The sequence below is a fragment of the Eumetopias jubatus genome, unplaced genomic scaffold (assembly GCF_037043125.1).
Source record: "Eumetopias jubatus isolate StellerSeaLion01/CBP00866 unplaced genomic scaffold, mEumJub1_p1.0 scaffold_6, whole genome shotgun sequence".
Taxonomy (NCBI): domain Eukaryota; kingdom Metazoa; phylum Chordata; class Mammalia; order Carnivora; family Otariidae; genus Eumetopias; species Eumetopias jubatus.
In genome coordinates this window covers 43841669-43985847 of record NW_028274812.1, presented here as the reverse complement: position 1 = coordinate 43985847, position 144179 = coordinate 43841669, and the positions used below count along the sequence as shown (strand labels likewise).

Below are 144179 nucleotides of genomic sequence, written 5' to 3'. Positions count from 1 at the left end.
TAGCTTTCAGATCAAGGGCAATGTAGGCAGAGGCTGATTATCTCCAAGTGTGTGAACAGTATGACACTGGGTTTCAGAAAAGCAGGGCAGTTAATTGCTGGTTAGGCTTAGAACTCATAAAAGCCACATGCTTGCTGGCATTGTCCTATGTCACTGAATGTATGGAGAAGAAATGGATTTCTGTGGTACATTAGGAGAAAAGTTTTATTAGAAGCTCCAGTATAAATGGAGTTGCTAATTGTGAGAGAGCATACGTTTGCAAGAGGAGAAAAATCCAGATGTTCAAGGCCCTGGATCAGGGTGTGAGAAGGTGTCACATTAACATGTTCGCTATTAAAAGTAAGTCTCAACGGCAGATTATTCAAGGAAAAGTGACAGCCAAGAACTTCCTAAAACTATCAAGAATTTTCTCTCTTTAGTAAGTGCACACCTATAAATTCCCTTTGTTCATTTTCAGCGCACATTATTCTTTTTATTCAAACTGATAATAATGATATATTCTGAAATAATGTTGTTTAAGTTAAAGTTAGAGCTTCAAAACAAGCAGGCTGCTCTCCAGTCTCATAAAGCCCCGAGGTTTCTAACCATGTTTCCAGATTTACTGCCAAGAAAAGAGATTGCTTCTAAAACCACATGGAGGTGATGGCTGCTCAGAACTCCCTAACCTCACAGCATTTTCAGCTCCAAAGGCATCAGTTCTACTTCATTCCATTTCAGCCCTTCCTTGGGATGGCCACACCTGTCCTGAATACTCACGTCTTTGCGCCGACCTCCGCTCTCTGCCCTGTATGTTCTCCTAGTCAGTCATTGCCATATCTGCACTATCCCCCCTCATTAGGAAGTCCATTCATCCAACAAGGTATTAACAGCCTCCTCTGTGCTAGGCATTGTTCTTCCAAGACATCAATACAAGGCAGACAAGAATCCCTGGGGGGTATTGTAGCCCAAGGTAGATAATAAACAATAGACATAATAATAAGTAACATGTTACATGAGAAGGTGATACGTGCTCTGGAAAAAATAGGGCACACTAAGAAGGAGACAGGAGAGTCTGTCTCCTTGGTGGGGGGGAGAGGGGGTTGCAGTCAGTGGTGTGCTGCAATCATCTTGCCCCAGCTCCTGAGAGCTGATGTGGCTTCTCCTCCCCACTGCCACGCTCAGCAACATCAGTTCAGTGACATCACGGTGGTAACTCGAAATTGCTGAACATTTGCACCATGAAAACTTGCAAATAACACGAAGTGCAGCTTCTCTTTTCCCAGAAAAGCACCTGATAAACATTTACCAGCATTTCATTGGTGTGATTTTAAATCAAACGTTGACATTTGAACAACGACATGAATGAGTTGAGGGAATCAGCCTTGTGGGATCTAGAAGAACATTCGAGGCCATTGAACAACTATAGCAAAGGCCTGAAATAAGGAGCAAGACAAGTGTGGTAGGAATAACAAGAAGTGCAGTGAAGCTGAGAGCAAAGGGAGGGGTAAGATGAGCTCAGTGGAATTACTTGAGAGCAGATTGTGAAGGGTGTTGTAGGTCACTGGAGGGACTTTAACTTTTACTCCGAGTACTGGAAAGCTATTGGAGGTTTTAAAACAGAGGAATGTCAGGATCTAATATACTTTCAACAGGACCACTTTGACTGCTATGTTGAGAATAGACTGAGGTGGGGGGAGATGATGGGAAGTAAAAGGTATAAGCGAGACAAGGTATTCTCTTCTATTGTGTAAGAGAAATATGATGGCTCAGAGTACCAGTAATGGATGTAGTGTGAAATGGTTGGCTTCTAGATATATATTGAAAGCACCTACAGGATGCTTGGATGTACAGTATCAGAGAAAGGAGTGAAGGTTGACACCAAGACTTTTGGTTTGAACAGATGGAAGGATGGAGTTGACATCAACTGAGAAGTGGAAGACTGTAAGTGGAACAGACGTAAGGGTAGGGAAGGGAGGGATACTCAGAAGGTCTGTTCTGGACAAAATTAGCTTGAGATATCTATTATGTTGAGTAAAAGGTGGATGTATGAGTCTGAATTTCAAGAAAGAGTTCTGGCCAGGAGATAGGTATTTGAAAGGCATAGATGGTGGTTAAAGTCTTGAGACAGGATGGCAATGCCAAGGAGTGAATATAGGTAGTGAAAAGAGAAAGAAGAAGGATCCAACTCCAGTATATACTCCAAGCTTAACAGGTCGGGGAGAAGGGGAGGGCCCGCAAAGGAGAGGGAGGGGGGAGCAGCCAGAGAGGTAGGAGAAAAACAAAGGAGAGAACAGGAGAAGGGAAATTTAAGACAGTAAGTATAGGAGACCCTTTCAAGGGCATCTGCTGCTAAGTAGAGCAGAGAAACGGGACAGTAGCTGGCAGTGGAATTGAGGTCAAGAGAAGGGTTTGTATTGTCTTCTTTAAAGATGAGGGAAATAACAGCAAGTTTGTATGGTGGTGGGAAAGGGCCAGGAGAGACAGAAACTTCAGTAGAGGGGAATTTTAGTCCCTCAGCCTCTAAGGCTGGTTTCATTTCCCTTTTTAGGGAAAATATTTCTATTATGTCTTTACTAACGCCCTAGAATGCCTCCCTTTTGTTAGTCCTTCCTTCCCAAGCCCACCATTTTCTTTCTTCTCTAGAACTCTTGGGTTGCCAGTTGGCTTTACTACAATAGATTTATGCTACTAACCTCAGTTGAAACCAAAGAGCTGTCCAAGTGTTCTTTTATTCTTATATTCTTTCATGGCTTATTTCCTAGCAAGTGACTAAGTGTTTATTCCAGTTTTTTTTAAAAAAATTCTCTTAATCAGCATTTTCATTCAACACACAGTTATTGAGCAACAACTGCATTGCAGACACTGGGGGCCTGACACTCCACCACCCACTGCTCCTCACATTCTCAGCAGCTGACCTTTACTCCACTTTACTGAAATGACTGATGTGAATTTTTTGAATCTTCTCCCTTACATACTCAATTTTTAAAGACATCCTTCCCATGATTATTTATAAAAGATAAAATTTCCTTGCTGGTCTCAAAGATTAACTCTTTTACTTGGGCTTTGATTCTATTGCCTCTTATATTTAATAATTTTAATTGAATAATATTTAATATATTTAATGTCCTACCAATCAATCTCTCTATGTCTTTAATATTGTCCCTCTCCAATTTCAGTCCCCTTTCTTCCTCCCAGAGGTGACAGCTATATTGACTTTCGAAGTAATCACTCTTTTGCTTTTCCTTGATTTTTTTCATATATATATAAAATAAATATACACATATGTAAGTATAGTTAAATACATGCACACACACATACACATGTACATATAAGGTAAGTATATATATGCATGTAACAATTTTGCTCCTACTAGAAGATCAGCTAAAGAGATTCTCTGGGTTATAGTCTGGCTTCAGCTTCTCATTTGGGTCCGTCAGGACAGGCGATGAGTGAGTCCTGGAAGTATAGAGTTGGGGCATCTAGCAGGAAAATGATGAGGGGTGGGGTGCTTTGCATTTTCTCTGCCAAGCTCTCCATGGCTTGTCTTCACTTTAGCCTGCCTAAAGCTCTGATCACTTTACTCTCTTTCTGCCCCATCTTTAATTTCTTCCATGATGTCCAGAATAAATTCCAAACTATGTAGACAGCATTGCAGGGTCTCACTACCTTTAAGGCAGTATTTTCCACTGTTCCTCTTTTTGTTCCTTATGTCAAACTAAACTACTGACGCCATTACACTGAATGAGCAGGATTCATTGAACACAGTCGGAAGAAAACCTGGTTCTTTCCCCTCACAGCCCCCTCCACCTGCTCTGGAGCACTCATCATTGTCCTCAGTGAAGTTTCAGGCAGCTCACTCATGGATAATGAAAAGTCCTGTGGTCAATAGGAGTCCTCATAAGCCTCATTCTAGTAAATTGTTGAGTCACATAGAAAAGTCAGAACTCCAAATCTCACTCAAAACCTCTCTTCCTCATTGGAGGTTGCCCTACGCTGACATTGTGGGAAAAGAGAGCATGACTGGCTTCTTCATTTTTTACTGTATCTGAGCTTCTGACCCTGCCTCTCTGTCCTCTGCTCACAGGGCTAACCCTGGATCCTCACTGAAGAGGACAAAGGGAGAGGCAAGTAGGAGGAGAGTTTCTGCCTTGACTGGCAGCAGGAGACCTGGCACTACCTCCAAGTAGCAGAGGCTTAAACCTGATATTTCTGTTGGAGTGTATTTGTGGATCTATGGAGGCTTCACCTGGAATATATCCCTGCATTTCTCCTGAGGTATGCCTTTTCCTCCATCCAGTATCCTCCAGTATCTTCCCTCAGCCCCTGGGGCCGAGGAATCTACTCCTTCTGTTAAGGTCACAGCCTGCTCTAAGCAAGGCTCTTAGGCAGGCTACTCTCTCCATTATGGCCATCTCTGGCCCATGGAAAAAGCACTCAAGTACCCTTTGTCCCAACAGTCTCCATTCCCTATGCAATTAGCCAGTCACAGACTCTTGACTTTAGGATTTTCCAGTCATGGGTCCAGTAGCAGCCTCTTGTCCTTACAGAATCCAATGGACATAGGTCCACATCTCTGAGTGGTGCCCTTAAAATTCCCTTTCGATTGGCTCAAGAGGAAAGGAAATATTTCCAAAGGGGAGGGAGGCTGCCATAGTACTCCCACAACTGTCTCCAAAGAAATTATCCGTCTGATTCCTAATCTCTTGTCAACAATAATCTCTTGTATGTGAATTCTAATCTTTTGTATATCTTCCAATTCTGTAAGGTGCCAAGAGTTACAAAACTGGTTTTTGTCCAATGAAGGTGGTCTAGAAATTTAACTCCTTTTAAAGTCCTAGGAAGATGGTCTGGAAATTTAACTTTGAACCAACAAGTATGTGTCATCAATTCCTTTGATTCTGATTTGGGGGGGGGCTGCAGCTAAACCGAGACAGAACTTGTTATGGGATATTTATTTTCTTCTAAAAGGCCCTGGGTTTTTCTCTGGGCCCCACTCATGTCACTTCTTCCACCCAGAATGTCCATCTCTCCCATGGCATCTATAAGGCTCAGCTCAAAGGCCACCCCCTGCACAGAGTTGTCCCAGATCCCCACAGCTACAAGTGACCTCTCCTTCTTCACACTGTTTTTATCCCTCTCAAATAGAGGTTACCCATACCTGCCCTCGTATTGTAATTAGTGTAGAGCACGCCCTTTTCCTTACTGAGTATAAAAGCCTTTACCATAGAGAACCTGCCCGTATGAGTTTGCCAGGGTTGCTATGGCAAGTACCACAGACAGAGAGACTTAAATAACAGGAATCTGTTTCTCCCCAGCTCTGGAGGCTTGAAGTCTAAGATCAAGGTGGCAGCAGGGTTGGTTTCTTCTGAGGGCCTCTCTCCTTGTCTCAGAGATGGTCTTCTTCTCTCTGTGTCTTCACCTAGTCTTTCCTCTGTGCTGTGTCTGTGTCTGGATCGCTTCTTATAAGAACATTGGTCAGACTGGCTTAAGGCCTACCCCAGTGATCTCATTTAACTTCAGCACCTCTTTAAAGATCCTGTCTCCAAATACAGGCACATTCTGATGTCCTGGGGGTTAGAACTTCAGCATATGAACACTGAGGAGACATTATTCAGTTCTTGACAATGCCTTATTCTCCTTGTACCCCAACCTGTTCTCCACATGGTGCTTGTTAAACACGTGATTGTTGTCCTGTACTGAAGACCTTGAAGACTTGATGCCAAAAACCCTGAGAAGACAGGATGAGTTAGAATGCTAGTGCTAAGAGAGTCCTGGAAGATTCTGACTCCCCTTAGGGTTGGAATGAACTGGGGATAATTCATTCTCTTTTAATAACTGAGGTTTGGAGGGTAAAGGAACTAGTAACTGAAGGAAAAGAGGAAATGGTGCTGGCAAATACGCCTGTGAATGTAGCAACGTTAAGTATCCCTGGAACGTAAAAATGAACACACCTCGGCCAGATACCTTCTTCCTCCAATGTGACATATTTCTTGGCAGGGACACCGAGGGACACACAGGAGGACCTGGCTGCTCCTAACACCCACAACCTCAAAGCAAAAACTGCCTCCCAGCAATGCCACTGCCTCGATTGGAATCTGTCACCACTGAATTTATTTTTTTGCTCCAACATATAGGGCTTGTTTCTGTGACAGGAAAAATAATACACACAGAGAGTAAGAAAATACATATATAAAAGAAGAATTACATAAGCCAGGAGAGTGAAAGTCTTTTCTTCAGAAAATATATAGCCTCAAGTACCTAAATTAGAAGAAAACACAGAAAATTAACGTGTTAAGCTTCACAGTAGAGAAGTTTGAGGAAGAACAACAAAATAAACACTAAGAAAACAGGAGGAAAGAACAAACACAGATATGGGCAGAAACTAACAAAACAGGAAACTAAGATACAACAAAGATAATCAATAAAACCAAAGCTGTTTCTTTGACAAGACTAATAACATAGATCTCTGGCAATATTGATCAAGGAAAAAGAAAAAATGTAAATAGTGTTTGTAATGGAAAGAGAGCATAAGTACATATGTAGCAGATGAAAAACTGAAAATACAATAAAAACGTCATGCTAAGCATTCAAACTTGGAGTGAACAAATTCTTAGAAAAATATAATTTAACAAATAATACACTCTCCATATGTATCATCTAATATGTATCATCTATATGGTAGTCTATATGACTATCTACATATCATCTATATGTAGTCTACATAATATACAAAAACATTTTATATATACATATATGAGAATGTGTTTGTGTGTGTATGCATATATATAGTTTATTTTTTTAAAGATTTTATTTATTTATTTGAGAGACAGAGCAGAAGCAGTGAGGAAGAGCAGAGGGAGAGGAAGAAGCATATATATGGTCTATAACATATACCACAAAAAGGAACACCTGGCCCAAGTACTTTTTTTTTTAAGATTTTATTTATTTATTCATGAGAGACAGACAGAGAGAGAGAGAGAGAGAGAGGGAAAAAGAGAGGGAGGCAGAGGGAGAAACAGGTTCCCCAAGGAGCAGGGAGTCCTATGAGGGACTCAATCCCAGGACCCTGGGATCATGACCTGAGCAGAAGGCCGATGCTTAACAATCTGAGCCACTCAGTTGCCCCTGGCCCAAATACTTTTAAAGATAAGTTCTAGCCAGATGTTCAAGGAGAAAATCTCAATATTAAACAAGCAAATGGCCCTATGGAGGAGGACGGATAAAATGATTCCTGACACAGATAAAAATAAATTCCCAGTGGACTAAAAACTCAATATAACAAAAATACTCAAAATCCTAGGTTTAAAAAAAATTATCATTTCATACCCGTCAATTTGGGAAAAACAATAAAAAGGCTGATAATATCAAGTGTTGGCTGATAAGGGGTTAATATCAAAAATATATAAACACAACTCACACAACTCAATTTATCACACAACTCAATAGCAAAAGCAGAAATAATCTGATTAAAATAATGGGCTGCAGACCGGAATAAACACTATTTTTTTAAAAAAGACATACAAATGGCCAACAGGTACATGAAAAGGTGCTCAACATCAGTCATCATCAGGGAAATACAAATCAAAACCACAACGAGATAGCCCCTCACACTGGTTAGAATGGCTATTATAATAAAAGCCAAGAAATCACAAGTGTTGGTGAGGATGTGGTGAAAAGAGAACCCTTGTGCACTGTTGGTGGGAATGCAAACTGGTGCAGCCACTGTGGAAAACAGTATGGAGGGTCCTCAACTACAAATAGAGCTCCCACATGATCCAGCAATCTCACTTCCGGAAAGGAAATGAAATCAAAACCTTGAAGACATGATCTCTGCTCCCATGTTCATTGCAGCATTATTCACAATAGCCAAGATATGAAAACAACTTTAGTTGCTCATCAGTGGATGAATGGATAAAGATGTGCTATATTCCTACAATGGAATATTATTTATCCATGGGAAAGAAGGAAATCTTGCCATTTGTGACAACATGAATGAAGCTGGAGGGCATTATGCTAAGTGAAATGAGCCAGACAGAGTAAGACAGATACTACACGGTGTCATTTATTTGTAGATTAAAAAACAAAACAAAACAAAACACCAAAACTCCTAGAAACAGAGAGTAGAAAGTGGCTGCCAGGGCTGGGAGGTGAAGGAAACAGGGAGAGGTTGGTAAAAAGGTAGACTAAGTGTCTGCCTTCGGCTCAGGTCATGATCCCAGGGTCCTGGGATCGAGCCCCGCATCGGGCTCCCTGCTCGGCGGGGATCCTGCATCTCCCTCTCCCACTTCCCTGCTTGTGTTCCCTCTCTCATTGTGTCTCTCTCTGTCGAATAAATGAAATCTTTTTTTTTTTTAAAAGGTAGACTTTCAGCTGTAAGATGAAAAGGTCTGAAAATGTAACGTAAATGTAATATAAAACATGGTGACTAGAGTTGATAACACTGTTTTATGTCATTGAAGTTTGCTAAGAGAGTAGAACTTAAATGTTCTCATTAAAAAAGAGATAAATATGTGAGGTAATTCTACTGCATCTATACTGTAAACTCTGAAGTTGCCCATGAGTACTAATTATTATAGATAATAACAAGAATATTCTAAGACTTCTCTGAAAGCACAAATGCTATAGCATTTCATTACTTTATAAGATGCATTAAGTCCTCCTTGGCTTACTCCAAAGTTTACAGTAATTAAGTTGCAAAATTCGAGGCCCATAATTAGTGAGAAATAACAGAATAATTTTAATGTATTAGACACTCCCAAGGTAATTTCTGTTAGTATCAAAATAATTCAGTAAGTCCTAAGTTTCTTTGCAGTGTTGGTCACAATCCTTTGCAAAGTGCACCAATCTACACAACTCTGGATTCAATGTGTATATAAGTGTCATTCCTGCCATTTTTCTTATTCTCATAATCCTTTGTTTTTCTAAGACAAGTTATAAAATTGTAATATCTTCATCCCTATCTCAGGAAGACCCTACATTTCAAAATCACAAACCTTTCCCATGTTCCGACATTAAGGCAAATAAGGAGCTACAAGGGTTATTGAAAAAAAGGAGATGAGAGAAAGCAGTGTTTGTCCCAGGCAAACAAGACAGTCTTCGTTCTACATCAAAGGCCAGATAAATTTCAGCTATAATTAATATTTCACCCTTTCTGGAAGATTTTTCCCAGCGTCTTAAAAGCAATATTTCTTGCATTGACTTCAAAGTGAAATTTTGCAAAACCTTTTTAGACCTCTGTGCTAAAAGAATTACATAGAAAAGAGTTGCTTCCGTAGGGGGACGGAGAAATACCAAAGTCCTATGTTAAGCAAACAAGAAGGGGCCAGGGAATTTTGGATAAATGAAGACCAATCTGTGAATGCCCCAACTGTGAGTTCGAGAAGTAGAAGATGGAAGAGATAAAGTGCTCATACCAACCTCATGGACAGGGATTACTGGGTAGGTGACCTTGACCAGCCCCAGAGGTCCCAGAAACTGAGCGGCTCTGCTCTGCCTTCTCAGGGTGAGTGATGCAAGTGTCCAGCAATTCCCTGGCCGTGAGAATCCCTTAAGAGAAGTGCCAATTCCAATATAGGGAGAGCACTCTGAGTTAAAAGGACCATAAACCTCCAGAACATGAACCAGAAAAACCCCATCCATCCCCTGAATCAAGATGTTGGAAACCAAGAGCAGTACCATATTTCAGTCCAACGGTGGTACCCCTGCTGCAAGCTTCTGCCGTGGGGGCTGTGAGAGAGTGGGCACATGGAAGACCCACAAGCATGGTCTGGGAGGCCGATCAAGCCAGAAAATTGGCATGTAGGCGCCAAACAGGGCTGGAGATAAGGTTGCAGAAGCACCAGAACATAGTGAATAAGGAAGGCAGGAACTTAGGGAGAGGGGAGCTACAGAGACAAGCAGAAGATGAAGTTAGGATAGAGATAATCGAAACAAGGAAGGTCAAAGATCACAGGGTAGGATGAGGCAATAGTGAATATAATGTACAGAAATGACAGAAAAAGGCAAGTTCTGGTGGGCAGGATTAGGCATGAGAACTGCCCCTTCGTGTCTTGCTCAGCAGAGCTTCCATTACCCTAAGAACCATAGTGGTGGCTCCAGAGGCTAGGCCTCCAGCTGCGAAGCCCGTCTGGCTCTATAGCTGGGCTCCCGGCCCCTCGGCTGCTGTCTCTATAGCTCCGCTCTGCCCCGTCCCCACCCCCGCTGTGCATGGCTGCTGGCACCAGGCTCTCTCTCTCTTCCAGTTACTTCACTTTGGGCACTGCCTCCTCCCGTGGCGTATGGTCTCCAATGAGTCTGAGCAACCTGTTATTCCCAGCCTTCTACTCGTCGTTCCCACCTTGCCTATTCTAGCAATCTGACTTCCCTCTGAATTTGACCACTGACCTTGGGCCTTCTCTCCAAAGGCCAACCTTTGGAACCTCTTCCCATTTGGGAAACGGCTTGCTGGCAGACGCTCTAGGGTTCCACCGCATTGTAGGCTAGAGCAGTGAGCAGCACAGATAGAGCAGAAATGTCAAAGAGAAAGACGAAGATGGAGGCAGCTTCATGGGTGACGTCTGAGTAAGCAGTTTCAGGAACATGAGCTCCAGAGTCTAAAATAAAGGGGGGGCAGGAAACAATGAATGTAAACTGGAAACAAAAGAATCTCTACAGGGAGCAGGTAGGCTGAGGCAGTCTTCGGACTTACTTCTGGCTGTCTTCATTTCCCTCTTGGCTAAGAAGGACCCGCTTTCTGAATGAGACCAGAGGGGAGGCAATTGGAAACAGCGGGCTTGGGTGAATATGGGATGAGGAGGGAGCATTTCCTTACAGCAGCTTCTGATAAGGACATACTTTCAGCTGTTGTCTGCTTACCGCTCCTTCAAAGGAGAGCTCTAGTCGCCCTGCTAGTTCTAAGTTTTCAGTGACCTGTCTGTCTTTTCTTGCCCTTGGACATAGAAAGAAAGAAAGAGAAGCTGAGCTTCTGGCTCCACAGGTCCCTGTTCTAGAACTATCTTTTCCAACCTATTTTGGGTAGCCATCTTGCTTTCCGAACAGCCTCTTCCTGGCCTTCACACCTCAGTCTGAAACAAAAGCTACTGTACGGTGTGTTTGAAAGTTGCTAAGAGAGTAAATCTTAAAAGTTCTCATCACAAGAAAAAGAAGTTCATAACTATGTGTGGTGATGGATGTTAATTAGACTTTGTGTGGTGATCATTTTGCTATATATACATATATTGAATCATTGTGTTATACACCAGAAACTAGTATAATGCTATGTCAATTACAACTCAATAAAAAAATTAAAGAAAAATATATATATTTTAAAACAGATAAATAAACATTGACTGTTCACATTTACCAGAGTAGTTGCTCATTTTAAATGCTACCACCCTAGGGCATCTTTAAAGTTGACTGCACACAGGTTTTATATAGTTATTAGTTGACCAGCTCCCTGACAATGAGTATGTTCATTTTCTGATGGTTATAACCATTCTTTTCTCTCAACAGTCACACGGATAAAATTAACATTCTAGGATAAAAATTAAATTTATATATGTTTACAGAAATTTTTTCTCCATCCAAATTTGACATCACACTTTGGTTTGGAGAGAAGCTTTTTGAGTCATAACTTTAAGTTTCCAAGAACTTCACAAAGGGTAAGGAAAACTTCTGTCCTAAATTATAGAGTTTAGATCATTGGAGTTGCTTTTCCCTGAGAGAAAAATCAAACGTTTAAGGGTAAGAGCACTTGAGCGTTCCAGAAAACACTGGTACATTTATTATCACGTGCTCTCCGTTCTTTCATCTGGACCTCCAACATTTGTTGGTTGGCGGTTCCTATCGGAGCCAGCGAGCATGGAAGCAAACCCTACAATTTGTGTTATTTTCATCCCCTTCTGTAACTGAACTTTGATTATCGAATTCCTATCAAGTGCCACTCGAGACTGCCGGCAAGACTGAGAATGTGTGCAAAGATCTCTCAGACCCTGAAGCCCTCCCAGAAGCAACAGCTTGGTGGGAATCATAAGCCGCCATCCCACTACTCTTGCTCTGTAGAGAATGGGAGCAGCTCAGACACGTGTGTTTAAGGGAAAGAACAAGGCCTTGAGGGTCCAACGAGCCAAGCCCGATTCTCCGCTCAATCCCATAATCGCTGCAATCTTGGGCCAATGGATGAAGTACTCTAAACTCCAGTTTTCTCATCTTTTGAAACAAGTAAAAATGTATGCACTATAGAGATTTTGCATAAATTAAATCAGTATTCAGCAAGTCCCTGGGAGTCAGACTACTTAGGGTTCAAATTCTGGCTAGCCCACTTACTTGCTGTGTGATTCTGGGCAAGTTGCTTCAAGTCATTCAGCCTCAGTTTCCTCAATATATGCAATATTGATAGAGATGATTCCTACCTTATCCGGTAGTGGTGCCGAGCAAATGAGATTATCCATAGGAAGAATGTAGGCAGTGGTGGGCAGGACGTAAGCATTCAAATGAAGGTTAGCTGTTCTTCCAGAAAGCACCACGCACAACTATTTTGGGTTCTCTTAACTAGGTTGCAGATTAATAGAAGGCAGTGGTGCTAGAAATGCCAGCAGGCAGACTCTTCTTTACAAAGCATTTCTTTCTCTTTTTTTCTTTTTTCTCCTTTCAAGAATGTTCTGGTACACATTAGCAAAACGCCAAGGGGGAAGGGAGCCTAGAAAGGCTTTAAGTATCTGTATTTCCTTCACAATGAAATCCATGTGCTTTCCAAAGAAACAGTGTCCTGGAAAGGGGCCAGTTAGGGTAGGTGCCCATGATTGTAAATAAAGCATAAAGGAAGAGTCTATACAAGTCCAGATTAAAGATGGATCATTATTATCATTAATTTCTTCGTTAACATTTTTATATGCTTTTTTAAACGTGTGAACTGTGGTTGGTTTAGAGACTGAATTTTATTCAAGAGGTAATTGTGTAGGTGTTTCCAACTGTAGAACAATGTTCCTTTGGGCGGTAATTAAAAGTGTAGTTTGGGGGAAAGGTTGAGACTGAAGTTTTTGGATGAGACTGAGGCCTTGCCCCTGCTGCTGACCCCAGGCTGGCCCACGCCTACCAGTCTCCCCTGGGCTCCTCTGGGTTCTATGACGTCCTTACTTGGTGGGAGCTTCCTCCGCGTTCAGCAGACACATCTTGGATCGAGTGTCACCTTTACTTTATGTATGCTAGGACATTTTCTGTTCTAGCCGATTCTTATTTTTTGTTTTTAAAGATTTCACTCATTTATTTTACAGAGAGAGAGAGAGAGAGAGAGAGAGAGAGACAGTGAGAGAGGGAACACAAGCAGGGAGAATGGGAATGGAAGAAGCAGGCTTCCCGCGGAGCAGGGAGCCCGATGCAGAGCTCGATGCAGAGCTCGATGTGGAGCTCGTGGAAGTGCTGAATCACTATATTGTGCACCTAAAATTAGTATTACACTGCATGTTAACTAACTGGAACTTAAATAAAAACTTAAAGAAAGTGATATTTCATTGTTACCAGGGGCTAGGTGGAGTGGGGAGTTATTGTTTAATGTTTAATTCTGTTTGGGATGATAAAAAAATGTTCTGGAAATGGATGGTGATAATGTTTACATATCCTTGTAAGTGTACTTAATAGCCAAGGAATTGTACACTTAAAAATGGCTAAATTGGTAAATTTTATGTACATTTTACCACAATTTTAAAAAGTGCTATTTCGACATTATGGCTCAATCACTTTTTGTAGACAAAATACTTTCTAGTCAGAAAGCATTAAGTGGCGCCAGTTCGAATGGCCTGCCACTTGGGCTGGAAACCTGCAGCTAACATGGTAGCAGGGACCCGATGGAGGTGATCAGAATGCTGTGTTTCCTAATTAGCTTATTAATTAATTGTATATAATTAGACGCTTTGAAATTTGCAGGTTTGCTATTTTTAAAAATTCTAAGCACCCTCCTTTCAATCACTTAAAGGCAGGGTTTTCACAGACGGCTTTGTTGTCAAGTGAAGGATAGGTGTAAGAGGCACACCTGCCCGCTTCCGGTGAGTCAGTTCTGACCTCCCGTTGCCGTTAATGTGAGATTTTAACTGGAACCATCCAATCCTGATATTTGGTTGGGGCATTAATATTATAAAAGCAAATTAATCCTCCTGGAAAAACATAAAAATGTTTTTGAAGTTCTGATGCTTGAATAATACTAGTAAAAATCATCTCATGAACCTGGAATGAGTAATTTTCTACCTTTCAGAGAAGGGTGGCTTAGAATAAAGACAGGGCAGGGTGTCTTTCGATCCCATAGTGTGCTTGCAAGAAGGATGATGACTGCAGAGCTGAGATGTTTCTCTCTCCCTCACCCTGTCCCTCCCTGAATTTCTCCTCTCTGTTTATCTGTTTCTGAGTCTTCGCCCCGGCTTCTTTTCTCTCTCTCACACACAGGCCCTGTGAGGTAGAAGGTGGGCAAGGCAAATATTATTACTGCCATTTTACAGATTTTACAAGTGACATACAGAGAGGATAAGTGACATGGAGCTCGGTATGGGAAGAGCTAGTCCTAACCCCATGTCTTTTGACTCTGGCCTAATGCTGGTTCCATAGCTGCAGCCAGGATTCTGGCGATCCTGCAGTCCAGGAAGGGAACAGGGACACAGCACCACCAGACATATGGTTCCAGTGACTTGGACAACCGGCAGGGGTGGTGCTGAGCGCAATTCATCATTAAGTTTCCCTAAAGATGCTCCCAGGTGCTCCCATTCTGGCTGTTGAGCAGCCCTCATCCATCCATCCATCCATTCATCCAGACTGGAAGAGGGTGTAGGAGGTATTCAGCTGGGGGAGGCCAACAGGCACATATGCCCGCTGGATTCTGGTGACTGTGATGTTGAGTTCCTTTTAAAGTCAAAATTGTCGACCAAATTCAGCCATTTTTAGCCCACATAGCTGGGGAAATATCACAATAAAATTATTTCTCAAAAGATAAATTCAGTTGTCATATTCAATTATTATCTGGTTAATTCTAGCTACACAGATACTGGATTTAGGAAACAACTTTATAAAACATCTCTTCTAGGGGCACCTGGGTCACTCCATTGGTTAAGTGTCTGCCTTCAGCTCAGGTCATGATCTCAGGGTCCTGGGATCGAGCCCCACATCCGGCTCCCTCCCTGTTCAGCGAGGAGTCTGCTTCTCCATCTTGCGCCTGCACCTGGATGTGCTCTCTCTCAAAGAAATAAACTCTTTGAAAAAACTTTCCATTTTCCTTCCCCCAAAGTATCACTTTAGTTGTGTAAAAATGCGAAAGATTAGCAATATCCTGGTAATATTATGATTAATCAATAACTGTTATGCAAGATCATCATAAGTTAAGAACTCCTCATCAAGCTTCCTGAATCAAGTCTGTATTTTCCCCTTTTATTATATTAAAAAAAAAAAAAATCCTGGTCTGAGAAGCCTGAAAAGAAACTTTCAATGTGCGCCAAAAGCATTCTAGTTTTTATTCTTCATGGCTATTTGCAATTACCCAGAAAGGAAACGTGTTGGAAGAAAAATCCCACCCACCCCCTCAGGTCACAATTGACATTCTCTTTCTTAAGATGCCCAGCTGCCACAAGCAAAAGCCAGTTCAAAGATAGGTCTTTGGGGCGCCCCCTGGTGGCTGAGAAGGGTCACGAACTCCGTGTCCTGACCCAGAAGGCCAGTGATCTTTGAGGCTTTATAAATGGCCATTGCCAAATTTTCCATTCAGCGTTGAAAATGCATTCAGATCAGGAAAACAGGAGGGAGTGGAAAGAATTTGGAATCACAAGACTTGGATTTGAGTCAGAGCTCTGTCATTTACTAGCTATGCAAACCTGGGTCTGACTGGTCAGTTTCCGCAGCACTGAGGTTGAATCTGGAGTTTCTCATTGGAGATAAGAGGCAATGTCAAAACTGGAGGGGTATACGATTCCATTTATCTGATATGTCCAGAAAAGGCAACTTTATGGAGATAGAAAGTAGATTAGTGGTTGCCTGGGGCTGGGGAGGGGAATGGGGATTAACTATAAATGGGCATGAAGGATCTTCCTGGGGTGACCGATGAATATTGTCTAAACTTGATTGTGCACAACTCGGTAAATTTACTAATGATCATTGCAATGTGCATTTAACGTGGGTGAATTTTGTGGTATCTGAGTTATACGTCCCTAAAGCTGTTTTTCAAAAACGAACTGGAAGGAAAAGCAGGATGGATAACCTGTGTAAATCCAGGCACAGGGCTGGGAAGCCTGTGCCCTGTAATTAAATAAGAGGGAAAGGGAATGTGGGGTAAGGGAGGGATGGGCAGGAAAAGTGCCCGGGACGGGTGCCGCTGTTTGGAACTTTATTTTGCCCACTTTACATTGTCTGTAGCTTGTGTCCAGGAAGGTCACCGGAGGTTAGCACGCAAGGGGCCGAAAGTGCGCAGCTCCTATTGTAAGCAAGCAGCGAGGCTTCCGTGCACTGGGACAGAAGTTCTGACTGTCAAGGGCACTTCTGATGGAGGGAAAACTATTAAAGCAGCCAGCTTGATGCAGCTGCATCAAAATCACCATTTTTTTGAAATGTAAAAACCGTGTTTTCTTCATAATATTTCTCAGTACGAGGTAATTCAATGTGGTTGGGGAATTAGATGACACTAAGGAGTGGGTTGGGGAGAGCATGGCTTTTTTTTTTTTTGCATTACTTACTAACAGAAAACTTGAAAGTATGAGAATTTATAAAAAAGCAATAAGAAAATTCAGAAGAATATCTCTGTTGAGTTGGGTAGAGAGAAACTTGGGAGGAATAACACCCAAACAAAGCTGGAAGAAAGAAAGGGGGAAGGGAGAGGAAGAAAAGAAGACACAGATGATATAGTAGGAAATAACACTGTATCATACGTACCAAATGGGTTTATATATATATGTATCTTTAATGTAACAGACACAAACCAGAGGAAAGTGGGGAAAGGATGGATATAGATAATTCACAAAAGGAAAAATAAATGAAGAAATATGATCTGTCAGCATTTCAAAGGACCTTTAGCCTGGCTACTAATTAATAAGTATTATTAACAAAACAATGAGCAGGGGCGCCCGAGTGGCTCAGTTGGTTAAGAGTCCAATTCTTGATCTCAGCTCAGGTCATGGGTTCAAGCCCAGTGTTGGGCTCCACACTCCACAACGGGCGTTGGGCTCCACACTGGGGGCGGAGCCCACTTAAAAAAAAAAAGAATTTTGAGTTATTTGTAAAGACAAAAAACAAAAAATAGAAAGGTTCTCAAATGCCCATCAATAGGGATTTGGTAATTATAGATGTATTCAATAAACTATCCACAGTAATTAAAAATGAATGTGGTCTATATTTTGGGTCATGGGGAAAATATTGACATTATGTTACTAAGTAAAAAATACCAGTGTCATAAGAGCATAGATGACATGATCACATTTTTATTTAAAATTAGACTGTGTGTGTGTGTGTGCGCGCGCGTGTGTGTGTGCGTGTGTGTAATGGACATGAAGAGGCACTGCCCAGATACCCTTCAAGAAAGGACTTATCGCCCCGCTGCCTGCCCCTTCAAGAACTGCTTTATGGCAGAGCCACCTCTCCAATGTCCCGCCCTCCTGAGCAGGGCTGGTGGTCACATCCTGACAGAGGCGGGGACACAGGGCAGTTGTTTTAGCTCAACAGAGAACCACTCTGATGGGCTATTTTCCCTCCAGTGCTCGCTGTGGGGTCAGCTGAGACTGTCATCAGGCCTGAAACACAGCTGTTTCCCTCACTACCCAATGCTGCTCTCATCCCCGTCTTTCCACAGGTGTTGTTGACCCTCAAGGACAGTCCTTAAGAACTATCTCTCACAGCAAACTCCATCTCAGGATCTGCTTCCCAGAAAACATAACCAGTGGTTTTTATACATATCCAGCAAATTCTGGCAAAAAACAAAAAAAAAACAAAAAAACCCACAAAACATCCAGCGAGTATTTTATGTTGGATGGGTTTTATGTTATAATTTTTGGCATTGTCTGATCATTTTTAAATGGGTATTTATTAGTTTTGTCATCAGATGAAAATAATAAAGTGGTTTATCATTTTGGAAAATAAAAAGAAAATTTAATAGTTTGGTTTTTTTCTGGTCAAAATGACCAAATCAGAGTATCCAGATTGAAATGGCAGCACCAAGCCACCTGGTGTGCGCTCTTTAGAACAGGAAGGTGAGCTATTGTGAACGCCCTTCCGGTCCCTACACACCCTTCCTACTGCTCTAGGTCTTGGTCCAGGTAAAAGTTTTGCTACGTTCTCCACCAGGTTGTCAGCATATTGTTGAGGTTTCCTGTAGAAGTGAAAGATGAAGAGCAATCTGGCGGGACGGCGAGGACCCCCTGAAGACTATGTGTGCCCACATGATGGGAGTAGATGGACACAGGATGCTACATGTTGATAAATTCTCAAACGTGGAGTACTACTTCTAAAAGTAGGTCCTCGTGTTTCATCATGAACAGCAGGAACATATGTGCAGGGGGGATGAGCCCAGTGGTATCTGCTACCCAGATTCCTTAGCTTAGAGCCTTGACCTGTTTGGCAAATACTTTGTGCTGCCTATACCAGAAGTACCTGTCTTCTAGTTTCCCTTTGTCTTGTGGCTTTTCCAGATTTGGGCTTCATGTTGTAGTCCTGTTCAGGGGAGTAAGGAAGCCGTATGGTTAGAAGCCACTGCTCCTGAGAACCAAGTGTTTTTGCCTGGCCAACACAGTCTTAGGGAATAATGAGTTAGTTATCCACTGCAGCAGAGACCAGAAGTTGTCCTCCCCACATCCATTCTTTCCTTCTTCATTCAGAAAATCCAAAACCCAAGCTTTTGCTGCACACTTTGCAGCCTCCCTTGCAGCTCATTGCGATGAAATGAGTAAATTCTTGCTGATAGTATGTGCGCAGAATCAAAGTTCCAGGTTGTCTCCTTAAAGGAAGCACTTTCTCTTTTCCCTTGTCCCGGAGGTCAGAACGCAGGTCCAGCATGGGTGGTGGTGAGTTATCTGTGAATATGCAGATGAGGGCAATGCCCACCCAAGGGGATGAGGCGATGAATGGGCTACAGAGAGAAGCAGTCTCGGTCCCTGTCACAGGGAACCTCCACAGCATCCCTTGACTACTCACCTGGGGACCGTTGTGTAAGAGAGAACAGAACTCCTTTCTTGTGTAAGCCACCGAATTGGGGGAATGGGGATGTGCAAAAACCAATTACTGTTTTTATATTTTACTCTTGAAATTCAATTGTAGTGTTTGTTACACTGATGTATTTATTCACTTCTCTGTGTCCTTCTCTAGAATATTTCTTTCTTTCTGAACTGCTAGCGTAGAGGAGGCATTTGTAAGTGTTTGTCAAATGTATGAATAATTGAATGCTGGGGAAACTTTGTAGAAAAGGCAAGCTGGAGAACTAAATACAAAGCTTGATTTCATAATTTCTGTGACAAAGGTTTCCCCAGGCCTCTCCAGCACATCAGCGGGGGCCCCATCAATAATGCACAGACACAGAAATGATGAATGTCTAAGCCCCCCCTTCCCTTATCTCTGGAGGAAGAAGCTGGTGTTTTACTGCTCAGCATTCTGTCACCCCCATCCGGATCAAAACTCACACCCACGTTTCAGAGCAGATTAATTCATGTGAGGAGCACACTGAGAGGATCACATCGAAAGTCAGAAAAGGCTGCGAAGCTCCCACAGCAGGGAGCTGGAGGTCTGATCAGGCTACAGGGTGGGAATGTGTGGGAGCCCGGGAGGAAGGGAAAGGAGATTCGTAATGAGACAAGATTATAAATCGTATTTCCTTTTGAATGTCACTTGAGAGATACAAGTAAAGATCAGAATTAATTTGCTTCTGATCGCTGGTCAGTGCTCTCTGATAGTGACTCCACAGAAAACGACCAGGCTGAGGACCCTGGGATTTTGTTTCCTGACAATAGTCATAGCTCAAGTTTCATGGCTTTTAAACCACCTCTTCATGAAGGGCTTCAGCTCCTTCCTCAATTCACAAATTCTTTCTAAGAGTTCTAAATGTCGTCTCTCTTGTGGCCATGAATCCTAACCCTCACTGTGATGCTGGCTGCTCATAACGTCACAGGAATGCAACCTGAATCCTCCGTCACCACCATAGATTCCCAGGGGCAGCTGATGTCCCTGCTCACAGCAGGGTGTTCCTGTGCTCTGGACATCTTCTGTAGAACCTGGCCCCCTGGTCCCTAGGACTGACCAAGGAACGGACACCTGAGATACAGGGCCTCACCATCTTGATTTTTCTCCCAGGTACATATGCAAAAATTAAAAATAAAAGTTCTTCCTTTCTATTTCAGCTGAAAACCATCACACAATTCATACTGTTATGGTCCTATCTCCCATTTCAAAACATAAGTCAGAGTCCAGCTGGCTCAAATGCGGAGCCAGCCTTAGTCTAATTAAGCTACCTTGCAGCACAATGAGCTGAGCCTGAGGTTGTCGGGAACTCTTCAATCGCAGGTGAAAACACTTGGCAGGTTAACACACCTGAGCTGTGGTGTGGCCCGGGTGGCCGAACCACAACTGCCAACAGCTGGCTGGGCCTTCGGGGGTCCACACTCATCTTTAAGAGGGTAGACAGACCCACTTTTGTAATTCCTCAGTCTGATGAGTTGAAGTGTGAAGACATAGCTGAAAGTGGTTTCTGAGCTTTATTAAGCATTATTAGTTTGTGCAAAGGAGCTGGAAACCCAAAGCCAGGTTATTGAATGTTGAATATTCAGGAAATTGCGTTGATTATAAACAAGACTACTGACTTACAAAAATGCACTTTGTTCTTGACATTTGACGAACACAATTTTGCTTCAGTTATTTAAGATATAGCTTCTTGCGGTCGGTAAGGAGACAATCTGCTGTGCATGTGCAAAGCAGGGGCATTTGGGTGACATGGGACCTTAGGGCAACAACCATATGGCTCATTTCTGTGACGAGTGAAATCCCTGCAAGGCTGTGTGTGAAGAAGTACAGGCGGTATTGGAATTTCTGTTTTACCAAAGGCGAATTAAGGAATATTACTGAGTAGGTTTTCTGTGTATCCATCTTTATTAGCAGAATTCCAGAGTGTATAAGGCCATAAAATTAATCATTTATTCAGTACTCTGTGTGAGGCATTGTGCTGGGTACTGACACTGAAACATTTAAGTAAATATATTTGCTCAATAAAAAACCATGACCCATCCTACAGAAAGAATAGAACATTTGAAATAACTGTCCTAATGTGTGGTTAACTTATGCAGAGGGCGTAAAGTCTGTAGCTATTTGCAGCTCCCAGCATTGCAAAATCTATGCAAAAAAAATGTGAAATCACACACACACACACACACACACACACATGCGCACGCACTAGTGCTTAATGGGAACGGAGAAGGAAACTAGGTTTCCCTCTCTAACTAAATGATATATTCTCTAACCTTTCAGATATTTGAAAGCTAATTTAAGCTCTGAAAACAAGATAAGACTCATCTATTAAGTGATCTTTGGGATGCCCCAGGGCCACCGTAGAGCCCAAATATAATCATCGAAATGTCAGCATTTCTGTTCTCTGTTTCAGCAGAGTGCTACAGAGAGACCCATTGTCTATTCCCTCCAACAGCTCTTGCTGGCCGACTCCCTGTGAAATCACAGCGGCCAATTCTCCTTCCTTGGGAATGGGAATGCTGGGGGAGGAGGGCTCCCTTTAAAGTTCCTTTAAAATAAAGGGATTTTTTTTTTTAATAGGAGACTGAAACGTATTTATCATATACCCCAGCCATGTCTGACATATGAGAAAATGCTATTTACATAAAACATTAATTAAAAAGACACAGTATTTGTTTTTTAATGTAATAATAGGCTCCCAGGATTCTAACAAGAAAGTCCAGTTCCAAGTTTGCATTATATTAATTTGCTCTGCTACAAGAAACTATGGTGGAGGTAATCGGCAGTATATTTCTCAGGATTCAAATACGAATGGATTTCATATGTGTGTTTTTGCATTGGTGGTTCAGATGTAGGGTTTGCCCCCTAGTTCAGCTTACAGAGCTCCAGCTCACCGGGAGGAGGATGAGCTCGGCTCAGGCCATAGGGGCAGGTTGAGGACACCAGAAGCTGGGGCTGGACCCTGGCTGGGGTCACACTGCTGGGCTCCTGCCAGGCGGGGGCAGGGCCACCAACATCCCCGTTTCATTGGGCCAGCCAGGCCCCCTGCCTCTGTGCTGACAATCTGCACTTGAGGGGCTCCTCTTGGTAGCTAGAGATGACTGAGAAAAACTGAGTTCCGGGCAAATGGAAAGAACATGCATGGGATGAGAGGAAGTGTTGTCTCCCGTTTATGTGTGCATGCGCGCGTGTGTGGGTGAGTGTGTGTGTGTGTTGAGTGTGCTGTGGAAGGGAGTGGGAGTTATAAGAGTACATTGCCAACTCTTCTTGGAGCTTGAGAAAAATCCAATTAGATTTTTACCTCACAGGATGCAACAAGAAAAATGAAAAATTTCATATTATATATATATATATAAACATATATATATAAACATCACAGAAGAATAAAAAAGAGAACTTAGCAAAGACAAAGAGATTGTGGGCAGATCTGGGGAATATTTAGGAGCGTCAGTAGCACTTTGTGACTGACTGGTTGTGGAAAGCAAGGAAGAAGGAGGAGTTATAACCAGATTTGTGGCTTTAGCAACTGGGGCCTGTGTCCTCCTGTTAGAAGTGGCAACAAGAGGACATTGCCCAAATCACCTGCCCCCTTACTGCCACACACCTGGCTGTTCTGTCATCAAAATCTCAAATAAGACAGTTCCTGAATTCCTTACTATGACAATTACCTCATTTTGCCACCGATAGTAATTTTTTTTTTTTTTAACTAAAACTTGGGATAGATACAGATTCCTGTGTGGTCTGGCACAGGGGCAGAACTGTCTTCCAAACGAAGGGGTAAGGTCCTCGAGGTGGTTCTGCTTTTAGGGCTCCAAGGGTGTGCTCCACGGTGGGATCTGAAATGCCAGGAGCTCTTTGGGGTGTGTGCTCTAGGTTCTCAAGTCGTTAGGAGAGCCATATCTGACCTCACAAAGGCACATGAATAAGAAGACTGATCCGGATAAATCTCAGGATTCCATAATCCTCACAAGTGGCCTCTAAAAGAATTCTTTTCCCCAAACCATTTTTAATCTCATAAGGCCCAAAGAAAGTTAGAAAGGAACAAAGTTGGCTTCTTTCTTTCTTTTTTTTCCTTAGGTATAAAACAAAACAAAAAAACCCTAATGCATTTTCTTTCTCTGGGCTAAAGTTCCATTTGACACTGATTAGAAACTGCGTGAAGGAAAACACCCCAGTAGGCCCTTCTGTGGCAACGGGAGCAGGTGTCCTGTTCCTTTCCCACAGCTGAGGTGCTACGATGTTGTGCAGGTGGGGGCCACACCGGTATATAATGGAGCGATAATTGTCTTTATAGTCTCAGGCAACTACAGGAGCTATGTTATTTAAGATTCTATGTGAGATTATCAATTCTATTGATTAAATAAATAAATGATTCAAGACGTGTCTCAGTCACAGCATCTTCTTCTGAGTTCTGCCTCTGGCTGTGTCTCAGCTGTTGGAGGTGGGGGGCAACTGCCTGCAGTGTTTTATATGTCTTGTCACAGCTCTTGTTCCAGACTGTCTTTTCAAGGCTATCTGTATACAAAAGAATCTTGAAAGACGGAGACAGAGTCTCTCTCTAGGGCAGAGGGCAGATTTGTTTCCTGGCGAGGATAATAAAGATAATGTCTCTCTGGGACAAACGTTGGGTAGGTTTGCTAATGCTGCCAGCAGGCCGGATCCAAGGCCCCGAAGGGATCCAGCAGGACCCACTATGAGGGTCCTTGGCTTCGCTCAGGATAGAAATCAAATGCAAGCCAGCAGGAAGTGGGAGCAGGGTTTATTGAAGATATAGAGAGAGCAGATACAGATGGAGCGCCTGGAAGACTCAGAAAGGAAAGTAGCATGAGTGTTGTCTTTGTTTATGATCTGGGGATTTGTATTGAGGATTGTGGTCTGGTGTATGCGTCTTCTCAGGCATCCAAGAACCAGTTAGAACAAAGACAACGACCCAGGTGTTATTCCTTGGAGCCAGGGGGTCTTGGCTTTGAGACGTCTAGCACTGGTGGTCTGGAATATGCGTGTAATAGCTCCGTCTGGTCATTCTCACCTGGTCCTTCCTTAGATGTTATTTATTCTAAAGAAACCGTTAACTCCTTGTCCCTTACAAGGAGGACATACACAATTTGCATTCTGAGGCATATGTAAAGTGAGGTGGGGTTGCAGGTCCTAGCAAGAATAGAAGCAGGAAACGGAGTAAAAAGCAGATTTTTATGGAGTCCTTCAGTTTCCCGGTCTCACTAACATCCCACTATAAGATTGAGTGTTTCCTAAACTCATGGTCCCTCAGCTGTGGCATAAACCCACTGTGCGTGCACAGCATCCATCTGCGCCTGCCTCTGCATCACCCCCACAGGACTGGGGGATGCTCATTCTGCCTTCTGTGCTCTGATAAAGTCCTTTGTCTCTGACTGGGAGTCTCATGTCTTCTGCCAGCTTCAGTGAAGCTGTGATTGGCTGACTTGTTAGCTTGAGAGCAGGGTAAAAATTTCAAACCCTTCACAATTCTTGATATTATTTTGTCTTGTTATCTCTTGAGTCATCATTTGACTTGAAGTTAAGGGAAATGTTGGTGAAGATGTGATGAGAACAACAAAAGGCAAATTAAGTGAGTTTAACGTTGCTCTCGCAGGGGACTGATGGCTTCCTGGTTATCTTTCCTCTTTCCCTGCCCCCATCACGCTGAGCACCAGGCCAGAGCACCACTGGGCACACATTTATTATTACTGTTATTTGCTTCACCGTGTACTGAATGTCTCTCTGTACCAACTGCTCTTCATACGTGATCTCTGTTTCTTGCCACAGTTTTGAAAGTTTGGAATTATCCCTGACAAGAGGCCAAGAAGGGTAAAGAAACTTGTCCAGTCTTACAGAGCCCAGTGAAAGAGGCAGCATTCCTACCTATATTTATCTGGTAGCAAAGCTCATTTCCACACCACCATATCTCCATGCTACCCCAGTTATGCAAATGAAGTTGCAGAGCAGAGCAAGAAACATTTTAGTGGTGATGTTGACCAGTCTGCTTAACTTCCTCTCCTCAAATGACTATCATTACCCCATTTACTGATTTGCTGTCCTATTTTATTGGACTCCTACTATTGCCAATTCAGAGCAGCTCCTCAGCCCTTATCCCATTAACATCTCTTCTTGAATAAATAGATATTAATAGTATTTTTTTCACAGCTGATTAGAAATCTGTGTGTGAGGAAATGGGCTAAGAAGGATTGAGTCATGCATGATCTAAGACAATAATGACAGGAAGTATAAGTTGAACTGACCCTTGATGGCAATGAGAAAGTAATCTATGACCTCAGCTTCCAGTCTGTGAGATTTAAGACGCATCCACCGGAAACATGAGTTGGGAGCTCACGTCTCCAAGGCTTCTCCACAGGGGCTCATTTGAGGGATGGCTGCCATCCAGGCCTGTATTTCCAGGAAATGAGACTTCGATTCCTTCTAGTGTTAACTTTAAAGGAAAGGCATTCCGACGATTCTTGAAAAGAGATGAGCATTTGAAAGAAAGCTGAATGAGAAAATAGAAAAATCTACAACTCACTTCCATTCTCAGCTGCCTGGTTCCCTCCGCCACATACATACTGGCTGTGGAATTCCCCATGGTTTGCGAGTAGGTGGTGGAACATTTACGAAATGAGCTACCAATACACACATGCTCAGAATTCACCAAACCCCTCAGCTCTGGGCATGTCTTGGGGAATGGAGGATTTGAAGACAAAAGTGTATATACACATTCACCCTCACCACCAGTTGCATTACTACTGCATTTTCCCAGCAGATTTTTTATTTGTTGTTGCCTTCAGAATAATTCCAAGGTAAAGACAGTCTAAAATATATCAGGGCTTAGTAGTTAACTGTTAGTTTAATCTATCAGCAGAGTTGAGTTGGCAAAAATTATACAGTTAAGCCATTTGGAGAGAAAGAAATGCAAAAAGACTAGTGTATTATGTAAAGACCACTAGACTATAATTCCTGTAAGAGGACTAGGGGGATGCTTCCAACCAGTACAGAATGAAAAATATTGGACTTACTAGATTGATCCACGTCTCTGAGGCTCATCGAGAAGAGCCAGTCAAGGGCAAGAAATTTGAAAATCCTCCTTCTCCCTGCTTGGCTGTTTTTTCTTGCTTGACCACTTCCATTCTGTTCAGGCCATGAAGCACGGCCTCTTGAACAGGGTGGGAGCACACTAGAGAGAAGTGGTGAGAGCAAAGGAGGGGAGCAGACCCGGCCAGGGAGGGTGCACCCAAAGCAGGTTCCTAACAGGAAAGAAGAGAAAATCAGAGAGATTTTCAGAGAGAATGAGTGAAGATTTGAATATAGATTTGAATACAGTTTAAAACAGCCTCTGGCCACTTCTACATAGAAGTCAAAGCAACTACAGTTGGCAACCCTGTCGGCCCAGCCAACTGCTGGCATATTTGGGGGTTGATGTAAATCATTATCACTGCAAATCTCTTTCTCACTGGCTCTGCAGAGCCATCCCATGGTGTGATTGGCAGAACAGCAGAGTCTCTCATTATCCAAAAACATCGAGGGGTGTGTGTGTGTGTGTGTGTGTGTGTGTGTATGTGAGCATGCATGTGAGTGTGCATGTGAGTACACAAATGGAGAAGAGAGAAATCTAGTCCATTCAGATCTGGCCTTCAATATAATTTTAGTTTGTGGAACAAGGTTCATTTCTTATTTGTTTTTAATTTGCATTTTTTGTTTTTGTTTTGGTGTGACAAACATGATGCAGCTTTGAAAGCAATAGTATGCTGACGATAAGGCGTGGGATGTCATGGAAGTTGGGGTGTATGACCCCAGTATGACTCTGTGTATCTCCTTCTCATACATGTATCTCTGTGCTGGGGCACACCTTCCTCTGGTTTTCTCTCTGTATTACTTCTCTTATAAACTATTTGTCTCCTTCCAATTCTCTCTGTTTTTTGCCACTTTCCCCCACACTTTCCTCTCCTTTTCTTCCCATTCATTTATTCAAAGTTGGACTGACTGCCAGCCACTGTATATTGTCTCCAGAAATTATAAAACTCCTCCTTCCCCCAACTCTGAATCTAGTGGCTTTTTCATGTAGGCACTTCAGTTGATCTTATTTTCAAAATTCAGTGACATGGGGCGCCTGGGTGGCTCAGTCGGTTGGGCATCTGCCTTCCGCTCAGGTCATGATCCCAGGCTCCTGGGATCAAGCCCCGCATCGGGCTCCCTGCTCAGCGGGGAGCCTGCTTTTCCCTCTCCTCCCCGCTTGTGCTCTCTCACTGTCTCTCCTTCTTGCTCTCTCAAATAAATAAATAAACAAATTTTTAAAAAAGTCAGTGACATGCGGGGAGAAAAAAAATGTTTCGACCATTTCTCTGACCTGTGATGGAGTTTTCTAGGGATATACACCATGTCAATCCTGTGTTAGTTTACACAGAATGTTGATACCCTTCAAGGCCAGTAAGAAATAAGTTGGTAAAAGGAGAACTAAGCTCTCAGGCATAGAGAGAAATGAGACAATAATTTCTGTAAAAATGGAACATTTAATTAAACTGCTTTTAAACTTTTGAAAACTTCTCCAGGCATAAAACACATAGCTCTATAAAGCATAGAACAGGAACTGAAAATGTGACAAACTGGTCAAAGTTTGAGTTTTTTCAAATCTATAAACAAGGCTTTTCAATCTTCAAACAATCCAACTTGTGTCTGGGACACTTGCTAATTTATTTCTCAGAAAACAGACGTCCAAAGGGCCTCAGCTCTGAGTACTTCCAGAATCCTGAACACGGTGAAGCCCCCAGGGTCACCTTGCAGGTAGTTGGTTCTAAATAGATGTGGGTTCAAATACATTGGAGAAAAAATAAATATGCTGGAAATTACTTTTCCCCTGGAATACGACGCTATTGCACTTTCTAAGAATCTCTCAATGGCCTGTAACTACTGGAGGCCTCGTGTTTCACACCAATAATTCCAGTGTAGTGGGAAACTCAGAAGACAGGAGGAAAGACAGTATTCATTATTAATGAAAGGACTGTGCCTTCTAAGGAAACACAGTGCACTTAATGTTCAGCTTACCTCATCTTTCCATCAATAAATCCATGCTCCCTAACTGTTTATGGCATCCCTTGGCGGGCTTACTGGACAGGACGCCAGCTAATTAACAAACACACCTTGGCCTTAATTAAGCTGCCCTTTCCTGTCTGTGATACTACTTCAATATAAACGAAGACTGTTCCTGCTTTATTTTACTCCCATTATAGAACTGAATTCCAGATTAATTTGCTTAAAGCATGATCCTATTAAGCTTCCCTTAACTAATGAAATGTACATATTTTGTACTTTAAATAACGATGGGGGTTCACTTAAAAGATTAATTTCTACTTTGCCTGCCCCTTCTGCTCCTTCTTAACTGATGGTCAATGAGGGTATAGTTTGCTAGGGCTGCTGTAACAAAATACCACAGATTGCAGGGCTTAAACAACAGAAATTTGTTTTCTTAGAGTTCTGAAGGCTAGAAGTTCAAGATCAAGGTGTTGGCAGGGCTGGTCTCTTCTGAGGCCTTTCTCCTTGGCTTATAGATGGTCATCTCTCCCTGTGTCTTCACACCATCTTCCCTCTGTACGTGTCTGTGTCGAAATCCCCTCTTCCTGTTAAGGCCCCTGGTCAAACTGGATTAGAGCTCACCCAAGTGGACTCATTTTAGCATAATCATCCCTTTCAAGGCCCTTTCTCCAAATACAATCATATCCTGAGCAGACCATCTGTGTTCGGATCTTGGCTTTCCCACCTGCCACCTATGTGACGTTGGGCAAGTCACTTAAGTTCTCTGCCCTTCAGTTCTTCCATCTATGAAATGGGTTAATAATCATGCCTACCTCAGAGGGCTTTTATAAAGATTAAATAAGGGCTTTATGCATTTGAAAGCCCTCTGTAAATTGTTTGTATAATTATTTCAAGTTTTTTCCTTAAAATGTTTGAAAAGTGCTTATACATTTTCCTCATAGGAGAAATGAATGCTGTGTCAATATACTATAAAAATGTGAAGAACATCTTGGTCCCCATGGTTAGTGAATTGAGATGATTATCTTTTTATTTTATAATCACAATTTTCTTTTATACTCAAAACATAATGACCCTTGCATTAGGACATGAAATGGATTTGGGCCATATGTCACAGATTTCAGTCAAGCCTATACCCTGCCACCCTCCTCGCCCTTGTCCTATATCTCCTCCCTCATCGAACCAAAGGCAGGTTGCAATTGCATGCCTAGTTATACCTGAGCAAACCTGGTCCAAGATCAGGTGTTCCAAATTCAGATGTCGGTATTCATTTTCATAACAAAACCCTAATTCTGGACCAATGCCTTTCTTTACTGCTATACACTGGTAGCTAAATATTTCTGGAGACAATGTGATGCGGGCTGGTTCCACTAAAATGTCATGGTATCCACCCTCTCCTGGGCCCTCTGCACCCCTGAATCTTTTTCCTTAGCCCAGGTCAAGACTGTCTCCCATTTTTCTAGGCAGCTACTCCCCACTCTTACCTCACATTCAGTCCTGTACCCATGACAACTTTTGTATTCTTCATGGGGAATACAGTGGTTCTAGCAACACCAACCTGTGTAATTCCACACACCCCATGCTGAATCTCTCCTCTGGGCCTTTGCTCTTGCACAAGGGAATGTCTTTTTTTTCTCCTAGGCTCCTCTGCGTTGGTTTGACTTACGTTTACTCTTCTTTGAAGACTTGGCTCAAACATGGCATCCTCTTCTCCAAAGCTTTCTTCAGCCAGCATCCCCACCTGCCCTCAGCTAGGCTGTATCCCTCCTTGGTGCTTCCACCACACCCTGTGCACATCTCTAGCTCTGTCTTTATGACATTGCTATGCCATTAACTATTGATGAATCCATCTCTCCCAGTAGACTGAATTCCTTGTGGTCAGCAGCCCTTAGTGTTCATTACTGATTCTCAGTGTCCAGTATAGTATGTCCTATCTTTCCTCCATTCCACGGATTGTGTTGAAATCATTTGTGTGTGGAGCTCCTAAGAGACAGAGGTCAGAATCTTCTCCTCCTGGGTCAGTTGGGGTTCTTAGCAGCATGGAACGACATCTATCTGTGTTGATTTAAGTACATAAGAATTTTGCTAAAAGGAATTGGATAGCTCGCTGAACCAGTAGGGAGATCAGAAAGTTGAGGTTGAAAATAGGTGTGAAGAAAGGAAATTAAAAGCAGCTATGGCCACATTCAAAGCCACACCACGAAATAGGCCACTTGACACCAAAATGCACAGCCTTCCCACTGGCATTGCCAACTGTTGCTAGAAACTAGAGGCTGTTACAGCATCTGCCATAGCCCTCCCCCTTGGCGGATGATCTGTCCTTCCTACTTCCTTCTTACTTCCTTTGAGCCGTCTTTGGCTCCCAAATCACACTGGGGTACATGCATCTGATTGGCTGAGCCTCAACGTACCAACTCTGAGTGCAGGAGAAACTGGGAAGGTGAATAGTCGATGTTTGCAGCCTGGTCAGAGAAGGTGGGGAAATTCCTCAAATAAGGAAGGTGAATCAGATAATGGTGGCCAGAAAAAAATGACAAATATCTACTACAGATCCCTCAAGATTAGCACAGCCTGGCAAATAGTAAGTGCTAAGTGAAGGCAGATAAAAGGTAAAGTGTGAATGAATCTCCTCTGTGTTTCTAGAAACCCACACTGCCAAGCGGAATCTTGACCTGGCCCTATAGTCTATATTTTTGAGGAGGAAGAGACACGGAGGGAAAGGATGGGAGAAAATGAGCAACATGTGTGAAGTGCTGTGATGTGCTGGGCACTATGCAGTCACATTAGATAAATCCCTCCTGGTGATATGACCCTCAGTACAATGTGATGTGCAAGAGGCAGGGACCAATCACAGCTGTGTTATCATTTTGCCCTCCTCGGGGCCTAGCACAATGCTGGCACCCCGTAGGTCTTTGATAAATATTTGTTGGTGTTGAACAATCCTACAGAGGAGATACTCTGCCGTTTTGTTGATGTTCAGATTAAGTACTCTGGCAGTCACAAAGCCAGAGAGTAGCAGCTCGTCCCGCACCCAATCTCACGTTTTCATCACACCTGAATGGATGCTAAAATATGGATCAACCAAGATGCAGGCTATCGGAAGGAGTGATATCAGCAACGTGTCAGCCTAAGATGCCCCTCATTTTTGTCCCCTTTAACATCTTAAATTTGGCAACTATCCACAAACAGAAGGGCTTCTGTGGGAGCTGTGGGGCCCGGCAGCATACACCAAGGGACCTGGGAGCATTGAGCAATCATCAGACAGACCCTAGTACGGGCAGTGGAGCTGCCAGCAAGCCTGTAAACTGGCTCCAACTCCTTTCAGCTTGCTATAGTCCAGGAGCACCTGGAAAATGCCACCTTGGGCAGACACCACACACGAGTGATGTAGAAATTCAAGTGTCCAGAGAAGTTCCGGGACTCTGTTGGAGCAAAACCAAAACCAAAAAAAAAAAAAAAAAAAAAAAGAGTTTGGATGCATTTGCTTGGGTAAGAGGAGTTGGCTCTAAGACAGCACGGCTTAGAGAAAGAGGAGGCCAAGGATCTTTCCCCTGGGGGCCGGGGAGGGTGGGGGGTGAGTGCCCGGATGGCTGGGGCAGTGGGCACAACAGGGAAAGGGATTCAGAGGTACACACTTCCATCTATAGAATGAATAACTCATGGCAATGTGATGCATGGCATAGGGAATATAGTCAATAATATTGTAATAACTTTGTCTGGTGACAGATGGTAACTAGACTCATTGTGGGGATCATTTCATAATGGAAAAAAAAAGAAAAAACCAATCTGATTAAAAAGTGGGCAGAGGAACAGGATAGATATTTTTCCAAAGAAGACACATAAATGGCCAACAAGTACATGAGAAGGTGTTCAACATCACTAATCATCAGGGAAATGCAAATCAAAACCACAATGTGATATCATTTCACATCTGTTAGAATGGCTGTTCTCAAAAAGGCAAGAAATAAATGTTGGCAAGGATGTGGAGAAAAAGGAACATTTGTGCACTATTGGCAGGAATGTAAATTGGTTCAGCCACTATAGAAAACAGTACGGAGGTTCCTCAAAAAATTAAAAATCTGTATGATCCAGCAATTCCACTTGGGTATACACCAGAGGAAATGAGAACAGAATCTTGGAGAGATATCTGCATTCTTCGTTGCAGCATTATTCACAATAGCCAAGATATGGAAATAACCAAAATGTCCATCAACAGATGAATGGATAAAGAGGTAAGATGTTATATGTATATATAAAACGATATAAGATGTTTATATATATAATGGAATGTTATTTGGCCATGAGAAAGGAGGACATCCTGCTGCTTGTGACAACATGGATAGATCTTTGAGGGCATTACACTGAGATAAAGCAGACAGAGAAAGACAAATATTGTAATGATATTCCTTATATGTAGACTCTAAAAAATGTGAACTCATAGAAATAGGGAGTTGAATGGTGGTTACCAGGGGTTGGGGGGCTGGGTGAATTGGAGAGATGCCGGTCAAATGGTACAAATGTGCAGTTAGAAGATGAATAAATTCTGGAGATCTAATGCACAGCACGATGATTATAGTTAATAACACTGTATTATATACTTGAAAGTTGCTAAGAGACTAGATCTTAATTGTTCTCACCATAAAAAAGAAATGCTAATTATGTGACATGATGGAGGTGTTTAAGCTAGAGTTACAGTGGTAATCTTATTGCAATATATCAATTATCCAACCAACATGGTATACATTTTTAACTTAAACAACATTATATGTCAATTATATCTCAATAAAATACACAGGCTATTGCTTGTGTGAAATTCTGGGGACTTTTTAAAGCTTCTGATTAGCAAAATCTTTCCCTCAGAAAGGGAATTCTTGTGGAATTGGAATCTGACTGCTTGCCCCCAGCCTCCCAAAGAAATGACATTATTAAGTGCATAGTCTTTCAGATTATAGGCTTTTATGAAATGGACTCTGATCTCATGGCTCACAGGGTTTCAAAGCTCAGTTACATCCTGGCTCTTTCGGTAGGCATTTTCAGAGGCTTCAGAAGATGGAGCGGCTGTTCGGTAATGACCAAATGGCGTGCCCCTCGCGGCACCATTACCATTCTCCTGGCCCACTCCTCGGTTGGCCTGTGTGTCTGCTGGAAGTGCCCAAATGAGACTGGTTTTGGAAGAAATGTTTTCATCTGAGAGTTGAATGCAGGGAAGCCTCCAGTCTTTGCTGGACATTTTACACATGCCAGCCTTTTTAGTTCCTCTCTCGGAGAAGCTTCATGCCCCCTAGTGGTATGAGCAGCAGAAAGAACAAGCTGACCTAGATTCCCTTCCACTCCGGCTATTCACTTGTTAGAGCCCTCATTGTCCAAGCAAGCAACTGCAGGAAACCAACAAACAACGCCCCCGCCAACACCACCACCACCCAGGGCGGTTGTCCAGGGCCTAGCAATTGAAAACTTTTTAATGAGGAAAACTTCTCCATGGACAAAAAAGTATTTGTGCACATTTGATGAAGATAAAAAGGCAGCTTTGGCAGGGCCGCACCTTGCCATCATATGTGGACGGTGCCCGGAGTCCAACACGCTGTGAATGGCCTTGCTGGGCGCGGTATAGCCCCCTCGCGGTATTCCTGCATCTCCCGAGGTGCTGAGCCAAGGCCAAGCTCATTGAGGGTTCCCCTGCTTCGGGGTCGGCTTGGAGAGGAAAGGAGACCTGCCCTCAGCCCGGCACTGTTGCCACAGCTTAGTGACCATCAGAGAAGGGCCGTGCCATGCTTTTCTTTCTGGAAGCACATGACTTAATGGGAGATGACTTTGGCCTGGCCCTGATAGTCACATTTCTTGTGGGAGCTGGACTGATACAGTTGACAGCGCACTAGCTTTGAAGTCACATAGTTCCTCCCCCACCAGGCACCACTGGTTAGCTGTGTGCTGTGAAAAATTAACTTAGTCCCTCTGATCATGTTTCACCTGTAAGCAGGGTTAATGATACCTTTCTCACCAAATTCCTGTGCGAACTAAATATCTATCTACCTACCTATCTCATATGGATTCCCACACATATATAAAGTGTCTAATATGATGCCTAACACCTAGTAGGTGCCCAGTGCCAGGCAGTTCCTTTATCCCCCCATAGCTTCACAATCGTATATGCTCTCCTGTGCTAGAGAAGACAGCAGTCCATACACATCATGGGGGGGGAGTGCCATCAACATTCCTGCAGTCTGCATATATGGCCCTCGCTTCACAGAGGGACAAGGTAAACAGACTCAGTTCACCTGCTTATGAAGTTTCTTAGGTCTAATTTTTTTTTAATTCCAGTATAGTTAACATGCAGCATTATATTAGTTTCAGTATACAATATAGTGATTTAACAAATCTGTATATTACTCAGTACTCATCATGATAGGTGTACTCTTAATCCCCTTTAAAGGTCTAAATTTGTATTAGGCAGGCTTGTTTTTGTTTTGTTTTGTTTTGAAATGACAATGGAGATCTGAGGCTTGGGGTTTCCTCTGTCATCTAGCCTTGGTAGGACACAAGCAATCTCATTTTTCTGTGGCGAATATGAGTTGTCTTTAACACACTGAGATTCTTATCTGACCCAAAGACTCCCAAGTCCCCCTCACTGGCTAAAAAGAAGTTAGAATTGGTTGTGGGTGCAAAATGGGTAGCGTGTGGTGACAGCAGGCCCTGCAGTGAGGAGGGGACCTACTAGAGTCAATGCCCAGTAGCTCTGGCCACGTGCTCTCCAGCATCCTGTACAAGAATGCTGGCTAGCCCACACCCAGAAGCGTTCTCTCCATGCACTCACACCAACCTCAGGATCCTGCTAGGTCTCCCGGGGATGGAGCTCAGGGGAGCTGGGCAGCCTGCTGCCCATTATACTTGCCCCTCTGCGTCAAGTTTTTCTGTTCAGCTTTTAGAATTCTAAATCCATGTGTACTTGGGAAGCAGGACAATTTTCTAGGATCAACAGAGCAGTTTCTGAAAACTGTTTCTCATATTTATGCAAGCCCACAGCCAATAGGGTGGTTAGTACAGTGACTTGTTCTATATATACCCCTTAGATGTGATGATTATTAAATCACTTGAGAATATATTTTTAAACACCTCACAATTGACCTTTGTAATCAAATACATCCTGTTTTTGTCCAGTGCTTTCCTAAGCTGTGCCTAACTCACCCCAAGTCTGCTGGTCGAAGATGAAGGCAGCCTCTTGTGTGCAGTCAACACTAGTGAACAAACACCAGGGAGGAAAAGAAGAGAGGCAGAAATGTGGAAATGGGGATTAAATGGTCACTTTTCTTTCAAATGTCTTAAGTGTCTCATTCACCATGTATTTATTCAACATCTACTATGTCCCTGGCAGTCTTCTAAAGTACTGGGGGCACATCAGTGAGTAAAAGAGACAGAATCCCTGCTCCCTCATGGAGCCTGCATTCCAGGGAGGGAAGACAGTGCCATGCTGAGCCGCATCAGAGCCCAAGGCAAAGGAGAAATCAGTAGCATTGATCCAGCCTTTGAAATGTTGACATTTTGCTCATATCATGGATTTTTCTTACATTTTCATTTTTTTAAAGTACTGTATCGAACTCTTTAACTTGCTGTTTTCTTTGGTGTCCCTACCTGAAGCAAATCTCACTCCCCTCATTAGCCCTGGCCATGAGACACATGCAGGTAGAAGCACAATAGGGTCTGTAGGGCACCACCCACATTTCCCCTTCCAGACCTCTGTACACACTGTCCCCAGCTGCTGAGAGCAGTGACCACTCACAGCTGAATCTCTGCCCCCAGAGAGGCCAAATGACAACATTTATCTGTCAGAAGCAAGGTGAGAGCAAATACCTCACTGAGCCCCAAGTCAGAGCTGCAGGGAGAGAGACGGACACACAGAGAGCTAGGGAAATGGCTGGAGTCCCCAGATGCAAAATCAGTCTGTGCCAGTGATTCTCAAAGTGTGGTCCCTGACCAGCAGCATCAACATGAAAATTTGTTAGAAACACCAATTCTCAGGCTCCAGTCCAGACCTACTTGATTAGAAACTCTGGGGGTGGGGACCAGCCACCTGCAGTTTCACAAGGCCTGTAGGTGATTCTGATGTACTGATCTGTACAGTCAAGAGAAAGGATCAACGAAGAGGCTAAGGCTTGTCTGTGCCGACAAGTCAAAATTTTTTGACAAGCTTTGGATCTGAACTAATTTTCCGACTCAGAGCCCACTAACTGAAGGAAAGGCCAGGTCCTCAGGAAGAAGTATCCTTGGCATGTCTGCATGATAATGACTACCCCAGTCCTTCCCCAAAGGGACCAACAGATATTTACTTGGGTAACCATACCCTGGGGAAAGGAAATAGCCCAAGATTTTGAGAACTGTTGGACACAAGATCTGAGTAGACAATGGGAACCAGTATGACACAAATCATGGTCCTCTGGCAGAGTAGATGTGTATGGGGGCCAGGTAATAAATGGACTCACAGCCCAGGTTCACTTCACAGGGGGTCTAGTCCCTGGTCCTTGATGTATAAATGAGATAGTTAATTCTTGGATGTTGACAGAATGCCCACATGCATACATTGGTTCTTGGCCTGTGAACAAAAGTTATCAGAGTGGGGAAGGACAGGTAGGAAGCTCTGAAGTGTCCCCTATACCCCTCTGGGGGCAAGACTGCAAATTATAAACATCCCAAGGCAAATAGCAGAAATTAGTGCCATCCTTAAAGACTTAAAGGAAGCAGAGCGATAATTCCCATCATCTCTCCATTTAACTCATCAGTCTGGCCCCTACACAAATTAGCTCCTGGAAGATATCAGCAGAGTACCCCAAGCTCCCTCAACTAGCAGTGCCAACTGTAGCTGTTGTGGTACGATCCACAGCCCCCACCACAGCAGCTGGTCTAGAGACCTGAAGCTCATGGTGTCTTTCTTCTATCCATTCTAGATTCCCCTCACCCTTGGTTAGCACCTGTGACAGATAATACAATAAGTGAGTAAATGTTATAGTATGTTAGATGATGAAAATGCTATGGAAAATTGGGTAAGGGGAGAAATGTTTTGCGATTTTGAATAGGTTATGGCAGACTTCTTCACTGAAGTGACATTTGAACAAAATCTTGAAGAAGGTGAAGGTGATCACCTTCTGGGGATGGGCACTCCACAGATAGAGCAGTAAGGGAAAAGGCCTGGAGGCTGGCTCATGTCTGGAGAATTACAAGAACAGCAAGGTTGGCGGTAGCATGTGGCCCGATGTGGAGGACTTTAGAGGTCATTATTATAAGGACTTGGCTTTTGCCTGGCATGGGATGGGGAGCCACTAGAGGGTCTGGGGTAAGAGTTATCATGACCTGACTGCATTTATTAACAGGCTCGCTCTGGCTACTGTGCTGTGAACAGCCTGTAGGGAGTCAAGGAGGGGTGGCAAGGCAAGAGAGAATAGTGGCTTGGATTGGGGGGATAGCAGCAAATTTGTCAAGAAGTGTCTAGATTCTGTATGTATTTTTAATAGAGAGGCCATGGGATTTGCTGACAGGTGGGGTGTGAGATACACAAGAAAATAAATTGTCAAGGATGACTCAAGTGGTTGACCCAAGCATTGGAAGGACAGAGTAGCCATTTCATTTACTAAGATGGATAAATCTGGGAAAGGAGCAAGTTTAGGGAGATAAGATCAGGAGTATAATATGGAACACATGTCCTTCAGATGTCCTTTAGATAACCAAGGAGATATACTGAAAAGGAGTTTGATACTGGCATTTGGAACTCAGGAAAGGCATCATCAGCTAATAGGTAGGTTCTGAGAACCCTAAGATTCCGTGAAAATAACAGGGATACAAAAGAGCCCTGGGCCACTCAAGCATTCAAGGTCTGCAAGAAGAGGAGGAACTGGGTAAGCTGCAAAAAGACCAAGGAGGCCAGAAGAGGTTAGTAGGGAAAACCACAGACATGTGTTGTCCTGGAGGACAGGTGATGAAGGATTTCAGGGAGGGGAGAGTAATCAGCTCCATCAAATCAAGTAAGATCAGGATGAGAATGAGCACTGAAGGTCACCTTGATAAGGCTGCTTAGAAGCAGTGGGGAGGCCAAAAACTTCACTGGAGCAGGCTCAGCAGAAGGGAGGAGAACTGGAGACAGGGGGATAGACAACTCTCCCAAAAAGTTTTGTTAAGAGGGGAAACACAAACATAGTGAGGAAATAGGGTCACGTGAGGCGTTCTTGTTTTTTTGAACCAGTGGTGGAAATGATAGGGTAGGGAGAGGGTCTGGGGAGGAGCGCTGGGGCCGTGTCCAGAAGCAGCAGGAGGGGTGGGACCCGGCCCTCCGGCGGGAGGGCACAGCAGTGTGGAGAGAAGGTGGTGTGGGTCCTGGCAATGGCGTACAGCTGCTGCGAGGTGGACTAAGAGCAGGGCAAAGTGAGGAGTTTCTTCTGGGTGATACTTGCCTCTCGTTTTAGGAATTAACATAGGTATCAAATCACTAACTACTGTGAAAGGGTGTCAGTCTAAAGTGGAAAGGAGGATATGAGATGGAGAATCTCATTCAAGCGCCTCAGAGGAACGGAACTTAAGAACCGAGAGCCTGATTTCCTGGAAATGCCAGATTTACAGAAGACAGAGCTTTAGCTTCTGACCAGGGAACATCTACCAAGTCTCTCCCCATCCTCAAGCCAATGACCTTACTTTTTGAACTCTGGTTGGATGTCCCCCTCTTTGTACTCCTTGCCTATAAATACAAGCCATCCCAAACCCTCCCCAGACTCTCTCTGGGGCTTGCAGTAGCATGCATTTTCCAAATTGCAATTCCTCTGCTATTCCCAAGTAAACTAGGTTTCTGGTAATTCAAGCTTGCCTCAGTTTACCTTTTCATTGAGGTTGACACTAATAATGTAACTTTGGTCAGGTTATTTAGTATCTTTAGGTTACAGTTACCTAATTTATAAAACGTGAATAACAATACTACCTATGTTAGAGAATGCTGGGAGGATTAAATGAGTTAAGAATACATACTTTCATCTAAATACTGAAAAGTGCTTAAGGAATAACTAGCACATAGTAAGCAACCTAAATAGCTAACTTTTACCCTTTATCAACAGATATTTTTAATGGAGCAATAAAAAGTGAGGGGAGTTGAGATGTTCCAGAACCTATTCTTTCAAAAAAATTACTTAGGGGTGCTTGGCTGGCTCGGTTGAGAGAGCATGAAACTGTTGATGTCGGGGTCGTGAGCTTGAGCCCCACGTTGGGTGCGAAGATTACTTAATAGACTTAAAAAAAAAAGAAAAATAACGTTCTATAAAAAAAGAAACATCTCTTCTTTAAAAAAATTACTTAAATGTCTGAGGTTTCCCCCCATTTGTAAAAGTGGGTATCACCTGAATTATGAATAGTATTGATGTAAAAATCAAGCGTCATATATTAAATATGTTTTGAAAAGTAAGTACTAATATGATTGATATTGTTATGTTGTAATTAAAATTTCATCAGGGTAAATAAGTACTTAAAACCAATTTAGAAAAATTTCAATTGCTGTGAATTTAATTTTGGCTCAAAGTTTCTTTCAGTTTATTGTAGCATTTTTGGGGAAAACTATTACAACAGCCATATATCTAATTATAATGAAATTAAAATTTCACAGTTTCTGTAACCTTCATGAACACATAATGATATTGGAAGAAAAACAACTGGACAGCATCTGGCAGCTGACTTCGCATTCAAGGATGGGTTGTGTTATGCAGAAACTTTTTTTCCATCCTTACTAGTTCTTAGGGACAAAGTCTGTAAATAAAGGAGTCTCTCCAGGGGTTTACTGTGTTCCCAGTGTCATCCCCCATTCATGCTGAATCCTCTCAAAGGCAGCAAATCAAAGATCTCTGATGTGCTGGAGCCCTCAAGGCAGCTTTGGGTTTCCCTTCTTCAAAGCAGTTTAATTTCCCAACAATAATAAGATCATTAAAGATCAATGTTATGTGAATCCTCAATTTAAAGTTATCCTGGACTATCTGTAATTCTAGAAGGGCTTAAGTAGGCCTCAGATTTAAGACACACGTATCTTCCCGTCATCGTGGATCTACTCCCTGCTTTGCTGGCAATTATGAAGTCGAAAATTTGGAAAATGTTAAATATATCTTAACTGCAGAGATTATTCCTAAAGAAGTTTCAGAGTAATATCCTTCACATACTCCCATCTATTTTGATTTTCATCCTAGTGTTTCTAAAACCTATAATAGTTATGATGAGAAATTGATGCACAGGAAAATGGAAGCTTGGTAACTAGTGACACAGCAAAGAACTCTGGTTGGAGTTCTGCTCCCTCTGTGGCCAGCAGCCTGAATTGCACTTCCATCACGGCCGGAGTGGTTTGCAATCCTTGGAAAACCCCTGGTGGTTAATCAGGTCAGGAATTTACAGGGCTCCCTTAGGAAAGACGATCCAAGTACCTTTAGAGACATGTTTTCTCAACTCAGTAACTATAATAGAAACAATAAAGGTTATAGAATTATAGAACTATTCAGGGCACCTGGGTGGCTCAGTCGTTAAGCGTCTGCCTTGGGCTCAGGTCGTGATCCCAGGGTCCTGGGATTGAGCCCCGCATCGGGCTCCCTGCTCCGCGGGAAGCCTGCTTCTCCCTCTCCCACTCCCCCTGCTTGTGTTCCCTCTCTCGCTGTGTCTCTGTCAAATAAATAAATCTTTAAAAAAAAAAAAAGAATTATATAACTATAACCCCAAGCCCTGTGAAGACAGAGTGACAGACCGGCCAATCCAGGCCTCCCACCCCATTGTTGGAGACTGACCCCGCCCACAGCTCTGGGTGCTATGTTGGCACCAGGACACTCTCTTGAACCAGCTGAACACTGAGCCTGAATCTGTAAGATGAAGATGGGTGAATCGTCTGGAAAGATCAGAAAAAGGCACAGCTGGGAGCCAGGGCCCAAGGTAGATCAAAATCTACAAGGCACCTGCAGCAGCATAATCCCAAATTAGGACAGAAAACAGGGCCACAGAGAAGGACGGTAAATGGGAGCACCCCAATTCATGGGGAGATCAGGCCCAGTATGTATATCCTATTTCCCTTTTGGGACTGTATCCTGAATTGGCATATTTACATAGACACATCAACAATTTAGTTAAACCTAACAACATTTCTGTCAAGTTCACTTTTAAGTATTAAATACAATATTTAATGCATGATTAATATTAATATTTAATACAAATATTAAATTTAGATGCATTTTTAAGCCTTTAAGAGGAGAGACAGTGGAAGTGATAGAAGAACAACAGAAAAGTATGTCATAGGGAGCAATTACTACAGCTTCCTGTGTAGGTCTTCTGAGAAACAGTCAAGGGGATGTGTGGGCAATGGCTTCCCATATACCTGGGGGGCTATGGCACATGTCGCATGGGACGTGGACGGCAAAACCCCTACTGAAGTAAGTACATATGTGAGCCAGGAGCCTTCTTTTATCCTTCTTGAATGTTACAACATGGAAAGCAGACACAGAAGAGGTGATTCTGAACACTGAGGAATATGCAGTGGCCTAGACTGCCACACTCTGAGTTTGTTAAATTTGGAACTAGGCTGTCTGATAAACTACATCTGAAAGGTTAACCTGGCTGCAGGTAGTCCCTAGTGACCTAGTCTTTCAGTGTACGTTGGTTCTGAATTCCTAAGTGTTGTGGATTGGCTAAAAGTGTGTTCTAGATATCCTCTTTGTGGCTGACCTAAGATTTTTTTCTAGAATTGGTCTTCCAGTCATTCTATCAGTCATTCTATCAGCTAGGTGTTTGTTAGAATTAAAACTTGTCAACCAAGAGTAGATATCTATTATTAAAGTTTTGGTATACCCTCAGGAAAAGTTTAAAGTTTGAATTAAGCCAAATAGTTAAAGGTATCAGAATAATAAGCTTATTCTGTCTGTATTTCTAAGAAACACTAAAAATTACAATAATAAAATCCCTATTATAAATTTTAGACCATCACATATACATTGAAGACACTGTGTTTTACAATGTCAGAAAACTCATTTCTTTTACATAATTATAATAGAGTTAAAATTCTGGTTTGGTCTCACAAAGGAAATTAGGTACAATTTTTATTATGATTAAATAATTTTACATTATTGGGGCACCTGGGTGGCTCAATCGGTTAAGTGTCTGACTCTTGATTTCAGCCAGGTCATGATCTCAGGGTCGTGGGATCGAGCATTGGGCTCCACGCTCAGCATGGAGTCTGCTTGAGTTTCTCTTGCTCCCTCTGCCCCTCTCCCACTCTATTTCTTTCCCTCTCTCTCTCAAATAAATAAATCTTTAAAAAATAACTTTACATTATTAAAATTAAAAATTAGGACTTCACTGGCCTGAAATAAAAATATTCTGACATGTTGATTCAAATTAAGGGTTATTTTTACACTTTCCTTTTTTGACCAGAAATATGATTTTTGAGACTGTACCTATTTCCCTCAAGATGCCTATGTGCTTCTTTGGTACACGCTAAAGACCATATAAGAGAAAGTCTTGTGAATTCACATAATGTAAGAAAAACAGGACACAGCAGGATAAAATGTGACCTCAGGACGTTAGACATTTTCAGCTCTGAAACTACTACAGGGAGCCAACAGCAGCGGTAGTTCTTCTGCCCACTGCTGACTCCCTGTGCATCCTTGAGACCATGAGTTTGGCTTGTAATACCATCGGCCCAGAAAGGGAATAGACTGCCTTAGGGGGTAACTGAGTCTAAGACCTGAAGCAGGAAAAAAATCAAAATGTGTCTGGAACATGCTGTTGTTTTCAGATACTATGGATACTTTTAGAAATGTCAGAGTCCTGAAAGGACATTGGCATCAACATAATGGGACTTCCTATTGATCAAGTTGTGAGACTTTGAGCATCAAATACAAGCACAGCAAGGTAGTCATAACAAAAAAGTAGTTTGAACTTTTTAGTAAGTAGGGGAGTATTCATATTTTTATTTTTTTTAAGATTTTATTTATTTGAGAGAGAGAGGGCACAAGTGGTGGGGAGGGGCAAAGGGAGAGGGAGAAGCAGATGCCCCACCGAGCAGGGAGCCTGATGCGATGCAGGGCTCAGTCTCGATCCCAGGACCCCAGGATCATGACCCGAGCCAAAGGCAGCTGCTTAGCAGACTGAGCCACCCAGGTGCCCCTGTACTGAGTATTTTATTCCTTCTAATAATTTTGTCTGTTTACAATATTTACATATATAGTTATTTCCAACCAGGTAAGCGTCAAAGAAAAAATACACAGAACTAGGAACTTGGCCAAACAATCCTGGCAGAGGTACTAAAATAAAAAATAGGGTGGATTTATTAGCATAAATAATAGGATATAAGGTGAGCACAAATAATAACCATGTAGCAGGTGGCACAGGTGGTCATATACAATAATTAAGGAAGAGAGACAATTCAACACTGTATTTTAAAACATGAATTATTCAATGTCCTGAAGAGATAAGTTAACTACACAAACTAAATCCCTCATTACCAAGAAATGAAAGCTCTAGAATCAAGATTCCCAATAAGGAATGCAGCCATTTTAAATAATGAAAACAGAACAGATCAAAATATCCGAATGACAAGCCAACAGGGTAGGCATTACCAGCCATGCAAAGCTTAATACATCATAACTGCAAAAGATGCCAAGTTTCAAGGACAAATATTTATAAGAAGAGGAATAGTTTAACACACACACACACACACACACACACACACACACACACACACACACACACCACACACACACAAACAGCTTGGCAGGGTGACTCACAATTGAATTACCGCAGCCTACTACACAATCAGGCCAGACCGTGTCTAGACCAAGATTCACCTGGTCAATAACCCAGATCCTCTCTTTTTCCTTCACTTCTGGTCAGACCACTGAAACTCAGGAAAGCACTAATACTGAGACACTGGGAATAGATCACGTTAAGAATCATATACTGGGAAGTTATTAAGTAAGTACGGAAATAACAAGAAATTACCCAAACCATAGTCTTAATGTTTTAGAATAGGTTGAAGGGAATGTGCAATAATACATTTTATAATCACTCCTTATAGGTGTCTTTTACCAGCTGTTTAAGGTGTTATTTCAAAAGACTTATCCATACTAAATTTGTACTCACAGTTCAAAATTTTTCAGAAAATTTAGTCAATTTTGCAATTAACGTTTAAATACTCAAGAAAATTTAGGGTTCCTTAATTTTTTTGGTATGAATTTAATGAAGCAATCCTTAAATGAAGTATCTATAGCTTTGGATATTCTTCATATCTAAAAGTGCCTCAGACAATGAAAACCTCTATTAATTATTATTTTAAAAATTCATAATTCAGGGGCACCTGGGTGGCTCGGTCGTTAAGCGGCTGCCTTCGGCTCAGGTCATGATCCCAGGGTCCTGGGATCGAGCTCCGCATCGGGCTCTCTGCTCGGCAGGAAGTCTGCTTCTCCCTCTCCCACTTCCCCTGCTTGTGTTCCCTCTCTCGTTGTCTCTCAGTCTGTGTTAAAATAAGTTTAAAAAAATCTTAAAAAAATTCATAATTCAAAAGAGAAAGTCTGTAATTATGGAATCCTAACAGCCCCTGCTAGAATCTAAAGGAGGAAGTGATTTTAAAAGGACTTAAGAAAGACAAAGCTTGAGTTGTCTATTTCTACCCAACAGTCATCATTTGCTTGGTTTTGAAGGACAAATGAATCATAACTTAGTAGGAATCACATTTCCATATTAACCACTTGGGTAGATGCCATGATATGTGATTGATATATGATTACTGCACATTCTCCTTCTAACTACAGGCTTTAAGTTGTGTTGAGGGTAGGTCTCCCAGAGGAACAAAGAATCTGAAGCACAATATGTTAGCTCAAGAAAACAGAAAACTCAAAAAGGTCAGTACCTCAGAAAGCTACAGTTTGACCAGCTGCCAGATCCTTAGGAATACCACGGAACTGTAAGGATGCCTCTCAAAGAAGGAAAAGCATTAGTCACATCTAATCTGACACATGAGAATAAACACAGAGATAATAATAGAAAAATCACATGATTTTGGCAAATAATAAATATTCACACTTTGCACATCTTGGGTGAAGGAAAAAAATAGGAAAAAAAACAACAGAAAAGAGTTCATCTAACTTGTTAGCTTTATGAGGGCTACCTTCCTGGCATTTGCTCCTGAGTGAATAGGAGAAGCAATCTTGGGAAGACCCAACCCCAGTTAAAAAAAAAGAGGTGGGGGGGAACAAAACCAACCAAAAAACAAAACCAAAACAAACAGAAACATCTCTGGTAATACAAGTATTCCATCTGCACAATTAAGCACAATGTCAATTACTTCAACTGCTGTATCACACTGCCTGGCACTGATTATACAACTTCACAAGTCATGAAGATAAACCTGAAATTATAAAACCTGTTGGGAGAGCTGGTATTCAGAATGGTACTCAATATGGCCAATAGTTCTGTACATATATGGACACATGTCGATATCCCGAAGGTGCTGTGTGGAGCTGGGGAGGCTGAAATGTGACTAGAAAGCTTTTCATGATTATGGCTTTTTTCTCATTTCTTCATCCCAATCAAAATCCAATGCTTCGTCATCTAGTTCTGATAAAGTAAATAGAGAGTTTTTGGAAAGAAGCAATCTCTCAGTGGACCCCTCCAGCTGAAAAGTTTTCCTTTCCCTGCCAAGCACTATAGCTGCGGCCCTGGGAGGAGGGCTGGGGTCTCTTGCCCCCTGGTTCTCACTTTCAGGAAGAGGAGGGGATCCTGATTTGGATTCAGAGGGGGAAGTAAAGGAGAAGTTGGCCAATTTGGCTAATGTGCAAGCATGAACCTTACTGCTCTTATTATTGCATGAGACCTCTTCCTTTCTGTCTCTTTGACAAGTAAGAGGAGAACGCCCAGTCTGGCTCCCAAGCTTAAATTCAGGCTGGGTAACTCCTCCTTCAGGGCCATGTTCACTTTTCTCTCTTGATCTGTCTTCCTCCGGTGCCTGCTGGGACACTTCCTTTGCCTTACCCTGTGGCTGATTTGAGTTTCTGCTTCCTGAGGTAGAGGCCAACTTTTGTGGTCCCTTCCCAGGCAGAGCTCCTTCTCTTCTTGCTCTCTGGTGAGTTCTGGGACTTGGAACTGCTCCTTTAGTTGTGCCAGGAGGCACAGGACTGTGGTCTTCAGGGGAGTGGGTCAGTTTTGACTTCTGTTTGAAAATAAATTTTGCCAGTTTGGCCAGGGGGGGACCTGGACTCTCAACACTTTCAAGCTCAGGCTCTTCCATCTGAGCAAGGGATTTCTGTCTCTTTCTTTTGGGAGTCTCCAGTGTTCCTTCAGGGCCATGGGCAGAACTGGACCGAGGCTGAGAAGGGCCTATGGGCTGTAAAGGCACCATGGCGGGGCTCCTGAATAACTCCTGGGCGCTGGTCTTGCGCAGCTGGTGCAGCTTCCTGGAGACGTGATGAGTCAGTACTGAGTCTGGTTCACCAGCAGACCGTGCTACTTCGGAAACGATTGCTGCCCTTTTTGCCTCTTTCCCTTCAACATGGTCTGGCCTCAATGGAGCTTCTGTCTCTCCTGGTGCTAGAAGCTGTCCAGTTTCCAATTTGCTCCTTTGGCCTGGCTCACCCTTTACCTTACCCTGAGATTTGTTCTTGAAATTTTGCAAAGCCATTTTCCCGCCAGTTGTTTCGGGAAATACAGGCACAGTGTTTTGAGGTTCAAGCTGATGAGTTGCTATGGAGTCAAACCAGTCCAAACTGTCATCTTTGCTATTTTTGTGCTCAGCGGAATATTTTCTATTTGTTGGTCTATTAGGCTCCCCATGGGATAGGGGATCGGGAAGTGGGCTTCCTTCAGGACTGCGTCCAGGAGAGGAGGTCAGCATGCTACAGTTCACTTCCTGCTGTGCTGATAAGATTCTGGACTTTGATGCTTCTCCTGGGTCATTTTTGGAGGATCCTGGGTTAGTCTCTGCCTCCACTGCCTGTGGCTGGGATTGGTGCACACTCTGATTTTGTAACCTGTAGCAGAGATAAGTAAGGAAAACGTATTGAAGAGAAGAGAATTTGCATTAACCTTTCCATTTCTTTAGTATCTGAGATGCCATCTAAAGGGCTTGAGTCCAACATAATTCCAAGTTAATGCCAAATATAGTCTCTTAGAGCAGCAGGAGGAAATTATCCTTTCTCATCAAGTATAGAATTTAAGTGCTCTGATAATCATTTTAAAATTTAGTGAAACAAAGGAAATGAAATAGCAGATTTGTCTACTTTTTAAGCTCTCCCTACAAGTCCATTTAAGTTATTTAAGACTGTTTGAAGGTCAGTGTAAAATACTCATTCTCATCTCTCCTGTTAAATGTTCTGCTACAAGACAGGCTTGTCGCTATTTGCACGGTGGCCAGTTGCTGATCAAGTGGTTGTTTCATAGCCAGTTTGCAGATCAGAAACAGAGTGGAAGAACAGAAATTATGATCTCCTCACATCTCTTTACCTGAGTATTGAATGTTAGTGCACCTAAAAGTCACCTTCCTTGGGTGGAGAGACCATGATTCCTCAGCACTGTGGCTCACACAGCCCTGCGGCGACACGTGCACGGCACACGCCCTCCAGGCAACTGGGATATCTTTCCTGCAAAGCTCAGCCCACGTTTCAGCATGTGCTCTGGGCAGCTACTCTCTATCAAGCCAACAGAGATGAAACCTACTGACCTCCTGGAATGAAGGATCATTCCTTCATTATCAGTGATAATCATTTTTAATCTTGGGCATATTAGAAACTGAAATAATGCCAGAGGACCAATTTGTAACAGAGATGGTAGTTTCTCAAAAGGAGGTCCTTCAGAAAGCCCTTCCTAACAACTCAGAAATGGCTTCTCAGTATAAGGGGCAACATGACCCTGCTTCCATGTGTTAAATTTGAAAAGGAATTAAACCAAAAAAGTGGATGAGTAAATTATTCTAAGTCATGTGTAATCATTGAAAAAGGCGTAGAAGAAAAGACATTAAATTTAAATGCATTCTAAATTTAAATATATTTAAATACATTAAAATGTTAATGGTAGGCCTCTCTGGGAAATAAGATTATATGCGATTTTTGCTTTCTTAATTTATTACTGTTACTTTCCAAATACTTTCCAAAATACTTTATAAAGAACATGTATTACTTCTTATGATCAGGAAAAAACCCGCAAAAAATTATTGTAAAAATACTGGGTTATATTCACTCATTGTAGATTTGGACACATCAATACAGCAAAATCCATATTCATTGTAGTCCTAACCAAACAACAAGAAAAAAGAAATAGCTTTCAAAATTACTACTGTCTGATATACATCAAATTGAGGTTAGGGATGGATATTCATAATTGTTAAAGCTCCATAAAAATGTTCTAAAAGATAGGGAATTTTAAAGGGGTAGAATAATTTAGCCCTACCATTTTAGTCTAATTCTGACTTTGGCAATTAAATTCTCCCCGACATAAAATGTCGGCAGTTTTACTATACATTCCTAAAACACAGCTTCTTTGCATTCTGTTTTCAGGTGGATACAATGGCCACCATTCGAGGCTGGCTGTCACTAGTAAGCATTTTCCAGAATAAAAGTGTGATAAAAATACAAATAGTTGTTTTACTCATATTTGATCCCCTTCAGGGATAGAGAACTCTTTCCTAAGGGGATAAACCCAAATGCTACTTGGGCTTTTCTCACATGGTAAGACTGGCTTTACATGTGTCTTGGAGGTCATTCATTTTCATTTGCAGTGCACCTGGTTTGAGGATCAACACTCAGAACATGCCCCTGCATTTCAAAGACGTCTATACCAAAAGAAAAGAATATTTTAAGATAGAATCCTTTTTTGAGGTCATTATCTATTCTTTTTTTTTCTTCTTCTTTCCCTCCAGGAGGGTCATTTTGAATTTGGTAAGTCCAACTGCTATTTTTATATCACATAACACCAATTCTGAGCTTCGTATTTCTTTCCTTCCTGAATCCAGCATATGACAGCTTTTGGTAGTCCACATGACCAGTTTCTGGTCAGTCAAAATGAGCAGCTTCTCCAAAAGCCAAGCCAGCCCCAGGGCAGGCCTGAAAAGGATCCGCTACATCAAACCATAAAAGAACCGAAGGAATAGCTTTCATCTCAACACCATGCTCTGGATCATTAAAAAGCCAAGAGACCAAAAGGAAAGGGGGTTGATTTTATACAAAGGGCAAGATTACTGCAGGCTGGCACCTGGGTATTAGCAACACAAAGCCAGTCCCCACACTCCCCCAGGAAGGCTGTGCTGGCGTTTTGGAGTTTGAGAGAATGCTACTGGGTGAAGGCAGTGAGTGAAAGGAGAAAAGCCAAGGAAAGAATTCTCAAGGTTTTACTTATTCAGTCAACAGTCCCCCTGCAGTCCCAAATTCTCCTTCAGCAGCTGCTCTGCTTCCACATGTCTCCATTCACCAGCCCCCAGCTTGGAGGTCAACGCCAACAGCCAGACTCAGGGCAGTCACTGAGCCACTTGCACTGATCACGAAGAGACCCAGATGGATACACCTGCCATTGCTCACTAATGTTTCACAGGTATACACTCAGAGTCTAGCTTTTTAGAAGCTCATGTATGCAGGGAGCATGCAAACATTAAAGTGGGGACAAAAATTCTTTAGGTAATGCACGTGACACGTTCCTTCCCATGTGTCCATATTTTAACAAATCATTAGAAAGCGGAGTTTTGAAACACTGCTTTTGTCATTCTTGAGTTGTTACCCTGTGGGATGAGAAATAGATTTTCCTCTTTAACAAAATACATCGTTCTCACTGGGGATTTTTTTTTTTAATCTGTTAAATATGTAAAATTTCAAAAGTCATGACTTTGGGCATGTAGGGAAGGAAAATGATGATGCTGAAGGGAAGGTCAGAGTTGTTGCCTTTCCCAGGTGAAAGTCAGTACTAGTTATCTCTACTTCCCTAACTTTCCCTACATGCTAGCTTCGGCTGGCCTAAAGCAGTCTGGGCCTCAGTCTTCTGTGATTTTTTTTTTTTTTCACCAGGGTTATATAAAGATCAAATATTTATTATGCTTGAAGAAAAGCTTAAAAACATTAAGAATAAAATTAAAATATTAATAAACACTAAGATTCTTTATGTAAACTCCCTTGCACATGTCCTTTCCTGGCAAGGAAAAATGATAAAGCCAAATTATTAAAATATTTTGTGTCTGGGTCTGGCCTGGGGTAGATCACTTTCCTGGAGTCCAACTTCTTCTTTCTTAACAGCATTCCCAGGCACCTCTCTGAATAGCACTGCTCTACTTCTCTTGAGCCAAAGAAAAGGAGAGAAGAAGTAGTGGCAGTAAACAGAATGAAGCCCATTTACCAAGATTTCTTGATTCCACGGAAACTATGTATCTTCAGTGTAAACTGTGAGTAGCCAAACTTGGTGCTTCTCATGTAACTGGGAACCAGTGGTATAAATTCAGTAAATTAATAGTTTGCTATATCTAGGAAAGGACCAGCCAGTGTTCTCTATGAGGCTTACCAAACCAGCAAGCCAAGGCACTGTAGCTATGTAAGGTAGTATCCAAAGATGGCAGCCATCAATTCCCCCATTCTGTATTTCTACGTCACCCCTCCTATCAAGAGGTGGTGTCTATTTCCCCCTACCCTGCATGAGGCCTGATCTTGTGACTTGCTCTGACCTATAAAATGTGGCAGAAATGATGTTGTACCAGTTCTGGCTCAGCTCGTAAGAGGCCTGGCAGCTTCCATTTTTGTTCTGTTGGAGCCTCAAGCTACTGCCCTACAGTAGAGAGAGCCCAGCCAACAATAAGTGGAGTGGAGATAGCATTCTCATTGAGCCCTCCTGAATTTCTGACTCTCAGAAAAGTGAGCACTAAAACGGTGGTGGTGGTGGTTTTTGTTTGTTTTTTAAGCCACTGAGCTTTTTGGTAGTTGATTATACAGCAATAGATAACTGAGCCAATCCCCCCCAGATAGTACAGACAGATTTTCCACTCAATTTCTACTTTCTTCATTTCACTAAATGTCCAACAAGGGTTTTCCATTATAAGCCTTTCTTGGATTTCTTTTCTCACCTTTCAAGTCTTCTTAGCTCTTCACTCAAGAGGTTGTGCAGCTCTAGCTTTTCCAGAATAAGTTCACACTGCCTCTGGTACTGCTTCAGAGGGTTTTCAGGAAAGGAAGTGTGGAGTGCATTCACCCCTCCTAGCAGTGCACCACCCTGAAGGGGCAAGAAAATGGAAATATAGTAGGGGGAATCACCAGGTCAACCTGCATCGAGGAAGCACCCACTAGAGACCACTGCTCCCAGATCAGCCCTCTCTACCCCCATCTTGGTATCAGAATCACCTCGGGGCCTTTTTCAAATTTCAGCAGTTCTCTCCCCCAATTCCTGGTAGCAAGCATTGCTCCAGGAAGCCCACTGCCACTAGTGGGGCCATGAGCACCCCTCAGATGTGCTGAGTGAGACCCCTACTGTACACCAGTAGGCAAAAGCGATGCTACGGATGCAAAGGATATTCCCATGACAAGTTTTTCCTCTTCTTTTAAATGGTTTCCTTTGGATCTATATTTCCTTTGGATCTATATCTAGAATACGATCGTTTTTATAATTTCTGATATGCTATAAACTGTCTTTTCTTTTTTTACATGCTTATAATTAGGGTTCAGATATTAGGTGCTAGGTGCGCCTGGGTGGCTCAGTCCTTAAGCGTCTGCCTTTGGCTCAGGTCATGATCCGGGGGTCCTGGGATCAAGCCCCGCTTTGGGCTCCCTGCTCCGCGGAAAGCCTGCTTCTCCCTCTCCCACTCCCCCGCTTGTGTTCCCTATCTTGCTGTGTCTCTGTCAAATAAATAAATAAATAAAATCTTTAAAAACAAAAACAAGAACAAATATTAGGTGCTAAATACCCTCACCTGCATTGAGGATTCCATTACTGATACCGCTGTAACAGCGTCTTCCAGAGTCACAGTGTCACGAAACATCAGGCGAGCATGAGCTAAGAAGATTAGGAAGACAGAAACATTTTTAATGAGTATTTGAAGTGATATATGTAATACTTTATCTGACTCCCCTGAAAAATTATATTTAATGAATGAGCTACTAATCACAAATTCATTTTACTAAAACAAGCACAAAAGTCGCATTTCAACTAGCTTTAAAGTTGGGCCTAATAAATAAAATAATGGGCCTACTCTTGCACAGCCCATGGCACTTCTGGGTATTTATATGAAAAAGTACTCTGGGCTCCAAAAAGAAAGGGGTTAGAGAAGCATACCTCTGATATTCAACACCTTTTAATCCTCATTCTCTTGTCTCTTACAGAAATACACAATATCAAACTGATTTTTCATCTCTGGGCTTTTCAAAACTACCAAACTCACCAGCTTGCATTTGGGGTACTTCTTGTCTTAATTTTAGCTATAAATCCTTGACAAAGTAAAGTGCATTCGTTTTATAGAACTTTTTATTAAGCATATATTGTGTCATCATATGATACATTCAGTTCATGTGGATTTTTTTTTTTTAAGAGTTATTTTAACAAGAGCTAAGTGTAAAAGTCACTCTTAGGAAAAAAGTCTTGAGATGCATGTTAGTTGTATGTATGCACGTAAGTCTCATGCCTTTGGGATGGGCTAGTTTCCTCTGTTAGTGGTGGGGTGTGAATAGCAATTAGGAAAAAAAAACAGAGATGCTATATAGGAAACAACGCTAAACAATAAAGTGTTCCACCCCAAATGCTAACAGACTGCCACTGAGAAACAAACATTAGTAAATAAGACTTTCTAAATGAATGATGTCTCTAAGATTCCACTTTCTTAGTGATGCTACATTCTACTCAATACCCATAATCTGTCCCCAGAAGAACAGAGGTTTCATAGCTCAGAGCCTTTACTTTTTAGGCGACTATGAGCACCTTAGAGTAGAGATTCTTCTTATTCATCTTTGAGTTCATGGTGCCAAGCTCCATGCCTTGCACATATTGGGCACCCAATAGAAGTATTATTTGTTGAATGAAATAAACCTTCTGCTAATCGGATCAAGCTTTCCAACAGGCGGATGGTGGTCCGGGCAGCGTTCCGGGAGTCACTCTGCCTCTGCATCTGGTAGTACCGGAGAAGGACTTGATTACCCACGTTGGACAGCCTGGGCTGTAGATTCCTAATCAGGCAGAAGTAGGTTTTCATCTTTTCCATGCTCCAGAGCTTCTTTGATTTGCTTGGGTAACCTGTATATATCAGGTGCTAGGTCAGTAATTTCTAGGAACAGACAAACATCTGCTTTAAGGGTTTTGGTAAAGTTCTTACACTCATTTTTAAAAAGGTAACTTTTAGGTTTGTGGGCACTGAAACCTAGATCTGACTCTGCATAGCATATAGTTCAAGAATAAGTAGCCTTAGGATCTAAGCTCAATAAAGGTAAACTTCCTACAGGGGCTAAAATTATCCACAATAATTCTGGTCTGTCCTATAGTAATACATAGTATTTGAGTAAATCTAACTCAAAGAGAAACTTACATTTACAGATTTGTTTCATAATTCAGTCCAGTTTTCTTTGCATGAAAGAGAAGAGTGATAATTCTATATCATACGGTTGCCCCCTTTCATCACAAAGAACATATTCACTGGCTATAACACCATCGGTAGGCCCTTTCCCTCCTGCTCGTTATTCTGGGTGCACTAAATGGCTCCTCTGACAGCCTTCTGTGCAAGCATCTCTACTGCTGCTTAGGTAGGGCGCCTTGGGTATTTACTTCATTTTCTTCAAAGAGAATTTCATTTGGTTATGTCTACTTTTTCTTGGTCAACTTGAATGATTTATCTCCACGTACCTTTGTTTTCTAAGATAAAGGAGGAAATTATACGATCCCAGTCTTCATTCTTGGTATCAAGCAAAACCAGGATCAGATCAAATCGACTTAAGAGGGGGCTGCCGAGGGCGATGTTCACAGACACAGACTCATGGGGGTCATACTGGCCTTTGGGGTTAGTTGCTGCCAGGATGGTGGTCCGTGTGTTCAGCTTGCACACGAGGCTGTTAAAAGAAAGGGTACAATTCACTGACTGTTGAGATTAAAATAAAAAGCAAAATTAAACTTGTTAATAAAAAGGGGCTGCTCTTGTACCCTGAAAATCTAGAGAGACTTGTATGAAAAAGGATGTAGAATGATACAGGGACGTATCACAAACATCAAGTTCAAAGGAAGTACACTTACGGTAACCTATCCTGAATAAACACTTCTTATGCCCCTACTATGAGCAGACCCCTCTGCTGGGTGCTAAGAGGTATACAAAATTAACTAAACATGGATTCTTCTCTTAAGGAGCTTGTAATCTATGAGCTATAATGGTAAGAGAGGGAAGACTATGGTAAGTTCTAGAAGGATAAAGTTCCCAGGGGAAGTAAAGATGATGTATATTCATTTATGTGGATGGAAGAGATGATTAGAGAAACATTACCAAGTAGCTTTTGAACTGGACCCTTCATAACATCTGGACTTTTTTTAAGTGGAGGTAGACAGGTGTGTGTATATCTACACACCTACATACAAATATACACACATATATGCACACACACATATTTGTGAGAGTGAAGGTGAGGGGCAGGGGTAAGGGTGACTTTGGAGAATGGTAAGTGGTTGAAGCAAAAACTTCCTGTGTGCTCGCTTCTTTTGATTTTTCTAAAAGTGAAAGAAACGACTCAGAGAGAAGCAGGGGTGGGGGAGGGAGGGAGAGAAACAAAGGAAGGAAAGGAGGGGGAGAGGGGGAAAGGAAATCAGGAAAAATAAGGATTGATTAGCATCACGTCTTTTGTTTTGAATATAGTGGACACACAGTGTTACATTAGTTTCAGGTATATAACTTAAGTGATTTGACAAGTTTATACATTATACTATGTTCACCGCAAGTGTAGCTATTATCTGTCCCATTACATCCCTACTATGATATCACTGACTATGTTCCTTATACTGTTTTTTATTCCCGTGAGTTACTCATTCCCAAACTGAACTCATTCCCTCTCTCTTTCACCTATTTTCCCCAAATTCCCATCCCCCTTCCCTTTGGCAACCATTAGTTTGTTCTTTGTAGGTATAGTTCTGATTCTGCTTTATTTTCTTTAGATTTCATTTATGAGTGGACTCACATAAGGTATTTGTCTTTCTCAGTCTGACTTACTTCACTCAGCATAATATCCTCTAGGTCCATCCATGTTGTCTCAAATGGCATGATCTCATCCTTTTTTATGGCTGTGTAATGTTTGTGTGTGTGTGTAAACATACACATCATATTTTCCTTATCCGTTTGTCTATTGATGGACACTTAGGTTGCTTCCATGTCTTAGCTGTTGTAAATAATGCTTCAATAAACATAAGAGTACATATATCTTTTTGAGTTAGTGTTTTTGTTTTCCAATAGTGGAATTATTGTGCCATATGGTGTTTCTATTTTAATTTTTGGAGGAACCTCCATACTGCTTTCCACAATGGCTATACCAATTTACATTCCCACCAAAAGTGCAGGAGGGTTCCTTTTTCTCCACATCCTCACTAACATTTGTTGCTTCTTATCTTTTTTATTTTAGCCATTCTAGCAGGTGATATCTCATTATAGTTTTGATTTGCATTTCCGTGATGATTAGTGACGCTGAGCATCTTTTATGTATCTGTTGGCCATCAGTATGTCTTCTTTGGAAAAATGTCTTTTCAGGTCCAGAAAATCCTAAAGAATCCACCAAAAAGTACTAGAATAAACAAATTCAGTAAAGTGGCAAGATACAAAATTAGTACCAAGAAATGTGTAGCTTTTCTATACACTAACAATGAAATTGCAGAAAGAGAAATTAAAAAAAAAAAACAAAACACCATTTACAGCTGCACCAAAAAGAATAAAATACCTAGAAATAAGCTTAACCAAAGAGGTGAAAGACCTATACTCTGAAAACTATAAAACACTGATGAAAGAAATTGAAGGTGACACAAACAAATGGAAAGATTTTTCATGCTCATGGACTGGAAGAACAAATACTCCTAAAATGTCTACACTACCCAAAGTAATCTATAAATTCAATGCAATCTCTATCAAAATACCAACATTATTTTTCACAGAACTAGAACAAATAACAAAATTTGTATGGACTCACAGAAGACCCCAAATAGTCAAAACAATCCTGAGAAAGAAGAACAAAGATGGAGGTATCACAATTCTAGATTTCAAGATATACTACAAAGCTGTAGTAATAGAAACAATATGGTACTGGCACAAAAACAGACACATAGATCAATGGAACAGAATAGACTCCAGAAACAAACTCACGAATTACATGGTCAGTTCATCTATGAGAAAGGAGGCAAGAATACACAATGGGGAAAAGACAGTTTTTTCAATAAGTGGTGCTGTGAAAACTGGACAAGACTGAAACTGGACTACTTTCTAATACCATGCACAAAAATAAAATGGATTAAAGACCTAAATATGAGACCTGAAACCATAAGAATCCTAGAAGAGAACATGGGTAGTAATTTCTCTAACATCAACCATAGTAACACTTTTCTTCCCTCCCTCCCTTCCTTCAATAGATTTTATTTATTTATTTATTTGAAAGAGAGAGTGTGTATGCTTGTACAAGCAGGGAGGAGGGGCAGAGGGGGAGGGAGAGGGACAAGCAGATTCCACATTGAGCCCCTAAAGCGGGGCTCAGTCTCAGGACCCTGAGATCATGACCTGAGCTGAAACCAAGTCAGACGCTTAACCGACTGAGCCACCCATATAGCAACATTTTTCTAGATAAGTCTCCTAAAACAAGAGAAATGAAAGCAAAAATAAACTATTGGGAATACATCAAAATAAAAAGCTTTTTTATAGCAAAGGCAACCACCAAGAAAACAAAAGACAACTTACTGAACAGGAGGAGATGTTTGTAAGTGATAAATCTGGAGAGGGTTAATATCCAAAATATATAAAGAACTTATACAACTCAGCACAAAAGAAACCAAACAATCCAATTAAAAAATGGGCAGAGGACCTGAATAGTTATTTTTCCAAAGAAGATATACAGATAGCCAAAAGATATGAAAAGCATCACGTTTTTGAGGAGCAACAGTGAAGGGCAGACTGAGGAGATCTGGGCACCATGGGCAAATTAGATGGGGAAAATTGTGGCCAGGATGCATGGAGGAGATGGGGCAATGGTACAGGAAGAGGCACACAAGTCCTGAAGGAGCAGTGGCACCGCGGCTATGGCTACGCCATAACTTAGATACTGTTTTTAAACTTATTAATGATGGGCAAGTCCCTAAAATAACATGGCATATTCATTAACAATAACAAATGTAGATTCTTTTCTCTCTGCAAATTTGTATGCTCTCCATTCAATGGCCGTTTTAGTTATAGTGGCATGTCTGCCTCTCAGCAGTCCCAGCCCCGTGACATCAGCAAACATGTGCTACATTTGTTAATGTCTGCTCTATTTCCAGATGGCTCTAGTGATCAGCCCATGCCCTAAGACTGAAAAAGTCTGAGAATCTTTATTTGTGGTAAATGGCACAACAAGACACTCATCAAAGAATGACAAACAAGGCACCAAATCCCCCCTTTAAAACCAAATTCCCTTTTAAAAAAATTACTGAAAGGGAAAAATTCTGAACAGACGGTCTATATCTTATGTAGATCTTATGTAGACCAAAATGGCTTTATAAAGGCAGTTGTTTAGAATGTGGAATCCAGTTTGCCAAAAACAATGTAGTAAATTGCTCCTAACTAATGCCACTAAACACATTTAATCCATACGGAAGTAAGGCTGCTTGCACTTATCATGGAAAAGGACTATTGCTGGAATACTGGCAATGAAACAAAATACAACTGCATACAAAGTGATTTTTTAAAAAAATTATTTTCAATGTGAGGTAAAATTGACTGTTCTTCCTCTCTCTGATCAACAAATAAGCCATTTCCTGTTCGCAAAGGACTGGACTGAGATTTCAAGAAGGTATACAGTGGTCCCTGCCTTCAGTCAGTTTACAACAGAACTGCTGGAGGATGGGGAGGTTCTACAGAGCACCTGCCAAGCAACGGATGATGGCATCCATGTCAGCATTAGCATGGGCAAAGAGACACTTCCATGGAGACTGCTGGGTATCTATAAGGTATATAATCTTAAAGCTATCCATGATATGAGAAGGAAAATGAACAAGCAAACACAGAAAGAAGGTGGTGAATTATTCCTAATTGGGACAAAATGAAATGAGTAAGCTTAAAGGAAGGGGGCTAAGGACAATTTATATGTGAAGAAAAGGGCTGCCTGATAAGCAGTTAGTGGAAATGTGAGCAATGAAAAATAGAGGAGTGGTCATCTGAAAGAAGGGAAGGTAGTACACATGCCTAGTGGTTGCAGATCTGTGATACAAACAAACATTACTGCATTAGAAACTGAATGGGGCTTTAGAAAACACAGATACGCATACACAATCGAATCCTATGTACTTTGTGCATAGTGGTGGCTCACTAAATAACTCCTGAACTCATGAATTACTGTAAGGTAATGGTCATTCTTCCAACCCAGTAGGACCTCCGCTTTCTTCCATTTCTTCCATATTTCTAACAATAATAAAGGTAACTACCGTATCTGTAATAGCAAGCATTGGGCTAGGCTTTATGTGTACATACTTTCCCTAAGACGCACAATCCCCTGAAAGGTAGATAACATATCACCGACTTGGAAATATGGAAAGTAGAAGGTGGAAGATGTTAGTAACTCCCTGACAGGTGGCAGAGAGCAGCACAGCTCCATTCAAACCCAGACCAGCCGGCAACACAACCAGTGTTCTCCTACCTGCAGACTGCCCCACTGCGGTGTACCATCTGAAACAGTTCCTGTGGTCACAGAGAACCCTCCTGATGCTTTAGGTATTCACTGACTTGCCTTATCTTTTTTCCTACTTGATTTGATCCTCCTTAAGGGACTGTGACTTATGGTTGTCCTCACATGCCTGTCACATATTAAATGTTCATAAACATTCACTAAATACATGAAAAATTAAAAAATAAAGCTTTACCTAGTTCAGTATTTCTAAAATTCAGTGCCATTCTATACTTAAAGGTTTCAACAGCCATAAAATAATCATGCTAACATGTATATTTTTCTACATTAACTTCAAGGAATGAAAACATTCCAGTTTCTGGAAAAGCTACCTTTTTAAAAATTCAGTTAATTAACATACAGTGTATTATTAGTTTCAGAGGTAGAGTTTAGTGATTCATCAGTTGCACGTAACACCAGTGCTCATTACATCAGGTGCCCTTCTTAATGTCTACCACACAGTTACCCTATCTTCCCACCCCCGCCCCCCAAGCAACCCTCAGTTTATTTCCTATGACTAAGAGTCTCTTACGGTTTGTCTCCCTCTCTGATTTTGATTTATTTTATTTTTCCCTCCCTTCCCTTATGGTCCTCTGTTTTGCTTCTTAAATTCCACATGTGAGTGAAATCATATAATTTTTCTATTTTTAGTCTACATGTTTATACTTTCCTAAAAACATAGTAATAACTTTTCTAAACATTGTAAAGTTAGGTTACATAAATTATTTTCACTATTACAGGCTCTCTGGAAAGTGCTTTTTTTTTTTTTTAAAGATTTTATTTATTTATTTGAAAGAGAGAGAGACAGCAAGAGCAGGAACACAAGCAGGGGGATTGGGGGAGGGAGAAGCAGGCTTCCCGCGGAGCAGGGAGCCCCATGTGGGACTCAATCCCAGGACCCTGGGATCATGACCTGAGCCGAAGGCAGACGCTTAATGACTGAGCCACTCAGGCGCCCCGGAAAGTGCTTTTGTTTTTGCAATGCTCTCCCAGTATTCTCGGTACACCCTTTACAAGGTGATCCCCATCTCCACTCGTGGCTTTAATCACCGTTGATACACTGGTACTCCTAAACTCAGTTCTCGCTTGTGACAGTGGCTGCTATGTGTTCACCAAACTTTGTTTCCCTTTCACCCTAGGAGCACAGCCAGATCGTGTTTCCCATCTCTTTTATGGGGGTCAAGTAGGACTGCAGTGAATAAGTGTTGCCAATGGAATGCGGGTGGAGGAACATGCCATTTCCGGGGCATCCCTAAAAGCCTTCCTGTGCAACCCTCCTTGTTCTCTATCTTTGCCAGGATAGACAAGGATAAGGCCATGGAGTCAGAGAGCCACCTGAAGGAGGAAGCCTGGGTCCTGATGATTGTGTAGAGCAGAGCATCTGTGACATGAAGCAAGAAAAACTCCCTTTGGCAACATCCTGCAGGAAAGAGATGAGCTTAGGAAAGAACTGACCAGTTCTCAAGCAGGAATGAAAGACAATAAACAGCTCAGAAATGTGAAGTTTTGAAAGGCTGTACAAAAAACAACTGCTTCTAGACCCCAGAGAGTAACAGCAAGACTGAAAAGGCTTTGAACAGAGCCCTGTTGTAAATTTTCTCAGTTGTACGAAATGACCCAGGGTAAGTAAGGTGAAGCCTTCAGTTTTAGATGGCCTGAAGGCAGCCACCATTAGGATGAATAAAGAGGAATGTTCACAGCAATACTATTCACAATGGCCAAGAGGTGGGAGCAACACAGGTGTCCATGGATGGAAGAATATATAAACAAAATGTGATACACACACACATGCACACAATGAAATATTATTCAGCTTTAAAAAGAAAGGAAGTTCTATTTACTACAACAGGGATGAACCTAGAGGACATTCGTATACTAAGGGAAATAAGTCAGTCACAAAAGATAAATATGGAATGATTACACTTATATGGGATCTCTAGAGTAGTCAAATTCATAGTGACAGAAAGTAAAATGGTGATTTCCAGGGACTGGGAAGAGGGGAAAATGGGGAGTTGTGGTTTCATGGGTATAGAGTTTCAGTTCTGCAAGATGAAAATAGTTTTGAAGATTAGTTGTACAACAATGTGAATATGAATACACTTAACACCACTGAACAGTACATTAGTACAGTAATTAGAAATAATTAGGGTGGTAAATTTCATGTTATGTATTTTTTTTACAATAAAAAAAATGGAAGCTTTTATGGACTGAATGTTTGTGATTCCCCTGAATCCACATGTTGAAGCCCTAACCCCCAATGTGATGATACTGAGTTGGGGCCTTAGGGAGGGTTGTGCCCCCATAATGGGATAAATGTCCTTGTGGGAAGTGGAGGAGAGACCAGAGCTCTCTCTCTGTGTCTCTCTCTACACACACACACACACACACACACACACACACACACAGCAAGGAAGAACCATGTGAGCACTGGGAGAAGGCAGCTGTTTACAAGCCAGGAAGAGGGTTCTCACTAGGAACTGAATCTGCCAGCACCTTGACCTTGTACTTCCAGATTCCAGAACTGTGAGAAGTAAATGTCTGCTGTTGAAGCCACCCAGTCGATGGTATTTTGTTATAGCAGCCCAAACTCAGACAAAGGCAAAGAAGAAAAACAAAAACCTAACAAACCAGGCTCGAGGAATATGTGAAGAAAAGAACTCTGGATCCTGGCACATGCAATTGATAGGAAGCAAAGAGATGAGAGGCCTGTTTCCAGAGGATCTGTGCTGCACAAGAAACCACCACCTGACTCTAAAGAAAGCCTCCATTGCTTTCAAGTTGTAAAACAACCTGGGGCAAATAGGACACCAGAAGTATAAGCAAAAAAAGAACAGATAAGATGGACTTCAACAAAATTAAAAACTTTGTGCTTCAAAGAATGCTATCAAAGAAGTGAAAAAACCCACAGAATGAAATTATTTGCATATCATATATCTGTGAAAGGACTTATATCCAGAACATACAAATAACTCCTAAAAGTCAACAATAAAAGGACAAATAAGCCAGTTCAAAATGGGCAAAGGATTCGAATAGATATTTCTCCAAAAAAGATACACAAGTGGCCAATAAGCAGGTGAAAAGATGCTCAGTAATTCAGTCATTAGGGAAATGCGAATCAAGACCACAGGTGAGATACTACTTTAGACACCAGGATTGTTATAATCACAAAGACAAGTGTTGGCAAGGACGTAGAGAAATGGGAACCTTCTTACACAGCTCGAGGGACCGTAAACTGGTACAGTGGTACTGGAAAACAGTTCGATGGTTCCTTAACAAGTTAAATATAGTTCCCATATGAGCCAGCAATCTCTCCTATTATATACCCGAGAGCAATGAAAATATATATCCACACAAAATTTGTATGTGAATCTTCTTAGTAGCATTATTTATAATAGCCCAAAGTGGAAATCGCCCAAAGTTCCATCAACTGATAAATGGATAAACAAACTGTGATATAGTCATATAATGGAGTACTATTTGGCCACGAAAAGGAACAAACTATTGGTCCACGCAACAACGTGGATGAACCTTGGCAACATTATGCCAATGTTCTTCAGGACCAGTCCTGAAAGCTAAAGAGCTCTAGAACGGAAGGGGCCAGGGCCCCTGAGTGATTTCATAGAACAACTCCTCTCCCACACAGATAAGACACAACTTAAGACTGCGTTAAGCCACTGTCCGCTATAGCAGTGAGCCTACCCTGAATAACACATAACAAATCTCTCTAATGAGCACCAGATCCTTTGGCTGTGGCAAAAACTACTCCAATGTTTGAGCGGTCTCCTCACCAAAAGAATCAGGCCAAACAACAGCCTGCAATGCAATAGTCACATGTTTCTAGATCATCCAATATTTTTAGAATAGGGCTCTCAATTAAAAAAAAAAAAACTTAGCACCCTAAAAATGGGGTAAAAAACCTCACAAAAATGTACAAAATAAAAATATGTTAACAATATTCTCACAATCCATTACATACATATTTGGTAATCTTCAGTGCTAGGTATACGCACCCTCTCCTGCTTTTTCATAAGGTTGATAAAGTTAACAAATTGCCTTTTACTCTAGATTGATTCAATGAAGGGTAACAAGAAAGTCAAAAGCCAGGACGGGAGTCAAAGTATTGCTCATATAGAGCATCTAGAAAGAACAGAAACTCTCAAAGTACATGATGTGAACCATTTTCACATCCTGGTAGCAACTTGGAGGCCTCCAAGGGACACTTCTTGACTTGTTCCAGAGCCTCCTCAGTCCCCTAGGAGTCAGAGCGCTCTCAGTGGGCTTGGGTAGATGGACCTGTTCCCACCTCTCCCTGTCTCCCCGCCTTAACCTGAGGCTGACCTGAGGAGGATGCTCCAGAGATGCAGCTTCACACGGTCTGGAGGAAGAGGCAGACAGGTTGCCTGGTGTGTAGAGCAATCTTACCTGGGAGCAGGGGTTCCTAAGCCTGGCTCATCAATGAGAACCAAGGTGGGTTTTAATAATATAGATTCCCAGGTCCCATCGCTGAGCGTCTGATGCGTAGGCTGGGCATGGCCTAGAAAACTGAAGATCAGCTGAGTGGACTGCTGCTGTGGTTCTCCTATGACTGGTAGAATCGCACATACAATAAATGTCTACTTGTCGGTCTCGCTACAAAGTTCTGAGCATCTGGAGGACAGAGGCTTTGTCTTTTCATCTTTGTGGTGTGAGTAGCTAGCAGAGAGCATGACGTTGCTTAGTGCTCCAGATATGTTTATTGAGCAAAACAATAAATTGCTATCATGCTTGTTTTTAAAATTTAGACTGAGGAATAGCACCAAATACATAATTGCGATATCAGATTTTTTCCTACAATGGCCCTTAGCAAATAGCAAAGGAATTCTCTATTACTTAGGAGTCTACTGACACCCTACCCTGGAATTCTAATTCTGTGCAGTGTGCGCAAAGGGACACATTAAAAACAAAATAAAACAAAACAAAACAAACAAAAAACCTCAGAAATTCCCTGCAACCTTGGAGGTCAGCCAGATATTCTGCTTCAGTGGTTCATACTAATATCCTTAAAGGATATTATAATTCAGATAAAAAAATCCTTCACAAAGCAATCAGACTTTATTCACTTGAAACATGAGAGAAAGAGAAAAAGCAAAAGCAGACACATTTAAGAATTCCTAGATATGATGTTGTAAGGTATCAAACATCTTAAAGAAAAACTTGAAGTGTTCTCAGAAAAAAAGGGCCCAGAATATCTGGATGATGATGGCTTTTGTATTGCCGGCCAAATGAAGAAGTCTTTGAACTGAGGCGTGAGGAGTAGGTAAGGTCTTTTAAGGGTAAAATTCAGAGTATCTTTATTTTACTTTGGCAGAATACATGATTAAGTATTCCCTTTTCACACTTAACCCTTCTAATCTGCTTGCTAATTAACAACTTGATATGCTTTATGTCTCTAGAGACATTTTCTCAAGAGCTCTGCATTTGGCAAATAACTGTATACTTTGCATCCGGAAGATTAACAGGCTTCTAACTAGGGAGAGAATGAACTGAAGATTCTGAAAACCGTTAGCCAAAAAATTAGATGAGCTACTGTTGGAGGCATATCCAACTCTTTCATAAATTGTAGAGTGACACACAGATTAAGTGCCATGAAAAATGAACATGAGGGGTGCCCGGGTGGCTCAGTTGTTAAGCGTCTGTCTTTGGCTCAGGTCATGATCCCAGGGTCCTGGGATCGAGCCCCTCATTGGGCTCCCTCTCCCTCTGCCTCTGCCTGCCGCTCTCCCCTGCTCATGCTCTCTCTCAAATAAATAAAATCTTAAAAAAAAAAAAAAAAGAAAGGAAAACGAACATGAGTTACAGGGGAACTTGAAGATGTTTCCGTTGTTCCCACCACCGAGCAGATGCTACATGCACACAGAGCACCGAAGCACACCTGACAGCCATCCCAAGAGCAAAGCCAGTACGTGCTATTCTTGCACTGTTTTCTAAGTGACATTATGTCAAAGGGCAATTCCTCCAGCTGAAGGAAAAATATCACATAATTGGTGTAGAGGTGATCTGGGGACAAACTGTAAAAACTACCACAGAGCTTGACCCCACGTGACAAAGTAGTATCTTTATAAACCCCACCACCCTTTTTATCTAGCTCTTTGAGACCCACTGAGCTCAAGACTCTCCTCATCCAGAGGCATCTCCTATTTAGATGGGAGTCACCAGGCTGTCTGGCTAAACTATCACTCCCCAGCACTGACAAGTCTCCCAGCAGGGACAACTGTTGTAGGACTTGTTCTTCAGTATATTCCTTAAGTGATTCTTTTGTCCTCAACGCACAGAAGTTCCAGACAGGCCAACCACTGGAATGTCCGTCAAGCCTATAACTCCACAGTCCCTTCTTTGAGAACTGCCATGCAGGAATGGCGGGCTAGGCCCGAGGTTGGAAACTAAGGGCAGCCACTCCCCAAGCCGCCCGGAGGCCTCGGAGCTGCTGCTACATGACTACTAGGGACAATCTCAGTGGCCCTCTTTTGAGGGTATCTGGAATGGACACAAGAGGGAGAACTGAACTACTAAAGAGAGCTGAACGAGTCTGAGAGACCCACAAATACACACACGCAGAAACAGTCACAGCAAAGTATCTGAGTCACAAGAATGGGACAGCGGGAATGGCTGCTATTTTATATCTACTTTGCACAAACTCCCATTCCCCAAATTATGTTCCAGTCACCAAAAGAAGCAGCTTCTGTTTTTCTGGTCCTGTTTCCACATTTGTAAAAAGGGGGTTATAATGATAGCAGTCTGATACAGAACTACTGTGAGAAAGAAATGGGTTCTTATGTGTACAATACTTAGAAAAGAGCCTGGCACCTAATAAGTACTAGATAAATACAGATATCCCTTATTATCCAAACTCCTGCTTTCTGAAAATAGGAATTTGAATATAGTAAGATAAATTTTCTGATAAATTCCTTGCTACCCAAATTCAGGAACAAAAAAGATTTGGCCACAGATACTTGTGTTACTTATTATAGTTAAGCACCTCATCATGTGCCAGATACCATGCTGTGTGATTTACATGTAAGAGTAAACCAACCTTCTTTTTCTATTTTATTGAATTCTATTTGACATGTAACGTTATATAAACTCAAGGTATTCCAAATACTGATTTGATACTCTTATATATTGTAACATGTTGCCATTGTAGTGAAAGTTAGCACTTCCATCATGTTATGTGATTACCATTTGTTTTTAACAGTGAGAGTGATTAAGATCTAGTCTCAGGGCGCCTGGGTGACTCAGTCGGTTAAGCTCTGACTCTTGGTTTTGGCTCAGGTCATGATCTCAGGGTTGTGAGATCAAGCCCCATGTCGGGCTCTGCACTCAGTGCGGAGTTTGTTAAGGCTCTCCTTCTCCCTCCGCCTCTCCACCCCCCCCAAAAAATAAATAAATCTTTGAAAAAAAAGAGATCTACTCTCTTAGCAAGTTTGAGGATTATAATATAATATTGTTGTTTATATTCACCATACTGTGCATTAGATCTCCAGGACTAGTCTACCAGTTGCAAGTTTATACCCTTAAAAAACATCTTTCCTTCTCCCCCAACCTCCAGGCCCTGATAACCACTATTTTACTCTGTTTTTATGAGTTTGATTTTTTATAATGGTATATATAAGTGATACCATACAGTATTTGCCTTTCCGTCTGACTTACTTTACTTAGCATAATGTCCTCAAGGTCCATCCTTGTCATAAATGGCAGATTTCCTTTTTTCTCATGGCTAAATGTATTCCATTATATATACACATACCACATCTTCTTTATCCATTCATCTGTTGCTAGGCACTTGGGTTGTTTCCGTATCTTGGCTATTGTGAAGAATGCTGCAGTAAACATGGGAGTGCAGGATATCTCCTTGATAACCTGTTTTCATTTCTTCTAGTATATACCCAGAAATTGGATTGCTGGATCATGTAGTAGTTCTTTTTTAATTTTTTTTTTTTAAGATTTATTTATTTGACAGAGAGAGAGATAGCGAGAGCAGGAATACTAGCAAGGGGAGTGGGAGAGGGAGAAGCAGGCATCCCGCAGGGAGCGCGATGCAGGGCCTGATCCCAGGACCCTGGGATCATGACCTGAGCCGAAGGCAGACGCTTAAGAACTAAGCCACCCAGGCACCCCTCTTTTTTAATTTTTTGAGGACCCTCCATACTATTTTCCATAGTGGTTGCACCAATAATACATTCCTACCAACAGTGTACAAAGGTTTCCTTTTCTCCACATCTTTTCCAGCACTTGTTATCTCGTCTTCTTGATGATAACCATTCTAACAGGTATGAGATGATATCTCATTATGGCTTTGATTTGCATCCCGATGGTTAGTGATGTTGAGTACCTTTTCATGTACCTGTTGGCTATTTGTATGTCTTCTTTGGAAAAACGTCTACTTAGTTCTCTGCCCATTTTTTCATCCAATTGTTTATTGTATGAGTTCTGCATATATTTTGAATATTAACCCTTTATCCAATATATGGTTGGCAAATATTTTTCCCCACTCTGTAGGCTGCCTTTTGAAGACACTGTTGCAGCAGGACATGTTCTACTTGACTGAGCTGGATACAGGCATGCAGTCCCAGACCAAATAGAGGCACATGTTCCTCTTTGAGCACACTGTCACCTTTAGCAAACTACTCTGGAAGGGATCCTTCACCCTGGACTGCATGTTTGAAAGGAGAATCATGATGAATTACTTGGTCCTGGATGAGAATGTGGACAGTGACCCCAGCAAGTCTGCACTCATGAACAGGGAGACTTCTGAGCAGATCATTCTGCAAGCCACCAACACTGAAATCCAGCAAGCCTGGGCACACTCTTAGAAACACAGTGAGACTCCTTAAATGCTGCCGTCGGACCTCATTCACCGAAGAGTACTATGTGCTGAAAGGGAATGACATCTGTGTGAACCAAGGTGAGGCGATCCCGTCCTCACTGTCAACAAGCAGAATATGTGCCTGATGTTGTCAGCCGGCCAGCAACCATCCCCCCACAGCTGAGGCCTGGGTCCTGGCGTACCTCACCAAAGCCAGGGTGGCAGTAAAAAAAAACAGTGACAAGAGCACTAAATAAGTGCCTCATTGGCTTCTCAAGGAGTGTGTGGATTTAGAAAACTGAAAAGCAACCCAAAAATATGAACACGTGGTAGGGAATTACTGCTGCTGCTTCTCAATGGATGCCACTGGAACCGATATTTTGAGCACTAGAACCACATGAAGCATGTCATCCAGCCTGGACCTTTCCAATTTTTGTTGTTGTTGTTGGTGGTGGTGGTTTTCCTTTCTACTTATAATTTTCTGTTCATTTTTTTTCCCTCTTTTTTCCCCCTAGGTTTTCATTAAGAAACTTCCTGAAGCCCCAGGTGATGCAAAGGCCTGCCTTCTGTGCTCCATGTGCCCACAGGAGTCACTGGACTGGACTTCTATTTTTCTTGTAGTAAGTTACTCACATATATATACACCTGCAGGTGTTTTTTTCCCCTTCAAAACAAGGAGTTTAGACATCAACTAAAGAAGAAGTAAAATGAATCATACAGCTTTAAGCATTAGCACGAGCATTTATATAGGAGAATTACAGTTAGTGAGTACTAACCACTGAAGAGAGCTGAACGAGGCTGAAAGACCCACAGACACACACACAAATTCAGTCACAAAGTATCTGAGTCACAATAATGGGAAAGCAGGTTTGAAGCATCCTTCTGATGCTAAGGCAGCAATGAAACAATACAGCTGCTATTTTATATCTACTTTGAACAAACTCCCATTTTCCAAATTATGTTTCAGTCATCAAAAGATGCGGCTTTTGCCACCTGGGGTACCCTAGGCTTAAGGTGTGCTTCGGGTAACATGAGCTCTTCTCATTATAACTTTAAAAGGCCTTCCCAGTTATCATCTACCCTCTAGCACTCAATATTTCATCCTGGAGCAGAATCATGTTTTGGCTGACTGATCAAAGTTCCTGGACAGATGGAGGAGCCTAATGATGATGGTGACAATGGTCCATATTCCTTCAAAAAGTTCTGGGAAAGCAAGTTGTTCATAGTTAATTTGGCAGGAAAATCTGACCTAAATTGATGTGTCTTTATTCTATTTAGTGTGAAGTTTCATAAGCTTCACTGCAATAGAATGAAAATGTTTGATTACAGGGTGCTGTCTCCAGTACTGCTAGTAGGTTTCATAATATAGGACACATGCACTGTGTTACTTTCCCAAAATGAAAACAAAAAAATCTGAATTCCACCATGTATTTGGCCTCAAGGGTTTCTAAAAAGAATTGTAGGCCTATAACAATAATACTTAACTAGCATTTATTAGAGGTCAGGTTATATCAGAAGCACTTTACATGGATTAATTAACTCATTTAATTTTCACAGTAGCCCTTTGAAATGGAGTAATTCTCATCATCTTACCAATGAGAAAGCCAAGGAAGAAAAGTAGAGTAAAATGTCAGTAATTAGCTAGTAGGTAGTAGAGCTGAAACCTCAACCCAGCCAGACTAGCTCTGAGACTCTTCCTCTTAATTATTATAATTCTTTCAATACCCAATGTGTTCTTATAGTCACTAAAAAAAAAGGAGCTCTTGATGCAGTTTCCTGAACTTGTTCCGTATCTAGCATAGATCACATTCAATATGTCATAATATAACTTGAAACCATATATTTTTTAAAGATTTTATTTATTTATTTGACAGAAAGAGACAGCGAGAGAGGGAACACAGCAGGGGGAGTGGGAGAAGCAGGCCTCCCGCCAAGCAGGGAGCCCGACATGGGGCTCGATCCCAGGACCCTGGAATCATGACCTGAGCCGAAGGCAGACACTTAACGACTGAGCCACCCAGGCGCCCCTGAAACCATATTTTATATATGTACATATTCTGTAATCAACCAGCCAGCAGCTGAATTCATTTGTCATGGCTGAGGTTTACAGCATCTCATAGGTGGTATCTTAAACGTTATCTATTTATGTTATCTATTTACTCATTAGTTATCTATAGATAACTATATATAGTTAACTCAAACGTTATCTATTTACTCATTAGATGTCTGAATTCCTTACACAAATTTTTTCTAGTCTACACTGCCACAACCATATAGGCAGCCTACTTGACCTCTAGGCAGCTCTAACCTAAGAAGTCTTCCTTGTACGGATTCTAAAACACTTCCCTGAACTTTCTGGCCATTGATTCTAAAGGATATAGAAAAGTTTAATTCCATTTCTATATATTTGAACCCCTTAAAATAATTATAGATAACTATTTCTCCAATTACTCTTTCTAGAAATGGTTCAAAGAAAACATGGGTAATATTTTAAAAATACACAGCAAAAGTTGGTATGAGTTAAATGAGAAAGAATAACTTAAAAAATAAGATGCTGATTTCCAGCTTTCCAGAGGACGATGGCAGCTGCTTATATCCAAATTTCTCCACATATCCTTCAGAGACCTTACAGATAAACAAGGGAGCAAATAAACCCATAAAACAAAACTAAGAAGTAAGAGTGAGAGAGAATACTGCAAAGTTCAATTTACATGGAAATCAACAAATAGATATTAAAAACTGGCAAAGCTAATTTAGAGCCCACAATGGAATAGAAAGATCAGTGGAGACTAAGTGAAAAGGAGAAGAGACCAACAGGCTCCTCATGATGGTGGAACATAGCTAACATCACCCTTAGAAGGACAGAGTCCCACATGGAATAGGGAAATACTGAGAAAAGGTTTGAAACCTTGTGGATCAAAGCAGTGGCTACTGGGGATCAGAAAGAAGGACCTGAAAGTTCTTGAGAGCAGAGGTGGCCTTCTTGGAAAAGCTCCTCGATTAGATGAGTCAGGAGTCCTTTGGAGTCTTGGTGATCAGGGGAAGGGGGAGACGAGCAGTAGATATTAAAGATCCTACTAAACAAATAAGAAATAAAACCAGAAGACACATCAACCAGCCCCTTAACCTTTAGAAAAAACACTGTTAAATAATTGCACTTGCCTGAGATTACTCTGAATTAAAAATTAGTACATCCTCCAAACTTCTCACCATCATCACAATAGAATAACTATTATTGATTTAGAAAAAGATAAGACATTTTAAAAGTAATGGAAATAACATGTAACATCCATATAAAACTACTATAAGAATCAAAATACCTCAGGTGATAAAACCCCTTATCCAATACCCTGCCATAAAACCCACAAAGCAGAAAAAATCTGTATATAATCTGCTCACTTTAATATCCTTAAACAAACATTTGCATATATGAAAAAACATTCCAAGTCAGAAATTCAAAAACCCAAAACAGTAAAGTACAAAAAAGATATATATCCAGAGATGACTCAGAGAAGAAAAGGAAGAGAGGAGAGAGAAGACAAAATAATTTCAGAAATGAACATTCAAATCTGAGATGCCCAAAGAGACAAGACTGGCAATATAATAGAAAGTGCTATGAAGAGGAATAAAAATGCCAAGAGAATAAAAACAAAATACAAAAGAGCTAAAAAGTCTGAGATACAAATTGGTAGCTACAGAATCTAGGCAAAGAAGACCTAAACTATATGTAATTAGAATTTCTGAAAAATAAAAACAAAGGACGGAGCTTATATATATAAAATTGTAATTCAAGAAGAATTTTCAGAAAGAGTTCTATATTTCAAAGGGCTCACTAACATCTAGACAAACTGACCAAAAATAATCAACTGAGGCATAGCCTAGTAAAAATACTGCATTTAAAACGAAAGGAAAAAAATCCTTCTGGGCCTTCAGGCAAGAAAATCAAATCACCTACAAAGCAAAGGATATCATAATGGCATCATATTTGTCAACAGCAACACACATAGCAAGACTACAGGAAAGAAAGTGTAAGGCTAGGTCTTCATATCCAGCCAAGCTGTTTTCAAGTATTGAAGCTATGAAAAATAGTTTGAAACCGGCACAAACTCAGCATGGTATTCAGGAGCCCTTTCCAAGGAATCTCTTAAGAGGATGAGCTTCATTTAAGTAAGAGATGTCAGTGATGCTCTGGATTGATGGTGAGCACTGAAGACATTTAATTTTAGATAAAAGACTGAAACACAGGAAGAGATACATTTAGAAGAGTATGTGTTATCTGTCCTGTCAAAGTATAAATAATACAATCTCTTTTTTAGTAGTAAAGAGAAGGGAAGAGGGCGAAAGTAGAATAAGCTCATTGATTACCATATGGGTAACAGAGTCAAAGGTATTATTTTAAGCTCCCAACTGAGGATAAAGGGGCTGCTGGCATTATAAAAGGTATTTTTTTAAAGGTAAGTCCTAGAACAGGTGTTGGCAAACTTTAGGTGGCAGGTCAAATTCAGTTCACCTGTTTTTGTAAATCAAGTTTCAATGGGACACAGCCAAATCCATCCAGTTACATATTGCCTATGACTTCTTTTGCTCTGTCTACATTGTAGATACTAACGTAGTCATACTGTCCAAATCAACAGAGGTGAGTGGTTGTGTAAGAGACGGTATGGTCCACAAAGCCTTAAATATTTACTATCTGGGTCTTTATAGAAAAAGTTTGCCAACTCCTAATGTATAACAGAAGTACAAATCTTCCTAAATGCCAGACACATAGAAAAAGAAACGTAGTAAGTTTTTAAAAAATGAAACCATTAACACCAATCATATTGATAATACCAATAAATGTAAATGTGCTTAATTCATACATTAAAAGGAAAAGATTTTCAGGTCATTCATAAAGCAAAATAAAGTAAGACCAACTGTATGCTCTATATAAGAGAACAAACTGAGGCAGCTTTTTCTGTCCACAGGTCCTGTCCCCATGATATAATAAAAGGACCTCCAAAGACGAACCATGAGAGACGATGGACTCTGAAAAATAAACTGGGGGTTCTAGAGGGGAAGGGGTGGGGGGATGGGCTAGCCTGGTGATAGGTATTAAAGAGGGCACGCTCTGCATGGAGCACTGGGTGTTATGCACAAACAATAAATCATGGAACACTACATCAAAAACTAATGATGTAATGTACGGTGATTAACATAACAATAAAAAATTTAAAGAAAAAAAGCTATACAAAGTTAGGCTAAAAGATTAAGATTCACTGGATGTAGAGAATATTTCTAAATAAAATAAAACATTAAAATAAAAAAAGTACCTCAAAAATAAAAATTTAAAAATTTAAAAAATTTAAAAAATAACAAACTGAAATCTAAAGGTTAAGCATAAAGGAATGGGCAAAGATATATTAGGCAAATGCAAATAATATGAAATGAGGAGTTATGATCTTGATGCCAGGCAAGGCAACATTCCAACCAAAAAGCATGAAGACAGAGAAGTACAAATGCCAAAGCCACAGCAACTATCTCCAGAAAGCAGAAGCTATGAGAGATGCAAAGAGAACCCGGCAGACACAGAAGAAGAAGAGACTAACACATCTTCTCAGTCTGAGACATGTCAAACATACAAAAGGTAAGTAAAGATAGAGGGGACCTAAACAACATCATTTATAAGGTATAGTTCACGTGTGTGTATATTACATTCTGATTATAGGGAACAGAATTTCTCTAGCACACATGGGCCAGTCATGAAATTATCTTTATATCAGACCACACACACACAAACACCAAACCAAACCAAACCAACCAAACAAACAAAAAACCTTATGAAGTACCTTAAAGTACATATAATGCAAACAAGATTTTCTGGCCACAATGCCATAAAACTAAAAACTAATAATATCAAAACACAAGTTAATTTTAAAAAGTTTCTTCTACCTGAACACTAAAAAACTCTTTAAAGCAAACTCTTGGGAGAAAGGGGATATACAAATCCAAACTGCAGAATTTCTAAAACATATTAAAAGATGATAATGAGAATGCTACATATTATTGAAGCAGTACCAAAGAGTATGTATGTGTGTGTCTATATACACGTATAAATATATATATATATATACACTATCTTTTGCATAAGAGATGCAAACACATGCTCACACAACCCCTCCCACCGTGTGTTTTTGCTTATTTTTGCAAAAAAAAGAAACACAGGAAGGATAAATCAGAAACCAATGAAAAAGATATCCATAAAGGATAGGAAAAAATAGAATGGAAGAGGTAGGGATAAGAGTGTGATATCGTTGGTATATCTTTCTATATAGTTTTGACTTTTGAAATGTTTTGCAAATTCAGAAAATAAAATTTTAAAAACACTGAAAAAAGCAAACTCTAAAAGTGAACACAAGCATTAACTTAAAACCCTGATTCCTATCTACCAAGTCAGTAATATGACCACACAAAGAAAATAATTAATTCATGGGGCGCCTGGGTGGCTCAGTCATTAAGCGTCTGCCTTCGGCTCAGGTCATGATCCCAGGGTCCTGGGATAGAGCCCCACATTGGGCTCCCTGCTCAGCGGGAAGCCTGCTTCTCCCTCTCCCACTCCCCCTGCTTGTGTTCCCTCTCTCGCTGTGTCTCTCTCTATCAAATAAATAAATAAAACCTTTAAAAAAAAAAAGAAAAGAATTAATTCAAATAACCTTTGAATATGCACTCTGACCAAATATGACCTTGGTGGAGTATATTCTAAGCATAAGAAAAACTGCAAAGAAGGCTTGAATATTAGTTTTTTTTGCATTTGTTGTTATTGGCAACAGTGTTGGTATAATAATACTGAAACTATTTTGCAGACTCAATTGAGTTCAGAAACACAAGTTCTGTGAACTTTCATATACATATGAAATAATATAATTTTGGGGAGTCGTAAGTCCTAACTTACCCTAACCTAATAGGACTGGTTAGAAAACAAAGTTTTTTAAAAAATACATAAATACTTGCACAACAATTTAAATGTACTTAATATGGCTAAACTGTATGCTTAAAAATGGTTAAGATTTTAAGTTTCATGCTTGTGAATTTTACCATATAGTAGGCATAGAGCCAGGATACTGACATCTATCAACCCTAAGTTGAGACTATCCCTGAAAGAAGGGTATTGTTATTTTCCTTCCACAGATGACTAAATTGCAGCTTAGAGCTGGCAATTATGTCGCATAAGACCAGAAAGTAGTAACAGAGACTAGAATTGACTGTGGGTTTCTCTGACCCTAAAGCTTACGCTCTTTCCATCATGGTAACCACTCGATTTTTGAAAAGAATATTAACAATTTAGTTTTGCCTTATTTTTTAATTTAATTTTATTTCTAAAAAGATTTTATTTATTTATTTATTTTGGGGGGGGCGCCAGCAGGGGAGGAGAAGAGGAGGGAGAGGAAGAGGGAAAGAATCTCAAGCCCACTGTGCACTGAGCGCTTGGGCTAAATCTCACAACCCTGAGATCATGACCTAAGCAGAAACCAAGAGTCGGACGCTTAATGGAATGAGCCACCCAGGCGCCCCATACTTTCGTTTTATTTAAATGAAGGGACATTCATTGCTTTTGTTATTGTTGGATATTTGTTGTTACTGAGTAGTGACAGTGGCAGTTTTAAGGAGTTTTACCAAGAATGCACAAGGAGGGAAATAATTCCAAAGGAAAGGTGTTTGGTCTCTTGGACAGTAACATCTGCTCTTCCTGAGTGTTGTTTCAGGTTACATCCTCTGCCTGGAAAATATGGAGCCTAACAACTTAAGGTGGAAGAGATTCAAATCCAAGTTATATGTGTAATCTTTTTTAAACACAATTTTAAATTCTTGAACAGTGTCAAAAATGTGAAATCTGGTTGAAATACATGTTTAGACCAGCATGCATTAGAGACATCATGTTCAAAAGCAAAAGCAGTAACTGCTAAATGCTCATCCACATGTGGTGGCCCTGTTACCCCTGGGAATTGGCTGTTCAGTACGTTCAGAGACCACAGGAACCTAAGCTCTGTTAGTACAAGGTAATTAAAAAATATCTTCACTAAATTGCTCAAGAAACCCTTTCAAGATGGAGAAATTTAAAAAACCAACCATTACATAATAATACAGTTATGTAACATTTACAAACTGTGTCTTAAAATGCATGATAAAAATTGAATGGTATAAATATCTTTATGAATCCAGAAATAGTTATGTAGAGTGTGGAACAAATCAGAATGCCACCAACATTCACACCTGGATGAATAAGAACTTGTGTAATGAAAATAACTAGAAGAGAACAAAGATCCTATAATTCCTGGAATGTGGTAAATTATAGTCATCTTTAAGTAAAAGAGATATGCCAAAAAGCTTCAAAAAATAAAAATTCTTGCATAAATGTAAAGAAGCTGAAAGGCTAAAATATCAAGTCTGATCCATGCCACAGTTCAAAGAGGTATTAAAGTCTGGATAGTAGCCAAGACAAAAGAGAAACATTTGAAGAATTTTATCTTGAAAAGATAATCATACAAATGTTTACCATAATAATAACCATAATATCAATATCTACTGTGGTACAATGGTCAAAAAAGTAAGTCTTTAAGAAAAGTTCGTAAGATCAAGGCATTCAAAGTACTTCTCATGCAAAACTCCTTTCAGTACATATTATATATTTGACAAATGGATTAAAGGAGAAATAATTTAAAATTGTAAATATGAGTAGCACACACCTTCTAGCTGTAAACTGTCTCCTTTCCCAACAAAGAAATTCAATCTGAAAATTATTCATTAAACTTATTTACTTTAGAAGATGTCAGTACCAGTTAAAAAAAGGGTTTTACTAATGATAAATGTATCATCTCTCCTTGGTACTGTTGTTCCTTTCCATTCCCTTCATCCATCCTTATGTCGTAGCTTACCATCCAAGCCCACCAGCAGCAGTCAAAGCTTGGGCCATGAACTTGTACCTGTCCATACACTGTTACCAATCAGGGAAGAGGTAAGTACAAAAAAAGTAAGTGTTTAGAAATTTCAATAGCAATTTCACAGAGTGATTTCATGTCTGTTGAATCTAAGAATAAAATATATGGGAAAAAATAAAAATTAAAAACATGGGTTTACATATTTTTTAAATTAAGTATTACTGTGGTATAATTTTTTTTTTAAGATTTTATTTATTTATTTGACAGAGAGAGACACAGCGAGAGAGGAAACACAAGCAGGAGGAGTGGGAGAGGGAGAAGCAGGCTTCCCGCCAAGCAGGGAGCCTGATGCAGGGCTCGATCCCAGGACCCTGAGATCATGACCTGAGCCGAAGGCAGACGCTTAATGACTGAGTCACCCAGGTACCCTTACTGTGGTATAATTTACATACAGTAAAATCCAACTTTTTTAGGTGCCCCCCTGCAGTCAATCTCTTCTCCTAATGGCCAATCCTTGGCAACCATTGATTTGATTTCACTTCTTACAATTTTGCCTTTTCTAGAATATGATATAAATGGAATCATAAACTAAGTAGTTATTGTGCCTGGCATCTTTTATTTCACATAGCGCTTTTAAGATTCAAGCATGTTGCTTAATGTATCAATAGTTTGTTCTTTTATCTTCCTAGTAGTATTCTATTGTATGAATTTATCAAAATATTTATCCATTCACCAGTTGATGGATTTCTGGGTTATTTTCAATCTTGGGTGATTATGACTAAAGCTGCTATAAGCCTTTATGTGTAAGTCATTTTTTGTAAATAAATATCCAAGTGTTCTAGCACCATTTTTAAAAAATGACTATCCTTTTTTTATTGAATTATCTTGGCATTGTTCTTGAAAATCAACTAACTTTATACCTGTGAGTCTATTTCTGGACTGTATTCTCTTCCATTGATCTATGTCTATCTTTATACCAATGCTATGCTACCTTGATTATTGCAGCTTTATAGTAAATCTTGAAATAAGTAAGTTCTACAGATTTGTTCTTTTTCAAAATTGTTTTGGCTATTCTAGTTCCTGTGCTTTTCCATATAAAATTTAAAATCAGCTTGTCGATTTCTGCAAAAAGCTTGCTGGGATTTTAATTGAAATTGTACAGATTCTATAGGTCGCTTTGAGGAAAACAGATATTTTAACAACACTGTCTTCTGATGAAAAAACTTGGTATATATCTCCATTTACTTAGGCCTTCTTTAATTTCTTTCACCAATGTTCTGCAGTTTTCATTGTAAAAATCTAGAATGTATTTTGCTAGATTTATCCCTAAACATTTCTTATTTGTGGATACTATTGTAAGTGGTTAGATACTTCAGTTTCTAACTGTTCATTGGTAGCACAGAGAAATACAATTAATTTTTATACACCAATCTGTGACTTTTTAAAACTCATTTATTAGTTCTAATACCTTTTTCATTGATTCTTTTTTTAAGACTTTATTTATTTGACAGAGAGAGACAAAGCGAGAGAGGGAACACAAGAAGGGGGAGTGGGAGAGGACCCCAGGATCATGACCTGAGCTGAAGGCAGACACCCAACGACTGAGCCACCCAGATGACCCCTTTTCTCATTTATTCTTTTGAGATCTTCTATGGAGACAATCATGTCATATAGACAGTTTAACTTCTTCCTTTCCAAACTGAATGTCTTTTATTTCTTTTTCTTGCATTACTAAACTGACTAGGACTTCCAGTACAATATTGGCCAGAAGTAGTAAGACTGGACATCCTTGACTTGCTCCCAATCTTAAATGGAAAACATTTTACTTCATCATAAAGTATGAAATATTTAAGTTTTCCATAGATGACATTTAAACAGGCAGATGGACTTCTCTTCCTATTTGCTGAGAATGTTTATCATTATTGGGTATTTAATTTTGTCTGATATGTTTTCTGCATCTATAGGGATGTTTTCTCTTTTATTCTGTTAATATTGTGAATTCACATTGATTGATTTTCAAATATTACATCAACTTTGCATTCCTGGATGATCCCCACTTGGTTATAATGTATAATTTTTTTAATATACTGCTGGATTTAATTTACTAAAGTATTATTAAGAATTCTCATGTCATGGAGCACGTGGCTGGCTTAGTCGATAGAGCATGTACTCTTGATCTCAGGAGTGTGAGTTCAAGCCCCACACTGGGTATGGAGCCTACCTTAAAAAAAAAAACAAAACAGAAAAGAGTTTTCATGTCTTATGTTCATGGGGGGATATCATTCTGTAGTTTTATTTTCTTGTAATGTCTTGGTCAGGTTTTGGTGTTTCCATGGAATATTTTTTCCCCATCCTTTTAACTTACCTATACGTTTGAATTTAAAGTCAGTTTCTTGAAGGCGGCATTTAGTTGGGTCTTGCTTTTCTATCCAATCTGACAGTCACTGCCTTTTAATTATTTACATGATTATTAATATAATCATTGATATGACTGAATTTGTATCTACCATCTTGCTAATTGCATTCTATTTGTCCCATCTATTCTTTGTTCCCTTTTTCTTCTCTTCCTGCATTCTTTTATTTTTTATGATTCCATTTTACCTCTACCACTGGTTTATTAGTTACACCTCTTTTATTTTCTAGTGGTTGTTCTAGAGTTTGCATCTTACAGTCTACCTTCAAATGATATTATACCACTTCATGTATAGCATAAGGCCATTAGTGTCTGTAAGGCCGTGACAGTTGATCTGGGCTTTGGCATTGTTGTTATCTTTACCCTCAGTGCACCAGACATTTTGAATTCTTTCATTGTTGAGCTGCGTTACTTTGTGCATCTAGATGGGGGTTGTAGTGCAGTGCCGGAAGATCATTCTCAGTGTTCCTACTCTACCTTCAGCTTTCAGCAGTCACCACACAACTCACCACAGTGGGGTCTCTTTCTTTCTTTTTTTTTTTTTTTAAAGATTTTATTTATTTATTTGAGAGAGAGAGAGAATGAGAGATAGAAAGCACAAGAGGGAAGAGGGTCAGAGGGAGAAGCAGACTCCCTGCTGAGCAGGAAGCCCGATGCGGGACTCGATCCCGGGACTCCAGGATCATGACCTGAGCCGAAGGCAGTCGCTTAACCAACTGAGCCACCCAGGCGCCCGTGTCTCTTTCCATATTACTTCACCTTCCCCACTGACAGACTGCTTGTTACTTGGTGTTAGGCTTATTTGGGGGCCAGGTTGGTTTTTGGTCTCCTGGTCTGAGACAGGGTCTATGAGCCTGCTTTTGGATGGGATGGGCTAGAAAGCTGTAAGCCTTCTGTCCCTCCCACCTGGTGGCAGCAGAACCCTGCCATGTATCTGTGGTGGTCCTTGGGCAGGAGGAGTTGTTCTGTCCCTTTCCCGATGGTACAGACCTCTGTTTTGCCTTGGTTCAGGATTCTGGACCTGAAGAGTGTTTCCAGCCCTTCCCTCAGGAGAAGAAGGCTTTTGCTCCTACCCTTCTCCCATAAGGGCCATTTTGTCTAGCTCCCACGGGAGGGAAGGAAGATGCCCTAATCTAAGTAGAAAGGTTTTGGGGTTTTTTTTTTTTTGGTTTTTTTTTGGTTTTTTTTTGCCTCTACTCTTCTGCCAAAAGCCCATGGGTTGGAGACCTAGCACAGTACCTGGTATATAGCAGGCTCTTCATGAATATACAATGAGTCATTGTATATTGAATGAAATGAATAGATCTGGTCATTGTTCTACCTAGCTTTTTCTTGCATTTTTTTTCCTACGGGCTCTATCCTCTCACCCACCCACAGCCCCCTTTTTCTTTCCAAGTGTATATAATTAGATCTCACAGACTCTATATATACCAGCATGCCTTTTCATGCCCACTACTGTTTGAAGACTCTGCTGGCAGCCCTATCTGCCTAGTCAACTGGCCTCACACCTATAATAGTAGCATTAGGGTTGAGATAGTTCTAGCTCTGTGCTTTGGATGATCCAGCAGACCACTTGGTGGTCAGCCTTTGTAGCCAGGTAAGTTTCTCATAACCACCTCAGGGCCTGGGTGAATGGATTTCTATCTGACTTGCCCATTTTTCCTCCTCAGTGGTTATATGTTGCAAGTGACTCACATACCTCAACCCCTACACCTCCCTGAGTCACAATAGGCACTTTATTTTACTAATACATTTTATTATTTAGTTTTCCACATGCTGAGATCAACCTTCTATTAGGATAGATAAGGAGAATGCCACTGAAAGCAGAAATCATGTTATTTCTTTTTGAATCTTTAAAAATTCCTAACATAGTAAGTAGATATACATTATTGAATGAGAGAATATGTTGGATCCTGCCTTGAAAGAAAGCTCTTCATAAGTCCCAGCCCTGAATTAAGTCAACTTACATTTATACTTTAGTTTTTCCTTTCTTTGTCCCAACAACTCATTTTTACTTCCTCATACACATCCATGGGGATGCTAATGTGTGTCTTGATGAATGTAACTGATAATCCCTGATAAAACCAAACATACCTTGCAGTTCAATAAGTTTCATCTTTTTCCACAATCACATTGTTAACTAATCTCATTATTCCCGTAGATTTTAAAGAAAAGAAACTCTTACCCAGCCTTAGCAACACTTATGGTTTGTTGCTCCATTGCCTCGTGGATACTGGTTCTATCATGCTCTTTGAGGCTGTTAAACTCATCGATACAGCAAAGGCCCGCATCTGCAAGTACTAATGCGCCAGCCTCCAAATTCCATTCTCCTGAGTCTTTCACAGCAGTTACTGTCAGACCTAAGGAAACAAGCAAGCTATGTCAGCTTTATTTTCAAAAGCATATCTTATACCTATAAGGGGAAAGTACCTACATTTTAAATGGAAAAGAGTCAATGCTTTTATTTCTAATCTGTCAAGAATGAATGGCATCAGACAGAGAACTGGTGATTCCCAAGGGGAGGAGGAATGGGAGGAAAGGCAAAATAAGGGAAGGGAATGAAGAGGTACAAACTTACAAATGAATCATAGGGACGTAAAGTACAGCATAGGGAATACAGTCAATAATATTGTAATAACTTCGTATGGTGACAGATGGTAACCAGACTGATCATGGTGAGCATTTCATAATGTATATAAATGTTGAATCACTATGCTGTATATCTGAAATGAATATAATATTGTATGTCAACTACACTTCAATAAAAAAAAAGTGGATGGCATCAGAACAACTATTTCTGGTGTCCAGGCACTGGAAGGCCTCAGAAGATCGTATGTTCTGAAAATATAAGATGTGTTATTGAGTATTTTATAGCAACCGGAAGTCTCCAAATTTTCTCTTTCCTTGGTAGGTACCCTCACTGAACAGAAGGAGCAAATAGATCTCTAGAGATCTTCTGACAAGAGGTTCTGTCTTATATGCTGTTTATAGAGAGCGGTCCAAAGACAGAAAACAGTAGATATTAGAATCCAATGATGAAAATGAAAAGTTTGCTCCTAGTCACAGCGAGAGAAAGAAGACTCTAATATGTCTTTCCTGGTTTTGATTCAACCTCTATACCAGAGTGGTTAAAAGCAAAGGCTTTGGGGGCACCTGGCGAGCTCCATCAGTTAAGAATCTGACTCTTGGTGTCAGCCCAAGTCATGATCTTGGGGTCATGAGATTGAGCCCCACGGTGGGCTGGCACTCAGCGCAGAGTCTATTTGAGATTCTTTCCCTCTCCCTTCCCCCCTGGCCCTCTCCCAACTTGTGCACGTGCGTGCTCTCTAAAATAAACAAATAAATAAATAAAAAGGCAAAGGCTTTGGAGTCACACATACTTGGATCCTGAATCCTGGATCTGTCATTCTGGTTGTCATATATAGGCAAGTTTCCTAATATGTTCTGGCCTCTGTTTATTCATTTATAAAAGGGGATAACAATGGAATGTATCTTATAGAGTCTTGGATGTTCAAACAGAATATAATAAAGCTCTTTAAAAGGTATATGACACATAATGAGTACTTATAATAACTATTGTTGATAAAAATCGATAAGCTAGGCTGACCAAGAAAAAAAGAGAAACAAATTACAAATATCAGGAATGAAAGGGGGATATCACTATAAACCCTACAGATACTTAATAATAGTAAGTAAATACAATGAACAACTCTATGTCCTAAGTTTGATAACTTAGATGAAATGGTCAAATTCTTTGAGATATATAAACTGTGAAGTTTATCTAAAAAGGAATCAATAGCTTGCATACTCCTACATCTATTTTGAAATTTGGCTATGTAGTTAAAAATCCTGCAACACAAAAATCTACAGACTAAGATGACTTCATGGTGAATTCTACCAAACATTTATGAAAGAGATATACCAGTTCTACACAAAATTTTCAAAAATACAGAAAAACAAGGAATACTTCCCAACTCATTTAGTATAGCCAGCATTATTAAGATACCAAAGCCAGATAAAAGATCTATCAAAGGAAAACTAAAGACCAGTATCTCTCATAAACATAGACGCAAAAATCCTCAAAAAATACAAGCATCTCAAACAATACATAAAATAATAGATTATAACCAAGTAGGGTTTATCTTGGGAGTGCAAGGCTAATTCAACATTCAAAAACTAACCAATATAATTCACCATATCAATAAACTAAGGAAGAAAAAGCAAATGACCATCTCAGTATATTCAGAAAACACCTCACAAAACTCAACAATTATTCAGGATAAAAAAAGTCTCTGAGAAAGCCAGGAAGAGAGGGAACTTCGTCAGTCTTATAAAGGGCATTTACAAAAATCATGACATATTTAATCATAAAAGACTGAATGCTTACCCCACCCTCATCCCCAAGATCAGGACAAGGCAAGAAGATTAGCTCTCATCATTCTTATTCAAAATCTTGGTGGAGGTTCTATCCAGTAAAATAAAGGAAAAGAAATTAACAACCATCAGATCAAAAAGGAAAAATAAGACTTTATATTTTCAGACAATATGATTGTGTATAAAATTCCAAGTAATGTGCAAAAAGGCTACTAGAACTAAGTGAGTATAGCAAGGTTGCAGGATGCAAGTCAATATATAAAAATCAGTCATATCTCTATACGTTAGAAAAAAATTAAAAATGGAAATTAGAACATAATACAAATTGGGGCACCTGGGTGGCTCCGTCGGTTAAGTGCCTTTGGCTCAGGTCGTGATCCCAGAGTCCCCAGTCGAGCCCTGCTCTTGGGCTCCCTCATCAGGAAGTCTGCTTCTCCCACTGCCCCTCTCCCTGCTCATGCTCTCTCTCTCATTCTCGCTCTCTCAAATAAATAAATAAAATCTTTAAAAATAATAAAAATTAAAATAATACAATTTATAATAGCACCTGAAGATATTAATACCTGGGTATAAATCTTTAAAAATGTGCAAGATCTGGGCCGTGAATTCGAGCCCCGCCCCACCTGGGTGCAGAGATTACTAAAAAATAAATAAAAAACTTTAAAAAACGTGCAAGGGGCACCTGGGTGGCTCAGTCAGTTAAGCGTCTGCCTTTGGCTCAGGTTATGATCCCAGGGTCCTGGGATCAAGCCCCATGTTAGGCTCCTGGCTCAGCAGGGAGCCTGCTTCTCCCTCTCCTTCTGCCTCTCCCCCTGCTTGTGTGCTCTCTCTCTCTCTCTCTGTATCTGTCTCAAATGAATAAATAAAAACTTTAAAGAAAAATGTGCAAGATCTGTACATAAGAACTATAAAACACTGATGAAGGAAATCAAAGATAATTAATTAAATCAAAAGACAGTCCATGTTCATGAAATGAATTGAAAAACTCAGTATTTTATTTATTTTTTAAAGATTTTATTTTTTTATTATCAGAGAGAGAGTGAGCACAAGCAGGGGGATTGGCAGGCAGAGGGAGAAGCAGGCTCCCTGCTGAGCAAGGAGCCCAATGCAGGACTTGATCCCAGGACCCTGGGATCATGACCTGAGCTGAAGGCAGACGCTTGACTGACTGAGCCACCCAGGCATCCCTGAAAAACTCAGTATTTTAAAGATGCTTCCCCAAACTGTTCTATAATTCTCCCTAAATTGGTCTATAGATCAATGAAATTCCAAACACAAACTTTTTAAAAAAGATTATTTATTTGAGAGAAAGAGAGAGAGACAGCAAGCAGGTTGGGGAGGGGCGCAGATGGAAAGAGAGTCCTAAGCAGACTGTGCACTGGGCACAGAGCCTGACGAGGGCTCAATCTCACCACCCTGAGATCACAACTTGAGCGAAACCAAGAGTCAGACACAATCGACTGCACCACCTAGGCACCCCCTCCAACAAAATTCTAATGGGGTTTTTCTTTTTATAGAAATTGACAAAGTGATTCCAAAATTTATATGGAGAAGCAAAGGAAATAGAAGAATCAAACCAAAAAACAAAGTAGGAGGTCATGATTTAATTTCCACATTTACTACAAAGCTACAGTAATCAATTCAGTGTCATACTAGAAAAAGAAGAGACAGAACAATGGAATAGAGTCCAATAATAGGCCCACACATATCTGGTCAAGTGATTTTTTGATAAAAATACAAAAGCAATTCAATGAAGAAAAGATAATCTGTTCTATAAATGGTGCTGGAATAACTGGATAGCCTTATGCAAAAAGGAAAAAAAATCAATTTTGATCCATACCTCAAATCTGATACAAAAATTAACTCAATGAATGAAAAGATCTAAATGAAAAATATAAAACTTATAGATGAAAACTCATAGAAGAAAATACAAGAGAAAATCTATGTGAGTTCTTCTGTTTTCCAGTCCAGCATTTAAGGAGCTCAGGAGTTGCCACAAGTTGCCACTTGTTTAACAGTAAGTAAAAACCTGAACAAACTGAAAAATGAATAATTCTTCTAAGATGCATTAGAGAAATGAGGTCACAGGGCAAACCAATGACCCCCAAATTAGGAAAACAGAAAGACAGAGAATCACAACTCACCAGAGCTGTTACCTCTAGGGGAACCAGTAATGGTATAAGAAAACCTGAACTGTAATTGATGAATTGCTGGAGGTTCAGAGTGGACAACTCTGAGAATTAAAATCTCCATTCACGGGGGACCCTCAGACTTTTGTGACTTTTAACTCCAAGAGTCGTCCCAGGTTCTCCCATTAAATATTGGCAATTTTCCTCTGATATTATGAGCAAAGAGATGGAAAGTCTAAGAAAAAAATAAAAAATTTCTAGAGATCAAAAACACTGTAAAAGAAAGGAAGAATGCCTTTGATGAGCTCATTAGTGGATTGGACATGGTTGAGTAAAGAATCTCTGAATGTAAAGATAGTATAAGTTTCAAGGGAAACTTCCAAAACTGAAAAGCAAACAGGAGAAAAGGTGAAAAATAACACAACAGAATATCCAAGAACTGTGGAACTATAAAAGGTGTAACAAATGTCATGGGAAACCAGAATAAAAAGAAAGAGAGAAAGGAACAGAAGCAGTATTTGAAGCAATAATGACTAAGAATTAGTCATTAATTGATTAATTAATATCAATACCAAACCATGGATCCAGAAAACTCAAGCTAACACTAAGCAGGAAAAATGTTTTTTTTTTTTTTTTAAAACTACATGTAGGCATGTCATATTTAAAGGTCAGAAAATCAAACATAAAGAAAAAATCTTGAAAGAAATCAAAGGAAAAACACAACTTACCTGTAAAGGAGCAAACATGAGAATGATATCCAACTTCCCCTCAGAAACCACACAAGTAACAAGAGTAGAATGAAATATTCAAAGTATCAAGAGAAAAAGCCCGCCAGCCTAGAATTCTGTACCTTTCGTGAAATTATCTTCAAAAGTGAAAAAGAAAAAAAAATTTTTTTTGAGGTAATTTGTTGCCAGGAGACCTGCCTTGCAAGAAATGTTAAATGAAGTTCTTTAGAGAGAAGGAAAATTATATAGGTCAGAAACTCAGATCTACACAAAGAGACCTGGTTGGCTCAGTCGGAAAAGAATAGAACCTTTGGTCTTGGGGTTGTGAGTTTGAGCCCCACATGGGGTGTAGAGATTACTTATATAAATGAAGTTTAAAAAAAAGAAAAAGAAACTCACATCTACATAAAGTAAGGAGGAATGAAGAAGGATTAGCTAAAATAAAAACTGTTTTTCTTACTCTTAATTCATCTAAAAGATAGAAGTTTGTTAAAAATAATAGCAATAATGAATTCAAATATGTATGCTTGTATGTGTTTATGTTCAAGTGAATGAATGAGAGCAATAATAAAAAGGATGAGAGGGAGGAATTAGAAATATCTTGCTAGTTATAAGGTACTGTGCTACCCATGGAGTGTTTTTAGTATTATTTGAAAGTGGACTGGATTAATTGTAAATGTATATTGCAAACTCTAGAGCAACCAATTACCAAAGTTAAAAAGAAGCATAACTGATATACTAAGAAGGGAGAAAAACTGGAATCATATAGAATGCTCAATTAAAACATAATAGGTAGAAAAAGTGGAAGATAAAAACAGGAACAAAGAACAAGGGCAACACATAGAAAATGCTAACAAATATGGCAAGTATAAATCCAGCTTTGTCAATAATCACTTGGAACATATACAGTCTAAATACACCAATTAAAAGACAGATTATCAGAGTTGATAAAAAAAGACCCAACTACACATTATCTATGAGAAACCCACTTTATTTTTACTTTTTTGAAACCCACTTTAAATATAAAGACATATAGATTAAAAGTAAAGACAGAGAAAGATATACCATGCTAACACTAACCCAAATAAATATGAGAGTAGCTGTATTAATTTCAGACAGAACAGATGTCAGGGTAAGAAAATTTATCAGGGAGACAGAGGAGCATTACATAATGATAAGAGGGGGTCAACACTCCAAGATGATGTAACAATCCTTAGTATTTATGGGCCTCAGAATATGTGAGGTAAAAACTAGTGCAAGTCAAAGGAGAAGTAGATGAATTTGTGTTATAGTTGGAGACTTACCATACTCCTGTATGGTAAATGGACATATCCAACAGGCAGAAAATCAGTAAGGCCATAAGTGAACTCAAAAGTACCATCCATCAACTGAATATAACAAGCATCTATAAATGACTTCATCCAACAACAGCAGAATGTATTTTTTCTCCAGATCCCATGGAATATTCACCAAGATAGAACACATGCTGGACGACAAAACACACCTTAGCAAATTTAGAAAAGAAATCATAAATCTTCTTTCAGACCACAATGTAATTAAACTAGAAAGCAATAACAGAAAGAGAACTAGAAAATCCCAAATTATGTGGAGATTAAACAACACACTTCTAAGTAACACATGGAACCAGGAAGAAATCTTAAGAGATTTAAAAATGTTTTGAACTAAATCAAAATGAAAATATAACTTATCAAAATGTGTGGGATGCACTGAAAGCACTGCTTAGAGAAACTGATAGCACTAAGTGCATATATTAGAAGAGAAGAAAGATCTAAAATAAATAATACAAGCTTCCACTTTAGGAAACTAGAAAAAGAAGAGCAAACTAAATCCAAAGCAAGCAGAAGAAAGGGAATAATAAAAATTACAGCAGAAATCAATGAAATTGAAAGCAGGAAATCAATAGAGAAAATCATTGAAACCAAAATCTGTTCTTTGACAAGATCAATAAAATTGATAAGCTAAGAAAAAAAAGAGAAAAGACACAAATTATGAAGAGGGGACACCACTACTGATCCTACTGACAGTAAGCAGATAAAAATTATTACAAACAACTTTATGATGACAAATTTGATAATCTAGATGAAATGGACCAATTCCTTGAAAGACATAAGCTGCCAACTCACATCAGAAGAAACAGACAATCTCGGGGCGCCTGGGTGGCTCAGTCGTTAAGCATCTGCCTTCAGCTCAGGTCATGATCCCAGGGTCCTGGGATTGAGCCCCACATCGGGCTCCCTGCTCCGCGGGAAGCCTGCTTCTCCCTCTCCCACTCCCCCTGCTTGTGTTCCCTCTCTCGCTGTGTCTCTCTCTGTCAAATAAATAAATAAAATCTTTAAGAAAAAAAAAAAGAAGAAACAGACAATCTGAATAGGCCCATATCCATTAAAGAAACTGAATCAATAATTAATAACCTTCTAAAGTAGAAAGTATCAGGCCCAGATGGCTTCACTGGTGAATTCTACCGAACATTTAAGGAAGAAAAGATTACCCATTCTCTACAGTTTTTGCAGAAGACAGAAGTAGAGGTAATACTTCCTAACTCATACTATGCCAGCAAAACCCAACAAAGACATTACAGGAAAACTACAGCGCATATCTCTCATGAACATAGATGCAAAAATCTTCAGTAAAATATTAGCAAACTTGTGCTCCCTTCAGCAGCACATATACTAAAATATTAGCAAACTAAATCCAACAATGTATAAAAAGAATTATACACCATGACCTAGTGGGATTTATCTGAGGTATGCAAGGCTGCTTCAACAAGCAAAAATCAATTGATATTATCTATCACATCAACAGACTAAAGAAGAAAAAAACCTCACAGGATAGACTCAAAAGTCCATTAACAGTAGAACAGATAAAGAAATTCTTGTACATTCATACTGTGCAATGAGAGCAATAAAAAAATGCAGTGCCGCTAAACACAATATAGATGAAATATTAAAACAAAATACTGAGCAAAAGAATACACACTCTACAATTTCATTACTGTAAAGTAAAAATACCAGGCAAATACAAATTAGTGCGGACCTACAAGAAATACTAGGGGAGGGGGTGGAACAAGATGGCAGAGGAGCAGGAGAACTAAATTGTCGAGTCCCAGGAATTCAGCTGGATAGGGATCAAACTATTCTGAACACCTACAAACTCAATAGGAGATTGAAGAAAAGAATAGCAACAACTCTGAACAGAAAAGCAACCACTTTCTGGAAGGTAGGACGTGTGGAGAAGTGAATCCAAGGCGACATTCAGGAGGATAGACGGCAGGGGAGGGGCCTCCGACTGCCACTACCAGCTAGTGATAGGGCTGCGGAGCACAAAATTGGAACTTTTAGAAGTCGGCTCTGCTGAGGGACGTCGCTCCAGTGGCTAAGCAGGGGGTGGAAGCCTCGAGGGACAGTGTGGTCTCAGGACCCTTGGGGTGCCAGAAAGATGGGGGTGCCTGAGTGCCGCAGAGCTCCCAGGTATAGGAGCGGGGAAGCCGGCTGCAGAGACGGAGCCAACGAGCGGGCTCTCAGCTCGGGGTTGCCATAAACCTTGATCCGCGCACAGTCGGGCCACTGCTCCTCCAGCAGGGACCCAACAAGCGGCAGATCCAGGGAGACTCTCCTTCCTTCTCCAGGAGGAGCGGCGTGGGAGCCCACCGCAAGGATCTGCTGGGTTTGGAGACTCCACACAGCGTTGTGAGCCAGAGATAGAAACACTCTGTCACAGGTCGGTAAGCATGGAGTGTGCCAGGGACCGGGGAGATGGGAATGACTGATTGCTTTTCTCTGGGGGCTCAGTGAGGAGCAGGGCCCCCAGTTCTCGGCTCCTCCATGGCAGAGATTGGGAGGCCACCATTTTCACTCTCATCCTCCAAAGCTGTACCAAAAGCTTGCAGTTCCAGAACAAAAGCTCCCGAGGGCAAACCCAAGCAGATTACTTAGCCCAGACCGGCAAGGGCAGGGCAATTCTGCCACCAGCAAAGGCATTTGGGAACCAGGGCAACAGGCCCCTCCCCCAGAAGATCAGCAAGAACAGCCAGCCAAGATCAAATTTACCAATCAATGAGAACGGCAGAACTCCAGCGATAGGGGAATACTGCACATAGAATTCATGGCTTTTTTACCATGATTCTTTAGTCTTTCAAAGTTAATTTTTTTTTAGCTTTTTTTTTTTTTGAATTTTTCTTTTTCCCTTTTTCAACCAACATCTCATCAATCCCTTTTTTAAAAAAACATTATTTTTATTTTTCATTTTTAGAGTCATATTCTATTCCTTCATATTAGTTACCCTTATTTTTGGCACATATATATAAGTTGTTTTCTCTTTAAAATTTTGAGATACAGTTTCTCCTAACAGATCAAAATATACCCTAAATCTCTAGTGTATGGCTTTTTTCTAGTCTCCTGCCCGATCACAATCTCTCCCGTTTTTTCTTTTTTAAATCCTCTTCTTTCTATTTTCAAACAACTTATCTTATCAATTCCTTTTATAAAATTTTTTTATAATTTTCATCTTTACACTCATATTCCATCCCTTCATCATATCAGCCGTTATTTTTGTACATATATAAGTTTTTCTTTCTTTAAAATTTTGGGAGGCACTTTCTTCTAAAAGAACAAAATACACCCAAAATCTAGTGTGTGGCACTGATCTATGCACGAGCCTGATCATATTTGATCATATTCTGTTTTTTGTTTTGTTTTGTTCTGTTTATGTTTGTTTCTATCTTTTCCTCTTTTTTTCTTTTTCTTTTTTCTTTCTTCCCCTTTCTTTTCCTCTGGTTTCATGTCTTTTCTGATTTGTTTAGAGTATATTTTCTGGGGACGTTATAACCCTGTTAGCATTTTGTTCTCTCATTCATCTATTCTCCTTTGGACAAAAGGACAAGACAGAAAAAATCACCTCAACAAAAAGAACAAGAAGTAGTACCGATGCCAGGGACCTACTTAATATGGACATTAGTACAATGTCAGACCTAGAGTTCAGAATCATGATTTTAAAGATACTAGCTGGGCTTGAAAAAAGCATGGAAGTTATTAGAGAAACCCTTTCTGGAGAAATAAAAGAACTAAAATCTAACCAAGTCGAAATCAAAAAGGCTATTAATGAGGTGCAATCAAAAATGGGGGCAGTAACTGCTAGGATAAATGAGGCAGAAGAGAGAATCAGCGACATAGAAGACCAAATGATGGAAAATAAAGAGGCTGAGAAAAAGAGAGAGAAACAACTACAGGATCACGAGGGCAGAATTTGAGAGGTAAGTGATACCATAAGACGAAACAACATTAGAATAATTGGGATCCTAGAAGAAGAAGAGAGAGAGAGGGGGGCAGAAGGTATATTGGAGCAAATTGTAGCAGAGAACTTCCCTAATTTGGGGAAGGAAACAGGCATCAAAATCCAGGAGGCACAGAGAACCCCTCTCAAAATCAATAAAAATAGGTCAACACCCCGACATCTAATAGTAAAACTTACGAGTCTCAGAGACAAAGAGAAAATCCTGAAAGCAGCCTGGGAGAAGAGATCTGTAACCTACAATGGTAGATACATTAGATTGGCAACAGACCTATCCACAGAGACCTGGCAGGTCAGAAAGGACTGGCATGATATACTCAGAGCACTAAATGAGAAAAATATGCAACCAAGAATACAATATCCAGCTAGGCTGTCAATGAAAATAGAAGGAGAGATAAAAAGGTTCCAGGACAAACAAAAACTAAAGGAATTTGCAAACACGAAACCAGCCCTACAAGAAATATTGAAAGGGGTCCTCTAAGCAAAGAGAGAGCCGAAAAGCAACATAGACCAGAAAGGAACACAGACAATATACAGTAACAGTCACCTTACAGGCAATACAGTGGCACTATATTCATTTCTTTCAATAGTTACCCTGAATGTAAATGGACTAAATGCCCCAATCAAAAGACACAGGCTATCAGATTGGATTAAAAAACAAGACCAATCGATATGCTGTCTACAAGAGACTCATTTTAGATCCAAAGACACCCCCAGGTTGAAAGTGAAGGGGTGGAAAATCATTTACCATGCTAATGGACACCAAAAGAAAGCTGGGGTGGCAATCCTTATATCAGACAAATTAGATTTTAAACCAAAGACTATAATAAGAGATGAGTAAGGACACTATATCCTAGTTAAAGGGTCTATCCAACAAGAAGATCTAACAATTGTAAGTATCTATGCCCCTAACATGGGAGCAGCCAATTATATAAGGCAATTAATAACAAAAGGAAAGAAACACATTGACAACAATACAATAATAGTGGGGGACTTTAACACCCCCCTGACTGAAATGGACAGATCATCTAAGCAAAAGATCAACAAGGAAATAAAGACTTTAAATGACACACTGGCCCAAATGGACTTCACAGACATATTCAGAACATTCTATCCCAAAGCAATGGAATACACATTCTTCTCTAGTGCCCATGGAACATTCTCCAGAATAGATCACATCCTAGGTCACAAATCAGGTCTCAACCGGTACCAAAAGATTGGGATTATTCCCTGCATATTTTCAGACCACAATGCTTTGAAACTAGAACTCAAACACAAGAGGAAAGTCGGAAAGAACTCAAATACATGGAGGCTAAAGAGCATCCTACTCAAGAATGAATGGGTCAACCAGGAAATTAAAGAAGAATTTAAAAAATTCATGGAAACCGAAGAAAATGAAAACACAACAGTTCAAAATCTTTGGGATACAGCAAAGGCAGTCCTAAGAGGAAAGTATATAGCAATACAGTCTTTCTCAAGAAACAAGCAAGGTCTCAAATTAACAACCTACACGTAAAAGAGCTAGAGAAAGAACAGCAAATAAAGCCTAAACCCAGCAGGAGAAGAGAAATAATAAAGATCAGAGCAGAAATCAATGAAATAGAAACCAAAAGAACAGTAGAACAGATCAACAAAACTAGGAGCTGGTTCTTTGAAAGAATTAACAAGAATGATAAACCCCTGGCCAGACTTATCAAAACGAGAAATGACCCAAATCAACAAAATCATGAATGAAAGAGGAGAGATCACAACCAACACCAAAGAAATACAAATAATTATAAGAACATATTAGGAGCAAATATATGCCAGCAAATTAGGTAACCTGGAAGAAATGGATGCATTCCTAGAGATGTATCAACTACCAAAACTGAACCAGGAAGAAACAGAAAACCTGAACAGACATATAACCACTAATGAAATTGAAGCAGTAATCAAAAATCTCCCAACAAACAAAGCCCAGGGTCAGATGGCTTCCCAGGGGAATTCTACCAAACATTTAAAGAAGAATTAATACCTATTCTCCTGAAACTGTTCCAAAAAATAGAAATGGAAGGAAAACTTCCAAACTCGTTTTATGAGGCCACCATTACCTTGATCCCCAAACCAGACAAAGACCCCATCAAAAAGGAGAATTACAGACCAATATCCTTGATGAACATGGATGCAAAAATTCTCACCAAAATACTAGCCAATAGGATCCAATAGTACATTAAAAGGATTATTCACCACAACCAAGTGGGATTTATCCCTGGGCTGCAAGGTTGGTTCAACATCCGCAAATCAATCAACATGATACAATACATTAACAAAAGAACAAGAATCATATGATCCTCTCAATAGATGCAGAAAAAGCATTTGACAAAGTACAGCATCCTTTCTTGATCAAAACTCTTCAGAGTATAGGGATAGAGGGTACATACCTCAATATCATAAAAGCCATCTATGAAAAACCTACAGCAAATACCATTCTCAATGGGGAAAAACTGTAAGTTTTCCCCCTAAGGTCAGGAACGCGGCAGGGATGTCCACTATCACCACTGCTATTCAACACAGTATTAGAAGTCCTAGCCACAGCAATCAGACAACAAAAAGAAATCAAAGGCATCCAAATCAGCAAAGAAGTCAAACTCTCACTGTTTGCAAATGATATGATACTTTATGTAGAAAACCAAAAAGACTCCACCCCAAAACTGCTAGAACTCATACAGGAATTCAGTAAAGTGGCAGGATATAAAATCAATACACAGAAATCAGTGGCATTCCTATACACCAACAACAGGACAGAAGAGCGAGAAATTAAGGAGTCATCCCATTTACAACTGCACCCAAAACCATAAGATACCTAGGAATAAATCTAACCAAAGAGGCAAAGAATCTGTACTCAGAAAACTATAAAATACTCATGAAAGAAATTGAGGAAGACACAAAGAAATGGAAAAACGTTCCATGCTCATGGATTGGAAGAACAAATATTGTGAAGATGTCAATGCTACCTAGAGCAATCTACACATTCAATGCAATCCCCATCAAAATACCATCCACTTTCTTCAAAGAAATGGAACAGATACTCCTAAAATTTGTATGGAACCAGAAAAGACCCCGAATAGCCAGAGGAATGTTGAAAAAGAAAAGCAAAGCTGACGGCATCACAATTCCAGACTTCCAGCTCTATTACAAAGCTGTCATCATCAAGACAGTATGGTACTGTCACAAAAACAGACACATAGATCAATGGAACAGAATCGAGAGCCCAGAAATGGACCCTCAACTCTATGGACAACTAATCTTTGACAAAGTAGGAAAGAATGTCCAATGGAAAAAAGACAGTCTCTTCAACAAATGGTGTTGGGAAAATTGGACAGCCACATGCAGAAGAATGAACCTGGACCATTTCCTTACACCACACACAAAAACAGACTCCAAATGGTTGAAAGACCTAAATGTGAGACAGGAGTCCATCAAAATCCTAAAGCAGAACACAGGCAGCAACCTCTTCGACCTCAGCCGCAGCAACTTCTTCCTAGAAACATCACCAAAGGCAAGGGAAGCAAGGGCAAAAATGAACTATTGGGACTTCATCAAGATAAAAAGCTTTTGCACAGCAAAAGAAACAGTCCACAGAACCAAAAGACAACTGACAGAATGGGAGAAGATATTTGCAAATGACATATCAGATAAAGGGCCAGTATTCAAAATCTATAAAGAACTTATCAAACTCAACACCCAAAGAACAAATAATCCAATCAAGAAGTGGGTAGAAGACATGAACAGACCTTTTTCCAAAGAAGACATCCAAATGGCTAACAGAGAAAGGAAAAACTACTCAACATCGCTCGGCATCAGGGAAATCCAAATCAAAACCTCAATGAGATACCATCTCACACAAGTCAGGATGGCTAAAATTAACAAGCCAGAAAACGACAGATATTGGCGGGGATGCGGAGAAAGGGGAACCCTCCTACATTGTTGGTGGGAATGCAAGCTGGTGCGACCACTCTGGAAAACAGTATGGAGGTTCCTCAAAAAGTTGAAAATACAGCTACCATATGATCCAGCAATTGCACTACTGGGTATTTACCACAAAGATACAAATGTAGGGATTCGAAGGGGTATGTGCACCCTGATGTTTATAGCAGCAATGTCCACAATAGCCAAACTGTGGAAAGAGCCAAGATGTCCATCGACAGATGAATGGATAAAGAAGATGTGGTCTATATATATAATGGAATATTATGCAGTCATCAAAAGGAATGAGATCTTGCCATTTGCAACGACATGGATGGAACTGGAGGGTGTTATGCTGAGTGAAATAAGTCAATCAGAGAAAGACATGTATCATGACCTCACTGATATGAGGAATTCTTAATCTCAGGAAACAAACTGAGGGTTGCTGGAGTGGGGGTGGGGTGGGAGGGATGAGGTGGCTGGGTGATAGACATTGGGGAGGTTATGTGCTATGGTGAGCGCTGTGAATTGTGCAAGACTGTTGAATCACGGATCTGTACCTCTGAAACAAATAATGCAATATATGTTAAGAAAAAAAAAGAAGAAGATGATAGCAGGAGGGGAAGAATGAAGGGGGGGAAATTGGAGGGGGAGACAAACCATGAGAGATGATGGACTCTGAAAAACAAACTGAGGGTTCTAGATGGGAGGGGTTTGGGGGGATGGGTTAGCCTGGTGATGGGTATTAAAGAGGATACGTTCTTCATGGAGCAGTGGGTGTTATGCACAAACAATGAATCATGGAACACTACATCAAAAACTAATGATGTAATGTATGGTGCTTAACATAACAATAAAAAATTAAAAAAAAAGAAATACTAGGGGAGTCTTTCAGGCTGAAATGAAAGAACACTAAGACAGTAACTCAAGTACACATAAAGAAATAAAAAATACCAGTAAAGTTAACTACATAGGTAAATGTTAAAGATGGTATCAATGTTATTTTGTTGTTAACTCTTTTCTTCTAAGTAAAAACTACAGAAAGCAAAATTTATAAAACTGTGTTGATCAACTTATAACATATGTAGATAAAATTTGTATGACAATAGCACAAAAGAAAGTGAAGGGAACAGAATTATACTGGAACAAAATTTTTATATACTATTAAAATCAAATTATTATTAATCTGAATTGGATTGGTTTTACATTAAGATGTTATAATAACCCCCAAGATAACCACTAAGAAAATAACCCCAAAAAATACATTAAAAGAAGCAAAAGGGTATTAAAATGATAACACTAAATATTACATTAAGCACAAAAGAAGGCAGTAATGGAGAATACCGCAACAAAGAAGACATAAGCTGTGTGGAAAGCAGTGGAAAATAGCATTCATAAATCCTACCCCATCAGTAAGTATGTCAAATGTAAACAAACACTTTAATAAAAAGCAGTTTGTAGAATGAATATAAAGACATGATCCAACTATGTGTTGTCTACAAGAGACACACTTTAGACAGTAACCAAAGGAGGGCTGCAGTGGCTATGCTAAGATCAGAGAAATATTTTAATACAATTTTAAAAATATATTAATGTGAGAATAGCATTCACAAATGAAGATATAATCACACTGGCTTCTGCGCTAGTTAGATAACATCTAGAGCAGAAGTCAGCAAACCATGATCTGTGGGCAAAATCTGACCCAACCACTTGTTTTTGTAAAAACAGTTTTTTTGCAACACAATCATGCTCATCATTTACTTATTGTCAATGGCTACTTTCACACTACAATGGCAGAGGTAAGCAGTTATGATAAACACTGTATGGCTGTCAAAATCTAAAATATTTATAGCTGGCCTTTTATAGAAAAAAGGTTGCTGACTGTTGATCTAGAGTATTAATGTTTACTTTGGGGACATCAAATTTTAAAAGAAATACTAATAAAAAAGAGAAGGGTAAACAGATAATAAAGGACAAGGAAATAATGTTATTTAAAGAATAATTTATGGCACAGGGTATGATTAGCCTGAAAGATTTAGGGAAGAGAGAATAATTTTTACATACTTAGAGAACTATCCTTTGGAAGAGAAATTAGACTAATTGGGGGCTGCTTCAAAAGAAATAACAGAGACCATCACGCAGAATTTTATAGGGAACTACTGGAAAACCTGAGGTGCTTAAAATGGAACGGGCTACTTTACAAAGCAGTAACTTTTCATCAAAGTAATTATGTAAGCAAATGTGGAATGTCCATTTGTCGGAGATAGTGCAGAAAGACACCCACGCAATGAGTAGGTAGCTGTATAAAAAAGTAATCAGACTGGACATTGGGTGTAGAAATTACTTTTAATAAATTAATAAAATATGAAAAAGGAATTAGAAAATACTTTGAGAGGAAAGAAAATGAGGACACAACTTACCATAACTTATGGGATGCAACTAGGGCAGTTCTTAGAGAGTAACTTATAGGTATAAATGCCTACATTTAAAAAGAAGAAAAATCTAAAATCAATAATCTATGCTTCCACTTAAGACACTGGAAAAGAAAAAAAAAAAAAGCAAACTAAATCCAAAGCAAGTAGAAAGAAGGAAATAATAAATATTAGAGCAGAAACTGAAATAGACAATATAAAAATGACAGAGAAAATAAAACCAAAAGTTGACAGTCTTTTAGGTACCTGACCAAACCAATAAAAGAATCAAATTACTAAAATCAGGACTCAAAGATGAGACATTATTACTGACTTTAGAAAAATAAAAAGGATTATTATAAGGGAATACAATGAACAACTGTGTGTTAACTACTTCTATAACCTGGATGAAACTGACAAATTCCTAGAAAGACACTAACTACCGAAACTGACTCAAGAAAAAAAGAAAATCTCAATAGACCTATAATAAGTGAAGAGACTGAATTAGTAATAATAATAAACTACTCACGAAGAAAAACCCATACACAGATAGCTTTACTGGTGAATTCTACCAAACATCTAAAAAATCAAGTTACAATTCTTCACAACTCTTTAAAAGTTGAAGAGGAGGGAACACTTCCTAACTCATTCTATGAGGTCGGTATTACCCACATACCAAAAAGCAAAAACATCACAAGAATACTAAAGACCAATATCTCTTATGACTACAAATACAAAAAGCCTCAACAAAATACTAGCAAACCAAATCCAACAATATATAAAAAGAATTATACACCATGACCGAGTGGGATTTATCTTGAGAAATATAAGATTGATGTAGATCTGGAAACCAATTTATGTAGCATTCTCATATTAATAGAATAAAGGACAAAAAGCACATGATCACCTCGACAGAGGCAGCAAAAACATTTGACAAAATTCAATACTCTTTTACGTATAAACATTCAACAAACTAGGAACAGAAGGCAAATTCCTCAACTTGATAAAGGGCATCTATAGAAAACCCACAACTAAACATTCTTAATGGTGTATGACTCAATGTTTTCTTGCTAAGATCAGAAACAAGATAGGGATGTTCCTCTATTTTTTTTTTTTTTAGATTTATTTATTTATTTGAGAGAGAGAGCATGGGGGGCGCGGGGAGGGGCACAAGGAGAGGAAGAAGAGAAGCATACTCCCTGCTGAGCACAGAGCCCCATGCTGGTTTGATCCTAGGACCCAACCTGGAGACCAGGACCTCAACCTAAACCAAGAGTTGGGAACTCAACCAACTGAACCACCCAGGCAACCCCACTCTCACTATTTCTATTAAACACTGTACTGGAGATTCCAGAAAGGGCAATTAGGCCAAAAATGAAATAACAGGCATCCAGAGGGGGAAACGAAGAAGTAAAACTATTTCTATTTGCAGATAACATAATCTTGCATACAGAAAATCCTAAGGAATCAACAAAAAATTTATTACAATTAATAAATGAGTTCAGCAAGTTTGAGAATATAAAATCAATTTTTAAAAATCAGTTGTATGCCTATACACTTTTTTTTTTAAGATTTTATTATTTTTTTGAGAGAGAGAGAGCACAAGCAAGCATGAGCAGGGGGAGAGGGAGAAGCAGACTCCCTGTTGAGCAGGGAGCCCAACATGGGGCTTGATCCCAGGACCCTGAGATCATGACATGATCCGAAGGCAGAGACTTAACTGACTGAGCCACCCAGGCTGGAAGACTTAATATTGTTAAGATGACAATATTCCCCAAAGGTTTCTACAGATTTAATGCAATCCCTATCAAAATCTCAACTATCTTCTCTGTAGAAATTGATAAAGTGATACTAAAATTCATATGGAAGTTCAATGAATCCCAAGTAGCCAACATAATCTTGAAAAAGAACAAAGTTGGAAGAGTCACACTTCTTGACTTCAAAACTTACTACAAAGCTACAATAATCAAGACAATATGGTAATGGCATAAGTTACAGACCAACAGAACAGGATTGATTGTCCAGAAATAAACCCATACATTTATGGTCAATTCATTCTTGGGGGAAAGAATAGTCTTTTCAAATGATACTGCTGGGAAATTGGACATCCACATGCAAAAATATGAATTTGGACCCCTACTTCACATCATATACAAAAATAATTCAAACTGTATCAAAGACTTAAATATAAGGTGCTAAAAGTATAAAACTCTTAGAGGAAAACCAACCAACAATTCCACTTTGGGTATTTGTCTGAAGAAAACAAAAACATTAACTAGAAAAGATATATGCACTTCCATGTTCACTGCAGCATTATTTTCAATAGCCAAGACACGAAAACAACCTAAGTGTTGATGGATGAATAAAGAAATTGTAGTATATATACACAATGGAATATTATTTAAGCCATAAAAAAGAATGAAATCTTGCCATTCACAACACATGGATAAACCTCGAGGACACTATGCTAAGTAAAATAAGTCAGACAGAGAAAGACAAATACTGCATGATCTCTCTTACACGTGAAATCTAAAAAAGCTCATAGATATAGAGAATCAAGCTCATAGAAACAAGAGGTAGATTGGTGGTTACCAATCTATTGGAATGGAGGGAGAAATGGATGAACTGTTTTTTTTTAATTTTAGTTTAAATACACTGAATATTATAATAAAACCTTAAAAAATGAAACTTAAAATCCTCGAAGAAAACAAAAATAAAGTAAATGTATAAAATGCTTCAATTAAATAAATAAAACAGGTGTAAATTTTCATGACCTTTGATTATAATGGCAGTGTTTTCAAGAAGTGACATGAAAAGAACAAGCAAAAAAAGCAAAATAGATAAACTGGACTTCATCTAAATTAAGAGCTTTTGGGCAGCAAAGGCCACCACCCAAAGAAAAAGGAAAAAAAAAAACCCTCACAGAATGGGAGAAAATTTTTCTGAACCTCATATATACAAGTCTCTGAAAGTCTCTGATAAGAGCCTCGTATTTAGAATATATAAAGAACTGGGACGCCTGAGTGGTTCAGTAATTACGCGTCTGCCTTCCGCTCAGGTCATGATCCCAGGGTGCTGGGATCAAGCCCCGCATCAGGCTCCCTGCTCAGTGGGAAGCCTGCTTCTCCCTCTCCCCCTCCCCCTGCTTGTGTTCCCTCTCTCGCTGTGTCTCTCTCTGTCAAATAAATAAATAAAATCTTTAAAAAAAAAAAGAATACATAAAGAACTTGTGATTGCTTCGGCAGCACATATACTAGGATATATAAAGAACTCTTTCAACTCAATTAGAAAAACACAAAAACCCAATTGTTTAAATGACCAAAGGATCTGAACAGACATTTCTCCACAGAAGATATACAAATGGCCAATAAGCAAACAAAATATGCACAACATCTTTAGCCATCAGGGAAATATAAGTCAAAACACAATGAGATACCACTTCACATACCACCCATGGCTATAATCAAAAAGATGTAATAACAAGCCTTGGTGAGGATGTGGAGAAATTGGAACGCTCACATGTTGGTGGTGGAAATGTAAAGTGGTGCAGCCACTTTGGAAAACAGCCTGGTAGTTCCTCAAAAGGAGTTACCATATGACCCAGCAATTCCACTCTTAATTAAGCATATAACCAAAGGAATGGAAACATAAGTCCTGCACAAAATTTGTACACAAATGTTCATAGCAGCACAGCTGTTATTTAAAAAAAAATTGTAATCATACTGGGGTTCTTAGAAGTAGATTCCTTGTGCACTGGATTCAAGGCTTTTGCAGGCACAGATTTAACCAACCTAAAATCTATCAATTAATTACCTATTAGCTCATTTGTGAAACCTTTCCTCTTCCTATCTTTTCTAGGTTTTGGCCTCTTCCACATGACCCTGCATATGAGGCCTCCAATCTCACAAAGCCTCCTTGCCTAGCTTCCATCAAGCGAGGCTCCATCTAATGCTGATTGTCTCTATAGTAACCAACTAGAAATGCTGCTATGCTTAGCAGTGGCTTTGTGCAAGCAGTGCTCTAGCCTAGAGAGGTTTTAAAGATTTGAGTCCTTTCTCTACTTACCACACAATTCTCCTGATTTCGGAAAAAGAGAGCATCTGATGAATGAGAGGTAGAAGGTTAAAGAGAAAAGGACTGAATATAAAACATGAAGGAAGATGGATGAGCGGAGACTGAGTTCAAGAGGAAAATGAATTTACAAGGAGCTTCGTTTATTAGAGGGGTAAGAACACATGGTAAAAGAGTAGATACAAGAAACAGAAAATAATTATTAAGCATTTCCATTCATATTCTTCTGGTCAGAAACACTATAATGATATTAACATCAACAAACTGTCAACAACAAACAGTTGTTTATATCTTCAACAAATTTGTAACCTAATGATGGGTAGCAGTGAACACAAAACAGTGAAAATGTTATTAATGAGGTGGAACACAGAATGGGGTGGGTCATACTTTATGTAACACATATGGAAACCGGTGGCTCAGTTGGTTAAGCGACTGCCTTCGGCTTGGGTCATGATCCTGGAGTCCCGGGATTGAGTCCCACGTCGGGCTCCCTGCTCAGCGGGGAGTCTGCTTCTCCCTCTGACCCTCTTCCTTTTCATGCTATCTCTCATTCTCTCTCTCTCAAATAAATAAATAAAATCTTTAAAAAAATATATAGCAAAGCATTCTAGGATGTGTAGTTCCATCCTCCCCCAGACATCCCTTCTGCAACAGGAGGCTTGACCTCTGTAGTGCCTCAAGGGGGAGACTCCCATAGCTTTGCCTTGGCTGAGCCTCCTCTCACTCCCAGTATATACCTGCACTAACATCATTCATGGACTTGTGTTCCTCAAGAGTTCATTAAGCAAGACATTACTACTATGTCTGTCAGCCTCTGGGTTCTTCGAGGAAATGATACCAATTGCTTTTTCTACTCATAAAGGCCACTTTAAATATCTGACAGAGGAGAGAGAGACTAGAGAAGCACTAGGTCAGCAATTAAAGGAACAAGTTTCTGAGCACCCGTGTCTTCATTTGTTATGTGGAATGATAATACCCTACCCTCCTACCATCCCAGGATGTTTTGAAGCTTAAAAAAAGGTTATTTAAACGTTCTTTACAAATGATAAAGAAAGCATCACACCATATATATACATATGTACCATATATATATCTTACCCTATATGTATATATATATACATAAACTATACACACATGAACACACATACACACATAGCCTTTATTGTGATACTCTATTTTGCCTCCCACAGAACTTTAAGAATAACTAAAGTTGCATCTAACACATTCTATTCTGTACCATACTCACTTGATTACATAGTTATCTTTCCAATAAAGTCTATGTATGTTTTGTCTTTGACTATTCCACAGACACTAGGACAATTTCACATAATAAATGCTCTCTCTATATAATGAGTTATTAAAATCATTACTGTAGGATTTATTCCTTTTAGAAATGTAAACTCCAGCAAATCTTGACATTCTACATTTATATAGAAAATCTTATTTAAAACTATCCATTAAGGGATGCCTGGGTGGCTCAGTTGGTTAAGTGTCTGCCTTCAGCTCAAGTCATGATCTCAGGGTCCTGGGATGGAGTCCCACATCAGGCTCCTTGCTCAGCAGGGAGCCTGCTTCTCCCTCTGCCTGCCGTTGCCCCTCCTTGTACTCTATCTCTGATAAATAAATAAATAAATAAATAAATAAATAAATAAATAAATAAATTCTTTTAAAAATGATTAAAATTCATTAAATTTTGACATCCTGTAACTAATAAATAATTGGGAGCCCTTTAAACTAACTAAAGATCATACTACAACAAGCCTTACGTGAGAATTTTTTTTAAAAGATGTGGTCAATAATGCAAATGTCTCTTTAAAGAGAATTAAATGCAGGGCTAATATAATTACCCCAGGTGGAAATCCAGGATTTGAACAAAAGCAAGAGGTTAGCACTTCCATTCCTATAACTTCTGCAGCAGGCAGGAGCTGAGACCTGATTTAAATCTTAGTTATAATATATTTTAATTCAGTGTATTTTAATTCAATTTAGTTCTAGTTCATTTTAATTCACTCTTTCATCTTTTGTGTGTGACTTCAAGTTTAAGATTCTTAAAAAGCCCTCTGCAGAGGAGCTTTGGAGCAAGGAAGCAAGCTGCATCTTGTCCCTTCAGATTTTAAGTTGTATGCCCAACACCAGTAGGTACTTTCTCTGAATAGCTACGGCACACCCCTTCAGATTTTAAGTTGTATGCCCAACACCAGTAGGTACTTTCTCTGAATAGCTACGGCACACCACTCCACACCCCGCCACAACCTACTGGCATGGCTAAATGGTCACCTCATTTCACACCACAGAAAGCACTTGATAACAGACCCATAACTGGATTAAATAAATTTAGATTGCCAAATATGCCTAACTGTGAGGGAAAATAATTGTAGCTGTATTCTTTTGCTAGGGCCACTATAACAAAATACCAGCCTGGGTAGCTTACACAATATAAATGTATTTTCTCACAGTTTTGGAGGCTAGAAGTACAAGATTAAGGTGTCAGCAGGGTTGGTTTCTTTTACAGCCTCTCTTTGGCTTGCAAATAGTTGCCTTCTTGCTGTGTCCTCAGATGGTCTTTTCTCTGTGTATGCTACCCTTACTGTCTCTCTTTACATCCAAATTCCCTCCTATCTAGGGACACCAGTTAGATTGGATTAGGGCCCACTTTCAGGAATTCATTTTAACTTAACGACCTCTTTAAAGGCCTTATCACCAAAAACAGTCACATTCTGAGGTACTGGAGAGTTAGGGCTTCAACATACGAATGGGGTGGGGGGACACAATTCAGCCTATAACAATAGCTAACTAGGTTCATTTATCTCTGTTCCAGAGGCACTAGTTTAGGCTTTGTTCATCTTAGAACCCAAAGGATCTCTTTCAACCATCCTTCTCCCACATAATCTGTACAGAGAGAAGCAATTTTGGAGATTATATTCTCTGTAGCCCTCCAAGCATCATATGGGTCCCCTTGGGTACTTAATAAATGAAGACACTCATGGTGCCCCATCTATTACAATATGGTTAGCTGTCTCAGAGTCACCAAAAAGTTGTCCAGCAAGAGATCTTATAACTTGTCTCTGAAACCAGTGATACTTTTACAATGTTTTCCCTTCTATGAGACTTGAAATATGCCACCGCACATCTGGGAATTCCTTTGACCTTTTTTGCGAAGTATTGTCAACGGTGAAGAAACTATGGGAAAAAAGTGCTCAAAGGCTCTTTAATGTTTCTGAGGAGCAATAATAAAAGAGTTAGGACAGGCAACATGAGAGGTCCAGAGCCAATATTTGTGGCTTCCAGTGGACTATTAAGGAGGGTCATTTTTCCCTTAAATATGGTTGTATATGACATGTTAAACAAAAGGTTTTAAAGAAAATAAGCCAAACTAGTGGTATCCAGGTTGATCTTTTCAGTTCTTGATGCATCAAGTTTTATGGAAGACATACCTACGGTCAGACTGCAAAATACACTTTATTTTACCAGGCTTATAATGTCATTTTTATAAAGCAAGTAAATTAGAATCTCCTCTTAAGAGTGCCTGCAATAATCAGAAAACTGTATACACCATTCTCAAGGGAGTCATGTTTTAATCTTCAAACGGCCATTTATCTTACATATCTAGTGTATCTTAACAGCATACAGCAATTAACACTTTATCTTGGCTAGTGTTAGGACCAGCACTATTAGGAGTGAACAGAGAATATAGTTTATCAGTCACAGTAATCTGCATCTATCACCACACAAACAACTGGGCTTGAGGTAACCTTTTCTGGTAGGTTCTAGTTTACTGTTTAATCCATTGCCAATAAAATGAGAACCCCCACTCTAAGTAGTTTTCCTAAATATGGGGAGGCCTGGTATTACCTGTGCCATATTAACTTTCAAAAGACCAGCAGATAAAGAAGCCACATCAACAGCAACCTACTTAAGTATGAACAATGCCGAAAGAATGACAACTCAAAATCCTGGGCACTATACTAAAAAACAACTCCTTCAGCACAGATGGTACTTAAGAAATAATATTTTCTCTGAATTTAATTAGCCAAGGTCATTGGTTTCACTCAAAACACTGAAGGGAAAAAAATAATGGTTTATGAACGGCAGGTATTAAAAGAAATATAGCACTCTCACTAGGTAAACAAAAATTGTTCAACGCCACAAATGGGTTAAAACCTCTCCCTTTCCCCACAATGGTAGTCAAACAGCATAAATGAATTGACATGAATGCCAATGAATCAAGCAAAGACTCCTCAAAAAACTTGTTTGTGGTACCACAAATTTTTATTTAGTAACGGTTTGTCATAAATTTTTTGAAAATCCCATGTCCTGGTATGCTGCTGTCTTTACTCTTCCTTTCCCTTTCTTATATTTTTTGCCCTTTGGTTTCCTGACACTTCCATTTTCTTTTTATGTTCCTGTTTATGTTCACCAAACGACAGAAACCTGGGGTGTAACTGATCACATCTCTAGCAATCTTTTTCTTATTCTAGGGCTTTCCAGATTAGAACGGGAGACCCAGGTGCAGCCCAAATATTACCTATTCAGATTTTCCAAGCAAAGTGTGCGTGGAAAAGCCTCTCTTCACCCTTCATTTTGTGTCTATTTAACTAACGGCGCTGTAGTGCCCAAACGCAGATATTGACCAAGAACTAGATTTCCAAAATGGCTTTGCTCCTTTCGAGCTGGCATGGGGTCTATAAAATACAATTTATTTCCACTGCAACCAACCCTTCTCTCCACCCCAAATGTTACCCTGTACGTAGACAGCGGAACCTAACCCAGTACAGACAACCGAATCACAGCTCTAAATTCAGTAGAGAGACGACACAACCGTTGGACTGATGTAAAAGAGCGTTAAAAAAAAAAAAAAACCAAAAAACAAAATCCAAGCAGAAATCACACCAAGCAAAAACCCGAGGGGCGGGCGTCGCCCAGAATCGCGCCCTCCCGCCGCCTCGCCGGCCGCGAGCACGCCTCCCCGTCGCGGCCACGCCTCCTCCGACCCCCGCCCCGCCCCGCCGCGGCCACGCCCGACGTGAGGCGCGGGAGCCGCCGGGCCGGAGGCGGGGCCTGCGCCGCCCTTCCCCCTCTCACCCCCCGTTGCCGCCGGCGGCCTCCGCGCGGGCCTCCCAGCCCGTATTCCACTCACTTTGTTCTCCGCCTTTGTCCTAATCCACACCAGCAGGTGGAGCCGCAGTTAAAGTTTCCGAGTCCATTCCGGGAGCGGGAGCCCATCTTGCTCGCCGCCGAGGCCCTCGCTGGAGGAGGAGGGTCAGAGCTCGGGTGCAGCCAATCGCGGGCAACGCTGCTAGTTATCAGAGCAGAATGGGCTGTAGTTTAGTGAAATAGGAAAGCAGCAAAACACTGTGGAGTGTTCCCGTGTAAATAAAAAGAGGAAAAAAAAGTTTCTCAAGTCGCCGCTGCACGACGTCGGGCAGGCGCCGGGGCGGGGGTCTGCGCTCTCCCGAGCGGCCGCGCGCTGGACTTTATTGTGCCGCAACAAGCCCCCGTTCCCATTGTTTGTGTTTTTTTCAAAATATGGCAAAGGTTCAGGTGAACAATGTAGTGGTGCTGGATAACCCTTCTCCTTTCTACAACCCGTTCCAGTTCGAGATCACCTTCGAGTGCATCGAGGACCTGTCTGAAGGTGAGTCGGTCGCCCGCCCGCCGCCGGGCTGTCAGTTGCGGGCTGCAGACGTTGAAAGTTTCCCGGGCCCGGCCTCGCGCGGGCGGCCGGTGCTCGGCGCCGGACGGGCGGCGGGCTCGGCTCTGCGGAGGGAAACTTGAAGTTGATGTACGACGGCCGCCGAGGCGCGCGCGGCGTTCGGCCGCAGCCGGGGCGCCTGCCGTGGCTCAACTTGGGAGGAACTTGTTCGAGCGGAGGTAGCCATGTTGTCAGCTTTGTCTGGCGGGCGGGCGGTTCGCGAGACCCGCACTCGAGCCCGCGGCGCCGGCCGGGGGTCGCGCCGGACTGGCCCCGCGCCGAGAATGGCCTCCGCGGCCCGGGCACAGAGGTTGGGAAGGGAGAGGCATGTGTGTGGTCGCGCCGGCGAGTTAGCAGCGGAGCCATCTTACCAAGAGTAGAGAATTGGGCCACCGACCCCGGCGTCACGACGCCTCCTCTCCGCGCCGCGGGTGACGAACACGGCGCCCCGCCTGCCCACCTTCTGCCCCCGAGCGAGAGGCAAATCCATTTTTAGAGCTTATGCTGGAGTTGCCTTACTCTCTGGGGTGGTCGTGCCCGGCCGCTCCGGGGAGGAGAGCGAGGCTGTCCTCGCGCTGATTTCTGGCTCCTTGGACCAACCAGCGGGGGAGGCGGGCGCAGGCTCGGCCCCTCCGCGCCGCGGGCCGGGCGCCGGCGCTCCCCGGGGACGGCGGGTGCTCCCCCGCGGCACTCCCCATCCGGCGCCCGGGATGCTCCGGGCGCCCGGGGATGCTGGCGCGCAGGCTCGCCCGGACTGGCGTGGACTCCTGTTCGGTAAGGACGGAAACCTCTCCTCTCTCTCAGGAAGAGACCTATTGCTAAGCTAGAAAGTTACATTTAACCCAAGAGCAGAAATAAGTAAAACGCTGAAATAATTTCCAGGAGTTAATCACTGGCTTCTTAGTGGTCCGAGAGACTTTTCTTCAAGAACGTGTTGAAATCTAATTAAAATAACTCCACATCCAAACACCCTGAGCATAAAACAACCAATGTGGATTAAGAAATAAAAGGTAATGTCCTGATAGCAATGCAAAAATTTTTACAATTTTTTCTAAGTTCGTTTTAAGGTCTCCAAAGATAGTTTTATTATGTGCAGTAATAAATTTAGAAAGCTAAAACTTGCCAAGGTTTTCATCTTTGCTCTTAGATTTTATTAAAATAATCCAGTGCTTCCCTTTCAAAATTTGAGAAAAAATTTAATTTCATTAATGCTAATTTTACAGTTAAATAGGGGACATACTTATTTGAACTTACAAGTATATTTAACAAAGATGCATTTAAAATTATGCTAACCATGGTATACAAAGCATTTCATTTAAAAAGTTTTTAATCTCCACAAAATGTATTTTATGTAGGGTGTTTTCAAATTATAAAAGCAATACATGCTCATTGGAATAAACTTTTTAAAAGCTGTACATACATATAGAAAGTTAACAGTCCTCTGTACTCAAATGCCTTCCACCATCTCCTGTAATTATAATTAACACTTTAATCTTTGCTCATCCAATAAGTATTAATGCATACATAAAGCATATATGCATGTATTATATGTAGGTCACATTTGAAAGGCAATTCATTTATTAAACTAATTTCTAATAGGCCACTGATAATAAAATTAAAGGGGATTTTTTTTATTACACTGAAGCCATTCGATTACTTTCCCAGAGTACTACTATAATCATTTCAGCATATCAGGCCAATTTTTCATACCCAACAGTAAGTTTTCCTTTTTATTGCCAGTTGCATATAAAAATGGGCAAACGTAAGAGAAACCATTGATCAGTCCATTCCGATGTACTATATGTTTTAAGCTTTAGAAGTTCTTCAAATGTAAGTATTTCCCAAGGGAGACTTTCCATTTTAAGAGCCAGTTTTAGGACAAGGATGATAGATGACTCAGGATGTTACAGGGCTTTGACATTGGATGGTTGAAACCCACCATTCATGGAAGCAGAATTATATTCCATTTTTAACTGGCATCTATTCAGAACTCGACTGAATCACGTCAGAGTTTTTATGATACTAGTATCAACAATACATTTACTTCCACTTGTACTCCTCTTTCTAGGGCACTTATACTGGTTATTTAGCATTTTTCCAAAGAGTTTAAGCTGAGTCATACTGAAGCTGCAAAGGAATCTTTCAAAAAGGTGCCATGCTTGTGTACTCCACCTAGAGGCTATGTGCATTAAGGAAATTGAGTTTATTTAGCAAAAGCTTCTTACAAGTTCCATACTTTTATATTACAATTCTTTACAGAATATTAAGAGAAATTTTCACTTCCTAATTTTGTCTTAAGTCCCAAGCCAGAGGTTGGCCACCATTTTTCATACTTAAACTTGATAAGAGACTCAGGATGTGTTTGATCTGATGGTTCCCAAGCTTGTACAAGTTTTGATTGACCTTCCTGCTAATCTTATGCCCTCTGTAGACTGCTGATTCTTTGTTTCTCTAACAGAATGGAGCCATTTTTTTTTTAAGTTGGTCAATATCAATAATTATAAGCTACTGTCAGTTGAACCCTTACAGTGTACCAGAATTGAGCGTGGTATTTCATGCTTTTAAACTTCAGGCCTGTTCTAATTCCCAAAGATTACATACTTTACACTAACCACAGATCTTCCCAAGTAGGGTAATTAGTTTAAAATTCCCTTGGTGACTTCCCTCACTCCTAACCATAACTGTGGATACTTGGAGACTGGGGTTACCACGATTAAATGAAACAATTAGTTAACTTTTTAAATAAATGAATAAACTCCAACAGATAACCTGTGCATCTGATTCTGTCCCTTCTCCTCCTCTGAATACAGGGGACAGAGGAATGAAAGCAGAGTTTATAGGAATAAAACTGATGCTCATTTATAAATAAGTTACTGAGCATTTTAAACTCAGTAGCTACAGCAAGGATTCCATTAGCATAAAAATTAAGGTACAGGTGTTCACTGAGTTACAGCCTGTGCTCCTTAAGGGCAGATTATCTTTCCACAGCCTCTCTCTTCACCCATCTTCCCCCCGCCTCTACACACACACAATTAAGTTCCTTAATTCCACTATTCGAGAGCCAGAAACGGAAGAATTCTCTTCCTCGTTTCGGTTTTGGAAAGAGCCCAGGCTTTGGAGTTGCAGAAACATAACTTGGGTTCTGATTCTTCGGTTTGCTAGCTGTGTGAATTGGGGTAGATTACTTAGCCTCCTGGGGCCTCAGCTTTTTTGTTTGCATAATATAATTAAATCTATATGATAAAGCTGCTGAGATTTAAATAACAGGTGTGAAGTTGGCAAGACCAATGCCCAGCACATAGTAGGTATTTTATAACTCCTATGTTCCTATGCCAGACCACAAATGCCTTATACCAGTTAGGAGGCCAAGAGCACTATATGTATTGGTACAAATGCACAAAATATGAAAACTGCATGTAACAATTACCAGACTTACCCTCACTTGGCTAGTTTTAGTAGGTTTTCCACTCCTGTCTTGTTTCTCCTCTTAGCTTTGGGTTTCCTATGTCATTGATACCTATCTAGTAGATATCTCAGACTTGTCCAAAACTAATTCCTGGTTGTTTTCATCCCCTGCCTCTTGCAAAAAAGGTGACGCTTGCTGCCTTTATCCTCAAGATTCATCCAGAGTGTGACTGCTTCTCATCCTCATGGCTACATGTGGTCAGAGCTACCATCAGTTCTTGCCTCAGTTGTTAAAATATCCACCTGTTTCTTCCCTCACCGTCTTACAGTCCATACTGAACACAGGATCCAAAATGATCCTTCTAAAATGAAAGCTGGATCATGTTACCCTTCCAATCAGAACCCTCCCAGTGGGTTCCATTGCCACTCAGTATAAAAGTCAGAAGTCTTTAATGATGGCCTTTAAAACTTTGCATAATCTGGCCATGCCCCTAACTGACCCAATCTAATGGTCAGTTATTTCCCCCTTTATTCAGTTTGCACCAGCCCTGGCCTCCTTGCTTTTTCTTGAGCAAGCTAAGCATGCTCCTAATTCCAGATACTTGCTATTCCTTCTAACTAGATATTCATATTGCTTCTTTCCTCTTTTAATCTTCATCAACAAATAAAAGATCTCGTGAGATGTCAGATGCAGGGACACCTTGCATCTGGAAATGTGCTAGAAGATGGAAATGTAAGTGGTCTAGGACAGAGCCATGAAATACATAACAGGTCCTCAGAAAATGACTGCTGACTTAGAGAATAAAACTAAAGGAGCTTTTCTTTTCCATAAATTGCAGTTTATCATACAGTATGAATAAGTAGTACCTATACTATTTCTCTTGTCTATTTAGGGAACAAAAATACACAATCACACAAAAATGGCAATACCATGGCAGCACTAAGTAGATTCTCAATGCGTGACCTAGAAACACCCCTCTGGGAGTGCTGCCGTAGCCTCGGTGTAGTGAATCCAAGAGGCAGGCCATACAGTGCTAAGCACCATGGGAGCACCAGAAGGTCTCAGAGGTGATCTGCAGTTGTCTTCCTCCCCCTACTAAAGAGGAGGTGGCTCCTTTGAAAGAGCAGTTGTTTTACTTACCTCTGGGTTCTTGTAGCAGAGCGTTCTGTAAAAGGTACTCAATAAAAGCTGAATTATATTTAACAATTGCATAGAATGTCTTGGGTTGCACTTTAATGTATCTTATTCCTCCTCATGCCTGTTCCCACCACCTATACTCCTGTATCAAGTGGTTATAAGGATCCTTGGTTTCCTCACCTATGACATGAAGAGGTGCCGTGAAGAAAAGTTACCCGACTACAAATAATTTGACAGTTGATGAGGTGAAGCCTCTTAAACTTCTGAGCCACAAGGGAAGTTTGCTAATAATGATTTTCCCCACTTTGGAGCTCTTTGATAATTTGGATCTGTGCAATGTAATATGGGGTAGCCCTTCCAAAGTGTGCTTAGTGTTAGTAGCTTGTTAAAAGATGACATATATAAAAAAGGGGAGGGATTCCACAGGCCGAACAAATGGCAAATGCTGGATTTATGTTACTGGTGTTCTTTACTGAAGAAGTCTCAGAACACTTACTCTGCCAGTGTGCTTTATGAATCCTCAAGACAAGGTTGTAGCATTTCCCAAGTTTTTGGCCATGTTGTTTTGTTTGTGAGGAGCCCTGCCCAGGGACTAGTGTTTCACAAAAGAACATTTTGAGAAACTCTGGTAAGAAATATAAGAATTTAATAAGGAGCAATTCAGTGTCTTTCTGGATTTTCTGCCATGAGAAGCCAATTTTAGCAGCCAATAAATGGCTTAAGTGGACATTAAAAGGGTCTTTGATATTTGTAATTACTGAATATGAAATAATGTTTTGGTTTTTAACCCTAGACTTGGAATGGAAAATTATCTATGTGGGCTCTGCAGAAAGTGAAGAATACGACCAAGTTTTAGACTCTGTTTTAGTGGGCCCTGTTCCCGCAGGAAGGCATATGTTTGTATTTCAGGTAAGATGATTATTGGTAAATATGTATGCCAAATATGTTTCTAAACTATTATTTCATGGTTCTTATCCATTTCCTCTTGGGTTAAGTCACTCTGCTTCTGCTGTATTCACTTTTTATCTGCTTCTGTTGTGTGCTGTGAGATGTTAACATAAGGTTTACTCCAGAGTTTGCACAGCACACGGTAAAGCTTCCAGTGTCATGGCACACATGGTAGTGAATTTGGGGCTCTTCCTGTGAATAGTCCTACAGTATCAGACTTTCAGGGTGACTGTCAAGCAGCCCAATACAGGGATTCAGTGCATACTACTAACTGACTTAGTTAATTATATGCATCTTCAGTTTATGGTCTCGTCCATTAGGAGTAATGATCACGAAAACAACAGCTTTATTTCAGCATAATCAGTAATTGAGCTAGGTTAATAAGTATGCTGCTAGATAGAGATCTACTGCATAAACTTGAATTGTTGGACTTAAGGTCCGGTGGTTTACTAAAGCATCTAATCTACACATATTATAGAGGATTACTGTTACAAATCTACTGCCCTGTTTATTATTTGTTAGAGGAAATTCTAATACAAATTATGTTCCTCAGATATCACTGACAGTATTTGGGTCTGTGCCAAGGCTTTAGACACTGTCTTCTGTATTTAAAGTGTTACTTCTTTCAATCCATGTTAAATTGTTGTATAAAGCTATTCAGTCACTTCTCAATTATCCATGCTTATTAGAGGGAGATATTTATAAGTAGCCCAAAGAGTAGCCACAGGTTTAAAAAAACAACAAAAAACTATTAATTTTGTTACAAGTATTTCTATACAACAGAGTCCCCATTAGTTAAGTAGAACCTACTGAAAAGACTTCATCCAGAAAGAAAATTAACTCTTCCTATCCCTGCTCTCCCGTTTTTTCTCATTTCACGGATGGGACCAATTTAAATGAATACTGTTGGTCAGCTAATCCCATCAGATATGGGCCAAGAATTATAAACATATGGTATGTCTAAAGTTGCTACCCATCGTCCCTTCTCCTGAACACAGATTTCAGAATCTTGGTCTCCTAGCCTTAGTGCTTTTTATTAAAAACCAACAAATAATTTCCTATGTTTCAACAAATGGTTAAGAAAAGCTCAAATATATTCAAATCTACTCATTAGAAGTGCTGTTGATCTGAATTATGTGAGTGTATAACCTTGGTGAAAGATGTGGGTACCAGAGAATGTGTAGAGGGAAGCACTGCAGTTATAGACCTGCTTCAGATCCTGGCTCTGTTGCTTATTAGACACGTGTGACTTTAGACAGGCTCCCTAGCCTCCCTTAGTCACACTAGTTGTCTATAAAATATGGATAATATCCTACCTCATCAGAATGTTATGAGGATTAAATGAGGAATAAAGCAGTTAAGTGCTATCATTGACAAATAGCGCCCTACTTCTATTAGAACTAAATTTTTATTAAGTTCTTGAAATTGTTACATAAAAGAAGCAGTATTTGCTTTGACCAACAAGCTTGGAAAACCCATACTACACTGATGATAATTCATGATGTGGCAAGAAACATGGATTGACATGTAGCGAGATACCTATGCTACTGTAAAACCTGCAAATGAATCCCTTGGCTTTGAAACAAACCCTTAAATGTCTTTTCTGTGTGTTTACGTTGTTAAGAACACTCTAAAGTTTTTGGCTTAGAGTGAATAATTTATTCAAAAATATTTCCGTCTAGTGATTTTCCAGTAGTTTTACCTTGGTATAACTGTTTGTGTTGCCAAGAAGGACAGAGAATGCACCACGCGATTTAAATCAGATGGTCAGCCTGTACATCTTACAAAATTCACCATTATCCACAAAGAGACTAAAATACAGTTTTTGTTTTGTACTTTAAACAAATTGCCATGAATAAATATGCTAGTCAAAGACTAACAGGAAGATGTCCACAGACATCTGCCTAGTACTGCTGGTTGAAGTTAAAAATCTCTACCTATCACTTCATCCTAAGTGATCTGAGAGGCCTGTGGATTTTTCTACTTGAATGTGAATTTGCTCAAGTTGAATCCTTTGGCAAACAAATTTTAAAAAACAAACATGGTTAGAACCAATCTACTGAGGGGATGGGAAGCACTATGGGGGGGAAGATCTCCATAGCAGTACTGAACTACCTCTGCTTCCCATTCTCCACTCATTTCCAGGACATTAGAATCTCTTTGGGTAACCTGGAAATAACCTGACCCCTTTGCGGGGAGAGAGGTGTACAGGATCTGTAAGACAAATAACATATTCTCAGGACAGGCCCTCCGTCCCCCTGCTGATCTCTTTCCAATTAGTCAAATTACTTCATGTCAGGAATTGAGTTACAAATGAATTTCAAAATACTAAATATATACTCTGTGCCCAGAGCTGTGCCAGACATGAGATTATACAAATGAACTGGATAGAACTTTTGCCCAGGAAAAAGCTTAGAATCCCAGGGAAGACTGAAGAGTAAACATACTTAGATTATTGGACATAGATTAGTAGAGGATGTGTGTCAAGTAATTTTAAGTGCAAAAACGGAGTATTATTCTACCTTCTGAATCAGAAAGGGGTTCACTGGGGTCACCTGGGTGACTCAGTTGGTTAAGTGTCTGCCTCGATCTCAGCTCAGGTCTTGATCTCAGGATTTTGAGTTCAAGCCCCGTGTTGGGCTCTACACTGGACATGGAGCCTACTTAAGAAAGGGCTTCACTAAGGATACATTTCATGAAATTCAGAAAGATAAATTTTTTAGGGTGTTAGGGAAGAATCTTGCAGACCAAGAGAATAGTATATGCAAGGCACAGAGGCATGAAAGATTACCGCTGCATTTTAAAGAATTCTGTCTAATCCTAGAACAAAAGTAAGAGGTGTAGCATTAAAGGGAGTGTGAATGGTTGAAGACAAATTGTGAAGGGGCTTATTAATGAAAAAACAGATTTTTATTTCAGAAATGGGAGTAATCTGGAGTTCTTAAAGCTGGTTAAGGAATAGGAATGGATCTTTGCCTAGCTAATGCTGGCAGTAGCACAAAGAGCAAGTGAGCTGGGGGATTCCAGTTAGAAAGTTTCAGCAGTATGCCACGTAAGAGATGAAGACACAATCTGAGTCTTCAGAGATGAGAAATGTTGGCACTGGCTGGATATGGGAGTTAGGGAAGAGGGTATGGAAATTTTTAGCTTAGGTCGATGTTTTGGACTAGATACATACTCTGCCTTTCTGTGTCATCTGCATGTAGTAGGTACACAATAATCATTAGTCTTTGATGATAATGGCCTGATTGAGAATGTCAGCCAGGGGTGTTCCCAAGCCATGGCACTGGCTGAAGTGTTCACCCAGGCCCAGGGATGTTCTTTAGTGTCCTGGCAAGAGTAAGCTAATCTGCTGGGATGAGCTTCATCCATTCACCACGCAGAATGGCTGCCTCAGGTCACACTCAGATGCCTCACTGTCACTGCCCATCAGCCCATGACTCCTTCCAACTGGTCTCCTTACTGCCTCTCACACTGCCATGGACAGGACCCTAGCCTTTGCTCATGCTGTTAGCCTTCTCTAGCTCGCTTGCTTCACCTTCAGCATTCCTCAAGATTCAGTGGCCTGATTCAAAACAGCATCATTAAGTATATCTTCTTAAAACCAATCTTTTACCTTCATTGTATTTCCATAGTATGTGTGGTTTAAGTAGTACACTATATTTTCTTGCCTATCAAAGTCATTCACAATAAATGATTAATATTTTTGAAAATCTGCTGTAGAGCTATTTCTATTCCATTAGAGTACTATTAGAATATCTGTGCAGAGTGGGAGATTGGGTGTGAGAATGTGTCCCGAGTATAAGAAAGAAACTAGTATAGTAAATATTTGCTGCCAACAGGCTGTGTGGAGATCACTGAATATTTACTAATTTAGGTTTGGAAATTATGAGTGGAATCAATTAGACTATTGGCTTAATCCCTCATGAACTACCACAGTCTGGCTAGATTTATCTTCCTATAAAAGTATGAAGTTTTCAGGTGCCCAGAATAATTAGGTATACTGTGGAAAAATAATCGAACTATATTTTCTGACTATAAGTCAATCTCAAAAATGAGCATTTGCCTTCCCAGTATGATTTCCAAGTTTTTGTTGCTCTGCCCTTAACTGAGGGTGCTCAAGGTAACCAAAACTCCAGTCTTGCTTGCAGTTAACAGCCTTTTGTGATGTGTTTCTTTTCTTTTTAAATTATTCTAGGCTGATGCACCTAATCCAGGACTCATTCCAGATGCAGATGCAGTAGGTGTAACAGTTGTGCTAATTACATGCACCTATCGAGGTCAAGAATTTATTAGAGTTGGCTATTATGTAAATAATGAATATACTGAGACAGAACTAAGAGAAAATCCGCCAGTAAAACCAGACTTTTCTAAGGTAATGTTCTGACTATTCCTTTTTCATTACTTTTACTATACTTTTTTTTTAAGTAGATGCCATTGTATAGTATATTATGAAAATAGCTTGGAGACAAAATAAATTTGAGGTCCTTGTGCAAACTGGGCAAACTAACCATTCCATTCCCATCCTTGACCTCAGACCCTACCTCCTGATGAATCATTAGTAATTAATGTTGGTCAGGCACCTTCAGAGTTTCTGATGGTTTAGAAAGTTGAAAGTGCCTCCTGTAAGAAACAGATAGTTGTTTACAACTTTCTCTATGGCATTTCCCATACATCATATGTATTAAAGATTAAACCAAAGGTCTTAAGTATTTCTGGTTATAGAAAACAGCTTCTGAGTGAGAAGCTGAAACTTTTGCTTCAGAAATACAGATTCTCAGAAATACTTCCTATTTTATGATTTTTCATTGGAACCTGTAACAGCTTAATAACTGGTGACTTATGTGAGACTGAACACAACACTCCATCTGCCCGATCATGCAAGAAAAATTACATGGGGAGTAGAATGGAATGTTCTTTCTGATAGGCTGGAATATTTAATCCTGGTATGGGACCTTCCCATGACTCAATGTATTAGTTACCTATATGGCACCTTGTATAGCAAAAAACAAACAAACAACTAGAATACTATTTCTGAGAATGAAACATAATGATTAAAAGGTAGGAAACCACTAATAATGAGAGGTTATACTTGGGGAAATTTTTATTTTCTTTGAAAATATTACTGAAGAGACATCATATCAATCTAAAAAGCAAGCATGCTAGTTCGATAAAGCAGCCTGTGAAGAATTCACCCTCAAAAAAGAAGAGATTCTCTCCCTTTTAGGAAACAGAAGCATAGAGGTGTTATTTTGTTGGTTAGTAAATGATCTGGATGAATTCCCTCAGATTCTCCATATCCTTTCCATTATGCTAAAATAATTTTTCTGCTGTAGCCCTAGTCCTTGTGTATTAGTTATGTTTAAATTGCTTTACTTAATTTTATGCCTTTGTAAATGAAGAACCATTTTATTAAGCTATTTGTATATGGTATCTAACTTTCTTAAAGCTGTCTATTTATATATTTCCTTCTTCCTTTAGCTTCAAAGGAACATTTTGGCATCTAATCCCAGAGTTACAAGATTCCACATTAATTGGGAAGATAACACAGAAAAGCTGGAAGATGCAGAGAGCAGTAATCCAAATCTACAATCACTTCTTTCAACAGATGCATTACCTTCAGCATCAAAGGGATGGTCCACATCAGAAAACTCACTAAATGTCATGTTAGAATCCCATATGGACTGCATGTGACCACCTGCCATCCCTTTAGTACAAATTAAGCTATAAAAACACACAGAACTATTTCCCTGAAATTCCGTAAGTACATAGTCAAGACACAATGTGAAGAATTTGTTTAAAAACATCCTGTAGAAAGTTTATAAGAAAACCAGTATTTGAGCAAATTGTGGAATATAAATACAACTATTTTTAAGTAATTTTTTTCTCTAATGTGTTATTTTATTTGTTTTGAAACTAATCTGATTAAAATATATTATTTTCTTCTCCTCTATATGTAATTAAAGCACTTATAAAGAAAAATATAAATCATTAGACCAGGTTGTAAAGCTGTCTTAGCCTTTTGGACAATAATCTTTGGACCACTATTTTACTGGCCTTCAGAAGAACAAACTTCCGACTTCAACTAAAATGTTTCTTCTTGTGATAAATAGTTTGGTTTAATGTGAGGGGCAAATTTCCATTCTTTTTTGTCATGTCCTTAAAGAAAGGATTTGAAGTCAACTATATGCTACCACAAACGTTAGGACCTAATTTTCTAGGCCACCTGATTTTCTAGGCCACCATATTAGTATGGCTACTATTACATGGAATGTTAGACAACATTGTTTGGTTTCTAAGATAACAAATGTGGTTGTTTAACTTAAGGTCCTTTGGCTATGGTTTTTGTTTCATAACAGTTTAGGACATCAGAATACTCCTTGAATCATAATATATCATTTTTACCCAGTGAATTCAACATGTCAAGAGCAGATATAAACTCGCTAAGTTTAAGAATAGGATATTATAATGACTTAGATCTATTCATGAGATTTATAAAAATACTATGACCTTAACTCTTCAAAACTGACTTGGTAGATCATCTGTTGTTGGCAGCATTTATAAAAGAAAAAAAACAAACTGGATTTCAGAAGGTGTATTTAGCTTTATCGTAATAGATAAGTCACTATTTCGGAAATATATATATTTTCACACGTGGTACTCTTCTCCATATTCCTTGACACTCATGCAGGATAAGATTAGGCATGTTTGTGGTTCACATATTTTAGATAGCCTTTCCAGATAAGTTTTTTAAAAGCAATTTTGGAAAGGAATACATTAACTAAGTGGGCCAAAAGGTTCTTTTTCTTTGATGAGAGCTAGGTCCTTCCTCAAAGTTTCTTATGCTTCATTAAATTAAGTGTAGAACACTCTCATTACTCTTGCTGCTAAGCAAGACATTAGCCATATGATGCAGTTATGCAGTGCCTTTATATCTAAAACTTTTATACTGCACTTTTTAAAGCTTTTATTTTGAGGAAGGGTAAAGGGCATTTGTCTGAATATGGATTCTAAGTTGTATATATTTCCTGTCATTCTAAAGAAGAATTTGTGAAGCAAATTTTGCTAAATATTAAACTTTGAAATTTAATATACCAGATTATTAAGATACCGTCCACTAACTAGTTCATAGATTTTAAAAATAAAATACATCCAACTGTTAAAACTATATGAAGAAAATTTCATTTTTGTTTAATTGCAATTAAAGGAAAATGTTAAAATATTAAAATGAAAATAAAAGTAAAATTTTTCCACAAAGAGCTCAGTGATTAATATAACAAGAACAAGATATATGCTTGTTAGAAATAAAGCATATATAAGCCAAATTGCCAGATAAAGCAATTTACTGCTGAGTTTTTATTCTAATTATAATGATTGATTTGTATTGACACCAAGGGTTAGGTTTTTACATCAGTTTGTAAACAGCTAATTTTCACAAAAGGTTAAGACTTAGTTTTTAAATCATCTCTTACTTAAATTTTTATGATATAAGATTTAGAATTCAACTATTAGGGGCTAAGAAGCTATAGCATGGGGTTTTATTTTCCCCATTTAGCTTCATTTATAGACACTATCTGAATTACAGCTAAACTGTTTGGAACAGTTTTTCTCCTTTTTGATCACAGTAAATGTCATGAAAAGATAAACATGAACCAATTACTTATGCCACAGAAGAGAGAAGCAAGTAGGCTGGAGGGAATGAGGATATCAGTTGAGCTAAGGAAACACTGAGGAAATCTGAGGAGCATGCGTGCATTTGTTCATTTATAACCTTAGGCTTCCATGTGGTCTTATCATTTGGTTTTAAGATTTGGGGTTTCTGATTTTACCAAGAAAGTCTATGGCAGGAATTTTCAAAACTTTTTACTGTAATCCCTGATTAAAAAAAAAAAAGTATGACCCTGCAACACAAGTATTTATGTTAATTTTCATGAAAATGCACCCATATAGTGCATCTTTATTGTGTGCAGTATATTCTGGTATCTTTTATTGTATTTCATTTTGACCCCCTGAACTGATATTTATCACTCTTAGGGGTTGCGATACACAGTTTGAAGAAAGGCTGGTCTGGCCTTTTGAGTAGATGAGACTTAGCAATAACTTTTCTATCATTCTAAAATTTATATTCCCCATACCTGTCTTTTCTCTTATATTTGGATTATGATCTTGGCATTAAAAAAAGAGGGAAAAGTGCTAGTGTAGTGAATCAGCAATCATTCACTTGAAAACTGTCCAAATATTCCAAAATAACTAGTAGCCCATCAGATAGCCTGGATCATTTCTTGGCCCTCCATAAAATTAACTTAGGAAACATTCCACATAATTACTTGGCAAACACTTTTGTTTTATACAGAACTCTAGAACACTGGGTCATAAGAATTTTTAAATGCACATAAAGTGTTTATATATTCTTGCCTACTACCCTTCCAGTATGCTGAACCTTGTCTACACCTCTCCATTCACAAACCCCTTCTTATCAATGCTTAATGTACTATTCAGCTAAATTTCAAAATCTGAGAGCCCCTTAGAATGGGCCTTTCCTTATGTAGGACCATTAATGCAGCATTTGTTGCTTTGTGAGAAGTTTTATAGTGTAAGTTTCTCATAAGAAATTTCAGCACAGGCTTCCCTTAGTAAGTAGCAAAGAACATTTGTAAAATGGGTGAAACCAAAGGCCTATTACAGACAGAAGTACAGGAGAAATATTTTCCCAATCAAAACAGTGTAAAAAATACAAAATGGCATCAAGACATGTTTTCTAAAAATTTTCCTAAAGTTACTTTATAATCAAATCCTGACATTCTATCTGCAAAGGCTTTTAAATGTACTTGAAGAATCATCACAATGTATGAATGAAGCTCCACAGTGCAATGAAAATATGCTTTCCACATACTAAGACAAATTTTCTACCTAAGAATTTTCAGTAGGAGCTACTGTTGCCATGAGATTTATAAGCACAAAAATGCCTCAAGCTCTACACCATCGATCTACTTTGGTAAAGTGAGATTTTTTCCCATTTATCTCAACATTCTGTTTACTAGGTCTTCATAAAATGCCAGATGGTGCATGCTTTTTCCACATTAAATAGGATCTTTCAAAACTAAGATGCAAAAAGATATATGGGATAAATTTTAGGAAAATAAGTGAAAGTGGAGCTTTTAATATACTTTCTTAGAGCACAAAAGTACTACATATTTTCTTCAATTTTTGCCAGTAACTCAAAAATTAGCTTGAAATTTATCCTGTGTTAGATACTTTTTCATCAGAAAAACATTGTGCTAGTGTCTGTAGTAAAGTTAAATTAACTGAAATTGTCATGTAAAATACCTGCACTAGTAGATCCAATTCCTGTGGTGAGCACAGAGCGTGGTGTAATCTTTGCTGCATACTTGAGGAATTGAGATTTCCCTGTGCCAGGATCCCCAACCAATAAAAGATGAGATTCACCTAAAAAAGTTAATAAAGTTTTAAATTTCTATGAAAAGACCTATGAATAAGTGTAATTAATCAAGAAGAAAATGGTCTACTTGGAATGCCAACACAATTTATATTCTATGTTTCTGCTATATACTTAAGGTCATTGAAGGACAGACTTAACTAGATATCCTCAGAAAAGTTAACTATCATCATAAATAACAATCTTTAAGTGATTTCTGAATGTGACATTTAAAATCTAAATTAATAAACTTTGTGCTATTTCCAGATGTTCAGGCGTATGTTTAACATTTAAAAAATTTTTGGCTTTTGGCTTATGAAGTTTCTGATTTTATTTAATCTATTTTTATTTTATTTTTTTAAAGATTTGGTTTTTTTTTTAAAGATTTTACTTATTTATTTGACAGAGACACAGCGAGAGAGGGAAACAAGCAGGGGGGTGGGAGAGGGAGAAGCAGGCTTCCCGCAGAGCAGGGAGCCTGATGCGGGGCTCTATCCCAGACCAGACCTGAGCTGAAGGCAGACACTTAACGACTGAGCGACCCAGGCGCCCCTTTTTTAAAGATTTTGTTTATTTATTTGAGAGAGAGAGCACAAACAGCGAGGGGTAGAGAGAGAGGGAGAAGCAGGCTCTCTGCTGAGCAGGGAACCCAATGCGGGGCTTGATCCCAGGACCCCGGGATCATGACCTGAGCCAAAGGCAGACGCTTAACCGACTCAGCCACCCAGGCACCCCTTAATCTATTTTTAAATACCAAACTACTTGATTAAATCTTTCCATACAAGCCATACAAATATTTTATTCCATTCTTATTCAAGTATTTTTAAGTGTTCAGTGCTTTATAAGTGCTTTATAAGTATCAAATCACTTACGATTGTAATAGTTAAATGAAGGCCTTTTCATTTTATGAAAATTTTAGTAATTTAATGAAATATCTACCTTAAAGTACTTATTTTCAAATGTAACAAATGAATATATGAGTATCTTGTGGTATGTATTATCTCACTGATCAATTTATTCAGTAATATTCAAGTATTTCCTAAATACGTTAATAGGAAACTCCTACTTAAGCTCAACATTTAGCAGAGTGCCTTGCAATTAGTAGGTGATCAAAACATACAATACATATAAACTTTATTATACTTACTATTCTATACCATACCATATGGTTTTAGAAATCTTACTAACAGCCTTGTTTATAACAATGTCCTTTTAGTCTTTGGTTATTATGACCCTCAGGTGGCCTATATAAGGGCCATAATAAACCTATGCTATGCCAGGTTCAGGTCAGTTAAACGTGTTAGCCGCAAAAGAGCTTTCTGCCATTTGAGCATAATTATGCACTTAGAGTAATCTTCGCTTGAATGTGTGACCTACAGCAGCACCTCATGGCAGATGGCACTTCTGCTACCTACCAGCAGAAGGGGAATCAGCAGGCAGATGACTGAGAGCAGCAGTCTGAGAAAAACACACTAACAGTCACAGATGGAGAGATGCTGACTTGGAGACCTTAAAAAGCACTATTTCTAATCTTTTCCTCTTGAAGACAGACTGGGGATCCAATGAAAAACATAGTAATCAAAATGTAAAGGTTTTATTTTATGTCACCCTTACAGATTGGGGCAAAAATATATGTTCATCAAAAAACTTAATATTTCTTTTAGTCTTTGGAATTCTAGAAATTACTTTTTGATACACAGATGCCGGACTAAATATTAGGCAGCTGTCAGCTTGAAAAGATTATGGTTAGAAAATAAAGCTCGACAAGTCATTTTTATTCAGGAAAGAATTCTAGCTTCTCACCTTATCTGTATTAACATTTCTCAAAAAGTTTGAAGTAGGTACTGACCTCTGACCCGTGTTCCTGTAGCATCAGTCCTTTGAATCCCACCAGCCAGCACCATGGCCACAGCAAGCTTTACTAGATACATCCCAAAAACTTGAGGGCACAAGCTGGCCAATATTTCATTCCTTCCTAGAAAAGGCAGAAAGGTCAGATGTTACCAACAGTTTTCAAGAAATCCTATCTGAAATTTCCCTTCTTATCCTAACTTCCTAGAAATATACTCTGCCATCTAAATTGGATCAAGAGGATCATTTCTAAATGCCTAAAAGGAGAAAAGGAGTAAATAACTGTTTTGGTCCTAAAACTCCTTCTCTTATTAATGCCATATAGGAAAAGTCTGCTTTTTATTCCTTGTTTTTTATTTTTACACCTGCTTAAGTTTCCAAAAATTTATCATACTTTACAAGGGACAGAAAGGAATCTCTTTTATTCCCTCATTAAGCCAACATTATCCCTTTAAAAAACCACTGCACTTTACTCCACTGTCTAAATAAAATGAAGGTGCTTGATCTAAGTAAGTCAGATTGCAGGAGCCAGTAATCTATAAATACAAGAGGTACTTGTAGTTCATGGAGCTTCTCCAGAGATAGAAGTAAAATAATCTACCCTGTGAGTCAGTTCAGCATTTGCTCTGAACAGTTTGGTAAAGTCTGTTTTACTTAGAATAATGTTACCAGGGTATCAGAGTATTAAAAAGATCAATATAAACTATAATTCTAGCAGTCCAATCTGGAAGTCTTGGATTCTCCTGATGTGTTGTTGTTTTTTAAGATTTTATTTATTTATTTTAGAGAGAGCATGAGCAGGAGGGGTAGAGGGAGAGAGAGAATCTCAAGCAGACTCATTGCTGAGCATGGAGCCCAACTTGGGGCTTGATCCCAGGACCCTGAGATCATGACCTGAACCGAAATGAAGAGTCAAGAGGCTTAGCCTGATCACGTGCTTTTTTTTTTTTTTTTTTAAGATTTTTTAAATTTATTCGACGGGGTTGGGGGTGGCACAAGCAGGGGGAGCAGCAGGCAGAGGGAGAAGCAGGCTCTGTGCTGAGCAGGGAGCTGGATGCAGGGCTCGATCCCAGGACCCCAGGACCCGGGGGATCATGACCTGAGCCGAAGGCAGACGCTTAACCAACTGAGCCACCCAGGCACCCCAATCATGTGCTTTAAATAAGAGAATATCACTGTCTGAGTCTCTGTTTTCAGAAATGTCAAAACACCAAATCTGAGAATCTGCCTATGCCACATATAAAGTACGTATTTCATTCGATCACTGGCCTAATTAACCAGCAGGGGCTCTTAGAACCTATGACATCCTAACAAGCCTGTCCTGAGCTTGTCTTAACTTATGTGGAATTCACTACTGTGATGGTACTCTGTCTACATTGCTGGCAACTGTTGCGTGTTTCAGGGCTTCCGTGTTTGTGCTCATGTTTCAGAGGTAGTTCTTTTGAGGAGGAAAATAATTGTGTAAATATTTAGCTGATTATTCCAGTTCCAGAAGCTTTTCTGCCAAAGCATTAAGGGAAAGGAAAGGGGCTTCCTCCAGAATTTATGGCCTTATACACAAAGGCTACTTTTTGTAATGAACAGAATTGATCCAATGGCAATGTAGGGTGATATGACCTGGGATGGCAGAAATGGTGAAGAAAGAAAATCTTTTAGTAAAATGGGGATCAGAAAAAAGAATTAGTAAATCCTAGAAGGCAGTTCATTAAGTGCCAGAGAGAATCTCTTCCTTTCCTGAAGTAGAAAGCCCAGAGAAAAAAAAGACGAAAAAGGTTTGGGATCTAAGCAAATAAGACACTATAGCAGGTAGGTAAGTTCTGACCAGACTTACACATACAAAGAAGGAAGGACTAGCCCCAACAGGCAGGTTTTGGAGTAGGCAAACTGGCCCGGGAGACTTTGTGCCAGCTGTGCTGAATAAAGGTGGACTCATGCCTGATGTGCTTACAGGAAACATAATCCCAGTGGTAAAGAGCGCAGGCTCCGGGGCCAGAGGCCTGGATTCACATCCCAGTGCTATTACTTACTACCTGTCTGAGCTTGGGCAAGTTTCTTAACCTCTCTGCCTCTATTTTTTTATCTGTAAAATGTAAAGATAATGGTATCTTATAGAACTGTTGAGAATCAAAGGAGTTAATAAATGTATAGCACACAGAACAAATAATACCTGACACACTTAACTGTTAAGCTATTATATTACCTGTATTACTTGTGCTTATTTCTGATCTCAAGATTTCCTCACAATGTAGTTAACACAAAAGATCTAAAGCCAGGTCTGAAGTACCAGAGAAAAATAAAGGGGAAGAACCATTCCCTTAAATTTGTCGTCTAAAGTTCCTTGAATCATGACAATAGATGCTCCCATGGCTAGATCATGCAAGAGAATGCTTTAGAGTGAATACTCCCCCAACCCTACCTCCCTCCCAAATTTCTGATTCTAGACCATGTTAATAGTGTGTCTGTGGCCTATTAGCCCACTCTTGTGGCATGGCCCTCAGTTACCCCAATGAAGAGGACTTCCTGGATCTAAGATAACTGAGTCATCCCAGAATGGGTTCAGATGGCCCAACAGACCCCAATCCCTACATCTGGGGTTTCTATTCAGCATCTAAGCACCAGGGTCAGAGGATCCCAGACATTACTACAGACTGGAATAAAGTCTTCAGCTTCTAGACAGTACCCACAGTGTCAGATCTTAATGAAGCAGATCAACCTCCAAGAGCTGAGGAGGAAGTAATCTCTGGCTTTAGACTAGTAAAATGAAGACATCCTTCTGGATACAGCTCCCCACCTTCACCACCCCTTCCCTTATTTCCCTCACTAGCACACATACACTTTGAATTGGTACAGTATAGTGTACTGGTACTGTGCACTTGGGAAACTAAGAAAGCAGAATCCATTCAGACTAAAAAGAAAAATGTTGCCTCATTTTCTTTTTCTTCCTATGTTTCTTACAAGGTCATTATATTTACTTCTTTGTATCCAGTAAATGAGTTGCACACCCATAACCTTCTAATTAAAACAAAATATACTCTTTAATTGCCAGCACAAAGCACTCCTCATGGTCTGGTTAGGACACTGTACGATGCCCTTCCTTTTGTTACAGGAAGAGCTGAGCTATGGCACTGCAATTAATAAGAAATGACTGTGGTCCAAAGAAGAGTTAACAGATTTTTGTGAGGACCTGACCCTAAGACACAATTTTAAATACAAGAATTCATTTAAAAATATATATGGTTCTTAAAGGGCTTGCTTAATAAAGCCACAATGTAGAGAACTTTAGTTCCTTCTGTACAGATTAAAGAATGATCAGGAACCACTACATATATGCGCTATATGCAGAAGCAAAAAAATAAAAATTCATCACACAAAATAAAAGCAAACTACCTATAGTTAGACAAACAAGAACCTTATTTTGTGAATTGGTATCTGTCCAGTTCAGTATTTGATTTTTTTTTTTTAAAGATTTTTATTTGAGAGAGAGAGAGAGAGAGAGAGAGACACATAAGCGGGAGGGGCACAAGGAGAGGGAGAGAGAATCTCAAGCAGACTCCGTGCTGAGCGCAGAGCCCAATGCAGGACTCGATCTCATGACCCTAAGAACATGACTTGAGCTGCAACCAAGAGTTGGACACTTAAGCGACTCTGCCACCCAGGCACCCCACTTCAGTATTTAAGAATAAAGTAATCAATATGTATGAGACTTGAGATGTTTATTAGAAATAGTCTATCACTGGCTTCAGTTTATTCTTCTCAGAAGATGCCTCCAAGGAAGAATGAAAACAGACATTTGAAGATTTAACTGGTGTTTTATACCTTCGGAATTTTTAAATAAAAAATACCCTATGAACCCAAAGGCTATGATGTTTTAGTCTACATATCTTACTGCCACAGTCAAAAGTTTTTGCTGTAATGACGAAGCTTATTTTTTGCATCTTTTTCTCATCTCTTTTGTATTGACTGCATATTTAAAAATCTTTAGCTAAAATAGTGTGAAGTTGTCTTTATTATCTAAGGTATATCAGAGAAGAAATAAGGCTTTCATAGGATGAGGTTTCATAGTAGGATACATTTTGTCTATTTAAGGAAGAATTATATATTTGATTGGTAAAGAAGGGAGAAAACTGGCAGTACGAGAGATGTCTAAAATAATAGAAGTGGAAAATTTCTTGTAATCCAGCCTTGATTTTCCACAAAGATCTCTAAATAGAAAAGACTATCAGAAAAGGGCTCTTCAAAAGGAAACTGCAGCTAGAAGTACTGATGAATGCTACCACTTTTTGAATTCAGCCACTGAATTTTGCAGGAGGTAAGGCTCCTTCTAATCACAGACCTCATATTTAACTACTTAATGAAATGCCATTAATAAGTATCAGCTTTATACCCTTAATCACAAACCTGCAAAGGGATCACTCTTATAGGACTCCCAAAAATCTTCAAATTCCTTTTGGACCTCCTCATCCATGATGATCCCTGCAGACTGCTCATTATTTACTTGGACATAATTGGCTTTTAGGACTATCTCCACTTCACAGCGCACATCTTGCTGAAAAGGCTTCCACCGTTGCATTACAACTCCGTAAATAGTGAGGTCATCACCTAGGAGAGAGCACACTGCTTGCTGGGCACAGGCTTGCATGACACAGATCCAGAAACAAGAAACCACTCTCCCACCAGGTTTAGAATGGTAAACACTCATCCAGAAAACAATCTGGAGGCAAAGGAACGCCACAGGTTTCCTACTTTTCCCTTCTTCTGGCTCTTTGTTTTACAAGCTGCTTGTATCTTTAGCTAAAAGCTAAAGTCAGCGTTTTTATTTTTCTTTATCTGCCACATGATGATCACACCAAATTATTTCCCTTCACTGGAAAAACAGCTTACCAGGTGATTTATTCATTGTTATTATATGGGGTGGAATGTTCATCCTCTCATAATTCCTAACCATACAGTTCTCATTTAAAGAACAGGTGGGAACCACAGCTGGAAGGTTAAGCTGTAATCAATTTGGTGTCAGGAAAGATGATCTTGTGATAACTGACACTAGTTTTAGTTTCTTATATATTAATTTTTATGTATCGCCTTTATTGATATTTTACTTACTGCCTTAAAAAAAACAGATGAATGAACTAAGAAATAAGTGAATACTGTTTTACTTCAAAGCCCTTTTCCATAAACTATGAAAGCACAAGATAAATCCTGCTTGTTCCTTCTTGGTTGGTTCCTTCCCACCTGAGGAAACTCTCCTATTCCTGGTGATCAGAGTATTAAACTTTTACAGGTTTTCCTAAGAGGCCTTGGGTCACTCATGGGCACATTCTCCAAACACTGACATCTGTGCTTATTATTACATACAATTCATGCATCAATTAACAGGTATATATGAATGAATGGTTGGCATTCAGTATTTTGATATGAGAGAAAAGGGGAACAGAAGAAGAAAAGATGAGCCTAGTCCTCAAAATCTTGTTGAATATAAGATGTTGGACATACTCCAAATCCAATCTGGTATTTATAATTTGTGCAACAAATAGTGTCTCTGAACTAACTGGCAAGTCTTCCTTTCCAAGCCCGTGTCAAATATATGGTATTTGCTGATGCAAAAGCCTTTAACTCTCTAAATTTCAATGTGTAATGTGTAATCTGCAGAGCTTTTGATTTTCTGAAGAAAGTGTTCTGTAAATGCTAAACGAATGGAACTGGTGATAGCAATTACACGATAGAGAGCATATTTCTAGCCAAAGGCAACTTCATAATAAATGGTGACAAACACATTCAATAGGTGCTTTGCATGTGTTTTCAAGATCTTTTGAAGCCACTGCTTGGATGGTTTTCAAACAGAATCAAGAATAATGATCATTTACTATATTGTCTGCCCCCAGTTTTTAGATGAAAATGAGTAACTATATGAGCACTTGGAACAGTCCTTTACTTTCATTTTAATGGATTATACTTAGGTTGTTTCTAAATTAGTTGAATAAGAAACTTAACTTTTAGATACAGCACTCACAAATAATTGGACTTCAATAAGCAGTAATAATGTGGAAAATGTAGTGTCCTGAAGAATGGCGAAAAGCCTGATTTTGTCAGATTTGGGTTCAAATCCCAGCTCCACCACTCACTGGTTATGTTCTTGGGCAAATTACCTAACTTTGTTGAGCCTATGTTTTGACCTACAAAATGGGAATAGTTATATTTATGTCACAGGACCACAGTGAAAATTAACTCAGAAAATGTTTGTAAATTACTTCATACAATATCTAGAATATAGTATGTGCTCAACAGCTAAGTATTAGCTATTATACTAAGCCTTGTTATTATACTTAAACTTTCCTGTAGTAAAAGTTATAAACAATGTTATTTGCAGGGAACTACAATTCTTACTTTTATATAATCCTCTTTCTTTGTGCCGCTCTGTCTTCTGCAGCCTATTTACCACTGCAGCCACCCCCAGGTGGACCAATCTCTGATCTCCTGCTGCAATGGCAGTTATCAGGACACAACCTCCCAACTTTATTACTCTGCATGTGTCAGATTGGGGTTCCCAACCAGACCTGTAAATTCCTGAAGGACAAGGATTATGCCATTTATCTTTTGATTCCCACAGAGGTTTGTAGCTATGGATCAATGAAAAAAACGCTGTTGATGGATTGCATCCATTATTATTAGTGACATGTAAAAGAAAAATAGCTTTAGATTTTTTTCAGTGCAGAAAGAATTCAGTTTAGATGGACTGCATGAAAACATCTTATTTTCTATCAAAGGTTCATGTTTGGTGTTCAGGCTAAGCTTTCATGTTCAGGCTAAGCTTACATAAGCACTACTTTGCTGATCCAGATATTACAGGTTTTGGTTAAAATCTAGAGTCCTATATGAAAAAAGTACTTTGACACAGCCTGGTCCATTTATCAGGCAATCCATGATCAAAGTTGTTATTTCCATGGAGTACTGTTTAGACAACTATAAACTGTTAATATATTTGACATAAATTTCAAACTACAGGTTGGTGATTCTTGGGTGGATGGGGGCAGTTTCTTGACAAATTACTCTTGACTCTAGGTACTGAACTCTTATTTCCATAGTTGTTTGCCTCATCGTTTTAATGAAATGGCAGCTCAGGAAATATTTTATAATGAGGCATTTGGAGAAATTTAGGGTTAAAGAAGGAGAGAAATGATGAAATTTGGAGAAATGAAGCACTTTTAATCTGTCTGGGAGGGGAGAACAGGGATGTAGAATAAGAGGTCAGATATACCTGTTTCTGCCAGGGGACACATTTGTGCTATGAGTTTTCTATACAGACTAAGGGTGAGTGAGATTAAGGTTTGAGTGAGAACAGGAAATACTTAAAGTAGGGAATGTGTAGGTGAATTAAGAAACAACTGTTGACACCCAGCTGAAGTTTACCAACCATTTCCATTTTCTGACCCACCTTCAATGTAACTTCTATGTTAAAAAGCACATGGAAATTCCTAGGCAAACAGTAAAAGCAACAGTTTTAAAGTTATTTGGAATAAGAAGAGGAAAGAGAAAGAATAAGCTCTCATACCTTCTTTACAGACAGAGGAAGGTGTGGTCAAGGCCTGGAATGTGTATAGGGAGCAGATGCTGGCTCTAGGGGCAGGATGCCATCTGCCTTTTCTAGGGCTGCAAACAGTAGCCTCAGAGAAGCCGATAAAAATTTTGCAGTTTTTAGGATAACTTTTTTAGGGATTGAAATTCTGTAAATCCATAAACTTTTTAAACTTTAGTACCTGTCAGTTCTGGTAAAAGTTTCTGATTAAAACTTTCAGATTAAGGGTGCCTGGGTGGCTCAGTTGTTAAGCATCTGCCTTTGGCTAAGGTCATGATCCCAGGGTCCTGGGATTGAGCCCCACATCGGGATCCCTGCTCGGCGGGAGGCCTGCTTCTCCCTCTCCCACTCCCCCTGCTTGTGTTCCCTCTCTCGCTGTCTCTCTCTCTGTCAAATAAATAAATAAAAGCTTAAAAAACAACAACAAAAAAAACTTTCAGATTATCCTTTTGAAGGCAGTCCACTTGGTGTCTGAGATCTTTACCTTTAGCTGACCAGTGCCATGTCAATTTTACAGCCCTAGCTTCTACCAACAACTGAAAAAAGCTCCCTTTATTCTCTTATTCTTTCTTTTTGCATTACATATGTAAAATAGCACATTTTAAAAACATACCAAATTTTATTAAGAATATCTCATGATATTTAAATGTGGTTGCTGCAGAAGAGAGAATAGTATTTATTCTCTTGAGCAACACTACTGATTTACAAAACCTCCTAACATCTTAATTTTTCCAATAAAATTCTTCCCTACCATATTCTTTATAAAAACAATAATTTTAAAATTCAGTGAACACTTCCATTCTATACATGATGGCCGATATTACTCCTTGCCCTTCCACAAATACTTTTTTTTTTAAGATTTCATTTATTTATTTTAAAGAGGGAGCACAAGCAGAGGGGGAGGGTGAGGGAGATAATCTTTGGTAGACTCTGCCCTGAGCACAGAGCCTGATGCGGGGCTCAATCCCACGACCCTGAGATCATGACCTGAGCTGAAACCAAGAGTCAGATGCTCAACCAACTGAGCCACCCAGGTGTTCCTTTCCACAAATACTTTAAAGCTTGATTCTTCCCAGCCTCCCCAGTAAGAATAGAAGGGGCAAGATGAGTTGAGATAGGGCAAAAGAGAGCTTATGAGTGGTCTGATTAGCCTCAAGATTAAAATATAACCAAGATGACCTTGCAACAACCCCTTCTGGAGCCCTCAGATTTCCAGAACAGCTCTGAGGCTCAGAGTCTTTGATTTGCCGAACATCACAGATCATCTAGACCAACTGCCATCATGAGACCTAAGTCACTAACAAGATGCTGTACACCTTATGCTTGACTGTCTCTGAGAAAAGAAACTCACCATCATCTGAGTCCCAGGGTGAACACCTTATATTATTAGATATTGAGTCAAAATCTACCTTCCTGGAGCTTCAGCCTACTGAAACCCAATAGTATCTTCTGTAACTATTATCCCATTTCTGTAGGACAACCTTCCAATTAATGAAAAGTTGGCTGTCATGTCCTTCCTGAGGCTTCTCTATGCTAAGCACCCACAGTTCTTTTCAGTATGGTTTTGAGTTCCTTCCCAATTCGGGCAATTGGCCAATAGAAACACTGAGACCCCTCAGAGGACAAAATCAATGTGACTCCAGCAGAGGAGAGAGGAACAATTACCTCCTTTCTTCTGGACAGCAATAAGAGTACAGTAGCATCTGACAGTCATACTGTCTGATGCATTTTATTTAACTGAACGCTAAATCTGCTGCAATTTTTAAAGCTGCTGCTGTTAAGCAAGGATATACTGAAGACACAACTGGACGAAAAGTCAGTGGATCTGGGTTTATGTTCTAGTTCTGCCACTTAACTCTCCATGTGACCTTGGGCAAGTTGGGTTCTTCATTTATAAAACAAGTGGCTGGACTGGACTGCTAAGCTATAGCCCAGCTTCTTTCCTGTTATGTATCACCTCCCACCTCCATGCCAGTTTCTATTCTCAAGGTGAACAATTAAGCCTTCACACTCACTTCCCAGTGTTCTTGGAAAATAAAAAGTGGCTTTTTCCTAATCAGTACTTTAGGACATCTTATATAAGCTAGCAAAAGTTATTGCTCACCAGATTTGCAACTGTCTACTAAGTCATCTTCCAGAATAACCTTCATAGATCGTGGAATACTTCCAACAGATAGCCTTTGCACCTAGCAAGGAAAAGCAGACACATACTGAGTATGCTTAAATACATGCTAAGTATTCAGAAGCCTAGCAGTTCTTGAAATTACTGTTTCTACTTCCCTGGTATTATCATACAATTTAATTATGATGGGGATTTATAGAATTTTCTTGAAAATTGTGACTACCCATATACAAACTCACTAAAACCAGAGTAAAATAAAAACACCATTATGGAAAATATCTCCAAATATAATCTACCTTGTGGATGGTCAAAAGAAATATACACTCCAATTATTAAACATAGTAACAAAGTTACTTACCTAGTTCTTTCCTGACCTCTAGTCCTAAGACCTGGGACAAATCACTGTTCCTTTGATTATTCCTTAGTGATAGAACCCTGGTTTTATTCCATGTGGACATGTACCCAGTAAAAAGACTGTATTTCCCAGCTCCCCTGCACCTGGGCATGGTCATATGACTAAGCTCTGGCCAATGAAATACGAGTAGATACACTGTGAGAGACTTTGAGGAAGACTGACTCGAATGGAGAGTTGGGGTTAGACGGCTGATGCTGTTGTCTGTCTCTCCCTTTCCCTCCTCCCTGACTAGCATACAGCAGTGACAGAGTTGTAACTACCATCCTGGACTAAGAATAGAGGCCATGTGTTAAGAATGGTATAGAAAAACAGGAGTTTGGGAGTCCTCAACACTGAATATGCCTTTGTGTTTCAGTGGTAAGTAAAGGAAAACCTGGCACACTCTGACATGTTAAAGAGTGTCTATGTATGCCTTATTGGACACAGCAAATAAAATCGGGCCTAACCCCCAAATCCTGACCACTCCAATGTTTGACAATCACTTAAATCCATTTAATTTTCTCCTATCCCTTAAATACAGCTTGTTTGAACTTCTTAGTCACTTAATTTTAACATAATTATTAAGTCATTCCACAACCCTTCTGCCAATGCTCTCTATACAGAGATGATTACTGCATGTCTCTAAAAACTGTATTCTGATATATGTGCAACTATACTGTGTGATGACACAAGTTCCATTTGTAGTCCTGTATGTGTTCCCGAGTTCTGGTAATTTGCCCACAGCTGAAAAAAACCTTCTTCAGAGTTGTTATTTTTCTCATTTCTTTGATCATTTACCTGTTCCTGAATTTTGATTTCCTGGTAATCTCTACACCTAGTTGGAGATGAAGACAAGCCTGAGAGGCAAGTGAATTTTGAAGAATCACAACTCTCCAAGCTGGGACAGGAGGATGGCCGGCAGAAGGTATAGTACTGCTCAAAGTCAGCCTTGACCACAAATACATGTTTGCATTTGTTACACATGTAATCTCGCTCAAACTCCAGGATCTTCACCAGACTTGTTCGAATCACTGTCCCAGTGACAGATAAAAAGTGTCCCACATCCTTGGTTTTAGGGATGTGCTCCCTCACCAGCTCAGGACAAACAGGCAAACCTGATGGAGAGAAACAACAAAAACCACATCAACTTATATCTTGGGATTTGACTCCATGGAATATATTCTTCTCATATTTCCTAGGGAAGAAGGTATTTGAGTTTGCCTAAAATTTGAGTTTCACTTAAGAAAAAAAATCAGATCAACTCAATATAGAAAATAGACAAGGGTTATTTTAAATAACAATGATCAGTGTACTCCTTCTAAAAGTATATATCCAGGGGCGCCTGGGTGGCTCAGTCAGTTAAGCATCTGCCTTCAGCTCATGTCATGATCCCACGGTCCTGGAATCGAGCCCTGCCATCAGGCGCTCTGCTCAGTGGGGAGTCTGCTTCTCCCTCTCCCTCTGTGCTCTCTCTCAAACAAATAAAATCATTAAAAAAATAAAAGTATATATCCAGATGACATAATAACCAGGATTAAAAAAAGGACTGATTTTCATAAGAGGGCTATCACAGTAGACTCTAAATACAGTATGTAATTGTAACCTCATTCAACAAAAAACATACTGCCATGGGTAATACATAAAATCAACTGATGAGGGCGCCTGGGTGGCTCAGTTGGTTAAGCGACTGCCTTCGGCTCAGGTCATGATGCTGGAGTCCCGGGATCGAGTCCCGCGTCGGGCTCCCTGCTGTTCAGCGGGGAGTCTGCTTCTCCCTCTGACCCTCCCCCCTCTCGTGCTATCTCTCATTCTCTCTCTCTCAAATAAATAAATAAAATCTTAAAAAAAAAATCAACTGATGACTGAGTAAACCACAAAGCTGAGTGATAAAGGGAGAGCAGCATAATGACCAGAGCCCCACCGTGCTAGAAGGCTATTGCTTTTTTTAGTTAGGTTCAGAATTTATTAATACATAAATCTGTTTCCAAGCCTTGAATTACCTAAAGGTTTACCCACAGTGGCACCATTTTATCCCTTAAAAAACTTGTGTTTTTCACCATTAATAAACAGGCAACTTTTTAAAAGGTACAAAATGCCAAAGAAAATTCTTTTAAGATTTTATTTATTTGACAGAGAGAGAAAGAGAGAGAGACCGTGCGCACAAGCAGGGGGAGTGGCAGGCAGAGGGAGAGGGAGCAGCAGGCTCCCCAATGCCGGCTCGATCCCAGGATCCTGGGATCGTGATCTAAGCTGAAGGCAGACTCTTAACTGACTGAGCCACTCAGGCGCCCCTGTGATTTTTAAATAAGCTTAAAATATAAAGATAAAGACAACATAATGTTAAGTGAAACTGACCATATACAATCAAAATCTTAATACTAAAAAAGATGCTAAGAGACTGTTTTGATAGAAATGTCAATTTATTTTAATCTTTCTGTCTTACTATACATGTTACTAAGTATGTTCTTCAACTATACTAGTGAAGGGGTGGTGGTGGTGTGTGGTGTACATCAGGCACTAAGCCACAATTAGAGCTGAACACAAAAACCTTTATCATTCCCTGATTCATTCAATGATCAAGAACAAAAAGAAATTTTGGAAATAGATTATGAGCTGTCCATATCTATGTCTATGCTAGAGATATGTCCATATCAATTACTTCAGGCCCCTGGTTTTCAGCATGTAGTTCCTGGAAAAGCAGCATCAGCATCACCTAGGATCTGTTAGAAATGCAAATTATTGGGCCTCATGCCAGTCCTTCTCAATTAGAAACTCGATGGGTGGGGCCTAACAATCAGTGTTTTAACAAGACCTACAGTTGATTCTGATTGACATTAATGTTTGAGAACCATTAGTTTAAGTAACACATGAATGCTATTTTTTCCTTCTCATTTAGTTTGATGCTATCTGTATATTAGAACCCCTTTCATCAAACCCACTGGAAATAGCAAGTAAACTTTAGGTTAATAAAAATCCCAGAAGACAAAGAGCAACGTATATCCTGTAAAGATAAACCAGAAAATGTCTTAGGTTCCTAAGAAGACTGAAACACAGAGGCAACCTGTTTTTATAATTGAATGCCTTGCCTGGAGTCCAAGATGAAGCTGCAATACTCCTAAAACCAGACTATTTCCATCCCCACCTTACCTTCTCTTCTTGTAATCTCCAGTGAATCTGCTAGAATTCATTCCCTGTTCTGTGGGCTAATATATCTTGCACCTACCTTGAGTGAGGCATGCATCACATAACATAAAAGCTGCCACTAAGCTCCATAAACAATTATGTTTAACACGCACATAGGCATGTATCTTTGAGCATACATACACCATTTGGTAAATATTTGACTATACAGCTATATCCCCTACAGCCTTGAGCTTATTTAGATGAGGGACTATACCATATTATTTTGGTTTCTCAAGAGACTAGCAAATGCCTACACTTATAGCGTCTGCAGAATAAATGCACCATGGTAGTAACATAATTTGCAATTTACTTTTTCAGAGAATTAGGAAAAAAAAAAAAAACAGGCTAAATTTACCTGAAACCAATAGCGTCACCTAAGCAGACAAAATTTTGGTATTTAAACTAAGCATGGAAAAATATCTAAATATAAGGACAGCCTAAAACCATTCCTAAATACCACTTCAGTAACATTAACTAAAGTCCCTTTTAACAATCTTTTTGCAATATTATAAGGAAACATTTGTTCTTGATCCTACCAAGAGATTATCTAGTGTCCTGATGCTTAAAGATTTATAATATTCATAATTTTATTCTAGATAAAATACTGTTTTTTCAATTAAATCAAATGTATGGTCTTTTGGCAGGGGGATCTTAATTTGTCTCCAAAGAGTTCTACTATACTGACTCATCTTTTTGGAATCATAGCAAGCATTTTTGTTGATTATAAATCCCCACCTTTCTGAAATGTACTATAAATATTTATTTCTAAACAAAATGGTACATATGTTCTCCAACTTAATCTGCAGTAATTCAAAGATACAGCTTTGCCACAAGCTGATTGGTCCACTGCAGCATCTTAAAAAAAAAATTTTTTTTTTTTAATTTTATTTATTTGAGAGAAAGAGAACACAAGCAGGGGAGAGGGAGAAGCACGCTGCCTGCTGAGCAAGGAGCCTGATGCAGGGCTCGATCCCAACACCCTGGAATCATGACCTGAACCGAAGGCAGACACTTAACCAACTGAGCCACTCAGGCGCCCTGCATCTTAAAAATTAAGATACTTAATCTGTCATTTATTTGACAAAAACTGAGTGCCTAATAGGTGGCCAGCATAATGCTAAACTTGAGATATAAAAATAATAAATTTCCTAAAATAGTTCTGAAGCTCACAGGGTGGAAGGTACCACTTTTCTAATTCTTGGTATTATCAATTCTTTTGTTAGTAGTCACAAAAGCTCATTAAGGCTGCTTTGAATTATAATTTTATACACACATATCTATGTGTGTGTATGTGCACACTAATATACTCTTGTCTCCATACATTCTCCTTCCTCTCGGTTGGCATGGCTAGTACCCCAGCCTTCCAAATGTCCAGAGGAAATAGTATAAAATTATTATTCTGCTTTAAAAGTGACTATCAACTACACAATAAATGTATCTTTTAAGTATAAATATCAATTATTTCTTAGTGCTCTGAGTTCAATATGTGTTAGAATTTCTCAAAATGTTCCTAGAGAGTAAGTGGCAGTAAAATCCTTAAGTGATTCACCTGATATCCTGGCATGAAGATTCTGCTTCATAGAGGCACCCTCAGGTTGAGAAAGGGACTGGAGAATTGTCAAGGCTGATCTTCGCAGAGCGCTATCAAAAACTGTTAGTACTTCACTCGGAAATGCGTTGAAATATTCCCCAATTTCCATGTTAGTCTCAAAAAGGGTCATGGCATTAACCACAACTGGGTAATGAGCATCTTCGTCACTTTCCTTCAAGATTAGAAGAATATCATTCTTATGGTATTCCGAAACATAGGATTCAAACACTTGACCAACCAGTGTAACTTGATCACTGTTCATCTTGAATCTAGGTGATTAAAGAAAAAGACCATATTATACCTTTGATATTGTGACTTAGACACAAGTTAACAAACAAAAAAACTGGTCATAAATTGTTATGGGCCGCACTATCAACTCAAAATATTATCCAAATTAAAATCTTAATAAGATCTGAATTACCTGTTATAGTCACTCAGTAAATGTATTTTTTAAGAAAGTGAAGCTAAACCAAAACCCAAGAATTGTGTGTACTGATCAGTGAAATCCAAAATGGTCCAATGGCTTTCCGGTAGCTTTTCCCCAAACTACCTCCTCATTAATCCTATGATACACTATGAAAAAGGCCCTTCCCTTTTCTTTAACCACATTCCATATACACATTTGCTCTCAGGTATAAAATCTTAAACAGCAGTCTTTTGGCTGAAGTTCTTTGCATGTGCTCTGGTTCTAGGTTTTATCCATACATATCCTTTCTCTCTTTCACTCTCTCTCATTACACACACATATTCATGGGTTTTCTGCTACATAAATGGAACATACATGGATAGCCAGTTCTGACTTGAACAGTTAACAGATCTGCTTCAGAAATTTACATTTTGAGGTGAATTTGCTTCTCATTTTCTCTTTCTAACCTAGGAAACCTATTGGCTTCAGCAAAAACAGCTGTCAAGAGTGTAAAGAAACTAGATAATTAAGCTGAGGAAAGAAAAATTGGTCTTTAAATGAAAAATAACTAGGATTGAATATACTATGTTACATTACTTCACCTATCTTATTCCCCTGGCGATATATATATTTTTAATTTGTATCTACAGATTAAAAGAGCCTGCCCCCATTCTATTTTCATGTATACAGATATCTATCATACTCATACACTATGTTGGGAAATAAAAAGCACAATAAAAGATCCTCAATGCCCTCAGAGAAGCAAGGTACAGATCAAAATGAAATAGTGCGCTAATAATGGTAAAAATGCAATAAGAATGGGAGTACAAAGGAGAGCAGGATTAAATTTAGATGGAGTGACAATCCTAGACATGGCAATGGGCAGTTCCAAATAAACTGTTGAAATCGATCATCTAAGAAACCCTTATTTGGTTTGGTAACAGAGAACTGGAGGACAAATGCGCTTTAATTTGACATTTCATTCACCCACCATTTATTGTATTAGGTTCAACAAATAGATGATAAAAGATGACTTATGAAGTTCACATTTCAGTATCCTAACTATGCGTTACAGAGGCTATTTATTAGCAATAGTTTGCCTTTTCAGGGAACCTACTATTCTAGAAGGTGTGGAAGGAGTACAGGGTGTATGTGTCATAGGCCAAGAAGTCTCACAATTACAGGATACAAGTGTGAGACTGACAGATGGGTATGTGTATATCCAGGAGAATGAGTGAGAGCAAATTATGGCCATTATATTGATAAGTAATTTGTTTTGATTAGGTAATATAAATTCAGCCAAGTGTAAAGAGTTGCTACAAATGAATCTCTAAGATTCTATAAATGCATATTAAATTTAGAGCCACAAGTTTAGCAATTTAAAAGCTCCACATAAGGCAGAAAGGGGGTAGCTGCAGAATTCATGGTTCAAACTAAAGTCAGATTAAATTCTGCCTAGTCTTTTTTGAAATGGCACTTTTAAAAAAAAAAAAACAGCATCCCCTTTCAATATCTGCGCAAAACTGTTGAACTGTTTCTAAGCAGTTTGCTACCCCTATAAACATGCCCACCCTTATTGTTCTACAACTCCAAGTTCCCTTTCCTTTTACTTAGAGTGAAGTCAAAATACAACGATGTGCTACTTAATCCTTTGGACCACGTGAAGCGCCCACGAGAGCCAGGAGGGCTAATAAGGGGCGACTTCCAGCTGGACCACCGGGAAGCCCCGCCCGCCCAGCGGCCACGCCACACCCACCGGGAGCCACGCCCCCGCGGCGCCGCGTCCTAAGACCCGCCCCTCTCGCCGGCTGCCCGCGTCTTCCAGGCACCACCTCCCCGTCCGCCAGCTAAGTTCCCCGCGGGCGCGCGGCAAACGAGGAGTCGGGTTGTACTCAGGGGGTTGCTTCCCACAACTTCTGTCTCTAGACGCAGCCCCTGCCCTACGATACCCCAGCAGGACTCTGAAACTACCCGGGCTCGGCAACCGGGCAGCTCGGTCGCTCGCCCGACCAACCCCGGAGTTGAATAGTTTGGAAACTAACCAGATGTGGGCGAGACTTAGGACGAACTGCAGGAGAAAAAAATAATAGTAACGGTGAAACGAGGCTGCGGCTGTCACTTACTGGCGGATACGCAGTGTCAGAAGTCATCGGGGACACGCTGCTCCCGAGGCCAAGGGGCGCGGAGAGCTCGGGCCTGCCTGCGGGGGCTCCAGGAGGCCGCTGGGGGCGGGGCGGGGCGCGTGCGCCGGCCGCTCGAGGCGTCGCCGGCCGCGGGGGCGCGCAGGCTCCGACGGATCCGCCTCGCGCCTGGGCGAAATAGGCGCTGCGCTGGCTCCTCGGCCGGGCCCGCGCACCCGACGGACGCCGAGCCGCGCACCGCCTCGACTTCGCCGTTCAGGTGGCTCTTCCGGGTGGAGAAGCGGGCGGGCGCGCGCCCCGCCTGGTGCCGCGGGACGCGAGAAGGTGGGGCGGGGTGGGAGGGGCTAGGAGGGCCGGGGCAGGCCCCGAGGAGTTCCAGGGCGGGGCCAGGCTCAGCCTCCCGACCCAGGTGGAAGCAGAAGAGCGGGGTTGTGCGGTGGCTTAAGTGGCCTGTGTGGTTCGCGCTTTTGGTCTAAGAACTCTGGCAAGCACGAAATCGCGAAGATTTTCTGCTGTTTTCTTCTATAAGTTTTAGGATGAAGGTATAGAGTTCCCATATAACCCTCTTCCTCATATACTATATTCCCCACGCACCCACAACCTACACCATTGTCAACATATTCTCACCAGATGGTGCATTTGTTACAATCAGTGATCATACATTGAAACATCACCTTCACCCAAAGTACATTGTTTACAGGCTTGTTCGCTCTTGGTGTTGTACATTCTATGGGTTTTAACAGAAGTAGTATAATAACATGTATCCACTGTCGTTGTATATACAGAATAGTTTCACTGCTCTCAAAGTCTGTTCTCTTCATCCCTCCCTCTCACCTAATCTCTAGCAACAGCTAATCTTTTTACTGTCTCCGTAGTTTTTCCTTTTCCAGGATGTCATATATAATTGACTTTTAAATGACGCAGGTTTGAACTGTATGGGTCCACATATATGGTTTGTTTTTTTTTACAGTACTGTAAATGTATTTTCCTTATGATTTTTTTTTTTAAGATTTATTTAAGTAATCTCTATACCCCACATGGGGCTCAAACTCATGACCCTGAGATCAAGCATGACACACTTCTGACTGAGCCAGCCAGGTGTCCCTCCTTATGATTTTTTATTTTTTATTTTTTATTTATTTTTTTAAAAGATTTTATTTATTTATTTGAGAGAGAGAATGAGATAGAGCATGAGAGGGGAGAGGGTCAGAGGGAGAAGCAGACTCCCCGCTGAGCGGGGAGCCCGATGCGGGACTCTATCCAGGGACTCCAGGATCATGACCTGAGCCGAAGGCAGTCGCTTAACCAACTGAGCCACCCAGGCGCCCCCTCCTTATGATTTTTTAAATAACACTTTCTTTTCTCTAGCTTACTTTACTGTAATAATACAGTATATAATATGTATACAAAATATGTATTAATTGTTTGTTATTGGTAAGGCTTCTTGTCAACAGGCCATTAGTAGTTAACTTTTTGAAGGAGTCAAAAGTTATATGTGGATTTTTTTAATGTGTGAGGGGGTCAACCCCAACCCCTGTGTTGCTCAAGGGTCACCCGTAGTTGAAATCATACAGTATGTAGCTTTCTCAGGTTGTCTTCTTTCACTAGTAATATATATTTAAGTTTCCTCCATGTCTTTTCATGGCTTGATAGCTCATTTCTTTTTGGTGCTGAATAATAATCCATTATCTGGATATACCACACTTGATTTGTCCACTTACCTACTAAAGGATATCTTAGTTGCTTGCGGGTTTTACCAGTTATGAATAAAGCCAGTATATTTATCCATGTACAGGTTTTTGTGTGGGTATAAGTTTTCGGCTCCTTGGGTAAATACCAAGGATCGTAATTGCTTCTTGAATGAATTATATGGTGAGGGTATGTTTAGTTTTGTAAGGAAAACACCAAAATGTCTTCCAAAGAGATCATACAACTTTGCATTCCTGACAGCAATGAATGAGAGTTCTTGTTGCTCCACGTCCCCTCCAGCATTTGATGTTGTCAGTATTTTGGATTTTGGCCACTCTTAATAGGTGTGTAGTGATACCTCATTGTTATGTTAATTTGCAGTTCCCTGATAACCTATGGTGGTGAACATCTTTTCATATGTTTACTTTTCATCTGTGTATCTTCTTTGGTGAGGTGGCCA

At 39.9% G+C, this 144179-nt stretch overlaps 2 protein-coding genes across 2 annotated transcripts; one reads left to right on the top strand and one right to left on the bottom strand.

Moving 5' to 3' along the window:
- Window positions 1-43897: 43897 nt before the first annotated feature.
- MCM9 (minichromosome maintenance 9 homologous recombination repair factor) lies at window positions 43898-142106 on the bottom strand. The gene is made up of 13 exons (XM_028117010.2): window positions 142013-142106; window positions 139442-139752; window positions 135508-135824; window positions 134298-134379; window positions 129022-129222; window positions 124622-124747; window positions 122664-122783; window positions 81374-81548; window positions 53998-54200; window positions 53191-53394; window positions 52082-52164; window positions 51242-51387; window positions 43898-47180 (listed from the first exon to the last, which is right to left on the bottom strand). Exons 2-13 carry the CDS (start codon window positions 139743-139745, stop codon window positions 45713-45715), a joined length of 3429 nt encoding a protein of 1142 aa, XP_027972811.1. The 5' UTR covers window positions 139746-139752; window positions 142013-142106; the 3' UTR covers window positions 43898-45712.
- On the top strand, window positions 107278-119215 carry ASF1A (anti-silencing function 1A histone chaperone). The gene is made up of 4 exons (XM_028117012.2): window positions 107278-107788; window positions 113182-113297; window positions 117535-117711; window positions 118818-119215. Exons 1-4 carry the CDS (start codon window positions 107680-107682, stop codon window positions 119028-119030), a joined length of 615 nt encoding a protein of 204 aa, XP_027972813.1. The 5' UTR covers window positions 107278-107679; the 3' UTR covers window positions 119031-119215.
- Window positions 142107-144179: the final 2073 nt, after the last annotated feature.

Coding starts and splice junctions, on each gene's coding strand:
- ASF1A (XM_028117012.2), top strand. CDS start 107,680: ATGGCAAAGGTTCAGGTGAACAATGTAGTGGTGCTGGATAACCCTTCT. Junction 107,789..113,181: donor CATCGAGGACCTGTCTGAAG/GTGAGTCGGTCG, acceptor TTTTAACCCTAG/ACTTGGAATGGAAAATTATC. Junction 113,298..117,534: donor GGCATATGTTTGTATTTCAG/GTAAGATGATTA, acceptor AAATTATTCTAG/GCTGATGCACCTAATCCAGG.
- MCM9 (XM_028117010.2), bottom strand. CDS start 139,745: ATGAACAGTGATCAAGTTACACTGGTTGGTCAAGTGTTTGAATCCTAT. Junction 134,380..135,507: donor AAATCAAAATTCAGGAACAG/GTAAATGATCAA, acceptor TTTCCTTGCTAG/GTGCAAAGGCTATCTGTTGG. Junction 129,223..134,297: donor AGTAGACAGTTGCAAATCTG/GTGAGCAATAAC, acceptor GCTCTCTCCTAG/GTGATGACCTCACTATTTAC.